Raw genomic sequence first — 144,179 nt, forward strand, 5'->3', positions numbered from 1 at the left:
TCTGTCTGCAGACCATTACAAGCCTAGCCAGAAAGACCTATTTAGTAGTTTCCTCTAATCTCAAGGAGGGCAACACAAGATAGATCATAGAAGAATCTGAGGCTGCACATCCAATTATCTAGGTTTACCTTGAAGGTGGCAAGGATGCTGCTGTTCCTGGCATATAGTGGAATTTTGTTCCAGAGGAGAGGGATACATTGGGATATGACTCTATCAAGCCAGTATATCTTATTTATCTTTTAAATGAGTATTTGAGTTACAATTTGTTCTGTGAAGGAATATGAGGTCAAATTGCATTGGAACTTTCATGGCTCAAAAGGCTAGATAAGGATCTCCATGTATAATAGACTAAATATCGAGAGAGATCTCTCAGTCTGTCATGATAACTAAGATTTTAGAAGTCACTTATCTTTTTAGTTAGGAATCTTTGAGATCTCTTAAGCTGAGTGATGTGTTTTGATGAGTACATGCCAAAACATGCATTATATTCAATAATGGGTTTGATGAAATGCATGTAAAGAGGAATTAAGACTTATATGGATTGAGTGGAGATACCTTGGGGCATTAGACGAGCCAGCGAGAATGTTTTCATAACTGTGGAGACATGTTGGGTGAACAATGAGGAATTATCAGCAAGTGTCTAGATCCCTTTCCACAGTGTCTGACTGGATTGTTTGTCATCTATATGGTATGTGTACAAATTCACAAAGAACAGACTTCTTAGAAGGCAGTCATTCCAGAAATGACAGCAATAGTTCTGTGTATAAGCAATGGAGACCTGGAAGACATAGCCAGTTTTAAACCAATTTCTGTGACTAATGCAAATATATAAGTGCTGGTTGCATGTTTGGAAGAGTACAGTGAACATTTGATGGGAACAGAACATATTTATGAGATCATTTTAAGACATTAATAGGTATTTAAGGGATTCTTTATTTTTTTTTTTTTATGGACAGATTTGAGAATGGATGTAGGAGAGGGGATGGGTGGTGTTATTTGCTATAAAGAAAGTATCTGACATAGTATGCTGGGGTTTCATTTTTTTAGACAATGAAAGACACTGGCATAGGAGGCCATTTTAATAATGGGCTGCAGACTATGTATTATAACCTGGGCTTCTCATTTGCAGAGTGTAGGTGTATGATGAGAAGGGTGAGGCAGGGGAGGTGACAAGGTAGGACTGTTTCTTTTTGTCCTTGCTTTTCTTAGTGAGGCAGGTCTCCACACTGAAGGTAATGTAAGTGTATTGACTGATATGGGGAAGCAGAACAGTTGCTTCATCTACTTCTTTGCAGAGTAATAATGCTTGTCTGACTTGGAGAGCTCCTGGATGTTTGGACAGATTTCTGAGTTGAAGTACTGTGAGACCAAAGCAATAGTGGACTTCACAGAGTGAGTGAAGCAGAAAGGGGTAACAGTGACACCTAGAACAACAAGAATCAAGGAAGTAAATGTAATGGATGGGACTGAAATATCAGTGAGACTGTTAGACAGATAAAGTGTAGGATAGAAGTACTACGGAGGGAGATTTGTCCCATTGAGTACTTGATAATGCACTTCTTGACTGAGCCAAGGGACAAAATGAAAGGATGCAAAATGATGTGTGATTAGTTTCTGTGGGAACAGAGGGCAAAGGCTGGTAGTGGAAGTCTACACTCTGGATAGAATAAAGGGAAATGGGGATGGTAGACATGCTGTTACAAATGTGGCTCAGAAGATAAGGGATTTGGAAGACTCCAGAGGCTCTGATATGAAAAAGGGAGTAAGATAAGTGTTTAGTTGAGAGTGCATAAGGGAATGATCGTGTATGGAAGTGTTATAAGATTGACAGAAAGAGTTGAAAAGGTTAGGAGATCTGGAATGTTTGAAGAAGATAACTGAAGGGATGGGAGGGAAAGAGGATAGGGATGGATACATAGTTCTTTATGAGAAGTTGTGGGTAAGAAAAAACTAAGAATAGAGTTTAAGCAAAGTTCAAGTTATCTCAACAATTCTTGTTGCATCATGGAATTGATGCAGTGGAGTGATTTTATTATGGGAATGTTAAGGGCAAGGTGCAGCTGTGAAGGGAGCAAAGAGAATCACATTGATACTGCAAGGGGAAGAAGCCACTGTTATGAAGCTTCTGGCAGGGAGCTGACGTCAGTAAGGTACATAGAGCCCATTTCCTCCAATATATTATTACAGTGACCTCTCCTTGAAGATTATTGTTTATTTACCATTGTTAACTGTGTGGACAAACTGGTCCAAAAAACCTTTTTAGACATGACCAAAGCCACAGGCCAATCATAAACACTAACAACATGAAAATAAAATTCAAATGCAAAATGTAAAAATTTAAAAATGCAAAATGTAAACAAATACAATTGCACAGCAAGCTACATTGTCACAGGCAGTGCATTTAATACAAATAGGTAGCAAAACTGAAATAGTCATGAGTAAATGTAGGTATCATATACTACATCCTTTAATCAATGTCAGTCATAATAGAGAATTAAGCAATTAGGGAATGACAACAGCAATGAAGAAAAGGACATATGCAAAGTTATTAGTGTTAAAGGCTGTTCAAAAATGCCCAAATCATCAGCAGTGAAACACATAGAGGTGGAAAAAGCAATCAAGGCTAATGCAAATACAGTATTACAGTTAACTGAAAGCCTGAATGACTATTAATATAATGTAACATGCCAACAAATATCAAGGAAGGATGCACTGTATTTCAGATCTTGGTGTTGTTTGAGAATCTGATTTTCTTTATATACAGTTTCTGAATTTAGCATGAACATGCCTTTCAAAACATTATCAGAACTTAAAGGTGGAGGGCAAGATCTGCTGTTTAGCTTAGGTCTACAAAACAGCCAGTATATGAGGGAATATAAAGTTTCTAATAGATAGTCTTTGGATTATTTTCTAAATAGTGAGTAACCTGTGGGTCTTCTAATTAATTTTCTCTGAAGGGAAACTTTACTAAGCAGGTGTGATTTTGGAAAATACTGTTTCACTGTTGAATTTGAGTGAAGGTCTGGCTGACAGTTTACCTCCTTGATTTTGCAGTTGGTATGTAAAGTTGCGACCTGTTTGTTGGCTAAGGTTGAGAGTAGTTTTGCACTAAGTACTTTAAAAGTTAATGAGTTAAGTAGAAATTTTCATCTTGCAGAACTGGTTAGCCAGTTTGCTTTTGAACAGTGCAACAGGAGGGAATAAGTGAATTTCAAACTGTAAAATAAAAATAGAATAAAACCGGAAAACTCAGACAAAATCCAATACAAGTTTATTCGCAAGTACAAGACTTTCACCACACTGTCTTCTTCACGTTCCATAAATTCTACAGTCAACTGGTCCAACTGCTTATTCATACATTCATCTTTAGTATTTAATTTTGCAACCCTATGTCCTGACCCTGTGGATTTTCCCATTCTTATCAAGGACCCTCTACCTATGCCACTGCAGAAAACTTGGAAGAAGAGCCTGAAAGAGAAATTACAGGCAAGAACATCACCGAGACATCCACTCACCAGGAGCCAGGTGCACATATAAATTCTATTAAGCAGACAAATTTAGTATTTAATTTATCTTTACACTTTCTGTATTATCTACAGGCTTGTCATTTGTACCTTCTAAGTGCGTAGATGTATCTAAGACACTTTTAGAGTTCAGATGTTTTATGAGGGAATTAAATTTAAAATTATATTTCCATGACAGCAGCTCTCAACAAGTTATTGGTCAACCTAAGCAGAGTAGTGTCTTTATACCATACAATAATACCATTCTTCAAGTATTTGAAAAAGCTGTAGAAAGGGACATATATAAGTTGTATAATAGTTCAAGTTTTAATAAGTATTACAATTTGACTAAGCAGGAGCTAGAAGTTATGGATTCTTTGGTAAAGAACAAAGATATTGTTATAAAAAATGCAGATAAAGGAGGGGAGTGGTTGTTATGAGCTCTGTATTTTATTGTCGAAAAATGGAATTGTTAATGCATGGTTCTGAATATCAAAACATAAGCAGGAATGAAGCTAGTATACTGTCATTGAATGTAAAGAGTAGGATATGTGAGATGCATGAAAATGGATTGTTTGATGATGCATTGTTTGATTATTTGCTGGTTAAAAATGGGATCATACCGTTTATTTATGGCATACCTAAGCTGCATAAATCACCCTTGGACCTCCCCCATGAGACCCATTGTCTCTGCTAGGGGGTGGGTAACTGAACCTTTGTCAAAGTATTTAGAGAAGCAGCTCAGGCCATTGCTGGATAAAATTCCCACTATTTTGAAAGATAGCAACATGTTTCTTAAACAATTATATCAGTTGAAACAAGGTCATATAAGTGAGAGCATGTATTTTTTAACTCTGGACGTGGACTCTCTATTTACAGTCATTCCACATGAAACAGGCATTCATTGTGTGAGATCATTTTTGACTAGATATTCAGAATATAATACTGATAAAATTAATATTTTATGTATGTTATTGGCCCTGATACTTGAAAACAATGTTTTTATATTTGACACCAAGTGCTTTCATCAGGTTAGGGGCATTGAGATGGGTACGTCCGTTGCAAATGCATATGTGGACATTGTAATGAATATGTGGGAAGCCAGATATGTATTGTCACAAGACAATCCTTATTTTAGTCACATTTGTTTTTATACTTGATTTGTTGATGACCTTTTTGTCATCTGGGAAGGTCAAGAGACATTATTAAGCAGTTTTGTAGATTATATTCATAGTACAACTTCATATTTAAGATTTAAGCATGGGCTTTCATGAGAAAGTATTTCTTTTTTAGATGTGTTTTTAAAGTGTGATGAAACTATTGTCATACAAACTGAGATGTACAGGTAGGAGGTTAAGAGAAATAGGTATTTGCATCGTAGCAGTATGCACCTGCCACACATTTTTTCTAATATTGTTACAAATCAGATGCATAGGGTTGCATAATTAAATACTAAAGATGACTGTATGAATAAGCAATTGGACCAGTTGACTGTAGAATTATGGAACGTGGACATAACAAGAAGGAAACACAGGTTGCATTAAATAAAACCAGTCAACAATGTCTAGTTGATATGCGTCCGATTTTTGGCACTGATGTCGATTTAAATATGAAGGAAGTGTCAGATAAGAATTACCCCATTAGATGTATGCTCACTTATAATAATAATACAACAAATGTTAAGAATATCATTTCTCATCAATGGTCCATTTTACAAGACATACCTGAGTTGAGGTATGTTGTAGGAGAGAAGCCATGTTTTGGTTATAAATGTAGTGGCAAACTTAAACAGACATTGTGCTGTAAAGAACAACTAAATCATTATTTTGAGTTCATAAATACTAAACATGGTACCCACAGGTGAATAACTGTCTGTCTTGTAGACATATTGACGAGTCAAAGATAATAAAGCATCCTGTCACAGGTATGATTTTTACACTCCATACCTATGGCAACTATAACACAAAGAATATTATATATTATGCTAAATGTGATGGGTATTATGTGGGGATGACAAATAGGAGTTTGAAGGATTGGATATCCTATCACATGAGTGATATACGATGCAATGTTATGACGAATGCCCTATATAAACATATATCTGAAACAAATGATGAACATGTTTTTAAAGTTTGTTATTTTAAATGTTGTCTTTTACCATTAAGAGGTGGGGATATTAAACTGATGACTGAAAATGACAAGATGAAGTGGATCCTCAAATTCAGAGCACATCTGCCACCTAGGTTAAATGGTGCTTTTACTTTGAAGCCACTGTTAAAGGCTTTAAATGAAAAAGTTTGATCATGTGATTTATAGTTTATATTTAAGTGGTTGAATTTTAATTGTCTGTATTCAAGGGAGCCCGCAGGATTTTTTGCAGGGGGGTGCAAACTCAAAGCCCCACCCATGCAGCCCCACCCCCAACGCCCACACAGCACCCCACCCCACCCACGCAACCATTCCAGTGTCCCATTACTTGGCTATTTCTCTCCATTTGTCATAGACACTGTTCGAATCTCTCAGTGTGCATACTGTTTTATGCTTTACTTCTACAGTGATTACAGATATTTGGATTTCATTTACAACTTTTATTTCAAATTTTATAGCACAGACTAATAGACATTTACTAAACCTAAACAAAGCAATAGTCTTACAATGAAAACAGACAGCATTAAAACTTCTCTACCTTTGAGACCCACATTCACTGAAACAGCATTGAAACCCACATTCAAAGAAAATGCATCTGGCCAGTGGCAGGGTAAGTTTACCTTTGGGCTGTTTTCAAATCATAGGCTCCTTGCACACATTTTTAGAACCATACAAAAATTATTTGATTCACCTGCCTGACTGTATTAATTATACTATTTAATAATTGAATTATATCCCTTGTATAATACAGCACCACTTGTTAGAGTGTTTTAAAGTTATAGTTCTGAACATTTTTCCTTTAAGCAATGAAACAAATCATATGAACCAATAATGACAACCTGCACAATTCAGAACATTTCAACCAGAAAGGGCCATTCAAACTTCTGTCATACAATACACCAATATCAATCAATATGCAGAATCTTTGCAGAAGTAAAAGTCATCTGAATAATTCCACATTAAAGAGATCTGAAACCAATGAAGAGGTTGTTGCTAGAAAACAACATTATATTTCAGTGTTTCATTTACAAATTCAGTGCCTGTTGCCCTTGAAGAATAATCTGCCTATGTTACATTAAAAAAAATGGTAAGCTGGTATATTGCAATAGGGAATGGGTGGCAAGCTGAAAAACAGGTTCATAGTTATTAGGTGTCTCATCCAAGGGATGACATACTAAGGGCTGCAGTACCATACCCTCTTAGAATACAAATGTACATGCTGTAGGAATAGAACCTACAGCCCTTTGCATCAAGATGCAAGTATGCTACCTGCTGTGCTAACACTGCTTTAAAATTCTATACCACAATAATGATATCATTTGCTAAACAAAAAGTTGCACATTTTAAGCAGACCTAGCATGAGCAGCAATAACCTTCGCTTCCCTTGAAGCTCACAATTCCTTGAAAAAGCACTTGAAAATAAATTCCACCTGCTAGATCTAACTAGGGTAGGGCATTTCTCTCTCTCTCTGACTCTGTCTGTCTCTCTCTCGCTCTCTCTCACACACACCTCAATTTCTTAGTGCAAAAAATCTGGACAAAGCCTAAAATAAACAGGGACAGATTATAAATATTGCTTTCATGAACTTATAAAATTGTTAGAATAACAGGATTTGTATTGGTATGCATTTTTCCAAAGGATATGATATCTAAAACTATTTAGCAACTTCAATCCTTTTTAGGAGGAATATGGGGCAAAAATCTGGACGTTCTGCAAAAACCTGGACAGCTGAGAGATATGCTACCTCCCTTAGAGACTTTGTCAAACTGTCCTCCTTTCCACATATTTTTACTCATTCCAGCCTTGACAATGTACATAAATAGATTTTGTCAAAGTTACAACAAATTTAAACTCTGTGTGACCTTGGTGTTTGTTTTTGACAGAAAGGTATAAAGGAACTCATGGTTGAATCTCTCTGTACTGAAGTACTCCCTACCATGATGCTGCTTTACTAAATAGTGTGTTTGCATTCAGAAACCTTTACAGTTTTTATACTGAATTTTATAGCTACATGAACTAGAAATAACCAATTTCCTTTTCAGAGCCTAAGCTAAAAAGTCCACTCCTTACAAGCACTCCTTCCCCTGGAAAACATCTATATATGCATCATCACAGAGACCTAGTTCAAGACTGATGACAACACTCCGTTAATGCAGAATTTCAATACCTGTCACAAGTTCAGGCCTACCACCTTAGATAAAAGGGTGATGGTGTCTACATATTCTTAAAGAACAATTCACCTCCAGACTTGCTAGGTGAGATAATGAAGTGGAACTCCTCTACATCCAACTTAGCATTAACAAAACTCCTTACTGTGTCATACCTAACTATAGGTCCCCTCTATGTACCCCATCAGTCCATATCTCCTACCTAATTAATATGGTGTCCCTATGCATTAAACCAATGCCATTATTCTAGGAGACTTCAATCAACTACTCCTCCATTAACTGGGAAACTTGTATATCCTTGAGTATGTATTCCCAGACAGTTCTTGATTTCATCAATACAGGATATCTGGATCAGTTAGTCTGTACCAAAACAAGAGTGATAAAATCCTGGACTTGGTCCTTAACAATGTGGGACAACTTCGGTGTCCACCAACTACCACTTCTTCCCTGGTTAAACTGGACCACAAATCAGTCACATTCATTAGAAGACTGAAGCCAAAAGCATCTTCTAATACCTCTGCTTTTAGGGACTATGCTAAGGTTAATCTACTAAAACTAAGCGATGACCTGAATTATGTGGAATCCTTTACTGTCAAATCCTATGCACATGTAAATAGCTGCATAGACGCATCTATCCCCCTCTGAAGTAAATAGAAAGCCACATTTAAAAATAATTCAATTTAGTCAAACCCAAATATAAACAGGCTCTGTAATGAAAGAAAACATATTGCCTGCAAAAATAAATTTAACTCTCAAGATGCTAAAGACACTCTTGCTAAATTTAATAGGGAGCTCGTTACCCTGATCAAATCAATGAAAGCCAGATATGAGGTAAAAAATAACCAACTAAGTGAAGGGTAACTAGAAAGCCTTCTTTAACTATATTAGAAACCTCAGAAACAATTTGCAACACTGCACAGAAATAATAGTAAATGATTTTAAATTCCTGGACATAGGCAATTTACTATCAGACAAATGTAGTTCAAACTTCAAACATGTATGTGCGTATATATAGCAGAGTGGCCAGAATTCAATATTTTGTGCTCAGACGTCATAAATTTGCCCATACACCACCCAGCTAGCTACCACTTAAAATATACTCAAAAATCTGCCCTTAAAACTTCAAAAAGGGACACGTTCAACTATTGCCACTTATAACCATGAAAATGTTATTTTATTGGTGCATTTCTATCAGGTAGGTATATTTTGTACTCTACACAGTTTAGTCAGGTCTAACCATTCTAAACCTTAGAACTATAAAGTTTCTAAGACCATCAGAAAAAATGTAAGGAATTTCACTATAATATGCCCATCTACACCCATGCCTCGTTATATTTTTATTAGTAAGCAAATAATCCAAAGGTAAAGTACATGTAACAACACCACTAGATCATTCAATATGTTAATGATCAAAATGGAACTATAAACGTGTCCAATGAAAAGCAATCAATAGTCATCATAACCGCAGTGTACATAGCTGCAGGCATACCAAGATTAAAAACTATATATTTTTTCAGACTAAGATACCAAACCATTATAATCAGAATGCAATTGGGTTTCATCTCCCCATATTAGTGCTGGGCTGGCTTCCTAACTTACAAGTATCTATGAAACAAAAACATGGACAGCAGACACTTCAAAAGTAAAAAAGGAAAGAAAACAGCATGTTAGGCTAAATATACGTAATGTTATAGTAAATATTCTTTGACATCCTCTCAGCCATGCATGAGTGCCCAAGTAAACACAGATAACACTGACAATCTCTCAGACAACAGCCACATAGTTAAACTTTAAATCGGAAGATGCAAACCAACACAGTAGTACGTTAACCCCCCTACACAAACACTCATGCATCGCAGCCATATGTACATAGCAACATAGCACAGAGGAACAGGTACTGCTGCATGTTATTACTCCTCATGCATCACAGCCATATGTACATAGCAATATAGCACAGAGGAACAGGTACTGCTGCATGTTAATACTCCGCTAACAGCCATCAGTCCTAGTAATGTCAGTTCAGTAAGCTTCTCAAGATGTAGTGCGTATCATCGGCTGTTCCAAAACTCCATACCACACTACTACACCAAGACTGTTACTTTATTTACGCCGCTTTAAATATAACAATGCACTTCACCACATTCCCACTGCACGTTTACTCCACTGTTGGTGAATTACAGATAATTCAGTTGAGGGGCATTTTTTTTTTAATTTGCTCAGTTGCTCCTAGTGGTAATGTGCTTGCAGGTGGAGAAAAGAGGAAGAAGATTACTCATAAAGCGACGGCACAATCCTTCTACTTTCCGTTCCCTGTTTAAAAGTAACCTGCACATCTGTTTGCATTTCTGAACGTACTAATATAAAAATACCAGTAAAATCACACATAAGGTGAGCATAGGTTACATAAGGCAGTGATGATCTTTGGGAATAGGCAGTACAACATGTATTATTTTTGTTAACACTTCCTCACCTTGTAGGTTAAACACTGACGGGGTCCCCATCTAAATGTATCACACAAAGGACATACTGATAACCTTAAGATAGGTAAAGATACTTCTTTAGTAAATTTTCCCTAGTGCATGAGAAAATATCTACAAGTTCACATGGAGCCAGGTCAGAGATATAGCCTAGAGAGTGAGAGATGTGCTGTCTGTCTGGAAAAAAAGACAGCTAGCAGCAGTAGCTGACAGTGAAGAGACAGAGTTGATGTAAAAGCAGTAGAAGCATTCACAATTAGCATCAGATACAGATCTGTGTGTCCTTCAAATGGTACAGCAAACCATGCCTAACCTCATTTTAGAGATAAAACATGAGGTGGGAGAGATGCAGAACTTTGACTGGATGAAAATTGTCAGGTTTATTCATAGATCCCCACTGCATATGATATTTATTTATTTCCTAATATTGTACACAAGTCCATCGGTAAGTACTGGGTTAGCTACCCTTGAGGGCCATTTTAAGCCTAAACAGTTTCCCTTTTTGTGCTCAAATTAACCTATCCCAGTAAGAGAATGGCCTTACCCATCCCACGTTCGATAATTATGTATGACCCTAATGAAAATGATTGGGATCATACCAGTGATAATTTGAAAGGAAGCATGCATGGGATAAAGCATTTAGGAGCTATCTGTCCATCAGTTGAAACTGTAATACTTAAGTACATTCTGAGTACATTATCCTTTAGATCCTCGTGTCACACCCATATTGGTGGGGTTGGGGGGGAAACACACTCAGTTTATCCTCCTAAGAATTAAAAATGCAAACATATTATTTATGAGGGACAGCACAATTCCTTATGCACTTTTGTTTACATATTATTTGAAAATGACTGTTACTGTGGTTACAGCTAGAGTGAAAAAGCTATACTTCTGAAGTTAGACATTATATGTGTCTGTGCCGTGCTCGAGCAACTGAACGTCCCCTGCCTGTTTTGGATAAATTGTCTGTTAAGCATGTACATACAAAGAGATGACAAAATGAGAGTTGTGGTAATATGGATGTAAGCATACATCTCAACCTCTTAGCCCAAGAAATATGGACAAAGTAAAAAATAATGGGTGACAAAGGCCCCAAAAATATGGACAGATTTTAAACGTTGCTCTTATCAACTTAGAAAGTTTTTTTTTTTTTTTTTAAATAACAGGTTAAGAATTAGTATGCATTTTTCAAAAGATATGAAGTTGGAAATACAAATATCTGTCATTATATAATGAGTTCAATCTCAAGTTTTTTGCCAGAAAACCACAATTTTGTATGAGAAACAGATCAAAAATATGCGGCAAAATTTTGGAAAGCTGCGAGGTAAGAACAGTACTAGTCAAAGTAAATGCTAAGAAAGGCACTCTTGTTTTCTGAGCTCAAGATAAATGTTTCTGGGGTTCACAGACTCGCGTGTAAATTGACAGTGGCTGATCAGGAAGTTATAACATACAGTTGCTGTCACTTCAGAAGCCGTATTTCTTGTTAAGACAGATGAGGATGTTGTATACCGAGCACAGCTCACATTAGAAATATAGTGATTTTCAGTCAGTCAGATACATCTGACCAGTGTGACCACATATTCTATTTAAAAAAAATTCAGTGAAGGGAAAGAGTCAATTTTAACAGAATGCACTAACGTGTCAAGAACCTATATATAAGCAACAAAGATTAATTAAATAGGTAATATCCTAATGTGATATAAAGAGGTGAAGAGTCCATCCACATACACACACCTCTCAGCCTGCATAGCACTACAAGTAAAACGGACCTCTCAGCCTGCATAGCACTACAAGTAAAATGGATCTCTCAGCCTGCATAGCATTACAAGTAAAATGGACCTCTCAGCCTGCATAGCACTACAAGTAAAACGGACCTCTCAGCTTGCATAGCACTACAAGTAAAACGGACCTCTCAGCCTGCATAGCACTACAAGTAAAACAGACCTCTCAGCCTGCATAGCATTACAAGTAAAACGGATCTCTCAACCTGCATAGCACTACAAGTAAAACGGATCTCTCAGCCTGCATAGCATGCACTACAAGTAAAACAGACCTCTCAGCCTGCATAGCATTACAAGTAAAACAGATCTCTCAGCCTGCATAGCAAAAGTACATAAATACAGACCTCTCAGCCTGTAACAAATGGAGCTTCCTTCCAGCACGTAAACGGAGCCTTGGGGGAAAAATCTCTCCTTACTGTGAGGAATCCATTTCCGCGCACTTTGTGTTTGAATTTAACATCAGTGTGCAATGCGCGGAATATAAAGACTTAAAACATCAGTCACACAGATGCCAAAGCATCTGTGTGACTAGATTTGAAGGGCTTTCTTAAAGAAGAACGCCCTAAAAAAAAAAACGTTTTTTTTTTTTTTTTAATTAAAAGAAGATTCCAGGGGGGGTGCAAGTGCACCCCCTTGCACCTGGCTGCGGGTACTCTTGTCTGTATTACTCGTATGAAGAAGCCAGTGTGGTGAAAGTCTTGTACTTGCGAATAAACTTGTATTGGATTTTGTCTGAGTTTTCCGGTTTTATTCTAATTTTATTTTACTGCGTACTTTGTGTGTAAAACCAGATTTATTACCTTTCACTGTATTTTCTTTTTGGATTGAATTTCAAACTGTTGTGTGCAGAAAAGAGACAGTGTTACAGAGTAGGTGTTCCTGAACCCTTACATTAGTATATCTTTTTGTAGTATGTCTCACCCACCAAGCCCGTAAGGCATAACACTCAAAAAACAAGTTTTCTTGTAAATGCAGACTCAATAGTGAGAGACACAGATGCCCCACTCACCAGGTTGGGCAAGGAGAAAGTCAATGTCAGCTGCCTGTCCAGTGCCAGGATTTGCCAAATCATGCATGCACTCAGGTCTCTCAGCAACAAGTACCGTTATGACTCTGTCATAGTTCATGTTGGTGTGAATAACATGAGATGTGCCTCACTGGACTATATGAAGAGACACATGGTCAAGCTCTCTGAGTATGTGTCCCAGGCAGCTATGTCCCTAGCCTTGAGCAGCATACTACTCTCACCTAGAATGATGCCACATTATAAACAAAAAATGATTGAGTTTAGTAACTGGCTTATTTTTTGGTGTCATTCCTAGGGGAATTCACTTCCTGTCTGCTTGGGAAACCATGGTTGACAAACCTCGCTGCTTTGCCAGAGACAGTTTGTACCTGGCACCCTTTGGCTTTTGGGTGCTGGCAAAGGCTCTTGCCTCCCCAATAGTGCCTTTTTAGGCATGGTCTCAAAAACAGCATTACCAATGTGAAATTAACCAATCAGAACAAAATAAGGGTCATGCTACTAAATGCTAGGAACTTAAACCAAAAACTGCTCTCCCTGGAAACACTTCTATTACTAGAAGATGTAGATGTCTGTGCACTCACAGAAACCTGGCTTAAAGTCTCAGAGAGTACTCCAGTTCTGCAAGGTTACAATGCCTTCCACACCTTTAGACCGCAAAATGAATGTGTGAAAAATAAGGAGGCAGTGTTTCAATCTATAACAGAAATAAATTCACCTCCCATCTAGTTAGACTGGACAACTCCATGGAGTTACTCTACATCCAGGTTATGGTGGGTAAGACTCCCATTCAAGTCCTAGCCAGTTATATCCCCCTCCATGGTCCATGACACCCATGAAGCCTTCTTAACCAAATTGAACACAATCCAAATTTTAGCAAACACACTGGCTATGAGGGATTTCAATTATCATACCATCAAGTGGGAAACCTATTCTAGCCCAAACTCACTAGCAGAAAAGTTCCTTAATTTTGTGAATTGAAATGCCCTGGAGCAAATTGTCCATACCCTGACAAGAGGAACAAACATTCTAGATTTGGTCCTCACCAATATGCCAAACAGGTGCTCTGCTGCAACTGTTGGAGCCTCATTAGTTAAAAGTGACCACAATTCAGTCAGCTTTGAACTGGCATGAACACCAGAACTCACAAAGAGTGAAATCAGACTAAAAAACTTCATTAAGGGAAATTATACCCTCTAGGTGACGGTATAAATGCATTCCAAGCCCCACCCTACACTGAAAGTGGTAACTATGCCAAAGCTTACAATAAAGCCCTGTACAATCACTTGCACAAGTGTATAAACTTGGTTGCACCAGATAGAATTAAAGCCAGAGCCCCAAGTAAAATCAAGCTGCCATGGTGGACTTCCAGTATAAAGAAACTCTACAATAAATGCAAAAAGTTGCTGTCCAAGAAAACAAAGACAAGGACCCAACAATGGGAAAGCATCCTCCTCAGCCGTAACAGGCAAATAAGACAACTAGTCAAATCCTCCAAGAGTTCCTTTGAAAGAAACCTAGCAATTACTGCCAGGAATAGCCATAAGGCCTTTTACAACTACATACATAACCTAAAGGGTAGAACCCAAGCATGTGCAGAACTGGTGGCCAACAGTATCACACACACTGTCCCCAAAGAGATAGCGAACCTGCTAGCAGATAGGTTTGGTGAAAATTTCACTCCCTTATCCCCTCCTAACTTACAACAAATCCTTCCCCAACCCCCCCCCTCCCACCTTACATATCTGAAGAGCAGGTCCTCAAAGCCTTGTCCAAGGCAAGCAACACAGCCTCTATGGGACCAGATGACATCCCAGGCTGTCTTCTAAACAGGCTGAAACATGAACTAGCTAGCATCACCACTAAGTACCATTTTCAATCATAGTGTAACCACAGGCTTTGTTCCTGTGGGATGGAGAGCAGCAACAGTTATTCCTCTCCACAAAGGTGGCCTAGCAACAGACCCAGAAAATTACAGATCTATAAATCTGACCAGCCTCATCTGTAAGGCAATGTAACATATCATTATGTACCTAATAAATAAAGACATAGGTGACCTCCAAACCCTGGATCCTACCCAATTAGGCTTTGTGAAGGGCAGATCCTGCCTGTTAAATCTAGTGGATTTCTTTGAAAGTGTGACCAAGGCCATCGATGAGGGCAAATCTGTGCACACAGCATTCCTTGACTTGGCAAATGCTTTCGATACAGTCTCCACATTCGGGCATTACTGATAAACTTAGCAAACTGAATGTAAACCCCTTCATTGTAAGATGGGTTGTCAGCTATCTCACAAACTGGATGCACACTACCAAAGTGGGTGACTCCCCATCTACCAGCAGTCCTGTTACCAGCAGGATGCTACAGGGGTCAATGATGGGCCCCCTACTGTTTGGTACATACTTCTCAGAAGTAAAGGTCAAAACTAAAGGGCTGTGGCAGACCAATTTTGCAGATGATGCAAACTAGGTGCCATCACTGAATCCCCAAATGATGTCAGTATACTCCAGGAGGGTCTCACATAGACCAATGACTGATGTATTAGTCATGGTCTCAAACTGAATGCAAAGAAATGCATCATCATTCTCTTTGGCACAAACAATGTCCCTTTACACTATTAAATTAACAACAATACCCTAAGTACCCATGAAGTGGTAAGGGACCTGGGATCACAGGTTGACTGTAATCTTAACTTTGACCACCATGTGTCTACCATTGTAAGGAAAGCTTTCCAGATAGCTCACTTAATTAGTAAAGGCACTGCCTCAAGAGCAAAAGAGGTTATAACCCCCCTATACTCGGCACTTATCCTGCCCTTAATTGAGTATAATGTCCCATTTGGTATGTACCATACTAAGCACCTGCAGCAATTAGGGAGACCTCAGAGGTTTCTAACAAAGAAGATCAAGGGCTTACAGCATGTGTCTTACATGAACCAACTAAACTCCCTGTCACTATAGTCCATATCATATAGACTTCTTAGGGGAGACTTATACCTGGTCTACAGAGCAACCCAAAACCCAAACCTAATGAACTTACTGCATATCCATAAATCAAATGGGTCTAGGGATACCCATTCTAGGGACTTAATTATGGCCTGCCATTTAAATAGGACTTGCTGGAGGGACAGAGTTATCTTCTAGCGACTGCCACATCTTTTGAACCGCCTACCAGTTCATGTGATACAGAGCACCTCTATGATACTGTTCAAGAGGAACCTGGATGAGTGGATGGGGTACCATAAATTCTTACCGGGGATACCACCCACAACTCTCCTGGACATGGGCACTCATCACTAAATGCAGTCTTGGGTATTGACTAGTAGTTCTATGGCATTACATTGGGTTGAAATGTCTAGGCTTAAAATAACCTCTGGGTCGATAGCCTAGTAATCTTTTATGATCCTAAATAAAAGAAAACAAAATCATATCTATTTTTTTAACATATTGCTTACTTTTCACCGCATAATACCATTATAAAATAATACTCATACTTATATCCTTCACCTTTTCCATATCAGTCAAAGTAACTACTTTAAAAAATACTCTCAATAACATTTTAACTCTGATACAACCCTAAAAGATGTTCAGAGGTTTCTAGCTCTTTACAGAATAAATACAGTCTTTGAGGTATAACTTTATATAGCATATTTCCCTTCAGCAGTAATTTATTTGTAACTAACCTGCAGAAAATATCTTGGCATTCTATTAAATTCTTAAACCTGTTATTCCAAGCTTTAATTAAATCAACAACACTTTTATTCAATCCCTCCCAAGGATTCACAATATAATACTTTTTCAAAATATTCCTGTATCATAATTTCCTTTTAGAATTAACATTAGTAACATCTCAGTTCCATAATCTTATTTTTGTTTTAATTTCATAAATTTCTCTAGTCTCATTTCTTCTCTTCATTTTTTTTCTTTATACCTGCATTAGTCCCCATATTTAACCTCAAGAACTTCATCTATAATAACTTTTTTTTTACTATCTTTTTCTTTCAAAACACTACAGGAATTTATAGATGCTGCAAAAAACACAAGATATATTAAACCCAAGATACTTTTTATTTTTATCCAAATACAAACCCCCTTCTTTTTACTGAGTTCAATCTAGAACCCCCACAACAGAAAAAAACAGCTTCTATAATTTCCTTTTCTTTTTCACTTGAAATCATATATATACTCTAGCTAAATATCTAATTTCCCCATAACTGAATCAATCAACTAAACATTCTTTTTATAAGATAACTAAACATTTTCCATAAATTCCCAATCATTTTGATTTTATCAGTTTTATCACTGTAAATGCTCAACTTTCTTTCTACCAAATGTAATTCTTAATAAGATTACTTCATTTTTAGAAAATGAAATACCTTCTAAACTACCTATGTCTCCTATCCCTCTGCTTTTTTCTTTACTTAACTCTGATTTCACATTTGTAAGGCATGCATAAAAATGCCTTAACATCCTCTTAATCCACATTTTATTCTTTGCTATAATAATATCATCCTCATGTGCCAAAAACTTTGGAAGCAAAATACCATATTTCATATAATATACCCTTTCACTCACATCCGGCATCCTACTGCATTCATAACTAATTTAAAAAAAAGTATCCCACTCATAGCACAACCTTGCCACAATACTCTCCTTACAACTACTATAGAAGTAAACCAAGCATTAATTATACCCTCAATTTTAGCCTTACTGTACTCAGACTGTGACATTCTTAAAATACTAAATTTCAATCCACATTCCCTTAAAATATTCCGTAAACTCTTATGATCAACACAAGCCTTTCTCACACACCCACTACCATTCTTATCTCACTGTCAACATCTATATATCATCTAAAATGTACCTTAATACCAATAAATCATAACTACATTTCCCTTTAACCATTACATTATCCCCAACTAGAATCTCCTGCAACATATTATTAAATCTTTACTGCAACACTTTCATAAAAAACTTATAATCCATATTATTCATTATAATAGGCCCCAATTATTTATTTTGTAGTTTCTCTTTTCTCATTCCATAAAAACTTGATAATACCCTCAATCGCCACACCTCCCATTTAATGAAATCTGTACCTATCCATTCATTAAAATATTTACTAATGATTGTTTGCCATTCTTTAAGCATTTTATATACATCATAACCAATACCATCAATACTTGATACCAAATTGACTCTCACCTTCCTTAAAACGAAATTAGTCTCTAACAAACTAATCTTTTTATGTTTTTCTATGCTTTATCAGAAAATGTTTGGACACCCCATCTGATACTCTCACAATAATCAGTCTTTTCACACACCCTTCTAGCATATTTTTCAACAATATGTGTTATATTTTTTGTTTATTCTTAATATTACCTTCTTTATCTATCATCTCTTTCAGCATACCTTCCTCACTTCTAATGACCTTAGCCAAAACATGGGAAACTTCCTCCTTTCTTTTTTTCAAAAATACCTTTGTTAATATAATAATTTTTCAATTATCTGCTTATTAACCTCAAACATATCTATCTCAAATTTAGTAAAATATTCATAATTATTCTATACATTATTCAACATCTTAGAATGTAACTTGTAAAATACTCTTTCTCCATTTTTATTTTTCTTAATTCCAACTCTAAAAAACATTTTTTTATATTTCTCCTTAAATACAATATACCACTCTGACCATTAAAACTCCCTCACAGAACTATGATCTTTCCATACTTAATTTCCCTTTCCAATAAATGCTGATCCATGTACATACAAACCAATCTCATAATCCCTTTACCTTTCATTATTACCTTTCCATTATGCCCACATTATATCCAATAGCCCTGTGATCTGAACATTCATTTACTATAAATCCACATCCATTTCAGTAACAGTCTCAGACAATAAAAAAATCTGTTTCAGTTTCCTGATTACCTTTTTCGTAAGTTCACAAATTACTGGACCACATTTTTAACTTCACACATTTCATAATATCTCTCATTTTTCCAATACATATCTCTGCCTTCCTGTTACTTTTCCTTAAACTGCAGTTTATATCCTCCATCAGAATTCACCTCAAATTCATCTATAAATAAGGTTTTAAGCTGTCAAGCCTCACCTCTTTTTCTTTTACATTAACCTAGGCATATACACCTATCATTCTATATACATCTAGACTCCATCGTATGCCCACCACTGTTATTTTACCAGTTTATACAATATGAAAGTCCTTAATTTTCATTTCTTCATTAAACAAAAATACCATGCCTGGGACACCTACATTTCCCCAATTTCCAACAAATCTTTCTGTTCCCTAACACCTCAGCTTGTAATTTAGCCCTTTCAGAAATAAATCTACTGTTTCTTATACCATTGTAAAAGGCAATTATTCTAAACTTATTTAGCCAGCAATTAACATTGAGGAAACAATTCTCAAATTATTCCTTCCTTTTCTTTTTATGTCTATGTGAGATATTTTTAAACTTTATTCTTTGCTTTTGCCTTTGCACCTATGTGATTTTTTTTCTAAAATCCTAAAGAGTTTTTCTTCTACTTCAGTCCTGTCACTCTCTTAAACCCCTCAACTGTCCAGATTTTCACAGAATGTCTAGATTTTTGCCTCATATTATTGGTCTGTCCCTTATAAAATCTGTGATTTTCTGGCAAATCACTGGTGATTAATGTCACTAAGTAATAATATGCATTTGATTTCAGACTTCAGAAAATGTATGCTAACACAAAACCTGTTATTCTAGCAACTTTCTAAGTTTAGAAAACCAATATTTAAAATCTATCCTTATTTTTGGGCCTTTACCTCACCCCCCCCCATTAGTTTTGACTTTGTCCAGATTTCTTGCACTTAAAGGTTAAGAGGTATGCACTCTCTACATCAGCATCCTCCCTGTTTCTTCTTCAGCTTGAATTTCATTTAAATTACCAAGATTATTTCTCATACTACTCCTCTTTTCATCAGAAACACTGGATTCATTTATTTCTTCCTCATCTTTATCCTCATTTTAATGCACACTGCCAGTATTTCTGTTTTTACCTAATTCTATTGTTTTTATTACTTCTTCCTCATTTCAACCTCATTTTGCTGTATGCTCATACCCTTATTACTTTTTTCAAACACCTTTATTGAATTATTACTTGTGATATAGGCAACTTTACATTCATCTAAAAGTAATCAAACTTTGTTAACATAAATATTATACTTCACATATATTGCTATATATCATATAATCTACATAATATTACGTAAATTATTCAATTTCTGTCTTTTTTTAATCAAGAAACATCTTTATTAAACCATCACTTACTACATAGGCAATCATACATTTATATAAAAAAACAAACCACATCGACACAATACTAGTTGCAAACATTTTACATCACTAACCATACTGACTCACTCCCAGTTGCAAATATTATACATCACTTCTAATCTACCCAATCTTTCTCACTCAAATGTTACATAGCTTATTTAAGCCTTGCCACCTTCTAAACTTCATTCCACTCTTGTATGTATTGTTCCCACAAGTCTCATTTTTTCCTATGTAGTTTGCTCCTACCCTTTTCTAAAGATCTCAATTCCAGTTGTTTTATCTCTGTTACTATATTCACTACTTCCAGTATAGTTGGTTTAGATTTTGATTTCCATTTTCTAGAAACTGATTTTTTGGCAATACCCTTATTATTTTTATTACAATCAAACCAAAAATGTCCCTCACTATTACATCACAATCAAACCAAAAATGCCACCCACTATTACAAATCCTACATACTTTCTTGCAATTTTTTTCATCATATGTCCCTTCTCTCCACATTGGTTACACCTGATTTTGTCACATTTACTAATAAGATGTGTGAATACTCCGCAAAAGTAACATGCTTTAAGTTTACCAATATATTTTACAGGTCCCCTATTAGCAACTACAAAAATAATGCTAGGTAAGTGTTTTACAACATCCTTTTCATTTTTTTTTAAATATCCAGTTCCCACCCACATTCCATAAGCCGCATTCTTTTCATCTTTTTCTTTGGCATTATTTGAAACAGAATGACACAGTTTTGAAAATCATTCTAGCAAATCCATTATTTCATCCTCATCATTTCTAAATTGAACTATAACTTTTTAAGTCCATTTCCTTGTCTGCAAAATTTAAAATAATTTTAAGGAAGGTTATTTTTCCTCATCACAAAGAAACAAAAAATGATCTAATAAATTACCAGTCTCAAATGCCACAAGTGTATTAAAGATCTAATGTTCTTTGCAGTGAAGCCCAAAGGTAATATCAAATTGTTCTACACATAATACCCATCAATTGTCTCTTCTTTTTTATTTCTGATTCTGACAGTATCTCTCTCACTCTCTTTTTTGTTTTACTAAAAGTCACAGTTCCTGTTTTTTGTTTTTTGTTCCACTAGCCATTTTAGCTATGATCCTTTTGTTAATTCTTTCTCTTGAAATGTTTTACTCACTTTATCACTGTAAACATGCCCCACAGCATTGCAAAATACTTTTTCTGCCAAATCTGATCACAATATCCCAGACTCATTACCTGGCTCTTGCTTGTTGATTAAAGTGACAAGTTATGAGTCCATAAGCCTTCCTTTCTATAATTAAACCACTTCCATTTCTTTAGATGGATCCAGTTTAGAGTCAGCTAATTGTGAACTATTTGTTTATTCCACAAGTTTTAAAATCCTTTTATCTGCCCTTTCTGAAAAATTCAACTCGATTTTGGTATCAGAAACAGCTTCTGCTTCTCACTGGTTACTTTCTATGTCACACACTCACTCCTTGTTCTCTGCCATCTTCCTTCTTCTCCCAGCCTCCTCCTCACCACGAATGAAGACAGGAAATGCAAAAATGAAAGCACACACACACGCAACTTGAAGTCACACTATGGCAACCTCTTCTCAAACACGTAGAGGAGGTTCCCCCATATAAAAGGGCTAATAGCCTAGTCAGACTAACTGAGTCAATAGCCTAGTGAAGCTAACCCAGTCAATAGCCTAGTGAAGCTAACCCAGTCAATAGCCTAGTGAGACTAACCCAGTCAATAAAAGTGTAAATAAAACAAATAAATAAAAGTTTTACCCAATACAAAGCAATAAACAGTGCCATCATGCTGGCTTTAGGATTTCCCTGTGTTAGTGTACTCACCTATCCTATGGCCACAATTTCTTCAGCTGACTTTCTGTTTTTTATACTACTTAGACTTTTAGTCTGCAGTCCGTTTTCTTTTAGGATATAAGCAGACATTTGTTATTTAGTCCCTTCCATCAACAGTAGGAATGTTATCTCTTTTACCACCCTAGAGCAAAGGGAAGCACTTGCTTTAACTCATGAAATTTGAGACTCATCCTTTCAGCATATTGTTTAAATTTCTTCAAAACAATTAAGAAAGTATTATTTACAATCCTAAGTAGGACCATGCAGTTATCTGCAAATAAGTAGCACCACATTTACAAATAGCTAAACAAATATGTCAGATGGGGACCCTTGCTGCACTGCTGCTACCCACCTTTCCTTGAAGTACCTCTTCTTCAATATCCTATAGATAAACCTCCATCTGACAGAGATGAAGATTTTCTTAATATGCATTAATAATGCCCCTTCTACCTTCACTATTACATTCAATCCATTTAACTTAACACCATCATCTAGATAATTTTAAGAGTATGCCTGTTACTAAATCTATTTTGCCCTTGTCACAGAGACTTTCTCCAAATAGTTAGCTAAAATCTATATGCAAAGGTTTGTATCTCCATTAATTAAAATATATAGTCTTCTTGGGTTTCTTAGAACTTTTTTCCTTCTGGAAAATACTATTAAGGTCCCATTGCATGTTGAGTTTGATAGATTTTTTTCCCTCCCAAAGAGTTAACAGATATCTCCTTTTTTAATCATAGTAGTTTGCTAGCAACCCATCTTTGTTTCATGATTTCCCCCTTTGTTAAATGGGTCTACTTTATGTGCTCGAAGTCCGAGAATATTGAATATGATATTCTCGACACGAGTACACTGAAAGTGCAAAACATCAAAAATGTAAATGGAAATCTCCGTAGGTGGAGATTTCCATGTACTTCAATGGAGTGTGATCTCGGAGTTTGTATATTTAAGTAGTGGGTGGTGTGGGGGATGCAAGAGTGCTTGCCCCCCTGCCTACACTAGATTAAATTTTTTTTTGTGTATTTTTTTTTTAGACTTCGATTGTTTAATAGTTCGATGCATATAGTTCGATCCATATGCATTCAAGCTATTAAACTTTCAAGGTCCTAAAGTAGACCCTTGTTAAACAAGCTCTTGCAGCCTCCACTCAGGTGTAGTGATTTTTTCCATCCAAAGGTCCTTTCATCAAATACTTCCCACTGTATCTATACTGAAAAGTCAACATTTGTAAAGCTAAGTGCCTACAGGAGAAAACAAAAGACTGAAAATCCAAGAGAAGAGTGAATTTTGAACATTGCACTTCTCCTTTAAACTGTTTTTTTTTTAGGGGGCGGGGCACCCACAAACTTATATATGCCATCTCCAAGATCACCATACCTCAGAGATAAAGGAATATTCTGAGAAATGGCCATTTTGGACTTTACATATGTTAGTAAGCTTTTTTGGCCTTTCAGTTTCAGCAGTATAGGACTCGCTCTAGAGGGTCCCAACATTTCAAATGGTTACTCTTCCCAGTTCCTACCAAACCCATTCCTTCCCATTGTTTTCCTGTTTCCAACCTCTTTTGTAGCTTTAACCAGGAAAAGTGAAAGAACAACACCAAACGATACACCTGCAGAAGGATGTGAGGTACACTCCAAAGTTGTAAAAAATACTTCCTTTAATGTGACCAAATGCTATAAGTACCATAAAATGATAGAAACAATAAAAACAAAGCACTTTTCGTCCCACCAGGTGGTGAGACTTCTTCAGGTAAAATCATTCATCCATATTTAAGCATTTAAATACATTCCCTTTCTGATCATAATTCTACCGCCAGTGAAAGGGGGCTGTCCCTCTCTCATTACCTTGTAAATGGAAACCTTCTTCTTGGGTTAACCCTCTATTCAACCCACATCCATTATTTTTCAGAAAGTAAAGAAATACAATTAGTAAAAAAATGAGTATATAGATCTAAATCTTTCATAGCTTTATAGATTCTTATTAGGCTAATGACTTGAGGGGGCTTTCTAAGCCTAGCCTAGCCAAGGTTTCCCAAAGGAATAATGATGTCCTGTAGCCAAATAGGACATTGAGGGACAGGCATTTATAAGCTACCTCTGTCCATAATGGGCATGGGAGCCTGGCCCAGCTTTATATGGTTTTCAGAGAATTACACAAAAAAACTCTCTTGTATATTCCTTTCTGAAGACTGTTTAACAGCCCTGTATCCTCCCACTAAGGACATCAGTCATCTGCACCACCACTCAGTATCAGGGATGAAATGAAAATAATCAATAAGACTTGGGGAAAAAAGTAAATTACAAAGGGAGGAAGGCTTTGAAACCTGCACCCTTGATAGAGAAAATATCACCAGTAACACACTGTGCTAACTGTTACTGTTTTTACAGTCAGGGTTTTTTTATTATATAATGAGAATCTCAGGCATAATTCAATGCCTGGAGCAGTTCTTGAGTTATGAGGGAGTGGTATAGGGAACATAAAGCATACCTCTCAACTTTCAAAACTCATCTCTCCTAAAATAAAGAACTCAGACTTTTACCAAGGGACTTTTGTTTGTGATCATTTTGTACTAACTGTACAAAATGTACAATTGCAGCTGTTTCAACCAGAGGAACATAATAAGAAGGACAGTGGTCATAGAGTGACATCATGGAGTGATTATAGGTGCTCAAATGGTTTAAGGACTGTAGTTTTAGTTTGTCCTTGCTATCTTACCTTTCTGTAAGAGACCAAGCAAGTATAAGCCAAGGGTTTACTACTGAACTGGCGAAGTGCCTGTGTTCGACCGGGATGTGGTTGAAAGACACTTTTCCAATGGGCAGAATGCCGAACCAGAAAACATTGATTACACTATAGCGAATGGGTAGTGTAGGTCGATTATCTGCTTTCGGCATTGTGAATGGAGATTGCAGTTCAGTGATGAACAGGGAATTAACCTATTTCCTTACTCTAGTGTGATCTCGCAGTTGGTATATATAATTTGCAGGGGGCGTGGGGGGGTGCAGGATGGCTTGCCCCCCGCCCGCAAAATAGTAAAATATACATTCTGTTGACTGTGAAATGTCATGATACATTATGCTGCATAGCATGGGTGACTGATGTCACCTCCTGCTATGTTGAATACATCGAACTACGGGTGTTGATTATTCAGTTTCGACTTGGCTGCCTTTTCAATGGTATGGATTCAGAATTTCAGGATGACATTGTGAACGGTCAACCGATGCAGTTTCAGTAATTCAGTAGTAAACCAAGCCAAGTCCAATGGCTACATCAAGTGGAACATTCTGAAAAATCAACATTGTAGCACAAAATATCTAGACACAGCCAAAATTAATGGTGGGCCAATGACACCCAATCACGTATGGATTTTAATTATGTCTCTTAAAATCTTAGAAAATCACTAGAATAACAGCTCTTGTGCTAGAATGAATTTACTGAAGGTCATGAGGAGTGAAACTGTAATGTCTAGAATTAATGACTGACTATAATCATCTGTGATTTACCCTGGCAGGAAAAGTGAGACATTGGGGATGTTCTGACAACAAAGGGATAGGTATGGGGTATATTTTATATGCGTGTGTGTGTGTGTGTGTGTGTGTGTGTGTGTGTGTGCGCGTGTGTGTGTGAGTTTGTGTGTGCATGTGTTCTTGTGTGAGTGCATGTGTAGGTGTGTGTGTGTGTGTGTGTGTGTGTGTGTGTGTGTGTGTGTGTGTGTGTGTGTGTGTGTGTGTGTGTGCGCGCGTGCGCGTGCACCTGGGAGAATAAATGGAGGGAAGGGCTGTTCCAACATGATGTTTGGGATGCCAGTGTTAGCTACTGCAGGAGAGTGGATTCCGAATAGTTAACTGCAGTTCAGAGACATAAAAATTAGCCAGTAATGATGTCTTTCTTCACTGGAGCTAACGTGTCTCTGAACTGCAAAATATTGCATCTCAGACACAGGATGTTTTTACTGCAGCCTTTAATGTAAGCTCTGGAGATCTTTCTGAATTTCGCAGATGATCCATTTTTGTTCCATCTTGGTTTAACTTATTTTATGTATACCCAAAAATAAAAAGTTTGTCCTTTTGTGTTTCAAAGTATGTTTAAATAGTGTATTAATATTTTCCCAACTTATGCTATTGAGATTTGTTTTCCCAATATAGAAATCCCCAAAGGAGTATGATACCAGATATACCACCCATTCACTCTTACAAATTATTAGATGACAGTTGTTATATACTCTGGGTGAATTAATGGTAAAAATATTCTGAAGAATGTTTTTACAGAAAATGCAGTTGCCACTAAATGTGCATCTAGTGGGAGTGTTGCCTAATGCTGTTTGTGCACTACTTCAGTAATGTGCCTCTTGAATGACCTCAAGTGCTCTCCCAAAGTCCTAACTTTTCTGAACGTGAAAATACATCTGGCATATAAGTCATTATTTAAATGTATGTCCCCTTTCAGTATATTCCAGTGATTATCCACTAAATGTTGTAACTTAGTTGGTCTAAAAGGTAGTGAGAAGGGCTCTAGTATATGTAAAACTGGTCACATGTTCTTTATAAATCAAAAGCTATTTCCTACTGCTGTTATCTGAAAAAGATTTTGGTCACATGTAAAATTTATGAAGTATATTCCCCTGTGTCTAAATCTCTGTATCATTTTCCATAGAAGAATCACCTTAGCTGCTCTGTCTGGAATATTTTTTTCATAACCTTAATTATGTATTTGTTATCATGATCGGGGTGGCAAATAGTAGCCTGTAGGAAAGAATTCCTGTTGAATGGTTTGCAAAATAAGCTATTAATCTTGAATAGTTTGCAAAATAAATTATTAAGTGTGGTATCAGTTGCTTTGGTGTTAGTCACATCTCAAAAATAAAGGGAAAAGTTAAATGAGAGAGAAGGGAAAATTACACGCCCAATTTATTTTCATTCAGGGACTGCACAGAATATTTTAGTCTTGTAAATGTGACTTTCATACCCTGCTGTGACCATTTACAATGGCACCACATATCTGTTGCATACAAAACATGTTATAGTGTGTCAAATAGTATATAAAATGTAATGCAGCTACTGGACCTGTCTCTTAAATGTTTTGTTATTATGATTATTAGGATGATTCCCAGAATAAAAAGGTTTATACCAGGCTTAAAAAAGCACTTATGAAGTGCTGCTATTAGTAAAATGTATTGTGCTGTCCCTAATATTATCATTAGCAAGATTTTACCTGACAAAAAATGCATTTTTTGTGGTTAGTAATTTTGGGTCCCTTTCCTCTACATCCAGCTTGTATGATTTAGTTTTGAGGACTGCCAATATGATCTTAACTTCAGTGTCCTTAATAATGTTAGCATTAATATCTACTGCCTATTAAGCTCAATATTCCTTTCAAATCATGTGGTGATCTTATTTTTATACTGACTTTTTTCTGTATGTATGTATATATATATATATATATATATATATATATATATATATATATATATATATATATATATATATATAAATATATGTGTGTGTGTGATGGATTTTCACACAATACTGTTTAGCATTATAATTTGTTATTGATTATTTCATCCACTAGGTGTCCTCAGTTACTACATTTTAGATGTCGATAAGGTTTCATACTTGCACGTTTATCAGTCTTTATTTCTTGCTGTGCTTGCTGCTAGTTTTATCACAGTACCTTAGGCAGCCTACGCTTGTTGGATGTAACATATTACAATAACAGACTTTAGTTTTAATCAGCATGGGAGTGTGGTGCTAAATGCTGTGGTGTTTTTGGGATCTTGTGGTTGATCTCGGTGAGGCGTAGTCTAACCCCTCAGGAAATGAGGTAGTGCTCTCATGGCAGCTGTCTTCTACCCAAGTTCAGGACATCCAGGCAGTATTGCAGGAGCTTGGGGACATGTTCACTATTAAATCAGGGTGCACCAAAGTGACGCACCATGTAGACAAGGGGACCTGAAAGGCAGTCGTGCAGGCTCCCTACTGAGTGCCTGCATGGGTCTATTAATAGAGAGATGCCTTCTGGACACAAAGGCTTGTTGTAGCAAGCAGATTTATTCATGAAGAGAGTAGTCACAACTTGAGAAACACTGGATAAGCAAATCTAAACTACTGAGATTTGTGACTACTTTTGGACACAAAAAATACAGGAATCAGGAAAACCTTTAGCTGTCAGGCCATGTGGATGTTTTTGAATATTCTCCTATATTTGTCTAATTCTTTCTCTTTTTCTTTAACATGGCCAGTTATTACAAATCTCCCATCTATGATGAATATAAACTATTTTTCATATGCAATTATGAACCCCCCATCTACGATGAATTCAAACTGTCCCTTGCAAACCAACAACAATGTGAAGTGCATCTCTCATATTAAAGGTATTTTCCTACCCTGTAAACTTTATCTCCTCCAAGCTGTGTTCTTTTGTTCTTGGCAGAGCTATGTCCTGACTCTGCATCACATGACTAGCACTGCCTGACAATGGGTCTAAATGGTAGAAAGTAGCTAAGTGTTCCTCTCTTTATTTATACAGAGGTATAGGCAGCATAATTTCTGAAATAATTATGTCAGAGAAACCCATCTTAATAAATTATTGTATAAGAAATACCTTTTACATTATCAAGCAAATCTTTTGGGGAGAACTAGAGGAGATTTTAAATATGTGGTAATCCAAAGTCTAACACCCGTGGTCCTCACTAATAGTGTTGGTGGCAAAGAAAGATGGCAGCACCACGTTTTATATTCACCATATAAATCTAATCAGTTACAGAGTCAGATGCCTGCATTATGCTTAGGACAGATGAAGCCTTACAGCAGCTGGGTGAGATTAAGTATTTAGGTATTATTGACCTAACTAAACTTTATTGCCAAGTATCTTTGACACTCTCTCCAAGGAGAGTCAGTCTTTTTTACTTTTGGTTGTATGAGTTCACTAAAATGCCTCTTCTGATGAAAAATGTCCCAGTAACTTTTCAGAAGTTGGTGCATTGCATTCCCTTAGAAGTTAGAGGCTATACCTTGGCTTTTACAGATCAGGTTCTAGTCTACAGTCAGGTTTGTCTAGAAAGTGTTTGTCATTATAGGGAAGATCTTAAAAGACTAAAAGGAACAGGGTTAAGTACTAAGTCTAAAAAATATCAGGTATAAATGCAGAAGTGTCCTAGTTTAGACATCAAGTGAGTGGTAATGAAATTCAGCTAGGGCTTTTTAAGATGGAGGCTATTTAACCATGGTCTATCTTTGTTACAAAAAAGCAGGTATTTACATTCCTAGGTACACCAGAGTATTACAGGACGTTTATACTCCATTATAGCACTCTGCTTACAGGCTTTAGCTCCCCCAAAACCAATATGATAATCTGGGCATCAGCTTGTGAGCAGGCATTCCAAAAGCTCTATGGGGACCTTGAGTGGACCACTGTACTAACTATTCCTGCTTAAAATTATTAATTTATTTTTCAGGTAGATGTTCTGGGTTCTGTAATTAGCCACATCTGTTCGAAAGGAAAACTCGTGCACTGGTATACCTCAGTTGTAGACTTCAGACACAGGAAGAATCATATGCAGCTCTGACAGGGCTGCCCAAAAGCCTTACTATGTATACATGGCAGAAAAACACATGTTAACTATAAATTACTGTCATCTGCACGGAAGCAAATGCTTTATGTACATTAATTTTACAGTGTGTTTGGCTCATTTTTTAAATAAAGCATTTTTTATGTATTTAAAAATGCATGTTCTGTCTGGTTATTTATTAGTAGATGGGAAATTACACAGAACTGGTAATACATAACTTGGTGTTTGACCTTTTGGAGAAAAGTTGCGTAGCCATAGCTATCTTTAATTAATGTGAAGAGTGGCTATTGTGTTATAGTGCAGTACAGGTGTCATTTAAGATTGTGTAGTATTTGTGTCCTGAGTGTGTCAGATTGTTCTGGTTGGCACTTGTGAGTTAACATTAAAATTAGGAAGAAGTTATAGCACTGAAAGTTTATTGCTTGCTTGTCCTTGAAGAAATGATGTGTGTGTGTGTGTGTGTGTGTGTGTGTGTGTGTGTGTGTGTGTGTGTGTGTGTGTGTGTGTGTGTGTTTGTGTGCGTGAATGTGAATGCAATAGTTCTGGCTGAGATACACTTACTGTTATAGGACAGCACTGTAATGCACAAAGCTTGAAGTGAGTTGAGTAAATACCTGGATGATTATAACACTAATATGCAGCTGTATGGGCATGGCTAGTGATTGTCATAGCCTGAAGAAACAATGAGCACATTTGTCATACTGTCTTAAGGCCATTTTCCCTCATAGATATTATTTATCTATTGCTTGAACCTCAGTATGGATTAAAAGATCATGACACCTGACTCTGATATCCTCAACCGCCTTTCAGGCTTCTGCTTCTTCATTTTCTGTGATGGAAACTTGGCTTTTGTGTCTCCTTGTACTCACAACACTTTCTTCATTTCTTGAACTCATCATCTATCTTCCTCATCAAACATTCTGCGTACATCTTATTTCCATTTTTCTTTGGCCTCACTTTCACAATTTATGTATCATTCCTTCTTACAACCTCCTAAGCTGGTTCTTCATCTCCCTCACTCATCCCTCTCTCCTTGTTCTTCTCATCCTCATGTGTTGTATCATTCTACTTTTCCAAACTACCATCACTGTACTCCCCTGCCACCTTATTTTCCCTCACAACATTCCTTCATTTTCTTCTCCCCCATTTTTCTGTGATATTTCCCCTCTTTTCTCATTCCCATGCTGTAAATCTCCAGCAGTCTTGCTTGTCTGTTCTCATATGGGCATCCCAACTGACATGCTTGATGACTTATCAGGGCTTCTGTGTTTGTATACTTTCTGTCTTCTTCTTCTTTCGGCTTTTCCCAGTTAAGGGTCGCCACCACATAACTCTGGTCCGCTAATGATTGGCAGTAGATTTTCACGGTGCCGAGGTGCCAGCCCGACGCCCAGCCTTCAATGAAGGTACACCCATTCATGCATGTCTTTCGAACACCACTTGACCACGGGGAGGACATGCAGACTCCACACAGAAGGTGCTCCAGTCGAGAATCGAACGGGAGAACATCTTGCTGCGAGGCGACAATGCTACCGCTGTACCACCGCAGCTTTATGTTTGTATACTTTCTGTAATACCTGTCAAATCTCTACTACCCAGAAATAGATTTAAATGAATCACCTGACAGCACTAACAGAAACAGTATCAATTCTTCTCTGCCCATGTTAAGCCCTGCAATATCTCTTTGTGCACCCTGCCTCATCCCCTCTCGGCTCACTTTGATATTTTACAATATACTCCTTTTTTCCAAGTAATCTAATGCAGGTTCTTGTTTTAGAGTGTAATATCCCATTACAATCTTTTGGTTTACTCTTTTCCAGCATCTGGGATAAGTCTCAAAACTCTGTTGATCATCATTATTTGGTCCATGTATGGAAACAAATACCATGAACTCCACACAGGTCTACATCTCTATAGAACCTGCTTCTCTTTGTCACTTTTATCAAATCTTTTTACTTTCTCTACTACTCCCCACTTGTTAAAATAGGTATCCCTGTTTTCCCCTCCCTTCACACAATCCTCAAGATGATAACCTCCAAGCTTCCAAACTTCATTCCTTATTAACTTAGTGTCCTACAGTTTAACAAAACCCATTCCTTCTCTTTTGAACCTTCTTCCCACTTTTCCCCATTTCACTGACTTTCACATACTCCTGACATTCTATGCTTTCATCAATTTGTCCTGTTCCTTCTTTCTGTTCCTCTAACTTTTCTTCCCTTGTGTATTCCAGCCTGCTCCCTTTCCTCAGAACTAGGCCATTGATCCATTGTTCCTAAAATAACAATGTTTCCCATCACCTGGTTGCATGCTGTGTGGTGTGGTTTCTTGGTAATGGCCTTTAATAACTCTGCCATGCATTTTCACTCTTCCTCATCTACTTTCACTGAATTGTGTTCATCATTTTCCAAACTGACATTCTTATAATGGCTCCCAAGACATACCTAACCTCTAGCCACTCTTAACAATCCTACACTTTACAAGTGCCTCTCACTTACACCCCTACACTATTTATTTCCCTCTTCTTTCCAATCCCACCTGCACTCCATCCACTCCTCCCTCTATTGTTCCTCTGTCTCTTCTCTCTTCTCAGAACACTGTGGTTCATAACATAGCATGCTAGACCTTCTATTCAATCTTTCTGCATCTTCATTCACTTTCCTAATTTCTAGCACCTACCGAACAAACTAAAGACTATCTCCATTTCTTAACATCTCTACTTTTTGACTTTCAACCCTGTTTTTGCTGATATACCTCATCTTGGTCTTACTTTTAGGCCTAGCCTAGTCCCTACACCTCCCTGCCACTCACATGCTCCAACTCTACTACACTAACCATTGAACTTGCTTGTCTGTCCCCCTTTTCCCACTCAATTTCTATTATCACCCCTTCCATATCTACTGTCCATCCTTCTCTTCCATTCTTAATGAGCTTAAGTTTATTCACACCCTATGCCACAAACCTCCACTGATTGCACTAACTACTCTATACCTTTGTTCCATTTTCCTTTTAAACTGACAAGATATTGAACATTTGCAAGTTTAACACCTGCTTCATACATCTCACTTTCAGTCCTTTAACCTGCAGATGCAAAGGAGTTAGCATATCACACCCTACACCTAAAATGTTTCACAGAATAGATTTATGTTACTATATTGTGTCCACCACTGATGATATGTCATCATCTCTTTAAAATAAGTAAACTGCTTGTATTCCCACATCCGTCAAACACTGAGGAGTCAGATTATATGGCTAACTAACATAAGATGCAAAGTATGTACACATTCATTTATAAACACATTTCAGGCTCAGAAATAGACATTTTCTGGCCTTACATCCTTACATCCTCATTTTCATCCTTCTTCTCACATTTTTAAAATGGTTATCAATAAGGGAAAGAGTTGTAATGACCTGTCTTCGGTTCATGCTCACCTACATATTGTCTTCTCAGATTCTGTCTTTATTTTGTGATACCACTCTAGGCATTATCATCACCTCCAGTAATTGCAATGCTTCCTCTGGTGAGTTAACTACCCACTGCTGCTCTTTCCACAGTATGGCTAGTTTTCCCAGGTAAGTAAGCTGAGCTGTATTTCCAATTTGTTGAATTCTCCACATCGCTTTACTGGAAGCTTTGCATTTCATGTAAAGGCCCAGTGAAAAGTCTTCCATGATTTTTGTTTGATAGCCAAAGTCCTATATCTACTATATTGTTATTGTAAATTGATACAATGCCACCTTGTCTAAATTAATACAATACTGATATAGTTTTATGATAAGTTCCCTTAAATGCCTTCAGACTAGCTCAGATACCTCTGTGGGCCCTGTCAGCTATAATCATTCTTCTACCAAAAAAAAACATATGTTCATTTAGTTCAGCAACCAAATTCTTCTTCAGACCTTTCTATCTTTCTTGGAATGCTGATAAAACACACATTATCCTTCTGACAGTGTTTCTTAAGGTCAGGTTTCACTCTAAGTCCTTCAGTATCTATTTGATCTGCTTGCATTTCTTATTCTGTCAGACCACTACTTCCAAAGCATTCATGTATGTCTGTTAAGCTTTTCATGTTTCCATGCACAGCCCAGCCATCTCTTTCTTTGACCTTACTGAGCACTCCTTTAACCTTGCAATACTCTTAATGAGACCACTCAGAATTTGCAATATGCAGTTTAACTTTTTTTCTGAGGGTCCACATCTTATAGCCCTGCTTGATTTAGGAGGTGAGTACTATTACATCTTTAAAAAAGGTGTCAAGAACTTTGAAGTGTGCCTACTTAAAGGTCTATATGACTAGGCATCTTATGATTCTTGCCATCACTTGCCTGGTAGGTTTCCTGTATTCCTATGTTTCACTAAACATGCCCTTGTATTTCTTAACATTTTAGACTACATTTGAACTTACTTCAAGGATGACTCTATTTACACTTCTTGGGTTATCTAAAACTGAGGAGTTTCCACTAAGACTGTCCATCTTTTGTTGGGCTTATTGGCCCATGCTGCTCATTTTCAGAATATTATTACGTCACATGCATTATTTTTAGTTGCAGATTAATTTCTGTCATTTTACATTTTTTTCATATATGATTGCTTTTATTACATCTATTCACTTAATTAGTAACTGGACATTTCTTTTTATCATGTGTATAGCTACACCTAGTATATGTATTTCATGCCTTTCATGATTTACATGACTCTCAAAACTCATTTTTCTCTTTTATTTCTTTCGATCTTTCTCTTTCATTTCCAGCTGGTTTTTCAGTTGTAGCTCTTCTATGTGCTCTTTCACCCACAGCACAGATTTTAAATTATTTCGTACATGACATTTGCTGTACTTAACATTAAATCTGCTACTTACAGTGATCTGCTTTTTTGGTTATTATTGTTGATATCATACACTCTTTCAGGCTAATGAATTCTGTAACTACTAGTTTCTGCCCCATTTTATAGAACAAATATTGAAAATCTTTCAATGTTTTTTGAACTATAGTCAGTACAATTTGCATTTCATTATGGCAGTGCACTTCACACACACACACACACACACACACACACACACACACACACACACACACACACACACACACACACACACACACACACACATGCACGCACACAACTGTATTACAAAAAGTTGCACATGCCTTCTACTAATACTAAAATCATCAGCAGTAATTTGACAATTGCACACTAAGTTGAAAATGTAGTAAAATCCCTATCATTCCCCTATGTGTGGGCCTGGATCCCAGTACTTCCTGTTACTCCTATATGCCAATGAAAAGGTCACACAGAAGTGGGAAAAAAAGAGAACTTCCTAAACTACACTGTCATATGATCTTCATCTTGTAGTAAGTTCACTCCCACACATTCGGCAAAGTGGGAAACATCAAAAACATTCTCCCAATTCACACTTTGACAAAAGAAACATTTGACCAATGAAACTGCATTTATCCAATTTCATCATCTTTCCTAATATGCCACCTGAGATGAAATTGCATTATGCTTAATGGAAGAGCTTGAAATGAGGAGAACATCACCGTGGGGCCCAGTCCATCAAAAAGTAGCGGGCATTTTTACCCAAAGCATTTTCTGATCCCCATAAAAGACACAACCTGAAGACTGTAGACTTTTATAGTCCAAATCAGTTCATTGTAGCAAAGAAATTCATGAAGGTACATTTAAAGAGTGTACTGCTGTTCATGGAACAGAAAACATTTTGGCTTATGCTAGATAATGGAGAATGCTGACCCTCTTACCCCAATAAATTACACTCATGGAACATACTAGAAGGGTCTGTGTTATATATTCGAACTGTCAAAATATCGAACACCATATGTTCAAGACCATATGGTTGATATTTGAAAGTTCGAATATATAATAAAAAAAAAACAAACAAAAAAAAACCTTAGTGCGAGCAGAGGGGCAAGCCCCCCTGCACCCCCCACACCCTCCCTACTTAAATATACCAACTCCGAGACCACACCAGTGCAGAAAAGGGAAATTCTCCCATTTTTCACTGTACGTTGCCATTAAAGTCAACCTTCGGACACTTGAAATGTCGATCATATGGTCTCGACCATATGACGATCGACATTTGAAGCGGTCATTTATTTGACATAGACCCTACTAGAGATGCCAAGTAGCAGATTTCCACTTCCAGTTTGTAACACTCTCATTTGAATTTGCTGCATCCATATAAATGTCTACAAAATGTTCAATATTTGCACATTTGATAGAAAACACATAACCAGCCATATTCTCTCTTCTGCAAAACTGGTTGATTATGGCCCAGACTTGAAAACTCTTGCAGCATCAGATAGCAATGCCTGCAATAAACATAGAACTGTTTAGGTGTCTGAGTATATCCATGAACTACAATAAATTACATTTGATTCCATTCTAGGCAATGGACTTTTTAGGATCATTGCTGGACTCATTAGAGATTAGATTCCATCCCCAAGACAATGTAAAAGAGATTCCATCATTCATTGATGGGATAAGTCAATTAATAAGTTACAAAAGCAGAGCAGTACATCAAGGCTCTGGGACAAGAGTCCTAAATTCTGATAGTCCTTCATGAGGAAAACTCGGTCAGTACTGAGGACGGTAAGGAGACAACATACAGAATTTCTGGAAATCACATTACCCCTGCTGAACTCCAGGAAGGACCTTTTTTTTTGGAGAATTCACACAGCTTGCCAATATATGTGTCTGTGTTTCCTCAAACTACTCAATAGTGTTTAACAACTAAAAACATGTAAGTACAAGGTATTTTGACTTCACAGGAAAGATATAGTAACATCAATGTAAAAGACATAAGAGCAGTTGAAAGAGTTATGGAGGAATTTTAAGACAATTCAAAGCTAGGTGCTGTTCGAATCAAAATGTAGGATACTCAGTGATGTGCTACTTCAACAAGCAGAAAGATGCAAGGCCATGTCCGCTTTGCAGGGAGGTTATGTTAATATGATAATGGGCAGTCTGTCACGCATACCTCTTAGCCTGCGGACATTGAAAAAAGGCATAAAGGCTTTTGAAAAATAGGTATATCAAGACAAAAATCTGGACAACTAATAAGCATACAATCTGACTACTGAATAGATTCATGGGTTCATAGGTAAGTACTAGGCTAGTTGCCCTTGTGGGTCATTTTAAACATAGGCAACTTCCCTTTTTGTGTTCAAAATAACCTATCCCATTTGGTTATAGACTAGTCTTACCCGCCCCATGATCAATAATTATTTATCACCCATAATGAGATTAACTGGGATTATGCCATAGATAATTTGAGGGGACCCATGAATGGGATAAAGTATTTAGGAGCTGCTTCTGTCCATTAGTAGTGCAGGAGATAGTCCTGGGGTAAATTTTCTGTTTCCCATCCATAGATACAAGTTGCACCCGAAAATGGACAGGGAACTTTGTTTTATGTGGATGGAGTCTGTTCCAGAGCAGCAATATCTTTTGCGAGATATACCTGCCCATCTAAACACTTCTGTTGATGTTGAAGAAGAGGTTTAGTTCCCTAAACTGATTATTTCTGATGCTATTTGACCTGCTGATGTGCAGTAAATCCATCAGTAATGGTTCAGAGGATACCTTGTATGCCAGACACAGGTAATTTCTTAGCAGTCTGTAGGATACTGAGTATAGTGACAGGGCTCTGAGATGGTCCATGTAGAAGATGTTGTTTAGGTCTTGTATCCTTTTAGTAAGGTATCTCTGTGGGCATTCCAGTTGTTGTATGTGTCTGGACAGACATATTCCAAAGGGGGTATTATATTCAATGACTGGCCTAATGAGGACTAAGTGAAGGGGAACAATAACATCTCTAGATTTAGACAGAATCCCCTTGTTTATAAGCTGTACAAAATACCACAAAACTTTTCTTACTTCAAAAAGGATTATAGGTTACTACTCAGAAACACAAAATTAAAAATCTGTGAATGACAAAAATGTAAGCATTTTATGAATGACACCATATAAAATCTGAAGATTTCAATAAAAGTCTGCTTCACAAAGTCATCTATTTTGCTTCTAAAAAAGGGAGATGTAAAATTTGGGTCCTCTTTCTTTAAATTATTGGTGCCACCGGTACCTTGGTCATGTAGCCCGGTTTCTTGTGTACTAAACAGCTTTAAAATCACTCATGATGGGTGGTGAGATAGAGAAAATCATGTGAAAGGATAAACCAAGCTGAAAATAGGTACATACCTCCAAAAATAAGTATATCATCCAAAGGGATAAATCAAGCCTAAAAATGGTACTGACCTCCAAAATAAGGACATTTGAAAGGTCTGGATGCCATCTCAGTTTATTATTGTTCACAGTCCATCTTCCAGAAGAAGAAAATATATAGGCACATGCTGTGGACTGACAAATGTCCTGGGCCCTGCCTCGTGAATGGTAGCTGTGAGCCCTTGCCCATCCTCAAACTACAATCCCTTCAGCATGTTAGAAGTAGACCTATTTGCTTCTCATCTTATTGGACAATGTCTATGTTTTTACTCCATCACTTGAGCACTAACAGATTACATATATGTTTTTTCTCCACAAACTCAGGGAGTGCTTCATGGAAACCAAGGCAGGGCTACTGAATTCAGAGTATAAAATGGTTAGTGTTGATAGAAGATGGCAGAATCTTTTAAGTAGAGGGTTAGATGAGTCTCTATGGATTGAGAGAGAATCCTCTCAACTGGAAGGTATTTCTACAAACTGTGCTGGAGGAATTATCTTGTTTGTGAAGCTGGTCTCCTGTGTGGGGAAAGTGAATTATCTATGTGTGGAATTCTGCTAAAACCAAAGGGGCTAGAGTGTTATGCGTTTTCTGTATACACTGAACTGTTTTTGGAAAAGCAGCATGAGAGTGTGTCAAAAAGCTGTAACCTGACCTGTGAAACTTTTTCATGCATTAGTTGGACTTTTTGCTTCCTGGGAGAATTCTTCAAAAATAAAAAGAAACATGTTTTATTTTGCTGCTGTAAATAATCCTTTATAATCTATAAAGCTGTTATTCAGACTGGTTTTCTACTGCCTACTGAACAAAGTTGCTATAGCCTGTGGTACATTTTGTTCAGGGTATGACTTAATAGTTTTTGTTCTAGATGTTTTTTCTGTTTTGCTGTTTACATTGCAAGATGTGCAACCTGCCCAGCTTTTTATGTTGGAAAGACAGAAAGAATACTGCAAAAATGAATATATGAGCACTCTTACGATATTTAAAAATGTAAATCAAACAATGCTCTATATAAGCATTCTGCAAAGTGTGATACATTTAAAAAGTTTATATTTGGTATCCTGGAAGTGATTCCATGGGACCCTAGAGGAAGTACATGGGAGAATACAGGGAACTTTATTGGAAATAAAGTTAAATGCTATGGAACCTCCTAACTAATGATTCAATATTTATTAGTATCTATAACCCCCGTTTAAAAACTAAGGGCAGCTGACCTTTGACTTAATGAAGTTTGTTGTAATTTTTACTACTTCACCTGGATAAGGTACTGATTGTTAATTCAAGTTACAAATCTTTTAATAAATAGTTGCCAATAATAATTTTTATTTACAAAAGTTTTATCATACATTATTTGAATTATTTATTGTCTACCATTTAGTCCTGATTTTTTGTATGGTAACAGATATATATTCTTTGTCTGAGAAATCTAGAATATTATTATTATTATTATATGATTATTTCAGTTTTCTGTTTTCAAGTTTTTATTTTGCAATGGGGAATTGTAGATTTAGAAGTTTTAGGTGATATACTTTCTAATATGTTCATATTTTCAGTTTTTTATTATACTGTTTTTCTAACTTGTTTGCTTTAACAGTTTTAGAAATGTAGCCTGATTATACTTTGATTGGCTAGATTATATCATGCGACTTGGACCATTGGTATAAAAGTGTTCTGAAAAGCATGATTTTATTGTTCTGATGATGTCCCAAAGGTAATTTTGAGATGAAAGTACATGATAAAGGAGTGCTTTAAATCTGCATGTGCTACACACCTTTTTGTGATTATTTTCCACTGAAAATAAAGTGTATGCCACATTACGTTTGGATTTCTGGAGTTTACTTTGGGCAGTGTTTGAGTGGAGGTATTTGCGACAATCCAGTAGGGGCTTCTGTTTTGTGTTCTTGGTTTATCAGATCCCCATGACTTGTTTTCATGGTTTAGATTCAGGATTTCCTTCTGTCATACATCCTAGCATGATTAACCATTTCACTGCCTCTGCCCTTTGGGTTCACCCAGAACCCCCTTATATGCCTGCTTTCAGAATAAATTCTCCCAAGATGTTTTGAAGCATGACTGAATTTCTCTCCTTTTTATAATTTCTGTGAACTTCTCTGACATTACCTTCATTCTTCCCCTTATATCTCCTACCATATTAATCATTAATCCTCCTCTTGATTATTTAGCGTATATAAATTCAATGATGCAATATACTTCTCTTGCTTCATTTCTTCCCAAAATGCTCTCTAACCCCATATCTTTTAGTCCAAACTCTTCCCATCCTCCTCTATGTTCAAAAAAGAATTCATGAAAGAGTCTGAATGGAGAGATGATAAGTAAGGAAGTAAAGATAGCTGGGTGCACAAGACCCAGGATAAAAAAGTGCCCAATCCTGGTAGGCACACTGGTGCCAGGACTGGAAAAGATGACAGTGTAGAATCCTCAAAATACAGAAACATTCCTACAATGGGGCCAGGCCAGGCCCAGGGGGAGGATGGCCCCCCTGTTGTAGAAGGAAGTAGTAGTCCACAAAAATCACAAAAACTGATAGTCCAAAGAAGATGAGTCATAAAGACGATAAAGTGGACTATTGAGAATAAAAAAGACATTATGTATTTTTACTATTATACAAAAAGTCCAGAATTTCCAGACACAAGATATACAAAAATGATTAAGAGAGAAATTAGAGGAAAGAAAAATACTTCCGCAAGAAAAACTGTCAGAAGCTTCAAACAAAAATTTGTATTCATTAATACAACAGATCTGTTTGGAAAAAGAAGCATCTGAGGAAGTGTGAAAATATAAACAACAAAACCTAGTGATTTTTGAAGAGTATCAAAAAGAAATATGGACATGGGGAAAGAAAGAGAGAGCTGATATGGTGCAATATGTATGCAAAAGAGAAAGCCAAATGAGTGAATATAAAGAAGGCAGCCCCAAAGATATTCAAAGAGAAATACAGGCAAAGGGATCCAGATATGGAAAATTTCACAATAAAAAAAAAATAATATCACAAAGAAAGAATGTAGAAAAGAAGATTAGTAAAGTAGAAGTTAAAGTTGAAGTTATGCAGTGCCTGCAAAGTGAAGGATTTGGTGTAGGAGCTCTAACACAGGTTACATTACAACATGATGGAGTGAGTCCCCAAAGTAAGGAGAAGCAGGAAGATCAGGAGACATCTGAAGAAGAAATATGGACATGGGAAAGAAAAAAAAGATTAATATGGTTTAATATTAATGCAAAGGAGAAAGCAAAACTAACCAATACAAAAAGAGCAGCACCAAAGATATCTGAAGAGAAATAAAGGCAAAGGAATCTGGACATAGAAAACTTTACAATACAAAAAATAAGAAGACAAACAGGAAAAGTAGAAAAGGAGATTAGTAATGAAGAAGTTAAAGATATAGAAACTGAGGTTATGCAGTACCTGCGAAATGAAGGCTTCAGTGTAGAAAATCTAATTCAGAAAGCACCACAACAGGATAGAACAACGGATATCCAAATTAAGGGGAACCAGTGGAACGGGGAGCAATTGATCAGGCACCATATGAAGATATTTTGGAGCCTTCCACAGGAATCCAGTATAAATGTTCACTTGAAGCTGGACAGCAAGGGAAGGAACAGGAAACTGATGCAGTCAATGTTGAGTAGTGATAGGTCAGTGAGTTCCCATATGACAGAGCAACAGATGGCACAGAATGAAACTGAAGAGAATGTGCCACAGGAAGATGCAATATAACTTTCTATAGAATGCCCACAGGAAATGGAAAACAAAAAGTGTGCCCTCAGTTTAGAAGAAAATGAGTTAAGAGAAGAGTTGCTTGATTTAATAGACATAGATAGGCATATTAAGATTAATGAAAGAAATAGACTGCAGAAGGTCAATAAAACCCAAAAAGTCTGAAGTCTGATAAAACAAATGAGCACAGTAATTAGGACTGTCCATAGAGATTCATGCGATATAGCAGAAGTAAACAGGATATATTACTGTGCAGCTAAATTAATAACTGATAAAGTTCTACCACAAGAACACAGGGTAGTGGGGGAAAGGAAGGGGAGAAATCGAATACCATCATGGAAGTATTGAATATTGAAAACTATATAGCAATTAAGACACGAAGTGTCACTGTTAGAAGAATATGGAAGAGGGAACAGATCAACAAAAGTACTAAGAAAGATAGATGTGATAAAAGCAACGTGCAGTATTAGAACAGATCAGGATCTATCACACACTATCACAAATAAACTAAAAATCTCAGCACAGCCAGAAAAACTTAGAAGATATGCAGATAAATATAAAGGAAAAGTACAAAATAAGCAATTTATTGATGACCCTAAAATGTTTTGTAGAGAATTAGGAAACAAGGTAAAAGAATTGAAAGACAGTCAAAAAACGAAGAAATAGATACATTTTGGAGAAGCATCTATGAAGATCCCGTGGAACATAACAAAGATGCTAAATGGATAGAAGAAGTAAAATAATAAGTTTAAAGGTACAAGATACGAAATAGGATGAAGTAACAGCCAGAGAGGCTGAAACAAAGTTAAGAAAAGCCTCTAATTAGAAAACACCAGGCCCAGATGCAGTACCTAACTTTTAGTTAAAAGTATTAACATCTTTGCACAAAGATTTAGCCATGAGTAGGAAATATTTATATGTGCACCCAGCACAGACACCAATCTGGCTAACAACAGGAAAAACAGTGCTCCCACTTAAGAGTGAACCTGCAAGCTACCCTAAAAATTATAGACCAATAACTTGCCTTCTGAAGACGTATAAACTATACATAAATCCACGCTATAAAACAATTTGCTCTTCCTGTCCTAACTTACAGTTTTGGAGTGATTGACTGGCCCCAAAATGTGTTGTATAAATTAGACAGGAAAACAAGAAGGATGCTTCATGCTCACCAAATGATTTATAAAAATCAGTGCATAGCAAGATTATATATTCCCTGTTCTGAAGGAGGGATGGGGCTCCTTGAAATTGATTACATGTATAGATCTGCGATCGTGGGACTCCACACATATCTGCTGACCTCACAAGACCCAAACATAGTGAAAGTTTTGAAACATGATGAGAATAAATCTAAGATGACTTCTCTGCTTAATCTAGCAGAAGCATATCAGCACCAAGCAGGAATGGAATTCAAACCAGAAGTAGATAAAAATCAGGCAGCGACTGAATGTGCCAAAAAACAGAAGAAAGAACATAAGGTGAAGGACCAGAAGGGAAGGCAAGAAATGTAGAAAATGCATAAATATAGTTGCAAGTATTGAAAACTTCTGGAAGAACCTCATGTTGATCAGGAATGAACACAGGAATGGTTAAGGAGAGGTGAATTCAAACCAAGAGATGAAAGGTTAATATTGGCGGTCCAAGATAGTGAGCTATGTACACACTGGTTTACAAAGTCCATTGAACATGTGGGAGAAACAGACAAATATAGGTTTTGTAAAACCAAATTGGAAACAGTCACACACCTTGTTGCTAGTTGTAACATACTAATGGCAGAAGAACTGTATACTGAAAGGCATAATAATGTGGCAAGACTGTTGCACTGGGATTGTGCAACATTATGGTACTGAAGTGACTGAAAAACACTGGAAACATGACCCTCAAAGCATCATAGAAAATGATGAAGTTTACATCACATGGGATCACCCATTTACTAAAAGTTCAAAAGATAGATGCTAGAACACCAAATATAGTGGTCCATGAAAAGAAGACAAAAGTAGCATTGATCATTGAAATTGCCTCACCCAATGACTACAGTGTTTTGTGTACAGAAAGACACAAAGTCATAAAATATCACTGTCTGCAGGCAGAAACAAGAGCAATGTGGAAGAAAGATACCCAGACAGTTCCAATAGTAGTAGGAGCAACGAGTCTTATAAAAAAGAATCTACAATCGTATTTAGATATGTTACCAATACATGTAACCCCATACAAATTGCAGAAGGAGTCATTACTGGGCACATTGCAGGTGCAGCAAAGGGCACTTTTGGCTGACATCAAAGATTGAAACAATACTAATTTCATGAACTTTAACTGTACTTTGACTTAGGAATGGTGTCCATTCACATCAAGGTATTAGAAACCCAAAAGATTTGCAGAAATTAAAAAAAAAATATGCAGGACAAATGGTACCTTGCTAAGAAAACGTTGATTGTAATTCAGAGCCCTATTGCCTGTAACATTTAAATTAGCAAGAAAATGCTTACTTCCATCCACCACTGTATGACTCGTGAGTTTAAAGGTATAGAAATGAGCCTCTCCCATGATCCACATCATTTTGTGAATGCTGTAATAAGAATAGCATAGGGGACAACTGCATGCCCTAAAATCTTGGTATGCTATATGTACACCTGTCACTTGAACTCTGGCATGGGAAGAGGTCAACTCAGAAAGACAGCATGCAGATGAAAGGTGAGTGATGTTTTCATGCCATAAGGACAATAATCCCCCACTCTTGCCCTGTCTTTTATGCCTGCAAACAAATGTTATAGGAGAGGAGTAGGCCTATGTAATATTTATGTTGTCTGATGCCTCTACATTATTCTGGCATTATTAACATGACTTAGTAATCAAGTGTTTTTAAGAATCATTGTTTTATGTGTCCTTTGTCATAGGCTTTATACAAATGGGTGATCTAGTGAAGCTATGGGTGATTTTGATGGGATCAGATATGGAGTGTATTATACATATTGAAGTGTTGGGGATGATAATGAATTATGGGGTTTATAAATAAAATGTGCATTATATGTACTGAAATGATAACTGGATGAAATATCACTCTCTCTCTCTCACACACACACACACACACACACACACACACACACACACACACACACAAACCCAGGAGTGTTGAGATTAGCCTGCAGGTGTGGGAGTGTGATAAATACAGACAAGACAGTGTTAGTGACTGGCATTGCCATATATTTTTTGAATATACAATGAATTCAAACAGTAGTCTACAAGTAATATCACATACTAGACTGGATAGAGGGAAGGAGCCATGCAAAGTATTGAAGAAGACTGAACTGCATGGAGAGGTAAGGGAACCATACAAAAATGTCTGCGAGGGACCAAACACCAAAGGAGGTGGGAAGAGCTACCAAATATGATGTGTGTCCATTGAGAACTCAGCAGCTAGGGGGCTGGAAGGATGCAAATATGTTTGTGTCAGGGACCAAAAAAAAAATTATGCTATTGGGGCATCTTAAAAATATTTCTCTGCCAGGGACAGAACAGTGTACAGCGTGGACTGTGGGATTACATAATAAAATTCGAACCAGAAACAGGAATGAAATATGCTGGGGGATAAATATGGATGGATAGGGGGTGTTGGTGGGAGCACAAACCAGGCCAAAGACTGTCTTTCAGGGACTGAGGTGATAATATATATGATATGAGCATCAGGGCATGGCTTTCAAGACAATGTTAGGATAACATACACACAACAGTGTAAGAAACTTCTCTGTGTGGAAGATTTTCAGTCCATATATTTCTAGTTAATCACTGTATATTAATCAGATCAGACAATAGTAGTAGAAGTAGCAAACATAAACTCATCTTAAGTCAAAACAAAACAAAAAGTAATAATAGAAAATATATAATTGTACAGCATTACTAAGTATTCTAAAGTAATCCAAGCAAGGCAGGCAGTCTGTTTCCAGTCGAAAATCCTTTATTAAGTACACAGACAAGCGATCCAAGTAAAACAAAAATAGAGTAATAATTTCCTCACAAGCTTTCTAAATATATATATACTTTTTAACAGGCATGGGAGTGGTTTATCTTCCACACAGAGAAGTTTCTTACACTGTTTTGTTTTTGGACCCACTACACTTTAGTGGGTTGTTTTGAGACTTCGGGGATACCACGGAGATTACTTGTTTTTTGTTCATAGCATACACACACACACACACACACACACACACACACACACACACACACACATATATATATATATCTATAGATTCACTTTATAATCTCGAAATACTGAAATCTCGAATTTCAGTATCTCGAAACTATAAAGCTGAAAATTCAAAATACCGAAACCCCAAAAGCGCGAAATTCAAAATAGCGAATTTTAAATACACCCTCCACCACACAAACACACATACACCTTCCTCCCACCACTACAACAAACAAAAAAAACATACACAAATGCAACAACACAAATACATGAACCTACCCTACATATAAGCAGGGGGCAAGCCCCCCTGCACCTCCTATGTGAGGGGCTGTGCGAAATTCAAAATAGCAAATTTTAAATACACCCTCCATCACACAAACACACATACACCTTCCTCCCAACACTACAACAAACAAACAAAACACGCACAAACACAATACAAATACATGAACCTACCCTACATATAAGCAGGGGGCAAGCCCCCCCTGCAACCCCTATGCCCCCCACACCTTCACTACTTATATATACTAACTCTGAGGTCACACTAAAAATACAAAGACACAAAACCCACCACTACACACTCTATGTTCCCCTTGCACAAACACACATCACATATGTACAAACACCACCATTCTCAACACTTACGCACTCACACTCTTACCTGCATACCATAACCTACACCTACAACTTCTCAACACACTAACATACACTAAAATCCCTACTCAAAACCCTTAAAATATAAACACTTACCTGAATCTCCAGCTATCCATTGACACAGTGCACCACCACAACCGCTGATTCGACATTTCTGCATTCGGTTATGTGGACTTTCACGCAACTGGTCTTTCGATATTTTAGTGTCGAGATACTGAAATTCGAGATTTCAGTATTTCGAGATAGTGAAGTGTACCTATATATATATATATATATATATATATATATATATATATATATATATATACACACACACACACACACACACACACACACACACACACACACACACACACAATTCATGTGTGTTGTGGTCTATGGTATAAGGGGATCTTTAACCCATTCTTTGTGTGTTTGGGACTCCATTAAAAGCTGGCATGGTGTCTTATATATGTTCTGTTTAATGGAGACTGAACAACAGACTGTGAGATGTTGTTTGATACGTCTTTTTGTATAAAGAGCCTGCAAGGGCTGGGGATGTGGTGTTAACATAGTTGCTTTGTGGCTATCACAGGCTGCACAGTCTGAGGAACAAAATACACTTTGTTGGGAACATTGTAATCAAATTTCTGTTTCAGGACTTGGAGAGTTATGGGGAGGGGTGCATGGTCAACTGTGCCCTTGTTAGGGTGTGTTGAAACCTCAGTATGGATTGGGAAAGTACTGAAAATTTGTATCATGTGTGCTGTGGATGGAAGGTCTACTGAGGAAGGGGTACACATGCTCCTTTTGCATATCTTTGCCTACCACCCTCCTTCCCTCCCTAGCACTGGCCAAGATGCTCTGTAGAAACCTCCACCATGCTACTGGGGCAACATGTGCATAATGTGTAATGGCCCTTGACAGAGCTGTAATATTTAGTCAGAACCTACTATACATATGTGATAATTTATTAATCTCAGGGTCTGTCAACAAAGTTTTAAAAAGCCATGGTATATTGTTGTTTCCCTTATTTTTACCCTTAGCCTCCAGTTCCACTGTATTGTTTTATTTTTCTTACTTTGATCTATTCAGCTTATCACAGGACATAAAATCTTGTTTCACAATGCTGTGAGCTATTTTGCCTATAACACTATAAGCTATTTTAGGATGTGAGATATCCCAGATTCAAATCCTTGACAAGGGCAGTGTTTAGGTGTTGGTGGTTGATATAATGGATAAGGTGTCTACTTCTTTTTCACGTGGTACAGGGTTTGATTCTCACCTTTGGAAGGGAAATTGGCTTAAAATGGCCCTCAAGAACAGCTAGCCTACTACTTAGCTATGAAACTATAACCTACAATTAGTCTTAGTATGTTATGCATTCTTTCCAATCTTTATTGTTTTGCTAGTGTTATTCTGTTTGTGAATACCCATATAAATCCATACATTTTATACAAATCTAGAATTTTTGTAAATTAGGTGATCATATCAGAGGTACTGTTTAACATTACATAAATAAATATACATTTGCAAGAACTGCTGCCATTCTACCAATAAACCCTAGCTTGTACCATTTTAAAGAAGTAGGCTGTCTTAATCTTGACTGCTACAGTTCAGTAAATTATCAACGTATTCAAGAATACATCCCTGAAAACTGACAGAGAGAGAGAGAGAGAGAGAGAGAGAGAGAGAGAGAGAGAGAGAGAGAGAGAGAGAGAGAATGAATCATGAAACATTAATTTTCCTTGCAGGTTATTTGGATTCCTAACATGTACAGAATGTTTTACTCTGCAGTCTGCAGCTTTACCAGTGCTCTGCATTTCTGTGTTTAAAATAGCATGTTATATAATACTGCAGTACAGTATGTATGAGGTAACAGATTTAAATGTGTCTGCAGGAGAGCAATGCACTTAGTGTTTCAAAACCTGTGTCATTAACGAATGATTGGAGGATAATTTGTCTTTGGTTAACCACTTTTGTTATTGGAGGGCATTCAGGGCAGAGGAACCCAATTAAGCAGAAGTGTTTCTGCCAAAATTAGATTTTTAATATAATGCTGTTCACTGGTATTACTTGTAAATATATTGCTGTTTGATAGCATGGAAGTCTTTCTGAAAACCAGGCACAGATTTCCCATATGCAGCAGTTCTGTGTTTCTGTCTTAGAATCTCTAGCTACATAAGGTTACCCTAAGCAAATTGCTTAACCTCACTTTGCTGTTAGGGCATCTCAGTGAAAAGGCAGTACTCTTGTCATGTGTTCACCTACTGAACAAAGAAGATTAGCTAAAAATGAACCACCCTGTTATCAAGTGCATCCAGTTGGATTGTAATAAAGACCCAGAAATTAGCAGAGATACAATTTACGTACTAAAATGTGTAATGATTAATGGTTGGCAGCGTGAGCTCTGTCTTAATGCTGACAGCATATGCCTATATAAAGCCACAATTGCTTTCAACAGCCTATGGCATTTTTCCCTGAGCTGTTGCAGAAGTACACATCACTGTGGACTTTTGCAATAACTTGAGCTTTCTCTCCCAGATGAAAAGGCAGAATTTTAAATCATCCATATTGATTTTAGATGCACATGCAGCACTTTCCCATCCTCCATCCAACTTGTGCAGCTTAATAACTATGTGTGAATAATCCATACAGCTAAGTCACAATCTAATAACCTCAAGTTCCCAGGGGCACACAAGTCAATAGGCCAAAATGTCTTTGCCATAGCAACTCCAACATTCTGGACTATTTCGTCAGATAGTGTCAAGGAATTTTCTTTGATGCAGGTGTTTAAACATTCAGCACACAGCTCTCTGAGTGTGTGCTGCTGTATCTTTTACTAGGAAAGGGAGGAATATATTTGTACAACCTTTAACCTTCTTTCCTTCCTTCCTGAAATACTTCTACCTCTTCTGCAAGCATTTTCATTGTTGTTAAATGTTAAACTTTCATATCATAACAGTCATAGGCTGTTGTATATATTTATGAATAGTTCTAATACCGGTGCTAACCTTGTCCTGTAATTAATGTGTATTACCTTGTAGGACTGCACTGTCTGCGCATTATCTGGCTATAACCACCATTTTGATAGGGTCTGCACATTGCTCAGAACAACGTAGACCTGATTTTTTGACTCAGGCAGATTTACAGAGTAAGCAGCACCGACACATTGTTTATTAAAGCTGACAGCATATTATAAGCCGTTATAAAAGACAGCAAAGAATATTATTATTCCAATGCACTTTATTTGAGCTTGGAATTGCCTTAAAGGAAATATAAAATGTTGCACATTCGATAATGATAAGACGTTTAACAATTATACTTCTGCTACACAGTTACCTGAAGCATTTTCTGACTGATTCCCCTGACAGAGGGGTAGGGTGAGAAGAAATTTTTTTTTTAAAGGCAGTTTAAAGAGAATGTAATCAGTGAAGAAAGGGTCTGCCTATTATAAGCTATGAGCCTTAGGGACAGTATTTGTGTTTTTTTTTTTTGCTAGAATTCTATATGGCACAAAGCATAAACAATACAAATTATATACATATTTAGCAATTGATTGGATGCAGTCTAGATTTATAATATAGTTCAAGATTACCTCCCCATGTTCTTTCATTAATATAAGATTTCAGGAAAGACCCATCCGTGCCATAATATGGTTTTCACCCATGTAAGAGTAACCTTAATGACAAGTGAACCAGGTGGCCAACTAGGATACCATTTTTGTAAAATACATATTTTTTGGATTCTGTTCATATGCATTTTATCTATCTATTGATCTCTGTCTGTCTATATATATATATATATATATATATATATATATATATATATATATATATATATATATATATATATATATATATATATATATATAATTATATAGATATAAACATATAATGTAGACATACACACACACACACACACACACACACACACACACACACACACACACACACACACACACACACACACACACACACACACACACACACACACACACACACACACACACACACACACGCACACACATGCACACACATACACGTATATTGTTTATTTATTTATTTGATAACCAGGATGATGGACTGGTACAAGACCCTTTTCAGCTACTACCTGGGTCATGAGGCATATACAAAACAATCAAGACTGAGTAATGCAACAAGACATATTTAACATAGTAGCAAATACACAATAAAGAAGCAAAACAATCGGAAAAAAACAGTGATAGGATCATATATAGCACAGACAGTTTTAAACATGAGCACACTGAGTGTAATGAAGTTCAATTTGTACAAAATACAATCCAGCATGAGTAAAACGACAATTTTTTATGCAATGTTATACAGTGTGAGTTAGGTGCAAAGTACAATGGTTAAAAACAAAAACAAGCTGAAGTTATCTAGTAACTTTTTAAATCAACTGCAGTGTAGGAAGAAATGACAGAATGAATGAAAGAAAGAAATTATATTGTTACCACTATAGTATCCCTCATGCTGCTTTTCATTGTAAAATGTGCTGCTTTAGAGGCTGAAATCTTAATCAAGATTAAAAAATATTGCCAATTAATTTTAAATCAGCTTTTTTGCCTTTCAGCCTTGTTATAATACCATAAACCACATGCCCAAAGTTTCCAAATGCAGATAAGGACAAGTTTAAATACATCAATAGGATCATAATGTTTTTACATTTGTCACAGTCAAAAATCAGTGGTGTACAAAGAATGAGGGTAAATTGATAAAAGGAAATCTTGTGAATGCAGAAGGCTGATCGGTTCTTACTGTAAAATCATCAGCAATATGACATCTTGGGTTGCTGTATTTGCCCGAGAACAAGATTAAGTAGTTTACATGCCCATAATTCTTTTATATTTCATCATACTCAGACATCAAAAGTATATATAGAAAGGGAATATAATGAGGGTACGTGTCTGACAGCAACAAGATGAAATATAGTACTGTAACCATAAGTTTATCTGCATTTCTTTACAGATATGAGAAGTGTACAAAGAAAGAGGCCACATTTTTGGTTTAACAAAGTCTGAGAATAACAAGATGGATCACATTAGCGCAGCCATAATTCCTTCCCTATTTCATTACAGTAACCGGGTTTTATATAAGAAGTTCTGTGTTTGAGAGCAATAAGATGAAATGCAATACTTGTGGTCATAATTTGCTAAATATTTCTTCACAGTCAAACATATGTGTTTATTGAGCAGGGCTATTTGGGGATAGTGTGTTATGATATCTGACAGCAACAAGATGAATTATTTTACTAGGCCCCTAATTTATTTCACATTTCTCTACAAATATCAAAGATGTACACCCCATAGTGCTGTATGGAGTCAGACAACATGAAGATAAAATACAGGTATGCGGGCCTAGATGCTTTTTCATTTATGCGCAATCAAATGCAAACAATGCACACATAATGGAAATGTATTTTCATGGGGATACTATGTTTGAGATCATTAATATGAAATGGAGTAGTGTTACTGTAATTTCATTCATATTCTTCAGAATGAAACATCAGAGATGTAAACAGAATATGGCTTAATTTGGAGCAAAGTAGGGTATATTGCATTTGAGAGCAGCAGGATGAAATACAATGCTGTGGTGATAATTTCTTTCACATTTCTTCAGAATCAGATACATGAGGTAAACACACAGAAAAGGGCTATATTTGGGGAAGTTTTCTATCCAAAACAGCAAGATAAAGTATTTTATTTTGGTCATAATTTCATTCACATTTCATTACCTTAAAACAGCAGAGGTGTACACAAAAAGGTCTATAATGGGGTTGTGTCTGGAAGTAACAGCTTGAAAAACATTGCAGTGTCCATAATTTCTTTCATTTTTATTACAATCACCCATTAGATTACTTTAATGAAAATGGCTACATTAGTGATATGCAGACTGCATGTGAGAGCATTTTTGATTTCTCTAAAATGATAACTAATATATCTTGGTGGGTCAGCTGTATGTGTCTGAGAGTAGTAGGTTGAAAAACTTTATTTTAACTGACATTTTTTTCCAGTTTAACACAAGAAGACATCAAAGGTATACATAGCATAGAAGGTTGCTGTTAGGAGGTGAGGGCAGAATATTTGTGAAAGCAACCACTCATTAATAAGGCTTGGTAGGGACAGTCTGTATTTGCATGAAACAAGATAAAAATATTACTGTGGCCATTTTTATTTAGTCACAGTTAGACATATACATGCACAGTTGGAATATGGCTATATTTCATTGAAAGGTGGGGAGATAGTATATGAAAGCTACAGATCACCAACCTGGCTTGACAGAGGCAGTGTGTGTGTGTGTGTGTGTGTGTGTGTGTGTGTGTGTGTGTGTGTGTGAGTGCATGTATTTGTACATTTATTTGTGCAAGAGTGAATAAAGCTAGGTGAAATATATTATTGTAGCCATTATTCCTTTTACTTGATCAGTTAAACATCAGACGTTTACCCACTCAAAATAATTATTTGTTTGGGGAATCGAGACAGACTGTGGATGAAAGTGACTGAACTTTGCTGTAATTTGTTCAGAGTTTAGTTAGTGATCTGGCTTGTGTCAAAATATGTGTGTGTTGGCAAAGTAGGGGAATCTGCATGTGAATGTTATAGTGGCTTTTGCTTGTGGAAAATGTATGCAACCTATTCATATTCAAAGCAGGTTAATTGCATCAGAAGGAGTAAAATTAACTAAAAGAGTGCCTATAATGATTTATTAACATACTCTAGAAACTTCCCATGTTTTTAACTTTCAAGTTTTTACTTTATTATTATAATTTTACAGCATTCCTACTGCCTTTATATCATTGGTGGCCTACCTGCAAACTGAGTGAGGGTCATGTGGCCCTTTGAACCCCTTTGTATGGACCTTTTGTCTGACCTATCCAGATATAACATGTATAAATAAACAAGTGTTGTATAGTGGATTGTCCTTGCCATTTAGTGGTTTCATCACCTATTAACTAGGTCTGATAAAGATTTGGTTAACATTAATGAATGGTAGTATTGTTTTTTTTGTGATAAGGAATATGCAAAACACACTATGTTCAGTTATTTTTCAGTGCAATTTGCTCCTCCCCCATATAGCCATTTTGGTGAAATGGTCTATTAAGCTCTGTAAGTTTTAATTTCTGTCTGATAACAACTCTCTGCTCCTATATATTATTCACACAAGCAGCACAGCCGACTCATCTTTGAGACATTCCCAGTAAAAATCTATACTTTTATTTTTACATGGGAAAAAAAAATTGCAATATTTCTCAATGGTGTTTCAAGTGCAAAAATGTATTGTTCACCTTGTTAGCTCCTGTCAAAGCTATAGCCACAGCCAGATGTTGCTAAAAGCAACAGCAAATTCCTTTTTTATGTTCTCTGATGAGATATGTCTCTGCTTATTCTACCATTCCTCTTCTTACAAAAGTCATATAAGGTTTGTTTCAAGTTAACTTATTTCCTTTTAAATACTTTTATCTAGAAACAATTTTCCATATTATTTGGAATTTTCATGCCTTTTTGGGGAGCAGGGGAGGTTTATGCTGAAGGAAAGGTATTTACCACAGTTAGTGGCCTACAGACTAGAATGGGTGTGACCCATGTGGCCCATTGACATGAAAGGACTGCCCATCATTGCTTTGGATTAATTCACCTGAAGTATACTCATTTTCCTTTCTGTAACACAGACAAATATGTAATACATAAAAACATACATATATTTTGTTTTATAACCGCCAAACAAAAACTACTGTTTATTTGCCATAAAATCATCCTGACATTCTGGGGGAAGTGCCAGCAACTGCTTCTGCTGATGAGGAGGGTATTTATATGAGCTACCCTTATGTCCCTGCCCCCCATCCATAAGTTCATTGACAACATGTGAGGGCTATTTACCTCTATCAACCACACCTCCCCTGAGGGAGCATCTTCAATGAATACCTTGCCCCTGGATGGGCACACCCATTCCTCTCTACCAGCATCTCAGACACTTGAGCTAAAAATTGAACTTGTGTGCCTAGGCTATAGTTAGGGCTTTATTCCTTTACACTGTGGCATTGGCTAACATTTTAATATGCTGAGAAAGTTTCATTCATCTTTACTTTATATTCTTGCTTGTATTTCTGGAGAACACATCACTCAAAAGCTATTAATGATTTTCTGTCTTTCCATTGCTTCGGAAAATCAGATGGCCAATCTCAAATTTTCCTTTGTTTGAACGATGGACCCTATAGTTTGTTCCCCTTTTCTTTGTGTTATCTTGCAGACACCCTAACAGGTGCTATGGAATGTGTTCTTCACTTTGGAAATAAGAACAAACATTCCATTCTTAAGATGAACTGTATGGACTAGCATTGCTATAATAACTGTTTCTCTTGGCTTCCTGGATCTTTACCATGTGGTCCCGTACTATCAGTATGGTTTCCCCCCACCACATATGTGCCATGTATTTAATGATACTAGTTTAGGGTATTCTGTTGTCCACAAATTTCTTTATATGTTTCCAATAGCTCTATGAGGTTTGTAAAATATAGTAATTAAGACTATGCAAATCCCACAGAAGAGTAGGGTATATTTCCAAAAAAACAAATATCAGATAGGTCCATCAAGATAATTTGAGTTTCCCATTTTTTCTCTTACCCTGAACAACCTACTCGTATCTGTCTTTTTAAAGCACTCAGCAAATTAATCCGTCTGGGGCTGATGAAAAGATGCTACAGTCAGCTTCAACTGCAGTAGCTGCTATAACTCCTTTATGACCACAGGCATAAATCAAGATTTATTTCCATATGACTGCTATTAAGACCATACGTTTTAGTAGTTTTCCAATACCTTTTGCAGAAACTTTTCATGAATATGGCTTATATCTATCTATCTATATCTATATATATATGGGGTAGTCCAGAACTTCTAGTTGTATTTATGTCCTAAAGTTGTCTTTATTTATCTGTTAACTGGGGTAGAACCGTGATCCATTGGAACTTTTCAGGTTCAACTAGAGGTTACTGAAAAAATCCAGGCACAATAAGCAGCAAAGTCATAGTTACAGAACACAGAGGTAGGGTGTTATTCTAATATTTACAATATTTTGTTTCATAATATTTATGACATTATAAGAAGGTAGTTATTCCAATACTAATAATGTCTTGTACCATAATATTTACAATGTCTGGTTCCAGAAAATGTACAGTGTAATAGACAGCAATCTGGTTAGGGAGAGGTTGTTCATGTGAGAGAAAATTGGCTGAAAGCTATATTTTTAGCAGTTTGGGTCACTCTGTTAATACTTCTATTGGCTTGTGGATGGTAAGTTTTTGATGCAGTATGTAAAAAGCTGAAGTCCTCTGCAAATTGCTGAAACTATGAGGATATAAACTATGTACCATTATCCAAGATTAGTTAGATTGGTATGCCATATCCGGAAAAACATTTCCCAGGATTCAATAAAAGCTGTATAGGCTCTGTGTAGAGCATTCACAGAATGTATCCATGTACATGGCCATGGTTTCTCTTCGGTAGCATACCATACATATTAATTATGGCTCACTGCTGAAGGAGATCACAATAACATGGATACTGAACCTGTGTAAGCAGCAGTGTACAGGCTGTCCCGTACTTGTCATCTGTCCAGAAAATTCCTGGACAGATGGTAAGCACAGAACAATAATCTGTCTAATGTACTCTGCTATGCTTGAAATATTTATTTATTTATTTTTGTTGTTTTACTGTGCCTGATTGTGCTGCGCAGTGTGGTGCTTAGCGATGCCAAGCTGCCTTTATGCATACATACCAGACACCTGCCATAGTTCTAAAAATAGAAAATGGATGTAATCAATTGTGTTTTTTTTTTTTTATATTTCTGCCTGTTTTTGCAGCATGGTGTGATGCTTAGCGATGCTGAGCTGGCTTATACATACATACCACACACCTGCCATAGTTCTAAAAATAGAAACTGGATGTAATCAATTGTATGTTTTTTTTTTTTAATATATTTCTGCTTGTTTGCATGGCATGGCATGGTGCTTACAAATATCAACAGGCACCTTAGTAGTATATGTTAAGATAGACCAGTTGTTGGTACTATCCAAGGGGCTGCATAGGTTGAGTCACGGCCTAGAGTGTAGTAGGTCCTGAGCTTGAGTCCTGAGCAGTCATACCTTTTACATTTAGTAATGTGAAAATGTGGCAGGTGACTGAAACTTAAATACACTGCTTGAACATGGTCAGTGCTTCTCCTGTTTGTGCATTGCTATGCTCCGCCTAAACATGATCATGCGAGTTTGCACGATGCTAAGCAACGTGGTGCTTTTTTGAAGGTTACAGTATGATGTGTAATGGTGGGAATGCAGCCTATATTAAGCCCAATAGGTGGGTATTTCACACAATTCACTGGAGTTCTCACTTGGCTGCTGATATGCCTGGTGATGTTGGTGAGGAACTGCCCTTTAGGGTGCAAAAGTGGGGTGTGCAGGAGTCCAGAGTGTTTGTTGGACTTCTGGTCAGGCACTATGAACCCTGGCTGCTGAAGGGCGAGTACCAGGACTCAGAGTGTAAGTCTGAGGCCTGGGATAATTTGGCTAGAGAACATAACAATGCTACTAGTATCCCCGCACTGGTGAGCAGTGTTGTCACCACTATGACAGCCTGAAGCAGAGAAACAGGGGAACCTTGAACACCTGGGTCCAAGAAGCTCAGGCTGGCCAGACCCCACAGATATGTAAACATATTTGGCATCACTGTGGAAATGTTCAAGCTGAATCTCTGCAAAAAGTACAGTTTTGTACCTACCATAAATGTAGATGTTCGAGGATCCACATTGCTGCAGTCCTAACTATTGGGTAGTCCGCTGTCCAGTCGGCCCGAATACCAAAGTATATGGCTGACGTCGGTCAGGGCGCATTAGACTGACGTCAGTACGTCAGGGTACTAATGCGCATGACCGACGTCATATCCTCAGTCTTTTCTTGCCCCAGATGTCAGAAGACCCTAAAAAGACAAGGCCTAATATACCTACACCAAAAAATATGTATAATATATACAAAATCATCAGCATATAACCTCACCTACACAACCACCCCTAAACACAGAGGGGAAGGAGGGAGGGTAAATTGGACTGCAGCAATGTGGATCCTCGAACATCTACATTTATGGTAGGTACAAAACTGTACTATGTTCTTCGTTCCACATTGCTGCAGTCCTAACTATTGGGTAGAATCCCAAAGCAGAGGTAAGGGAGGCTGGCAAATCATAAAGAAGCAGGAGCTGACAACATGCCTTGCAAAATAGCTGTGGCAAAACCAGCCCTAGACTTAGAGTAAAGAGGAAGGTGATAATGCTTAGAGAAAGTATGCACTGAACTCCAAGTAGCTGCCTCCAAAATATCCTTAGTTGCCACCCCCCTTAGAAATGCTGTTGAAGTGGCAGTAGCCCTAGTGGAATGAGGCCTAATCCCAGCTGGAATCTCCTTGCCATGATGGGAATAACAAAATGCAATGCAAAACCCAATCCACCTAGAAATAGTTTGTTTTGACACAGGCTTGCCCTGCGAACTCAAAGCAAAAGAAACAAACAACTGCTGAGACTGCCTAAAAGCCTTAGTCCTGCTCAAATAATAACGCAATTGCCTGTGCACATCTAAAGTGTGCAAAATCTTTTCCCCTTTATTTTGGGGATCTGCATAAAAAGTAGGCAAATGAATAGTTTGGTTTAAAGCCACACTAGAAACCACCTTAGGCATAAAAGAAGGATTAGTACGTAATGATACCCTATCCTTATGAAAAATCAAAAAAGGCTCAACCACCATAAGGGCCTGTAACTCAGAAACCCTTCTTGCAGAAGTAATGGCCAACAAAAAAGCAGTCTTCCATGACAAGTATTTCAGTTCAGCAGTAGCTGCAGGCTCAAAAGGTTGTAGAGTAAGTTTCTCCAACACAAAATTGAGATCCCAAGCAGGAGTAGGAGCTCTACGTGGGGGTCTTATATTCCTTGCCCCTCTAAGAAATTGCTTGAACAAAGGATGTGAAAACAATGGTGGGTCACAATCATAGTGAGCTGAAATTGCTGCAGCATGAATCTTAATGGAAGAGAAAGACAAACCTTTGTCCAATAACTCAGTAAGATATTGAAGAGCCACACTCAAATTAGGCTCTGAAATCTCCAAATTCTTTGCTGCAGTCCAAAATAAAAATCTCTTCCATTTTTCTGCGTACACTTTCCTTGTACTAGGTCTTCTGGCTTCCATAATCACATTTAAAACTTGTTGAGGAAGTTGAGACCTGCTGTCTTTCAAAACAGAATATGTCAGGCTGTTAGATGAAGAGAGTGAAGTTTGACATTGAGCAGACCACCTTCCTTCTGAGACAACAGATGTGGAATCAAGGGTAAAGGCCATGGAGGCTTCTTTACCAGACTCCTCAGTAATGGGTACCAGTGCTGCCGAGGCCAATCTGGAGCTATTAAAATCATCCTTGGCTTGTCTTGTCTGACCTTTAGAAGCACCTTTGGAAGAAGAGGCAGAGGTGGAAACGCATACACATGAAGATTTTTCCAACTGAAAGAAAGAGCATCCACTTTCCAAGCTGTGTGATGAAACCTCTTTGTGCAAAACTTTGGCAGCTGGTGGTTCAGTGGAGAAGCGAACAGATCTATGTCTGGAGTTCCCCAGGACACTGTCAACTTTTGAAATACATGAAGATCCAGTTTCCACTCGTGGGGATCCATGATTTGTCTGCTTAACACATCTGCTAAGGAGTTCTGTGCTCCCAGCAGAAACCTTGCCTGAAGAGTTAGTTGCAAGCTGAGCGCAGTCTCCCATAAAATCATTGCTTGCCTGCACAATGGGTAAGAATGTGTTCCCCCTTGCTTGTTGATGTACCACATGACAGTTGTGTTGTCTGTTAGAATCAACACCTGCCCTGGAGGAAGTAACTCCTTGAAAGTCATTAATGCAAACTGGACTGCTAACATCTCCTTCATGTTGATATGTAGATGCTGTAGTCTGGCAGGCCACTTGTCTTGTATCCACTTTCCATGTAGATGAGCTCCCCAAGCAATGTCCGAGGCATCTGTCGTTAAAATCTGACTCGCCTCTGGCCGGGTCACAGAGAGTCCCTTGTTTAGGTGACATTCCTGAGCCCACCACAAAAATTCTTTTGAAGGCAAGGTATTATTTGAATGACAGTGTCCAAATCCTGGCAGTGCTGTGTCCATACATTTTGAGATACCATTGTAGCTTCCTCATATGCAGTTTGGCATTGGGAAGCACCAGAATACAAGATGCCATGAACCCTAATGCTTGAAGGACTGTCCTTGCAGTCAGCACGGACTGATGAGATAGTTGATGGAAGTAAAGTGATAGACTCTTTTGTTTGTCCGGGGTTAAAAGGCCATCTGGGCTGCTGTATTCAGTCTCACACCCAGAAAGCACATGTCTTGAGAGGGTACTAGACTGGACTTTATTTCGTTCACAGAATACCCTAGGCATCTTAGCACTGCTATAACATATTCCAGATGCTGTAGAAGGTCTTCCTTTTCTTGAGCCAGAATCAGGCAGTCGTCCAAGTAAGGATAGATTTGAATTCCTTGTAGCCTGAAGTAAGCTATCACTGGAGCCAGAACCTTTGTGAATACTCTGGGCGCAGTAGATAAGCCAAAGGGCAATGCAGAGAACTGATAATGAGAATTTCCAGCTCGAAAACACAGATACTTCCTGCAACTTAGTCTTATAGGCACATGAAGGTAAGCTTCCTTGAGATCTAAAGTTACCATCCAGTGATCTTTGCCCAGCAGAGGTAAAAGCTGTTGTAACGCCAACATCTTGAACTTGGGAATGTCCAGATAAGTGTTGAGGATAGATAAATCCAAAATTGGTCTCCACGTGTTCCCCTTCTTTGGTACTAGGAACAGGCGAGAATAAAATCCTAGGCCCCTTTGTGATACAGGGACTGGCTGAATGGCCCCTATTTGGAGTAACTGAGAAATTTGCTTGTGAGCCTCTTTCCTTTGTGGAGGAGGAACGTCTGGCATGCCTTTGAAAGGGGCAATGTATGGAAATAAAACCTGTAACCGTGGTGAATGATATCCAACACCCATCTGTCTTGAGTAATTAAATCCCAATTTTCTTTGAAAAGAGACAGTCTTCCTCCCAAAGGAGCTGCCAGACGAGAATCTACTGGCAGCTGAAAAGGCAGGTCATTGGGTCTGTTTACGAAAGGACTGACCCCTGCCCTCACCAGAAGTCTGAGCAGGTGAACTCCCTGTTCTAGGCCTAAAAGAACCTTGAGCTCTGCCCCTACCACGTCTAGACCTACCCCTAGACTGGGAATCATAAGCAGGATATGTCCATCCCTTAGTAGGCCAATTTCTACTAAACTTCGGTGGCTGCACCTGCAAAAATCTTTAACAGTTTGCATAGACTTAGCTTTGTCCTCCATTTTCTTTAAAACTGCTTCCACAGGCGAACCAAACAACACATCAGACTGTAAAGGAGCATCCAAAATCCTTGTCTTAACATGCTCAGCTAAATTCTGATCCCTCAACCAGGCATGCCTGCGAAGAACAGAACTAGTGGCAGCCACCCTCGAGGAGGCCTGTACAGCATCAAAACCACATTGCAAAGAATGCTTACCCACTTGTTCAGACACATGAACTAAATCCAGCAACTCTTTACACTCAATACCTTCCGCCAAAGCATCCACCTTAGATTTCAATTGTGAAAGGAGATAATTTTGATATTTTAGCATGTGAAACTGACAATTCAACGCCCTCATGGCTAAAGTGGAAGAAGTATACACTTTCTTTCCCCATCTATCCAAAGCCCTTGCCTCTTTATCAGTGGGAACAGGGTTTTTAACAACAGAGGCCTTAACACCTTTAGGTCCCTGAGAAACAGTCTCCGGGTCTGCCCTAGGACTCTTAAAAAGATACTTATGAGCTTCAGGCACCCTATAGTACCTATCAGGTTTAACAGGAGCAGGAGGCAAGGAATCAGGGTTCAGGGAAGCCTCTGCAAAAACATCCTCTACCACATTCAACACAGGAGGTATAGCTAAGGGCCTATGCTGAGGTAAAAACAAGAATTCCCTAAGCCTTTTCCTAGAATCAGAGTAATCTTGGCCTTCCCATTTAAAGTGCTCCCTCATGGAATGCAGAGTCTCTGAAAATGAGAAATCCTCAGGAGGAGAAGCTGTAGGAGTGGAATCATCCACATCAGAATCAGAATAAGGAGGATACTCCTGCAAGTCTTCCGCAGAAGACTCAGAAGCCTCTGAACACTGTTCAAAACTCTCAAACTCAGGTTCCACCCTAGGCCTCTTATCAGGAGGGGGCATAGAACCTCTAATCAGAGTAATTAAATCTTCTGCCATTTTAAGCATATGTTTCTTAGGCACAGAACCTGAAGTGCTAGGAGAAGCCCCCACTGAAGCTAAACTTGGCCTACCTCTCAAAGAAGTTTTGGAAACAGAAGGAGAGGCTCTAACTACCTTGGGAAGAGAGGGAAGAACAGTTACCTGAGAAGCCCCCTCAGCCTGGCCTACCTCCTGAGAAGGCACATCCTGCAATAGTAAAGTCTCTGCCTGAGACTCCAAAGAAACTCCTGGCAAAACCTCTGGTTCCACTGAGTTTTCTAAAGAACCGACGCCCAAGACTGCCGGTTCATCAACTCTAGGCTTCGCTGTTTTGTCCTTGCGCTTTTTGACGAAGCGGCGCCGGAGCATCCGACGGCATTTTATAATTGCAACGCTTCCCAAACACTAACCTGGCACAGTCTAACCTTCTCTTAATAGTGCGTTTGTTAAATCTAGCACAAGAGCGGCATCCAACAACGTCGTGCTCAGGCCCTAAACAAGGTATACACAAGGTATGGTAATCCCTATGAGGTATCTGTTTCCCACAAGAAATACAGTTATTCACTTTTTCTGACATCCGGTTAAATACTGAGGCAAGAAAAAACCAAAATGTTCCCCAATGGGGTACTTAGCCAACTTTGATTCGGTCTGAAACTCCGGCTTCAGAAAATTTCAGAACGCCAACCTGCACTCGCAAAACTGCTTCTGCATCGGACCATGCGGCAAAAAAGACTGAGGATATGACGTCGGTCATGCGCATTAGTACCCTGACGTACTGACGTCAGTCTAATGCGCCCTGACCGACGTCAGCCATATACTTTGGTATTCGGGCCGACTGGACAGCGGACTACCCAATAGTTAGGACTGCAGCAATGTGGAACGAAGAACATCTGGTATGCATAATGGTTTGCTTCTCGTACAACAACTGCAGAAGAGGGAACTCATAATGTCCAGTCCCATGCAGGGTGGCTGGCCAGGATGAGGCATGAGTGTGGTAAGTAGGGAAATTTCAAAGTAATAACCTAAGGCATAACGTAGTGTCAAAAATAAATTATTTATAGAGTTTGCAGTTGTAATGGTCAAGTATGACATACCTGGGAAATGTAATATGTGTGGGAATGAGTCACTGCCACAAATTAAATCAACAAAATATGTAATACTGTGTAGTATAGCATCCAAACAACAGTTGATGATGGGATCTACACAGATTAACAGTGGGTCACTATTCTGCTCTGCTCATTGTGTGAAATTTGCTGTAGGTTGCACTTATGTAATGACGAGGGTATATGGGTTATTTCTTAGAGGTTTGACACAGGTATCCATGCTGTACATGCCAGACGAGGAGCAACAGTAATCACTACATTTTAAAGGGTGATGGTGCTGTGAAATGTACTGTTTTTAGACAAATTAAGTGTGCACTACTCTGTTATTCACTGCATGTGTGTTCTAACCTGCCTCCAGTCAATTGTATAAGGGACATGAATAAAGAATGCAGACAAGCTGTCTGATAAATGTAGTCCAATACCCACAGTAAGGTACAAACCTGTGTTCTGGCCATCTTGTGACAAATAATGCCATCTGTTCCACCCACTCAAGGAACAAGGTATATAGGCAAGGTTGCTGAAGTTCCGGCCAGATATGCATGTGTATAAATGTCAGATTTTAAGGTGCATTAGCAATAATGTTTAAAGCAGGACTGTACTTTGATAAGGACTCTTTCAAATAACTGTGCAGTATGCCTTTAGTCACTAAATGTGTGTTCTAATCTGATAGTAGTCAACTGAAAATGAACTGAATAAAGAATGCAGAAAAACTGTCTGATAAATGTAGTCTAATACCCACGGTAAGGTTCAAGCCTGTGTTCTGGCCATTTTGTGACAAATAATGGTGTGTATTCCACCCACTCAAGGAACAAGGTATATAGGTAAGGTTGCTGAAGTTCTGGCCAGATATGCATGTGTATAAATACCAGATTTTAAGGTGCATTAGCAATAAAGTTTAAAGCAGGACTGTTCTTTGATAAGGACTCTTTCAAATAACTGTGCAGTATGCCTTTAGTCACTAAATGTGTGTTCTAATCTGACAGTAGACAATTGTGAAATTCAATGCACATTTTCCCTGGAGTCACAGCCTATGGGTTCTAATCCCATGGTAGACAACTAAGTATTAAACGGCTGTCTACTTTATACATACCTCTCAAATGTCATGAGTTTTGGAATGTAATGAGTAACTCCCCATATAGTCTGGTCCCTGGTTAAGGAGATAAATTACATTTCTTGGAAAGTGATTCAGTGGCAAATGCATTCTCAGAACACCTTGCTATTAATGTATGAGCACACTATGTTCAACTGTACTCAGTAGATGTGCCTCCGTCCCACCATGTGTTACAGCTTGGCCCATACTGTCCCATTCTAACAGGTTGAGAGCTATGTTAGTGGAGCATCATCTATACACTACTTGCATTCACTGTATTCCCAAATGACATTGTACATATGTAGAGGTATGTAGTAGTAATCTGTGTAGTAATATTACTTGCAAGGTTACTAATGGTATTTTTCTCTCTCTCACCCCAACCCTTCTCTTCTTTAATTTATTAATATTATTTATTATATATTGCGGTGGTGGTGCTGCGGTAGCGTTGTCGCCTCACAGTTAGACGTTGCCCGTTCGATTCTCAGTTAGAGCATCTTCTGTGTGGCGACATGTGTGAACGGGCGTTCCTTCGTTGAAGGTTGTGCGTTAGGCTTGGCAAGCTAGCACGTAAAACTCTACTGCCAATCATTAGCGGACCACAGTTCTGCTGTGGCGACCCCTAACCGGGAAAAGCCGAAAGACACAAACAAACAATTTATTATTATAATTTCATATTAATATACATTTTTGTAACAACCTGCTATGTTAGCCTTATGTATAATTTCATATTGGTTTGCCATTAAAATAATTGTACATAGTTACTTATAGTTGTTATCCTAATTATAATCCTGCATATTTCATTTGATTATTCATCATTATGTGCTATAATGTTAATGTTACTGACATTTGTTTATTCTAACCTTATGTTTATATTTTTTTCTACAGCACAACAAGGTAGGCTGATTCCTGGAGATCCCCTTACCTTGGCTCCCTTGGCCGTAGCATCAGGGCAAGCAGGTCTGGGCCACAGCCTGGTGGTGCCTCTTCTCCTTCCACTGCACTACCTGTGGCATTGGGTAGTTTTGCCACACAGGCTGGGGCTGGGCCCCCCTCTGGGAGTGGAGGTGGAGGGGTGATTTTATCACCCATGAGGAACTGCCGGGTATAGTGCATGGGTTGCTGTACCAAACTCTTGGTGCACGCCTATGCCAGATGGAGATCATGCTGTCCATCCTGGTGGGGTGGCCCTGCCCCAGAAGCCGGCATTCACCACTGCCACCACAGGGCAGTGAAGGAGCGGTGCTGACAGTCCCATGGGTGAGGACTTGAAAGTCACACTGCTGCAGTGTGTGATGCTCATGGGACTGGGATTCCCCAACACCCTCCCCAATTAAGGTGTTTTCCCCCCTCTTGTGTCCCACACTGACCTGTCTGCTGTCTTTTCTGTCTTGTCTTTCTGCAAATGCTTCCTCACCCTCAAAACTTACCTCCCACACAATACCTATGTTCCATCCCCAATATTCCACTCTCACCTTAAAAAAATGGGCACCTGTCCCCCAAAAAATATATTGTCCCATACATATCTCTCCATTTTGCACATGTGTCCACTGGACACACTCAATTTGGTCCAATTGATTGACAGCACACTTATGTTGTCCTCACCCCTCCCTCTGGGGGTGACAGTCCAAAGTATTCTACAAATTCTGTTAAAGTGCACAGTTGTTGCTCTACAAGAAATGGATAGCTATTGTTCTTTCCTACACCCTTCCTGCACATACCTACCCTGCGTTTCACTATGTTTTTCCCCCTGCTTGCAGCCCATTTCACCACTGTCCTAGCTCCCCATTTTTCTTTTCTTTAAAGATTGTTTGCGCGATGCAGTGTGTCGTTCAGCATTTCTAAGATTAGCTAAGCAGTGCTAAATTGATTTATATCTGTTAAATAATAGTAATCATGTGCAGAATGTATACCTGTGCCCTGTCTCGAACCCAAGACCATCCATGCAGACCAGTGCATCAACCCACCAAGCCATACAGCTGTTATTTAACACAGGTGGTTTAAACAAAACATAACAATTGACAAGTAAACATCATTAAGCATGTTCAAGCAGTGCCGTGCATCATGCCACATTGCTAAAATTTACTTAAAGAGCAATGAAAAAAATGGGAGTCTAACTTGGAGTCTGGTACAGGAATACACTGCTAGAAAGTGAGGCACAGAATAATGGATGTAAATGAGGTCTCTAACAGCAGGTAAATGTGCACTTCTATCAGCAACATATAAAAATACACCTGCTAAAACATTAATGGCAAAATAGATGTTTATCTGTAACCAAACCCATGCACATGATAATGGATGTAAATCAGGTATGTCACAGCCTGTAAGTGTGCACTCATACTAATGTCTTTCAGCTTTTCCTGGTTAGGGGTCGCCACAGCAGAACTCCAGTCCGCTAATGATTGGCAGTAGATTTTTATGGTGCCAAGGCGCCAGCCCGATGCCCAACCTTCAAAGAAGGCACACTCATTCACGCATGCACCTACCTGCATGTCTTTAAATGTCACTCGACCATGGGGAGGACATGCAGACTCCACACAGAAGGCACTCCAGCCGAGAATCAAACAGGAGAACCTTTTGCTGTGAGGTGACAACTCTAACCGCTGCACCACCATTGAAAAATACATTGGCTGTAACAGTGACTTAGTAGCTCAGTCTGTTAAATGCTTTGTAAACAATCCTTTTTGGCACATAAGGTCCTGGGTTCAAATCCAGTGGGGTGTACTATTTAAAATACATTATTATCAATTTTGCAATGACTGACTGTGTCATCAACTATGTATCCACCCAATGCATTTCAAATGGAATGTCTGATGTTCAGTGATGGACACAAAGACCTGCAGATAGGAAGACAGTTGACAAAGCCCTATAGCAACACTACAAAGTGCATAGAGTGTGAGGTCATGCATTAATATGCAATCAAAGGGATTTTTAACTTAGATAATGCAAAGGAGGCCCTCTAATATCAGACTGCAGCACACAATCATTTGCTAATGATATTACAGATTAGCACACCTAACATACACATACTGAGGTCCTGATAGCAACAAGGACTGCCTGCACACCCATTCCAAGTGACTACCATAACGTAACATATGGCTTGGCACTTGCCCAAATGGTTGACATAATGGCATATGTAACCCCTATGTTGTTGAAGGACACAACAAACATGTTGCCTATTACTCTGTTAATGATACCTTTGGCTAACATACTTACCTTAAACATGTACCTCAGTATCCTGTGGGATGGGTTCCCCCAATCTGACTCTGGCTGTACACCAGAGCTGCCAGTGGTCACACCTTTACTCATAAGTTTTGTTGTCCGCCACATTCTGCAGCCTCTCTCACTATGCTTCTTGTCTGCAGCAGCAGCAGCATGAGCTGCAGCCTGTAGCACACACATAACCATATGCACGGAATATCTACTGCAAACATTCTCTCTGTGCTGATGTAGTATTTCTACCCAGGATTTCCAACCCATCGTATGTGAAAGGGGATGGATTTTACACTGAGGCCTTAAATCACCTGCAATAGTTGCAGTGATTGCCTGATTACACTGCAAATCACCTGGGTATACTTCAATTAGCATTACTCAACCACAGATTGGTTCTGAGGCAATCTCCTGATAATGAGGACCAAATTGAAAAGGAAAACTGCTAGCTAGGGAAGCCTTTGTGTATGAGATTTACTTTTTATGAACTCGTTGGCACAAGGCATATATATCAATTTTTTTTCAAAACAGGTGTATTGTGCTCCATTAGGTATGTAATCTTTTTGTCTCTAACATGATGCATATAGTGGAATATAGTTATGGGGAATGGGATTACATCAGTAAGCCTGTCATAGAACAGTACTGGTAACATGCCATTGATCCCCAAATGTGTTACACCAACAGAGGAACTAGAGTACAGCAGGGGTAGAATGCTTTTGTGTTACATAGGACTTCTGAGTCTGTACAGAGCACTGCCAAACACTGTCAGAGAAACTAATGTGTATACCATGTACAGTTAAGGATGGAGTATATAGGCAGTTATTCTGAAGTTAGACACTAATCAAGCAGTGCCTACTGAAAACAAAGACTTACCTTGTGCCGACTGCTGAAAAGTGGAGAGTCGCCGGAATTGCTGCTGCCCGGCTACTACTACTACTGGTCTCACCACGGCCACACTGTGCTGGGATACAAAGCTCCCATTCTATTTCTCTCACATGAAGCAAAATGTTAGCACCAAGTTCAAGATATGAAGCAGGCCACAGTATGTTTGTTGATCTTCACACTTGTCCCAGATGATGCAAGCTGTGTAGGCATCTTGTAGCCTTTTCCAGGTAGATGCCTTGATTAACAAACAGACCAGTAATTTGACATTTGCATGTCTTATGCCATGGGTTCTGAGGCCCATAGGGCTTCACTAGGGTACTGAACTGATGGTGATAAGGAGCACAGCTGCTACCTGACAATATAATAGCGAATGTCAAGTGACATAGATGCCCAAGTTTGCTGTAGCAAGCTCCACAGTGCCAGTGATCCATGTTAGATATGAGTTTCAAAGCAAATCATTCAGCCTGCCCTTAAGGAGTGTCATGGTGGTGATCTGGGTGACATGGCTGTGAGGCTTACTGCAGAGGAGTAACCACCTCTGGGCAATGTTGCTGTTCCTCCCACATGTCTTAGTAATGTCATACTGTACATTTATGTTTCTGGAACACAACACTGTGTTCCCACATCATGTCACACATCATCCAATTGCTGTGTGGTTGTTTGACAGGCATTTCAGTTATGTACAGGTTTCCAGTGCATGCAAGGACATCCACATCTTCTTTGCAAACATATGATGCATCCGACAATGAGCAGGTTACCAACATGCACACCTCACCTCCCACTCCACCCAAAACCACAACACACATACCTACATATGCAGAGCTCCTTTCAAGTAACATGCATGCACACCAGACACCTCATAAACATAAACACAAGCATGCTACATATAATATTACCTCTGCAGAACAGTACACATAATAGTTCACGCATCACTGTCTCATCCCTCAAAGCCTTAAGGCAAAAAACTATATCAAACTTATTAGACATAGGTGGTTACATCATGACACACACTGATGTCCCTCCCAACTGGCTGCATAAGTGAAAGGTCATGGTCAGCTGTTTGTGAGGTGCCCTGATACGACATATCACACATGCCTGTTAACAGCAGGTACTGTTATGACTATGTCATAGTTATTGTTGTTGTGTATGACGTGAGACATACCTCTCCAGACTGTATGAAGAGAGATATGACTGAGCTCTCATACTATTTGTCTCAGGCAGGGATGCCCTTGGCCTTCAGCTTCTTATTACCTTCACCTTCACCTGGGATGATGCATAAATACAAAATGAAAATACTTGGCTTAGTGTCTGGTGTCATTTAAAGGGGACCCACTATCTGTCAGCTGGGTCTGACATCCTCAACACACCTTGATACTTTGGCATAGATGGTCGTCATCAGTCACCTGTGAGTTTTTGGCTACTGGCCAAGGCTCTCAGCACCCCATACTGCCCTTTTTAGGTGGCGTCCCAGGTACAAAATAACACTGTAAAAAGCCTGTCTACAAACAACCTCAAGGTTATGCTGCTACATGTTAGGACTGTCAACACAAAACTCCATGCATTGGAAGCTGACCTCATCTTGGAGGACGCAGACATTTGTGCAGTCACAGACACCTGGGTCAAGGTTGTGGAGAACAACACAGCCATACTGGTGTACAACTCCTTGCACACATGCAGACCTCAAACTGATGTCATGCAAAGTAATGGTGGTGGTGTATAAATATTGATTAAGGATACATACACATCCAGATTGTTACACAATATGATGCCCTGCAGACAATTTGGGTGGTTTGGATTATTTATAGGTACCTATTCAAGTAATTACCAGCTACTGGAGCCCCTCCATGAAACAGGACACTCACTCTGATTATTTGCATCTACTTCAGTGAATCACAATACATCTTGACATCATGGTGTTGGGTGACTGTAACTACTGACTGGGTATATTATTCATGCCCAGAGCCACTTGCATGAAGATATTCCAACCTCATTAACCACAATGCCCTAGACCAGGACACCCCCATAAGGGGAGCCTACATACTGGATGGCGTGCTTACTAATATGGGGGACCACTGTAGCACTCCCACTGTGTGCTCCTCCATAGTGAGCTCTGACAACTAATTGGTCTCATTTAGTGTAAGTATCAGACCTGACACACACACCCCCCTTGCAGAAAATAAAGCCATAAACATCAACAAAGCATATTATAACCTCCTACAGGATGGTATCAATAGCTTCACTACACCTCCCCCCTCAGAAAGAACTGCCATTTATGCTGAGCTCTACACCAATGCCTTATACAAACAGCTGTATAACTGCATTGCATCACCTGTACCTGATAAGTGCATATCAAACTCCTCATGGAGGAGCAACCCTGCCTGGTGGACAACTGCCATTAACAGGCTTTACAATATGAGGGAGACATAGCACCCTAAGAGTAGGAAGGAGGGAGCCCACTGAACTAGCAACACTACCTTAGCAGCATGAACAAGCAGATAAGGGGTGATGCAAAGTCCTCCAAAACACAGTATACATCCAAATTAGCTTCTTCCACCAAGGACAACCACAAGGCATTCTACAGTTACATCTGTAACCTAAAAGGAAAGGGCCTGATTAGTGTCAAACTCATCTGTTATGATACCACATATACTGGTGCTGTAGACATATCTGACCCTTTGGCTGACAGGTTCTGTGAAACCTCACTCCCCTGTCCCCAACACACATACTGCATGTCATCCATACCACCTGTCTCCTACCTTGTATGTCTGTAGAGCATATCATAACTGGTCTCTCTAAGGATAGAAACACAGCATCTATGAGACCTGATAATGTCCTAGGCTGTGTCCTACATGGGCTCCAACATAGACTTGTAACAGCCTTGAGAACTCCTCACATTCATAATGTAACACCTGGCATCATCCCAAGTGACTGGAAAGCAGCCACCATTATCCCATTGCACAGAGGTGGTGCATCCACTGACCCCAGAAACTATATGCCTATCATCCTCATTGGTTCATAGGTTCATGGGCTCATAGGTGTTTACTAGGCTAATGACCATAAGGCCTTTTTAAGCCTAGCCATGCATACCGAATCTGTGACAAGTTTTGATACCCTTAATAATTGTAAGCAAGGGCCTGGGAGACAAACTATTTACAGATTACCTATGTCCATTAGAGACATAGGCGCCAAACCAGGGATGAATTTCCGGTTTTCCATCCAATTGTCCGAGTTGCACTTGAATTGGGTTAGGGAGGAACTCCACTTCACATGGATGGAAAGCCTGTTCCACAGACGGGGTAGTCTCTAGGATACATACCTATCTCTCCAGCAGGTCCTATTTATATCACTGGCAAGGTTTAAGTCATTAGAATGGGTAATTCTGGTGCTGTTTGTTTTGTGGATATGCAGGAGGTCCATCAGAGTGGGGTTTGACAATTCCCTGTATGCAAGGCATAGATCTCCCCTCAAAAGCCTGTAGGAGACAGAATACATGGATAGGGCTTTGAGGCAGTCTGCATAGGACATTTTACTTATGCCCTGTATTCCTTTAGTGAGGATTCTCTGTGGCTGTTCCAATTGTTGGCTATGCCTGGTTAGGTACATGGGGGCATTGTACTCAATGATAGGTCTGATAAATGCCAAATACAGTGGAACAATGACTTCCTTGGACTTAGATGCCATATCTTTGTTTATAAGTTGCGCAGCATAGAATGATTTCCTCACCACTGTAGACACATGATGGTCAAAGGCTAGATTACTATCTATGTATATCCCTATGCCCCTGACTACTGGGTCAACTCTAAGGGGTGTGTTGTCAATATGATAGTTACCAGGCACGGATGACTTCCCAAAGGATACTATTATGCATTTCTTGGCATTTAGTTTTAGTCCGTGGCTCTGACACCTATTGTTTGTCTGTGTCAGCCCCTCCTGGAGAACATTTGTGTCAGTGTAAGATTCAATGACAGCTCCTAATTTGCAATCATCTGCAAATTTAGTCAGCTAGTGACCACTGACATTGGCCTTGACTTCTAAGCAGTAAATGCCAAAAAGGAGCAGTCCAAGGACTGATCCCTGAGGAACTCTACTTGTGCCAAGGCCATGAGGCCGACCATCATGGACATTACCAACAAAAATGTAGGTAATGTTCAATTTGTTTACCCTACTCAGTTTGGATTTGTCAAAGTGAGATCATGCCTTTTAATCCTGATGGACTTCTTTGAGACAGTCACCAAGGACCTGGCTGATGGAAAAGCTGTGCACACAAATTAGCTGCATTTAGAAAAGGCATTTAACACTATCCTCACTCAGGCATCATCCACAGCCTCACCCAACTAGGCTTCAACCCTTATATCATTAGATGGCTTGTTAACTGGCTCACTGATAGCAGTCATGTAAAATAGGGGAATCCACCTCCAATAGCAGAGCTGTAACATGTGGTGTCCTACAGGGTTCGCTCCTGTGTACTCTACTGTTTGTTATCCATTTCTCCAAAGTACAGGCACAACAGAAATTCAACAGCTGACAATGTTTCATGATGCCTGCTAGCTGGGAGTGGTCACAGAATCTCCACATCATGGCAACATCCTACATGAAGGTGTTAGATGAACAGATGATTATGCCACACACATGGTTATAAAGTTAATGCAAATATATGTATTCTCACACCTTTCAGTAACAGCGGTGTTCCTGCTAAGTACCATAGCAATAGTGACACCTTACATACATATTCAGGGGTGAGAGACCTGGTGACACGTGTTGACAGCTACCTTAACTTGGATCACCATGTATACACAGTGGAGAGTAGGGCTTTCTGTCCTGTTCATGTAATACGTGAGGACATTTTTTCTGGTAAAAGAATTTATAACCTCCATGTAGTCTTCCCTCATCCGGTGAATATTTGAGTGTAATGGCCCATTTGTTATGCACCTCTCTAAACAGCTATGGCAACTGGGATAACCACAAATGGTTCTCACAAAGGGAAATTCAAGTCTTCATCATCTGTCCCATGGGGATTGCCTGAAATCACTATCAATGTACTGCATGTCATACAGACTACTCAGAGGTGAACTCTGTCTTGCATACCAGGCAATCTCTGATCCTGCTTTATTGGAAATGCTGCACATGCATAGCTTAATTGGACAATCAATTTACTCACAGTTAAGAACTTAACCTGGTATGTAACATTACTAACACCTGCTGGAGGGAGATAAGTGTCTACCAGAGGTTACCACAACTTTGGAACAGGCTTCCACTTCATGTCAAACAGAGCACCCCATTGACCCTTTAGAGATCCAATCTGTACAATTGTTCCACCTAAGTACCTCATGGACAGGGGAAATAGCTGTTGATCATGTTAATAAGGGTAAAACTTTGTCTAGGATTATATGGGCCCTAGGGCCATTAGCCTAGTACATTATTATGATACTATGATACCATAGGCTGATGCAAAACACTGACCAACATCCATACACACTAACATGGATACAGTTAGAACATTAACACTACCTATGTATGTGTACAGCACACCTATACCATGTTAGCTGGAGTGAGATTAGAATCCCTACCTATCTAGTGTTACAAACTACAGGTCACAGTAGTTATTGCATGTGCCATGGCTTAAGTTTGACAGTGACATGGCATTGGGTACTCTTATAGTATATGACATTAGCAGGCCTTGTGGAGGACAAGAGGTCGAAGGCCAGCATCACCTACTAGGCCAAAAACACTGCAAAACCCTCCTGGTATTTAATTCATTGTGAGATTCATACTTAGTTTGTAGGGAGATGCACATGCACACACCAAGTGTGATGGAGTGAAATTAGAACCCCTCCTATCTAGTTCTACGCACTACAAATTACACTACTTATTGCATGCACCACAGCTTAAGTCTGACAGTGACATCGCATCAAGTACTCTTATGGTGTATGACACCAGCAGGTCTTGTGGAGGACAAGGGTTTGGAGGCCTGCATCAAATGCAAGGGCCAAAGAGTGCAGAATTATTGCAGTTATGCCTTCACATTTGTTTTGTGGGGAGATGCACATACACACACATGCACCCCAAGTGGGCTGGAGGGAGATTAGAACCCCTACCTATTTAATTGTATACACTACAGATCACAGTATTTATCATATGCACCATGGCATAAGTCTGACAGTGACATGGTGTCAGGTACTCTTATGGTGGATGACATAAGCAGACCTTGTGAAGGACAAGGGTTTGGAGGCCTGCATAAGTGCAAAGGCCAAAAAGTGCAGAACCATTGCAGTTTTGGCTTCACATTTGTTTTGTGGGGAGATGAACATACACACACACCAAGTGGGCTGGAGTGAGATTAGAACTCTTGCCTATCTAGTTGTACACACTACAGGACGTTGCACTTATCACACATGCCACAGCTTACATCTGACAGTGCAAATGACTGCAAGTGAAGTTAATCTACTGAACATAAACAAGCCCTGTGTTTAACAAGTTTGGAAACCTGCATAGTCACACAGCTTCCTACTGTCAACTGCAACTAGTAGCCTAACAGTCAGAGAACTGTTTGGTAGCCTGGCTGTGTGTCAACTGTACATGTTGGACATATGTGTCTTTTTGCATTTGTATGGGCAGCATGTGGCAGAAGTACATTTACCCTGTGAATGAGTGGGCACAAAACATAATACATTACAGCAATTGCTCTGTTGTGTATTTGGTGAAATTAAGGAGACTCGGAGGGCTGTGGTGAATGTGGGTGTTGTTGCTTGTATAGATACATACATATGACTTCACAATATATGTATGTGTTCATATACCATGCCAGAGATTTCAAGGGTCCACATTGTCTGTTAGGGAGACGTGGTATGACTCACCGCCATCCAGCTGTTTGCAAGTACACAGGTGTGACTCATGGCTATGTGTGTTTCACAGAACATTGTGTTCTTCTGTCAAATGTGGTATCATTTACACATGATGAGTGAAGACTGCCATGACTGTGAACTTCAGATATCTCAATAGTCCTAAGATTGCAACACATGCTACTCTATGCAGTTGTAAATTTCTGTAAGTGCATTATGTAATGTTGAGCCTTTCCTTGTGGTTCTGCATACAACCGTATAAGTGTCATAGTGCAGCTTTACTATCCCTGATCTGATGTAGTACAATACAGGCATACACACTATATATATATATATATATATATATATATATATATAGGTATATATATATATATATATATGTGTGTGTGTGTGTGTGTGTGTGTATCTGTTTATAAATATACAAATATTTAAGAAATATATATTTCTGAAAATAAACTTGCGCAAGGGGCAACAGAGTTGCCCTCTGCTTACCTAACTGTGTGAGCATGATCAGTGGCATTTTTGCTTGTTTGCACATTGCTTAGCAGCTCACAACTTGGAGGCATGCTGCTTACACCTGGGAGTTACTGTTGCATAAACTGACTCCATCCCACACCTAGTTGTACTGTAGGCTGGGATTCTGAGCTGATTAAGTTGGATCTACCTATATATCCAGTTCCTCTAATGGATCTACTCATGGCTGTATTCACTGTGTGCTGTGGGTAATATTCACCTCAATATTTCTGTCTTCCACATGTCATAGGCTTACTTTCTCATGTATTTAATGGCATCTGATGCTCCTGTGGCCAAGTTATTGTGCAGACAAGCCCAGTCTGTGACACATTTAAACAGTATACCCAATTTCAAGCCATCTACATACAGACTGTAGAACAACTATGATGACAAAGATAGGTGTACAGAGTTATGTAAACAAATCTGGTCCTCTCCATGGGACACCCTAACTGTAACCATAGATATCAATTGACCAATTGCTGTATGTTACTTGCCATATCTTATATGTAAGCCATGCACATGTCCATCTTGTCAAAAGTACATCAATACCTGGTTGCTCTGATTTATTGCTCAGTGTGTTGCATATAGCTCTGTCAGTTCCATATGACTCACACCACATCACAATTTTTCATTTACAACCATTAATATATTGTTATACTACATCATATTCCATAAGCTAATAGATGTATGTTCTATATACACATGCTAGTATATGGTTTTAAGTCCCAGCCTTTACAAGTCTGATAATACCTTATCCAGTAGTATGGAAGGAGTATTTAAATAGGTCCTAGAAAGTTGGCACAGATGCAGTTGTGTATTTAATATGTGAAATACAGTCATACTAATATAGCACATGCAGAGACAGTCTATAAAGGGATATCTGTACTGCTACTTCACATGCAATATAATGGAATATTTCAGGATTTGAGCCCTGGACACCAGATATGGGAGTGGTGATAACTGCCAGGGTTGCCAGAACACACACTCATGATAATCCGCTGGGCATTGCGCACAACTTGGCAGTTGATAGAGTGATAACCCTTTGCGGGGGTCTATATTATATTCTTGAAAGCCGACAATATCGAAGCTGATATTTTCGACACGAGAATAGTGAAAGCGCACAACATCGAACTTGTAAATGGAAATCTCTGTAAGGGGAGATTTCCATTTACTGCAATGTAGTGCGGTCTTGGAGTTGATATATTTAAGTAGCGGGGGGTATGGGGGTGCAGGGGGGCTTGCCCCCCTGCTTAAACCTGTTAGGGTACTTTTTTTCTTTTTTGTTGTTTTTATAAGTTTGATGTTTGAAGACATCGACCATATGGTGTCGACCATATGGTGTTCGATGTTTTCAACCGTTGATCTTATAATATAGACCCCCCTTTGCGGTTTATGTAGATTCTACCCTGATCACCAGAGGTGCCTTGATGTGTACACGAGTGCAATCTATTGCACCCAGTACTTCAGGGTAGTGTGCTACCCAGTAGAAGTGCTGCATATTGCTGGCCCTCACCTTAAGGTCAAGGGGGAAAGATATGTGCTCACTGGCATGTGGGAGCATAGCATCCAGAAAGTGGTGGAGTATCCTGGATGCAGATGCCTGTGACATCTTCATTATGTCCCCAGTTGGTCTTTGAAAAGTATCTGTAGCTAGTATCCTAAGTGCTACACATGCCTTTGTTTCCACTGGGATGGGTTCCCCTCTGTTGGCTCTGGCTGTGAGTTGAAGATGGCAGAGCTCAGTGAGCTCTTGTAATCTGTCCCTGTCCCTGTCCATACTGTAGTGCTCTATAATCTCAAGCTCATGTAGCTCCTGATAGGTTACTCTGGGCCTGAACACTCTTCTCCTCCTCAGCCTAGGCTTATGGTCATCAGCACCAGCAGCATTGCCTTCAGCCTCTAGCACATACAGATGTAGAATAGCTGCAGCAGTCCCTAGCATTATCTCAATTTAAAATTCCCAAGTGTGTTCTCCAATGGTTCAGAGTATTGAGGGAACACCAGACTGTAGGGTGTAGGTCCATCATGTGGGATTGGCTAATTTGAATGCATGTCAGCTGCTTAGAATATCATTAAGTTGATTTAAAGGCCCTACTGATTTGCGTGGCATGCCTTTGAGCGCCATGTAGCTTAGCATACAAATGTAACCAAGTGAAGATATCCAGTTATAGTTGATAGCTTCATACATCACCACTGTGCCTTGGGGGGGGGGGGGTCGGTCCACGTGAGTATGCTAGGCTAAGCTAAGCTATGTGGCATGCTGCTTGAACATGTGCACTGAGCACAAAACCTCCTAAAAGTAACATGATACACCCCCCTGATGTCATCTACATCCACTAAGAATATCAACACCATGTAGGAGCCCACACGAAAGGGATCTGTGGACACGGTTGCTCCTTTTGGCTTTTCAGCAACTTCAACTCATTTGCATACATATTCTTGCTGACAGCCTGGATACTATATGGAACATCCCCATGTGAGCTGGGCAAACAGCACAAATGCACCATTATACATACCTGATGCAAGGCCCTACAGTGCATGTTCCCGTATGGGTTTAAAATACTCTGTTGCGGTGGACCACTTTGCGAAGGAGTCACGTCATGTAGTCTCCTGGAAAGACAGTCCACTTTCTGGGTTAGAAGCTCGATGAGTGCCGATAGATTACTCTCACTGTCTTGTTGACTCGATGAAGGAGTCGAGCTAAGCGTGCTTTCAGGGTTCATGATGCAAAACGACATAGACAAACTGGTGAAAAGCTACTCAAACTGCTGTCTCATAAACCACTTGAACTCCGAATAGCTCGCTTACAATCTCCCAAACATGGTAAATGACCATCCAAAAGTAATGAAAATAGTTGATTTATTAAGCGTTCAATTCAAAATCCACTTTTCGTCGAGTACTCCTTACTCAACTTCATCAGATAGCAAATATAAAATTGAGAATACAAATACGCATGACTACATCTAGGCACTCTATTTAAACTTCTTACAAAGTCACATGCTAATGCTTCCAACACTGTTATTGGTTAGATGTTTAAACCACCATTTGTTCAGAGTTTAAAGATACATTGTAATTCTTATGTTTATGTCGAACATGTTATCTTACAAACTCAACTTCTTGTCCTTATATGAAAGCGCGCTAACTAGTAATACGAATATTAACTAAAAATGTGTAAATAAAAAAAATATTTGTTAAAAAATATATTTAAAAAGTATGTAAAAAATTGATGTTAAAAAATTGATAAAGAAGAGCCTCCTTCTACATGCTGCAGTATAATAACCCTTTATCCATCATAACATGCATCAAGCAATTACTAAACTTTGTTGTATCCGACACCTGTCTGGCTAATGGCAACGTACTCAAAGCTGCCCTCACCAAGTTAATGTATTCAAATGTTTGCGTCGTTTTATTACGTCTAATTTTACTTTGTTGTATTTAATTCTGTTTTGCCTAAGCTAAGAAACAAAAATGATGTAAGTACTTATAAGAACTTTGTATGATGTGATTCATACAAAAGTACATTACTACATTTACCTACCTATTCATTTAGTTTTGTTGGAAGTGTTAGCATGTGACTTTGTAAGAAGTTTAAATAGAGTGCCTAGATGTAGTAATGCATATTTGTATTCCCAATTTTATATTTGTTATCTGATGAAGTTGAGTAAGGAGTACTCGACGAAAAGTGGATTTTGAATTGAACGCTTAATAAATCAACTATTTTCATTACTTTTGGATGGTCATTTACCATGTTTGGGAGATTGTAAGCGAGCTATTCGGAGTTCAAGCGGTTTTTGAGCCAGCAGTTTGAGTAGCTTTTCACCAGTTTGCCCAAGTAATAAAGGTTGTTATCTTTCCACTGTGCCTCTCTAGGAGTATCTGACAAAATCCTCTTGATGTGTCTAATGTGGAGAACACTGACACCAGCAAGTTTATGTGCATTACTTCTACGGTTAGAAGTATAAACCTCTCCCTCATACCTGCATCATTTACCCTTTTTAAATCAACACATATTCTCACATTGACATTCTTTTTGCTAAATGGAACCATTGGTGTGCACCATTCTCTTGGTTCTGTTATACTTTTAGTCATACCAAGTGCTTCTGTATTTTTCAGTCCTGTCTCTTCTTTAGAGAGTGCTAGATATAGTATTTTTCTGGATGCGGTCAAAGTGTATAGGACAGTGTCAGGCTTTGAGTTTATCTTTACTGGTAACAGTTAAACAGACTTACTTCACCCAACACAACCGCAATAGTTTTATTTATATTGGCAGTAAGCCTCTACATGAATGCCATACTTTTACTGACCAGCTTCATAGGTTCTTACTAAGCTTATGGCCAAAGAAGACCACTCAAAACTCAGCCACATCTCCCAATACTGGTGGGAGACTAAGAATGTCAATAGTATTATTTGTGTTTGCATAGACCCAAAATTCATACTTGTACCCCATCTACTCAGACAGTGCTAGTGATCTTCCTGAACACTGCAATTTGCATGCAGGACTATGTATTCCCTTTTTTGCTTCATTGAACTGCAGATGCTTAGAGTTGCTTCTGTAGTTGCCATGTTATATTACAGTAACATCGGCCCCTTTACCTGTTGTAAAGCTTTCTGGGGATCCGTGTATTGAGAGTTTGACTTGCCAGTTTGATTGATTTTTTTGCATAGTGGTCATTGAATGCAGGAACATGCTTACTGAGCACCTTCATTCTTTTCATTTTCAGTGGCTACTTTTGTTACTAGCTTAGTTTTATAAACGACAGTAAAGATATCCCATCTTGTTACATATCTTACACTTTCTGTCATTTGCAGCATACTACTCTGAACCAATATGTGAAAGGTTACATCTTACATGCATTTGCCAGGCGTGCAGTTTGTCTTTCTGTCTCTCTCTGTGCTTCACAGGCACATTCTTACTGCGGTCAGCATCATGCATGAATTTCTCATTTTGTTTGTGTTTCCTCTCATACACATCATATACTCATATTAGCACCACGTCTGTTTATTAGCTGAGCCTGTCTAGCAAACTGAATTGCTTTTTTTCAAATTTAAATTTACTCCTAGCCATGTAATTTAAGATACTTCTGCATCAGCTAGCCTAATCACTATTCTACCTACAGTTTATTCATTTTTTTGTCTGATCAATCTCTTAATTCTTAAACAGTTCTTATAAGTATTGGACAAAAGCTTCAACAAACTGGCCCTTAGCTTGAATTCACCTGTTGAAACATGCCCGTACAAGAGTAACATTTCTTTTTAGCATAATGATGCAAATTTGTCTGTAATCTGAGTTTAGATATCATATATCTCGGAGTTTATAATCTGATTATTTAGTTACATGCAGCTAATCAAATGGAGTCTTCGAAGCTTTTGTTTGTTGTATTGGCTTATGCCCCCTCCCCCAATATGCGAGAGATCCTTGTAACCTCCTCTTTATTACAAACTAACTTTGATGTCCTCAGTCCTCATAGAAAGTTCTAACATTCAAGATTCTTAAAGCTCCATTTGATCAACTTGTCATAATCACACACAGACTTAAATCAGTCTGATCTTGTTCAGGGAACCAAGCACCTCTAACTTGATGTAATTATATTACAGATAAAAAAGGACTAATTTGGTCCAGTCCAGTTATCTGCTCAGTAAAAAGAGGTGTGTATGCGTGTGCGCGCGTGTGTGCATGTGTGCATGTGTGTGCGTGTGTGCGTGTGTGCGTGTGTGTGTGTGTGTGTGTGTGTGTGTGTGTGTGTGTGTGTGTGTGTGTGTGTGTGTATTCAAGCAACCCATACATCTCTGAGGTAATTACTGTATTGAATTTAAATGTCAATCTACCCAGATGATGAAAAACTATCTAGACAGCAATTTTTTTGTATTTTTTTTCATAATCCGTTGCAGTAATCTTGCCACAAGTGCACAAACAGAACTGCTCTGAAATCATTACCAGCTGCTCAAGATTCCTGAAGAAAATGCAAGTTGCATCCTTATTCTCAAAGTCATACTGCCATGATATGGCATTTACTTTGTAATCAACCTTAGTATGTATACAGTCGGATAACACAGTAATGCATTGGTTAAAATAACTTCTGCATGGAGCTTGTATCTTACTGGCTCCTTGCTAAGGTGCCTCTCTGTAGAGTGTGCATATGTCATCCATGCATCTTCTATAGGCTATAGCCATGGACTTCACTTTTTGGTTTCCTGTCACATCTCAAAGACATGCAAAAAGCTGAAATGGTGGCCCATAAAACAGGCAATAGACTTATGGGCGGTATACATGCGAGTATGTCTGTGCATCCTGTGATGAATTGGTGAGCTTTGCTGTCTTATGCTTGTTGCAGAGAGGTCTGCTTCCCTATGACCCTTAGCAGGCTAAGTCAGGTATTGGAAATGAATGAATGTATAAAGTTGTGATGTACAGAACAGTAATGAATATTTGATATATCCAAATCTTGATAGACCATATAAGGTCAAATAGGCAACACAGAGATAGTGTGACTTTTCATGAGAGCAATGAAAATGTGATCATTCAAAAATTATTTAAAATTCAGATTTATTAATGTGCTTGTAACCATTCACCATACATCTTACAAATTAAAAAAGATAAATAGTAACATAAAGATAAACAATATATATTGTGCTTCTCACAATAAAAGCTTATATTTAAGCTAGTGCTGCCTGTGTCTCCCGTTTTGTGCTGGATTCGTGTTTGGTGTTTATATATATATATATATATATATATATATATATATATATATATATATATAAAACAGTAAAAAGCAACAATATGCTGATAAGAAAAAACAAGTAAGTAAATAACATTGAATTAATCAATATTGTAAACTAGTTACTTAGTTACAGTTGTCAAGAACACATCTTCCATTAAAAAAAAAAAAAAAAAAAAAAAAACTTGCAATCCTTGAAAAAAAATGTACAGGGGGCAAGTTCCAACACTTCCTGAAGTATATAAACTAACCATTGCCATACGGCAGTGTTGAATGAGAAACTCCCCAATACAGAGGTTTCACACAAACACTGATCTAGCAGTGCCTACATTATAATGTAATGACATATGAACCAAGGTAGATTTGACCAAATGTGACCTGTAAATTAAAACCCAGTTAAATGTCCACTGATCAGTCATAAGGAAGCATTTCTTATGACAGCATCTTCTCATGGTCTCACAAGTAAATCCATGGTTAGATTGTGGTTATACAGCTTTACCTATGTGTCAATACCTGTGCAAAATATTATCTGTTTGTACTATAGGAAACTAGATGATTTTCCTAATCACAAGTGTCCCGTTTAGCCGTGGCATTGTTCATCATTAATTGAACAGACAACACAGGATGGGAAAAAATGCTGTTGCAAGTTGGCTAATAAAAATGTGTAATGGTTAAAGACTCATTCACACTTTCAAAATGTATGGTTTATTTTATATTTGATTACTGGGGTGGTACAGGGATCACAACTGACCATTTGTAGGTACTGACCAAGTAAAATAGTTTGCAAAAAAAAAGAAAAGAGAGAGCCAGTAAACTGTACATATGAAAAACATAACTGAAGTTAGCAATATATAGCAAAAAACTAAACAGCAGGAATTGATGGCTGCAGCATCAGTTATGAAAGAAATGACAATTTTACAACTCACATGATTATATTTTAGGTTTACATCATGGTGGAAGTGCTGTTGGACAATAAGTGTCAGGGCAGCAAATAGTGGGGGAGTTAGAAGATATTATGCAGTCTGTTTTGGACATTATTTTGCATCCTTTATATTGCTTTCAAAGCAGTTAGAGTTTGTTTTAGCATGCATGTTGAAATGAGAGCCAATGTCCTTCATTATATGGGCTCATAGCTCTCAACTGTACAGGTTTTCACATAATGTCCAGATTTCTGCCTCATATTTTCGATATGTTTTTCATAAAAAATGTTTTTTTGACAAATCACTAGGATGATTTAAGGATTTAAATCACTAAATAATGGCATGCATTTGAGTTTCAGACTTCATATCCTTCAGAAAATGCATGCTAACACAAATCTTGTTATTCTAGCAGCTTTCTAAGTTTATAAGAGCAGTATTTAAAATGTGTCCTTATTTATGGGCCTTTGTCCCCCATTATGTCAAGCCTTGTCCAGATTTCCTGTGCTAAGAGGCTGAGAGGTATGTATGGGCTTCAAGTAAACAAGCCTCTTAATGTAGAGTGAATACACTCATCTCCATTGGTAGAGACCTGAATTTGACTGGATCTGATAAGGAGCAGTGGGTGCGTGAATAATTTGAGTTGCTTATAGCCTATTCTCTTCTTTCAGGGAGTTCTGTTCGCACTGCCTGGCAGATAAGAAATGGAAATAAGGTTGCAGCAAGAGGAAGATAAAAGTCTGAGTGAGGGGGCCTGCTGTTGGCCATCATCATTGAAGTATGCTTGTGACAGCATCTACATGATCCATCATCACCATCATTGGCTTAAACTGTATACTCCTCGAGGGAGTAACAGTGGTTACAGTGATGAGAAAAATGTCTTCTGACTCTTGCTACATTGACAGCCCTTAGTCCTGTCCTCCCAACTTCTATTTTTATGTAAGGAATACATAGGTTCATAGACTCATTGTTAAGTACTAGGTTAGCTATCCTTCTTTTTACTATTTTAAGCCTAGTCATTTTCTATTGGTGGGAATCAAACCCTATACTTCTTATGGGTGAGGTGATCACCTTGACCATTATGCCAAACCCCCAACCTTCAATGCTATGATGTAAAGTGGTTTGTTATGATGAGAAAGAAGTCATTTGCAAGTGGGACAACAAAAGCTCCAATTGTATTATCACTAAGTTTCTGCTTGTATACATTCATTAGTATTTCTACTTTCCTAAAGTATTGTTTAGCCAGTTTTACAGTTGGAAGCCAAAAGAATAATTCAGATCAATGTTCAGGCTAGGATTTGTTAGATAGAGCAGGCTTTTAGTCAGTGTGTTAAAACATTAAATATGCTTCTCCATTCAATTGTAGTAAAACAATGACTTTTAAATGGTTATGTGAGTAGATGAATTCATGATAATTAACTAGTGATAACAATGTGCATTTTTTAATGAAGGGTTTAATGACTGTTTCTCTGAAAAAAGCACTTAAAGAAGTGAAACTGCACAGAAAATTTTAATTATTTATTGATATTTCTTAAGTAATGTGCTACTGTGACCTGTAAGAGTGAATGAGCAAATGAAAGAATCAATAGTTTGACATGTATTTCTGTGCATTTCATTCCATTGCACATCTCTAATGAAGAGATTGTCATTGATATACAGGTTTGTACAGTCTGATTTGGACCTAAACAAACCAACTCAGATTGGGATGAAAGCTTATTGTCTGCTGGCTGTACTAAACAGATTATCTGCATGACTCATTTTAAATATGATGAAAAAAAAAGATGGAGACAGTTTACATAGTGGACCACATTTACATGTTTCTTGCCTTTTTTTCTTTGGCTAGGGTTCCTTGAAAGGAAAAACATTGAGAATATAGTTTGTTAAAAAACACAGAATTCAAAAATGTGTATCTGCTGTTTATAGACAGCAATGTTCTCAGGGTTGCAGAAGAGCTATTTTAGTGAACACCTGACTGGCAGCCTTTGCACAGTGCATATATAAAGCAACAATTCGGTCATGAATACTAGCACTAACAAAATTCTCTGGAGGATATATTTTGTATCAAAGCTGTCATTTGACACTGTACTATAGTGCATATGCAGAGGTCTACTAACCTGACAGGTATCAGTGCCCTGCATGTGCAGTATAGTTACCAAAGCTGTTAGTCCATCAGTGGTAATATTCCATGTACAGGCCACTCATGCAGCACACTGTCTCCAGCCTTCACACATAAATCAAAGTGCATCTCTCTCTCTATCTGTGTCTATGTATGTATATATATATATATATATATATATATATATATATATAAAATATGTATATATAACATGTATATATAATATGGGGTCTACTACTAATGCCCGAAACGACGATTCCCCAACGGAAAACTCACCGACGCCAGATGACCGACAGGTAAGTGTACCGACAGGGTGATTTGCCGACAGCGGAAAGACCGACAAGGGAATGTGCGATCGCGACGCGGTAAGTGTGCGATGGTGACGGAGTTAGGAGCGGTCAGGTAAGTGCTCGAGATTGTGGGATGTCGGGTTAGGCTGTGGGAAAGGTGAGTGTGTGTTCGTGTCGGAGGTATGGTTCGGGTAAGGTAAGTGTGTGCTAGTGAGGGACTGTAGTTTAGGGACGGGTTAAGTAAGTTAGGGTTAGGGTGCAGGTAGGTGATGTGTGCGTTAGTGTCGGAGCTTGGGCTAGGGGTGGGTTAAGTGAGTTAGGGTTAGGGTGCAGGTAGGTGAAGTGTGCGTTAGTGTCGGAGCTTGGGCTAGGGGTGGGTTAAGTGAGTTAGGGTTAGGGTGCAGGTAGGTGATGTGTGCATTAGTGTCGGAGCTTGGGCTAGGGGTGGGTTAAGTGAGTTAGGGTTAGGGTGCAGGTAGGTGAAGTGTGCGATAGTGTCGGACCTTAGGGTTAGGGTTTGGGTCAGGGCTAGTGTGTATGCTATGTAGTGTCGCGTGTTGTTTATGTTCCGTGTGTCAGTGTAATGGTGTTCGGTGTAATGGTGTTCGGTGTTTTGCGTTGTCGGGTTTGTGTGATGTCGGTCATCTGGCGTCGGGGAGTTTTCCGTCGGGGAATCGTCGTGTCGGTAATTAGTAGTAGACCCATAATATGTATATATATGTGTGTGTGTGTGTGTGTGTGTGTGTGTGTGTGTGTGTGTGTGTGTGTGTGTGTGTGTGTGTGTGTATATATATATATATATATATATATATATATATATATATATTATATATATATATATATTTATATATATGCAACTGTATTCTGTCATGCAGGATAGGTAATGTGGTACATACAGTTCAGATATTTTCTGAGTTGTCTGGTTACTGCTGCCTGTTCCGTAAAGACAACTTGGTTCCCATTATATGTAGCTCTCTCCTTGTATCAGTGCACACACTGCTAGTCTGTTGCTGTTATACCCCATTCCCCTGTGTGTGTCATTTATACCTATAGCAGTGAATGCACATGTTGACATGAATGGCATATTGAGCTTCTGCTCTCTAAACCATGCGTTTCTCCTTGCATGGCACTGACTGTGCCATGACGGGAGAGCAGTTCTGTTATGTATGCACATCTGTCAGTAATAAGGCTGAGATGCTTGCCGTCTTATGTCTGGTATGCAGTATGGATGATGTGAATCTTGCTGTCCATTCTGTTTGTTAAAGATAGCTGAGTTACCTTTGTAGAAATCAGCAGACAGTCAAAGGAAAATTCTGTTCTCATTATTCATTTAAGAATTTCCTCTGAGGGTTAAATTGACAATAATTAGCAATAATTTTAGGGCTTGAACTGCTATATTTTGTTGGTGAACACCAGCTGTGTTCACTGAAAAATAAGTCAGATGAGGTGGAATACTTATGAAAATTCAGTCAGGGAAAGTGGAACAAAGTTTCAGACAATCCTTATTTAGTTCTACTTTCTGAATGATGTGAAGATGATATGCTTCTGTTTCTTTGTGACACAGTGGCCATTTTGGAAGGGTAATGTGTGCTGACCCTTCCCCAGATGGGCTATCCATTTTGCCAGTCTCCTGTCCCTAATTACAGAGTCAGAAAACATAACAGAGCCATACATTTTAATATTGTATGTGGATAGTAGAAGGTGGTAAGGTACAGATGTTTATTTCAAGTGTTATGAGTGTTCAATAAAATATAAGGAATCATGTCACTTTGCAGAGCATTCAGAAAAACATGTCTTTTAAAGATTACTGTATTAAAACATACTTATTTCAGACTAGGTGCTGTTGAGCTATATCTGTTTTGTCGTAATTGTATTCAGTGCCTGAAGGAAGTTTACATTATTAATTTTAAAACTGATATTTAATTCTGAAAGTGACTGTTTGGTACATCTGTAACCTGCACAGACAGTTTGCCACAGGATACTTGAAAAAAAAATTGTATTGGTGAGACATGTTGGAGCCTTTGTTCCATAAATCATAATTAGTGAGGGATCAAACCAGTAAGGTGAATTTATTAATCTTGGTTGAAGAGAGATAGAAAAGCCTGAGTTACCAGTAGCAAAAATGGAGACAGGTATAAAATACAAGACTGATGTACTCCAGTAGGATGACCAAAACATATTCATGCTAGTGGTAGATCATTAAAGGAATATATCATGATGATAAAAGGGTAGAAGATAAGGTGAATGACAATATGTCTGCTAAACTTCATGCACTGTGTCTACCAGGCATAACTGAGTTCTTGTTTGCTTTTATTCTTGCATGGATATCAGAGTTGCTGGATGAAACATAAAGTTAAACAACAAGGACTTGTACAAAGTTTCATATGTGACTAATCAGCCATTAAAGCTCTGGCTCTAGAGACATTATGATGTGAATCTTCATGAAGGAGGTAGACAGTAGGCTTCAAGCAACAAAGAGAACATTTTCCACATGTCAGGATGCTGCTATTAAATTTACACTTTGCTAATCATTCTTTGTGAACATTTTTGATGCTACCAGAGATGTACAGCAGGCACTGCAAGTATTGGGGTATTTAGAAAAAAAAACAAAATGCCACACTGCAATGGTAAATAGCATGATGAATTTAGTAGGATGTGGCCCAATGTGAATTAACATGTATGAGTGCTGGTATAGTGAAGTCATGCTGGGACAGAGATGCACAATGAAACTTCATAGACAAAATAATGGCAGTAACCATGCTGCTTGAATGACCACATTATGAGTGCTTTTGTAACCCTAGAGGAAACATCAGGCAAGTGTCACGCCTGACACTATGCATGTTTACATGCACATTGAAACTCCCTGGAACTGTGACATGGGCAGTGTTGGCAACCCATACAAGGGCATCCCAGCAAATTGCCAAGTAATTTTATCATATAAATGTGAACAAGCAAGCAGAGAAACACATACAAAGACAACAGGAAGGGAAAATAAGTGTGGTGGGGAAGAAGTGTATATATTTTTCGTAGGTACATGTGCCAGTTTTTAAGAAGAAGGGATTCTGGGTACTTGGGAGCATACATTGTTGTAGTGCTGAATATGACAGGATTTAAGCATGAATATGGCTATGTATTATCTTGGCTATTGAGACAAGAATTGCAGATGACCAAATATAATGTTATTAGGGTATGATAATAGGATGACGAATAATACAATGGGAAGATCAATAACATATATTGTGATACTGGTGGCTAAAAAAACTATACCAGAAAATATAAGTCTGTACAGTCTCTAAGAAGTAAGGAAATGTAGCTTGACAAAAACAAAATCTTGGAAGAAATATGCTGCCAGGTGGCTATCATGGAAGACATGCAGGGATTTAGTATGAGAATGTGATGTTAAATGGATTGCTTTTTAACAACCTAGATGGATAGTAGCTAGACATGAATTTAAAAGTTATATCTACTGTCTTTACTTGTACGTAGCATTATAAAGAGATGACAATCAGGGCTGCTTAAGATACTTTGACTTAGTTTAGTTTACTTAATTTTAGCTGCATTAACTTGCAAAATAGAATAATTCAAATTTTGAATATGAATGCTTCATATTAATTTTTTTTTTGTAAAGTGTTATCTGTTGTTAAAATATTGTTAGAGCGTCTCTATAATACTAATGTAATGATGAGATATGAGACAATTAGGAAGATGGATGAATAGATGAGAGAGATATTTCATAATTTGGAGAGGAAGGTACTAAAATATTGCATCAAAAACGTTTGATATCCAGTGACAAAAATGATGGGGAACAGTAAAGAAAGTAAATGTTATTATTGTGGAAGTAAAGGTTATAAATAGCCACTGTTTTCAGTTAATGTTATTTGCTGGACAGTTAAAGATTGTACTGTTGTAAAATGTGTCCCTAGACCCTAAATCTTTGTCCCAGGCTTTATGTCTGCTCTGAGAATGATGAAGGTTAGAAGTGTGCAAAGTTTGTCAACAGTGCAGTCAATATCACTTACCAAAACTAGCTGTTATTTTTATATTTATGCCTGTTTGTTTGCTCGGTAGGTAGATTGGTCACCAGACCTTTTCTAGACATGACCCAAGCTACCCAAACTATGAAAAACTTCATAGCAGCAGTACGTATTGGCTCAATAACATTATATGAAATTATTCAGTAAACAGTAGCATTTGTTGAGTGCTATTTGTAGAAGGGAATGTACTTGACAGATAGACATTTGACATTTGCAAAAAAATCACATATATGTTTCATTTTATAAGAGAGTTACAATAGAAGAAATATTTAGTTAGATTGATATATGCAACTGATTAGTTCATATCTTTTTCTGTAACTATGTAGAGCAAAAGTAATTATAATAAAATATTTTGTGAAATTGTCATAAAAAAACAAGTAATCTCTGTGGTGTCCCCAAAGTCTCAAAACAACCCACTAAACAAGTGTAGTGGGTCCAAAAACAAAACAGTGTAAGAAACTCCTCTGTGTGGAAGATTTTCAGTCCATGTATCTCTAGTTAATCACTGTATATTAATCAGATCAGACAAAAGTAGTAGACATAGCGAACTTAAACTCATCTTAAGTAAAATAAATAAATAAATAAAAAATATATAATTGTACAGAATTACTAAGTATTCAAAAGTAATCCAAGCAAGGCAGGCAGTCTGTTTCCAGTTGAAAATCCTTAATTAAGTACATAGACAAGCAATCCAAGTAAAACAAACTAGAGTAATAGTTTCCTCACAGGCTTTCTAAATACATATATACTTTTTATCAGGCAAGGGAGTGGTTTATTGTGCTGTAAAACAAAGTGTTATTGGTGCACATGTTAAATTCACATCCCTTCCCCCATCAGTGTGACATTCAAGCTGGTCCTGCCCTACTTAATAGCTGTCATAATAATATGACCCTTATGTACTTTAAATAAAATTTATAATGATGTGGTACCTCTTATTTAACCAGATTATTAAGTCAGATTATTAAGTCTGGGATTTTATCCAAGACAATATATTACATGGCTGGAAATATATCATCCTTAGTCCATTTGGCAATCAAAAAATATATATAAATATATACATATACACTTTGCCTGTAAAAAATCAATTGTAAAAATCATATTCTATTTTCATAACTTATTTTTAACAAATATCGCTTTTGTTCTTCTAGATTTCTTCAGATCTGTGTACAAGAACCCTAAAAACTATCTATAAAATATGTAATTGTATAATTAGTTAGTATTATTACACATCATTTTGAATAAAGTGGAAAAAAGAGAACCAGAAAAACAAAAAAGAAAAAGAAAAAATGTATGATGATGGAAACAAAATATACACCTAAATTACAACTGATTTAAAATGGTATAAAACCAACTGGTAGAATGAAATAAAATAAAATAAAATTAGTCATGTAAACAATGTGGCAATTTCCTAAGTTCAAGTGCACTTTTAATTGAACAGTAGTAGTTTAGTCCAGGCTTCCTAAAAGAGTTCAACTTTAATTGCCACATGAGTTCATGTTTCTCCAGAATATTCAGGATGTCTCCTTCAAGATCACCCATGTCTATGGGATCCAGGATCTGGAACCTAAAACCTGTGTGTCTTTTATGAAGAGAAAGGTGTTTGGCTAGTGCATTAGTTTTACTTCCAGAGCAGATTTCTGACAGATGACATGAAATCCTATGCTTGAGTTTATTTACACTCTTGACCACATAGAATGCATCACATTCATTGCACTATGCACTGTGCCCTGTAAATTACTTTTGGAGTGTTACAGTCACCCCCTGCACTGGTCTTAATGACTTTTTTTAAATATGGGCAATAAAAACTATCACCTTGCTGTATAAATATACAAAATGTGCAATTGGTTTCACATCTTTTAGTGTTTCTCTCATATGGTCTAGGTTTACATTCAACAAAACTTCTAATGTTCCTGGCCTTCCTATAAACAAAGGATGGGGCTTCACCTAAGATGTTAATCAGAAAAGGGTTTCCTGTGACAATGTCCCAGTTTTCTTCAATAACATTTTTGATACTGTGATAATACAAAGTGTATGTCAGGATGCAGCTATTTTTGCATTTGATATTCTCTGTAGAATTTCTTAACATTCTCCTACTGGGGAGGTTGAGTGAAGGTGCTTCAGTCCTTTTCAGTTCTATAATGGTTCCAGGATGTTTTTTAACATCTGACTTTCATAGCCTCTCACTTGAAAATCTTTCTCTAAGTTGTTCAGAAATGGTTTCATCTCTTTGGTAATTCTAGCTAATATATAGCCTTGGGACTTCACTCCATTATACTTGGTTTTTGTAGGATGTAGACTTTTACTGTGGAGTAATAAGTTAACCCTCGTTGGTTTTCTGAATAGATCAGTGGTGATTCTGTTATTGTTGGTGTTCTGCATATCTAAGAAAGTGGTTGAGGTATAGCTATGGGAAGAGGTAAACTTCAGGAAGAGGGTTGTTTGATTGAGGTAAGTGATAAAATCTCCAAGCTGCAAGGTGCCACCTTCCCACACAATCATTTTTTTTGGTACTTTGGTTACTGAGAACAAGGTTTTTGTTCCGTCAAAGGATCCCTGAATTGGTGTGGAATTCCAGCATTTTAAAACATGGATAATGACAGGTTAAAAGATTTACTAACTGTATCTATCTGGTATGATACAGAAGCAGATCAGATACAAACAAATACAGAAAATGGACAAGAATGGGCCCAGAAAATATGAATTCAGAGACTTTTTCTAAAGTAGAAAAGCAACTGAAATGCATGCAGGGTCTCTACTGGGTACACATTTATTTACAACAATGCATAGATAAGAAGAGACTACCCAGGGGAATTAGACTGAACAAAAGACCAATGTGGAAAAGTATGGATGATTTACTTTCTAAGGAATGGGAATATATTTTAGAGGATGCCATCTACAAACTTAGTCATCTGCTAGTAAGGAACAACCTTAGTGTGCAGGAAGCTACAAAGGCTGGCATCACATCTTTAAAAACAACATTGGAAAATGAGAACCACAATGACCTAGATGCTAAATTTGAGCTGCTTAAAGAAAGAGTGAAAGGATATGAGCAGTCCATTACAGAAAGAAAGATTAATAAAATGAAATGAGATCAACTGGACAAAGATGATCCTGGGAGACTTACTAGGAGGTAAAATAATAATAACAATAACAACAGGAGAACCAACAACAGACAAGGTTTTAGTTATAACAGGATATAAGGGAAATGATAACCATGTCAGCAGACCTCAACGGGATTTTCCCAGGGGAGATCCTCACACAAAACCAGACAGGGGCACAATACTGGACCAACAGGAGACTGCCCCCCAACATCTCATTCCCCACCATCCCAATCCCCTCTGGCTATCAACACTCCGCAGAAGCCTTTGACATCACAGAAGGATCAGGACAGGAACATAAGCCACAGAGGCAATCAGAACTGACAGAGAGTTCTACAGGATGAATTACAGGACTACCAGGACAACCAAGACCACAGACAATCCAGCTTCCAGGAGCAGCAGCACCTTCACAGAGACCAGTTTCTTCAGGAAGACCAAGATCAACAGCACAGACACCAATCACCACACCAATAACAAAGCCAGCACCAGTACCAGAAAAAGAATGACAACCACCATCAGAGCCCCAGAGCTTGTCCCTCTTACCAGGTTCCCCCCTGCAACAGCCACAGTGAGGAATACTACTACAACCAACCGAGATTCCAGAAAGCATAGGAGGAATTCCAGAGGTCTCATACTCTATCCACGAACCCCCAGGGAGACAGGAGAACCAAATAGTGGACAGGGGTGAGGAAAATACAATACCTGGGCAATCCAGACTGGAACCCCGACTACAACCCAGGTCCCAGGCTCAGATGGAGGAACCAGCCACAATAACAGGTACAATAAAAACAATAACAGGTGCCACAATAACAGGTGCTCCACTTATCTGGAACCACTCTGTTAAAGCACTGATTGAAGATGAAAAAAGTGAGTTGTCCAAAGAACTTACTTTTGTACCAAGCTGCAGGAGTGAGGTTGCTCAGGTACTGATAGACCTTAAAATGTTTGTGAGGAAGCTCAACTTAAGGGTACAATTTCATGGCAAAAGTAATGACATCGAAAATAAGCCTATTGATGAAACTATAAAAAGGCCTAGCAATTATTGTCCACCACTACATCAAACATTAGCTGCTTTCAAAGTGAAATGTGAGATGGATATCAGGAAACTCCTTAAAAACCTCCTAAGAAAAAACTTTATAACTTAACACAGGGAGAAAGAAAAGCATTGCTTGAGCTAGGCAATGATAAATCCAGGCATGTAATGAAGGCAGACAAGGGAGGAGGTATACTTGTGACTTATACCACTAGCTACAACCAAAAGATGGAGAACATGCTGGAGGATAACAGATTTTATGAGTTATTTACCATGGATGACATAAAAAGAACATATGATTTATGGAACACTAATCTCACCACATTATGGGAAGAAAAACTCATTACTGAAAATTTTTATAATTATTTATAGAGACCATGTCCATGTTTACCTTACTTTTTGGGATACCAAAGCCACACAAGAACAGAGAAGACCCACCTTATAGACCGGTGGTAACAAGTGGAGGTTCCCTTACTGAAGCCACAGCCATTTAGCTTGATTACTTGCTGAAACCATTAGCAGAAAAGAATAAGTCATACATAAGAGATTCAATGGATTCTTTGAGGAAAATAAAAAACATTACAGTGGAAGCTGACAGTATTTTATTAACTACTGATGTGGAATCCTTGTACACAGTGCTCCCTCACAATTACTGTATAACAGCAGCAATGGAGTCTTTTAAGAAACATACTCAAGGTACACAAATACAACTGCAAAAATTAAGCAAGCTCATTAATCTTGTACTGGACTTCAATTTCTTTACTTTCAGTGGCAAACACCGCAAACAAAAAAACTGGTATAGCAATGGGGGCTGCCATGGCTCCCAGCATATCTAACATAGCCCTGGGAAAGTGGGAGGAGGACTTTGTTTTAAACAACACAGACTACATACAGCATATCACATGCTATTTACATTTTATTGATGACATCTTTATTGTGTGGGAAGGTGACACCTTGCAGCTTGGAGATTTTATCACTTACCTCAATCAAGCAACCCCCTTCCTGAAGTTTACCTCTTCCCATAGCTATATTTCAACCAAGTTCTTAGATATGCAGATTTTCAAGGACACCAACAATAACAGAATCATCACTGATCTAGTCAGAAAACCAACAAGGGTTAACTTATTACTCCACAGTAAAAGTCTACATCCTACAAAAACCAAGTATAATGGAGTGAAGTCCCAAGACTATAGATTAGCTAGAATTACCAAAGAGATGGAACCATTTTTGAGAAACCTGAACAACTTAGAGAATGATTTTCTAGTGAGAGGCTATGAAAGTCAGATGTTAAAAAACATCCTGGAACCCATTATAGAACTGAAAAGGAGTGAAGCACCTTCACTCAACCTCCCCAGTAGGAGAATGTTAAGAAATTCCACAGAGAATAACAAATGCAAAAATAGCTGCATCCTGACATACACTTTGTATTATCACAGTATCAAAAATGTTATTGAAGAAAACTGGGACATTGTCACAGGAAACCCTTTTCTGATTAACATCTTAGGTGAAGCCCCATCCTTTGTTTATAGGAAGGCCAGGAACTTTAGAAGTTTTGTTGAATTTAAACCTAGACCATATGAGAGAAACACTAAAAGATGTGAAACTAATTGTACATTTTGTATATTTATACAGCAAGGTGATAGTTTTTATTGCCCTTATTTAAAGAAAATCATTAAGACCAGTGCAGCGGGTGACTGTAACACTACAAAAGTAATTTACAGGGCACAGTGCAATGAATGTGATGCATTCTATGTGGGCAAGACTGTAAATAAACTTAAGCATAGGATTTCATGTCATCTGTCAGAAATCCGCTCTGGATGTAAAACTAATGCTCAAGCCAAACACCTTTCTCTTCATAAAAGAAACACAGGTTTTAAGTTCCAGATCCTGGATTGCATAGACATGGATGATCTTGAAGGAGACATCCTGAATATTCTGGAGAAACATGAACTCATGTGGCAATTAAAGTTGAACTCTTTTAAGAAGCCTGGAATAAACTACTACTGTTCAATTAAAAGTGCATTGGAACTTAGAAAATTGGCACATTGTTTACATGACTAATTTTATTTTATTCTACCAGCTGGTTTTAAATACCATTTTAAATCAGTTGTAATTTAGGTGTATATTTTGCTTCCATCATCATACATTTTTCTTTTTCTTTTTTGTTTTTCTGGTTCTCTTTTTTCCACTTTATTCAAAATGATGTGTAATAACAATACTAATTATACAATTATATATATTTTTATATATAGTTTTTAGGGTTCTTGTACACAGACCTGAAGAAGTCTAGAAGGACGAAAATTATCTTTGTTAACAATAGGTTATGAAAATAGAATATAATTTTTACAATTGAGTTTTTACAGGCAAAGTATATATGTATATATTTATATATATTTTTTGATTGCCAAATGGACTAAGGTTGATATATTTCCAGCCATGTAGTATATTGTCTTGGATAAAATCACAGACTTAATAATCTACTTAATAATCTGGTTAAATAAGAGGTACCACATCATTATACATTTTATTTAAAGCACATAAGGGTTATATTATTATGACAGCTATTAAGTAGGGCAGGGCCAGCTCAAATGTCATACTGATGGGGGAAGGGATGTGAATTTAACATGTGTACCAATAACAATTTCCTTGGCATTCAGTAAGCTCTGCGCGGTGTGCAGGAATAGTTCAGGAGCTGCTGGAGGCAATATGGCTACCGAGGGATCCAGGAACAAGCACCCAGGATGTGTATGAGTGCTCCTGCACTATTCCTGCATGGACACAGCTCCTATATGCAAATGACCCCATCTGCAGGTGAAAACCATGCAAATGAGGTGACTTTATGATCCAGAAAGCTGGCAGACGGCCGTGCAGGATGAGTGTAATCTGCAGAAATGTTCTCAGTTAGTAACCGAGTACATTTCTGCAAACTACAAAATGGAGCCATGACAGCTCCAAATAAAGGGTGTATACAATGTGTAAAGTATGCCAATGGCCAAATATATGGCCATTGGCATGGAAAACAGTTGCAAAAATAAAAAAAAAAAAACTTTTTCTTTGGCCGATTTTGGCCCTTTAAGCGTAGGGCAGCACCACACAATCGGGATTGGCCTGTAAAAAAAAAAAAAAAAAAAAAAAAAAACTTGAAAAAGCATTCTAGCCAAAATCACAGTTTTGCCATTATACTAAATGGCAGGGAGAAGACAACATGGCCAGTGAATAGTGGTTGCTAAGGGGGAAGGCTCAGTGTCAGACTTGTAACACGGCATTAGTAGGCAATCCTATGCAAATGAGGGGAATGATACTGAATCCCAGATTCCCCCTCATGGCTAGCCTGCACCCAACCGTGTAGGTGCAGAAAGACCATGGTGCAAGCCTAAGAGCTAGCTGACATCATAGAGGGGTGTGTTAGGCATACTGTAAGCTTATTGGAGCTCTGTGGCTCTGGTTTGCCCTTAGCTTAGCAGAGCTAAGCAAGGGGGTTTGTCTGAATCTGCCAAGCACACTTTACATTGCCTAAGCAGGTGTGCGTACTGTGCACTGCGTTTTAAACAAAAAAAATGTAAACCAGGAAATAGCAGCTCTGTGCACATCTGAGCACTGCCTTTGTGCAGCGCGCCTCGGCGCTTAGACGGGAAGGGAAAACAGCAGTAGGAAGGTAATCAAGGAGAACTAGCATATTTGGCAGGTGAAATTTTCCAGAATCAGCCAATTACACAGGCAGCAGCCCAGCCCAGCACACTACTATAAACTATGCAAACACTTTTCCCTCTGTTTTTTCCCACAATCTCTACACTACTGGTGTACACAAGCGAGGAAATTTTACCTAACAAAGGCAACAAAATGATAGGGGCTGGATTAGCTCTCATAAATCAACATGTGGAAGAGGCTGAGAGTGGTGAGGATGAGAATGCTGACAACCAACCCACAGTGAGGAGAAGGAGAAAGTGTACAGACCCAGGGTAACCTACTAGGGGCTACATGAGCTGGTGATAGTGGAGTACTATAGGGTGGATAGGGACCTCCTACAGCAAATTGTTGAGCTGTGCTGGCCATGCCTCACACACAGAACCAACAGAGGGGAACCCATCCCAGTGGATACCAAGGTATGTGTAGGCCTAAGAATACTAGCCACAGGTACCTTCCAAAGGTCAACTGGGGATATCATGGCGATCTTACAGGCATCAGCATCCTGGGTACTCCACCAGTTCCTGGATGTCATGTCAGCACATGCCGGTGAGCATGTATATTTGCACATCAGCCATGAGACGTTGACCAGCAATATGCGTCTCTTCCACCAAATAGCAGAATATTCTGAGGTATTGGGTACTGTAGACTGCATGCACATACACATCAAAGCACCACCCAGTGAGTAGGGTAGGGTCTACATCATCTGCAAGGACTTCTCCTCCGTCAACTGCCAGGTTGTGTGCGCTGTCCAGGGCATTATAATGAATGTGTGTGCTGGCTGCCATGGAAGCTATCACGACTCCCACATCTGGCACATGATGCAGGTGTACCACAGATTTGCCATTGGGGACATCCCTTATGGCCACCTAGTAGGGAATGCTGGTTACGCACTAGAGCCGTGGCTGATGACACCCATCAGAAATGCACACACACCCGAACAAGAACTCCATAATGAGGCACATTCACAGACCAGAATCATAATAGAGCAAGTGTTTGGGATGCTCAAGTCACAGTTCTGGTGCCTGGACATATCCGGTGGAGCCTTGCAGTACCCACTAGCTACATGTACCCAAATTGTCATCATATGTGCCATGCTACACAATATGATCCAGTGGAAACAGCTGCAGCAAGAACAGCAAAAGGCAGGGCCACACAGCCCCCTACCACTGCCAAGGCCCGAACAGGCACAGAGTGATTTGGAGGAGGAACAACCTGAGCCTGCCCCAGTAGGCATAAGGAGGCAATCCCAGTATGCCCAGGCCTTGGCAAAGAGGCAACACATAGCACATACACTGACACGGTAGGAACCGAGGGAATGCACCTCTCTCTGACTCGTACATACAGTAAAAGGGATGCCAAACATGACACTACCTGTGGTTAACCATGTATAGGGAGTGTACTATGTGCATGCGATGTAGTCAGCCCTCCAGTACCATCCTTAACACTGGCACAGCTACAAGGTAAGTCACTCTCCCTATCAGTTGCTGAATGGAGTAGTATGTTTTGTTACTTGTATCTATGGTATGGATGTGAGCATGCAAGGGAATCGGGTGGCTGAATGGGATGCCAGCAGATAGTAGACACCTATAGTGGCAGCATGAAATCTGCAACAAATGCTGGTGTCACCACAGTAGCCAGTACTAGACAAGGTGACAAAATCCACTGCAGGAAATGTGGTGTGCCAAATGTGTGCCCATAGGACACACACATGCCAGTCAGGGAGGCTCACATACCCAACAACAGTCTCAGCCAACAGGACAGACATAGACAAACACAAAGAAAGGCTGTGCTAAGGCCTGTGATTGATGGCTATGGAGAACAGCCCCCCTCCAGACCTACACAGACAGACTACAACAGGTCAGGCAGTGGGATGTTAGTTCTGAAGGGTAAGAAGTCTGAAACTGAAATGTAGGTTAATAAAACCTAAGAACGGTAGTACACCGATATGCCTCTAGTCTGCATGATAGATCAGAATACAGAATGAAATGGAGTACCTGGAATATCATTACAGTCATAGCAAATGTATACAGTTGTCAGGTGTGCCCCCCCCCCACAATCCTATGTAGAAATGTAGTAACTTGTATGTGTAGGTATAATAACAGTGAAGCACAGATTACCTGAGCTGGCCAATGTAGCAGGATAGATTGTAGCATGTGTACAATATGCAGGGCTGCGTGTGTTAGGTTGGTATGTGTTGTATGTGGTGTGAGAGTGGTCAGCATGTAGGCATGGTGAGGTTTGTCCTGGTGGCCACTGGCCAGTACTGCCAATGACAGGGCCAAGTTCTCACAACTGCACTGCCAAACACAATGCATCCCAGCAAAACACATTCCAACAGTAAGCCATAGTAATTGTTTGGATGCAATATCTGTCACCATCTAAAAGATGGACATGGCATGAATGTGGGCCCAGACATACATACAGTACACAGGTGGAAGTACCCCAGACAGACAGTGTATAATATGTTACTGTCAAATGGACACACCTTTGGAATTGTACATACAGGTTAGCAGCACGTTAGTTGGGTTTGTAGTATGGAATACTGATGTCGTATGGCCAAACACTGGCAGACCACAAAGGTCACAGGTATGAAGTACTGAGAAACTGCTGATGTTCCTGTACAAGCCAGCATAAGTGGAATGCCCCATGTATATCTGTGAGTCAGATGCAAGTAGCATCCATAGCACACATGCACCCAGCTCACCCCACCATCACCCACATGTACCTCACTGGTCTTATCCCTGCTGTTGGAAATGAGTACAATATGACCTCCACCTCTGTATGGAAATAGCCACAGAATGCAGCATGCTGAAGAGGTGTCCCATGCAGGTGTGTCCCTAGCTGTAAGCAGCACTTTGCCAGCATCCACACCACTGGATCAATAATGACAGAAAGTATTGACATTAACACCTTGCACACCTTCCCTGTCACCTCAAGGGAATATAGTGGCTTGCAGTCTGGGACTGTAGGAGTGACACAATGCAATGGCCTGCTACAGATGGCCTGCATCACTACCAAATGCCCTACACTCCTCTGCCAAAGGCCTTTGTCTCACCCGTACTGCCAATGTATGTTATGTCATGAACTCCCAAATAACAACATAACACAGTCCACAGAACCCAAATGCAAGGCCATGTCGAAAAATCCCAGTAACATGTCCACCATGTACTACTGCATGAACTGTGGACCAACACCAAATTACTGCTGGGATGAAGTGATAACTACAGGGAACTTATCAGATAATGTTTGCATAATGTTTGGAAGAGGATAGAATAATAGAGGGGGGGGGGTAGGAGCATGGACAGCATGGAGTGTGTGAAGTCTGAAACTCAGATGTGTGCACATACTATCGCTGCCTGCAAACACAGGAATGCGTGACTACAAACCTGCTTGTAAACCACAATGTGAAGGGGTAATGTCCAGAAATATGACCCCTGCCTCTGGGTAACCTGTGTGAATCTGTACACCTGTGAAGAATGGCCGCAGCAGGATATGGCCATACTGTCACGTTAGTGGATGTACAAGCATGGGATCCTCAGCCACCACTGTACCAAGGTGCTGAACCATTTACACAGCCCTGTCAGGAAGTGTCAGCAGCTTCCCCTCCAGAATGGCATGATTGTGCAAGAATATGTAGGCTGCAGACCACAATACTGGACACAGCTATATTCACCCTGTGTTCCCCAGGAAATTACTGCAAGCAAATATGTATACCTGGCAGTAGTTGATGACATAAAACTTCACAGTGTAAAACAGTACATATGTCAGAATATCTCTGCTAATACCAAAACCATGTAACAGAAACAGCACAGATGCAATTACCTACAGTAACCCACTATCCTTTACCCATTTTGACCCCGTATTGTCAACCGATCTACAGATAGCCTGCAGAAACAGGTTGCTAGCTGTAGGTGTAGAACACAAACGCCTGCACTAGAGTAAAACCTACCTGGAATGGATTCACACATTCAATAGAGAAGGTCATACTGGGCATGCTCCCACACTTAGAGAAATGAAGCCCATGTCTGACAACAAAATACTGAAAGGTCATACTGGGCATTCTCCCAAAATGAAGCCCATGTCTGGCAACAACAGTGGACTATACATATCTGACAGTCACCTATGTTTGTGCACACACTCCACATTGCACACCAGTCATGCTTTGCATACAAATGAAGTGAAACAAGCAAAAACCAACAAAAAATCCAAAACCACGGGAACCTTGCTCCAGCAAAAATTACGAAAATGCAGTTAAGATGTCCTGAACGCAATTTATTAATAATCCACAAGCGTTTTCGCCACTAACTCTGCAGTGGCTTCATCAGAGAAAAGCAATTACAGGAAATGCAGTACGCATACACTTTTTAAAAGAAAGAAACAGGAAGTGATGTGAAAATACAACAGCTTAAAGTTAAAGTGCGAGGTTACATATCCAATACCCCACATTTGTACATAATTAAATCACTTGTTCAATAAAAGTCCGAAGGACAATAAAATCTGATTCATGACTAAAAACTACTAAAAAGATTTTTAATAAGAAAGTAACATTGGGTACAATATCTTAATAAAACAAAATATGTTATGATAATATATATACCCTACCATCTAGGTCTTATATTTATATGGATGTATATACTCCTATTCAGTATACTAAATCACCTTAAGCACAAAATGCTAAACTTGGTACACGAAGTATACCAAGGTGACGAACACCTGTAATTAATATTGGTAGTGGTATTAAGTTACCAGAAAAAGCAATGTAAAATTGTTATATCAAAAACACTAAAATTCTCACTCGCTGAGTGTGATAAACTCTAAATCAAAGGTAAATGTATACCTCATATATTAACAAAAGACTAAAAAGACTATCTCAAATAGCTCCTCAATCTCAAGACAGCGGAAATGTTGCAGTTTTCATTGAGGCCCGGTTGCCTGAAGGCATCCGTCCTCAGTTGCCACTCCAGCTCACGGTTCTCAAGGATCAATGAATAGGAGCCCCCCCGGATCTTAGTTTGTACCTGGTCGATGGCCATAAAAGAAAAACTATGGCCTGGATAAAGGTCAACGTGCTTAGCTAGTGCGTTCACATCCTTCTTATTTTTAATGGCATACATATGTTCATAAATACGGTCACGGACCCTACGGTCCGTTTTGCCAATATAGAAGGCAGAACAACAATCGCACAAAGCTACGTAAATAATAGATCTACTTTCACAATTTAAAGGGAAATGGATAAAGTATTTCCTGGCCCTAATAGTGAAAGTTTCACCTGTTTTGACCTTATGGCACCAGTTGCAAAATCCGCAGGGGTACATGCCAATACGTTTGTTGAAAAACTGGCTAGTAAAATCTCTTTGTAGAAGTTCTTTGAGGTTACTACCTCTTTTAAAAACAAAGTTAGGAAAATGACCTAGTTTCTCAGTAAGACTAGGGTTACTGGATATGAAGTGCCAGTTTTTTCGTATTATAGACACGATGGCCTTGGAATTCATACTGTAGGTAGTGACAAAACTTTATGGAAAGTCACGTGCCACGTCAGATCTTGGATAGACGGGGGTGGGACCGGAATCGTGTTCAAAGGCAGAGATCGTCTCAAAGATTGGTAGACCATCAATCAAAGGTTGAACTTGGGATAGGATGGGTTTATAAAATCCATTCATCCTTTTAGAATCCACCTCTAAGATCAATTCATTCACCAGATGTTTCGGGTAACCCTGGTTTAAAAACATGTCCTTCAAAAGGTTACACTCAGTCCGGAAGTCTAACAGTGTACTGCACATTCTCCCTGCTCTAACTAACTGGCCCTTTACAATGGACCGTTTTTGTTTAAAAGGGTGGTAACTAGAATAATGAAGGAAAGAATTGCAGTACGTTGGTTTTCTATACACCCTCGAAATAAAGACATTATCACTAACGTCTTTTGACAGCTTCACGTCCAAATACTCAATTTCAAGAGGAGAAAAATTGGACGTGAATTTTAAGAAACTTGTTGTAGCATTCAATGAGTCAACAAACCAGGTGGCCTCGGATCTGTTCCCTTTAAAGAAAAGGAACATGTCGTCGAGGAATCTCGTGTAATATTTGACAAAGCGCATCAGATCGGGTGAAGCATAAAGAAAATGCTTCTCCCAATAGCCCATGAAAAAGTTTGCAACGGTAGCTCCACAAGGGGAGCCCATTGCAACCTCATGTTTTTGTAGAAAGTACTGCCTGTCAAAAATAAAAAAGTTAGATGACAATACTATGTCCAAAAGTTCGGTAATGAGATCAACCTCGATCTTAGGGGCCCCAAAGTCATTAAGCAAAAGGCCTATCCATTCCAAGGCCTCTTGGTGAGGAATAGAGGTATATAAATCTACCACGTCAATGGTAAGGAAGTTACTCTCATTGTCGTATGGTAGGTTGTTGATACTCTCCAAAAATGACCAAGAGTCTTTACAGACACTCGGAATTAACTTAATATATTTAGACAAAATATTGTCAATGAGTTTGGCACTAGGGTACGTCATCGATGACCTTCCATCTATGAGAGCTCTCATTGGTGGATTATTAATGTCCTTATGGACCTTCGGTATGCCAAACATCACAGGGATTTTTGGCAAGGTGATATCTATATAGTTGTAGGTGTCAATGTCGATCTTACCTTCCAAAAATAAATCTCGGAAATAGCCCCTAATCCTGTTATGAGCACCATGTATCTCATTAATAGATGCTTCAGAATAAGCGGAAGACGTCAAAACGGGTAACATCTTTTCCTTATAAGACTGGTTATCCAATATTACCAGACCTCCACCTTTATCAGGTTTAATAAGCCTGACCGGTGAACGGCAAAGTTGGTCCAAAAGGAAAAGTTGCTCTTTAGTGGTATTGAAACCAGTGTTTTCAACTTTCTTTTGCACATCAATAAATAGTTGCCTAAGATCAACCTCACACACACTCTCAAAAAGATGAAGAGAAGCGTGGAGAGGTGGATTAAAAACACTGGATAGTTTCAAAGAATGCCCAAGTGAAGGCAACTCATTATTGAAAAAAAGTTTTAAATTGAGTTTCCGAACAAAGCACTTCAGGTCAATAATTTCCTTTGAAATACTACCATATCTACTGGGTACAAAAGTGTTCCCATAGGCTAAAAGTTCAACTAATTCCTCATCAAGAGGAAATTCCGAGAAATTGTAAATTTTGAAGTCACCCTTTTTGTTTAAGATTACTACTGGGTACACCGGTTCTACTGGAGATTGAATGGCACCAAATTCATTCTCAGGGTCACCATCAATTACCTCATTGGGACACAAATTTATTTGTTCCGGTTCCTCCTCCTGTTGGTGTATTGGCGATTGTTGCGCTGGCCTAAAAAATTATTGCCATTACCATTTTTCTGATTTATGTTATTCTGTCCTGCATTATTACCCTTAAGGCCCTTAATTCTATTACTACGTCTGGGCCCCAACTCCACATCGTCCAGAAGTTCATCTTCTGAATTAATGTCGTCCCTAGGGATATTCTCCACAGGGTCAAATTGACCCGGATTGTCCCTAGTGGTAGACTGCCTAGTGTTAGTGTGTTGGAGTCTAGGATATACACTTTCGTTCTGGTAGGCTAATCTGTCCCTAACCAGTTTTTTTGTTTTTATTTACTTTCAACTTGACTAAAAGTGCATCAATGCTGGTTAAGATACGGTTATAATCATATCTATACCTAGAAAAGTTTAAGTCAAGTTTAATCTCCTTGTCTAAAGAATCAATTTCACTTACCAGTAGCGTAATATGGTTAGTGTAATGTTTAAAAATAAGTTCAAGAAGCTGTATTCCCTGTTGTTGGAAAAGGCCTCTCAAGTCAGTGTAAAAAAGAGAATCATTAAGCAAACCTGATGGAGAAAAATTACTCCGTAGTCCCTTGGGAATCAGGTTTTCATTGATACATTGTTTAAAGTTCCTCTTGATGAGGAATTAGTTGAACTTTTAGCCTATGGGAACACTTTTGTACCCAGTAGATATGGTAGTATTTCAAAGGAAATTATTGACCTGAAGTGCTTTGTTCGGAAACTCAATTTAAAACTTTTTTCAGTAATGAGTTGCCTTCACTTGGGCATTCTTTGAAACTACCCAGTGTTTTTAATCCACCTCAATACCACTAAAGAGCAACTTTTCCTTTTGGACCAACTTTGCCGTTCACTGGTCAGGCTTATTAAACCTGATAAAGGTGGAGGTCTGGTAATATTGGATAACCAGTCTTATAAGGAAAAGATGTTATCCGTTTTGACGTCTTCCGCTTATTCTGAAGCGTCTATTAATGAGATACATGGTGTTCATAACAGGATTAGGGGCTATTTCCGAGATTTATTTTTGGAAGGTAAGATCGACATTGACACCTACAACTATATAGATATCACCTTGCCAAAAATCCCTGTGATGTTTGGCATACCGAAGGTCCATAAGGACATTAATAATCCACCAATGAGAGCTCTCATAGATGGAAGGTCATCAATTACGTACCCTAGTGCCAAACTCATTGACAATATTTTGTCTAAATATATTAAGTTAATTCCGAGTGTCTGTAAAGACTCTTGGTCGTTTTTGGAGAGTATCAACAACCTACCATACGACAATGAGAGTAACTTCCTTACCATTGATGTGGTAGATTTATATACCTCTATTCCTCACCAAGAGGCCTTGGAATGGATAGGCCTTTTGCTTAATGACTTTGGGCCCCTAAGATCGAGGTTGATCTCATTACTGAACTTTTGGACATAGTATTGTCATCTAACTTTTTTATTTTTGACAGGCAGTACTTTCTACAAAAACATGGGGTTGCAATGGGCTCCCCTTGTGGAGCTACCGTTGCAAACTTTTTCATGGGCTATTGGGAGAAGCATTTTCTTTATGCTTCACCCCATCTGATGTGCTTTGTCAAATATTACACGAGATTCCTCGATGACATGTTCCTTTTCTTTAAAGGGAACAGATCCGAGGCCACCTGGTTTGTTGACTCATTGAATGCTACAACAAGTTTCTTAAAATTCACGTCCAATTTTTCTCCTCTTGAAATTGAGTATTTGGACGTGAAGCTGTCAAAAGACGTTAGTGATAATGTCTTTATTTCGAGGGTGTATAGAAAACCAACGTACTGCAATTCTTTCCTTCATTATTCTAGTTACCACCCTTTTAAACAAAAACGGTCCATTGTAAAGGGCCAGTTAGTTAGAGCAGGGAGAATGTGCAGTACACTGTTAGACTTCCGGACTGAGTGTAACCTTTTGAAGGACATGTTTTTAAACCGGGGTTACCCGAAACATCTGGTGAATGAATTGATCTTAGAGGTGGATTCTAAAAGGATGAATGGATTTTATAAACCCATCCTATCCCAAGTTCAACCTTTGATTGATGGTCTACCAATCTTTGAGACGATCTCTGCCTTTGAACACGATTCCGGTCCCACCCCTGTCTATCCAAGATCTGATGTGGCACGTGACTTTCCATTAAGTTTTGTCACTACCTACAGTATGAATTCCAAGGCCATCGTGTCTATAATATGAAAAAACTGGCACTTCATATCCAATAACCCTAGTCTTACTGAGAAACTAGGTAATTTTCCTAACTTTGTTTTTAAAAGAGGTAGTAACCTCAAAGAACTTCTACAAAGAGATTTTACTAGCCAGTTTTTCAACAAATGTATTGGCATGTACCCCTGCGGATTTTGCAACTGGTGCCATAAGGTCAAAACAGGTGAAACTTTCACTATTAGGGCCAGGAAATACTTTATCCATTTCCCTTTAAATTGTGAAAGTAGATCTATTATTTACGTAGCTTTGTGCGATTGTTGTTCTGCCTTCTATATTGGCAAAACGGACCGTAGGGTCCGTGACCGTATTTATGAACATATGTATGCCATTAAAAATAAGAAGGATGTGAATGCACTAGCTAAGCACGTTGACCTTTATCCAGGCCATAGTTTTTCTTTTATGGCCATCGACCAGGTACAAACTAAGATCCGGGGGGGCCCCTATTCATTGATCCTTGAGAACCGTGAGCTGGAGTGGCAACTGAGGATGGATGCCTTCAGGCAACCGGGCCGCAATGAAAACTGCAACATTTCCGCTGTCTTGAGATTGAGGAGCTATTTGAGATAGTCTTTTTAGTCTTTTGTTAATATATGAGGTATACATTTACCTTTGATTTAGAGTTTATCACACTCAACGAGTGAGAATTTTAGTGTTTTTGATATAACATTTTTACATTGCTTTTTCTGGTAACTTAATACCACTACCAATATTAGTTACAGGTGTTCGTCACCTTGGTATACTTCGTGTACCAAGTTTAGCATTTTGTGCTTAAGGTGATTTAGTATACTGAATAGGAGTCTATACATCCATATAAATATAAGACCTAGATGGTAGGGTATATATATTATCATAACATATTTTGTTTTATTAAGATATTGCACCCAATGTTACTTTCTTATTAAAAATCTTTTTAGTAGTTTTTAGTCATGAATTAGATTTTATTGTCCTTCGGACTTTTATTGAACAAGTGATTTAATTATGTACAAATGTGGGGAATTGGATGTGTAACCTCGCACTTTAACTTTAAGCTGTTGTATTTTCACATCACTTCCTGTTTCTTTCTTTTAAAAAGTGTATGCCTACTGCATTTCCTGTAATTGCTTTTCTCTGATGAAGCCACTGCAGAGTTAGTGGCGAAAACGCTTGTGGATTATTAATAAATTGCATTCAGGACATCTTAACTGCATTTTCGCAATTTTTGCTGGAGCAAGGTTCCTGTGGTTTTGGATTTTTTGATGCTTTGCATACACATTGGATAAGAATACACACATATATCCAAGGACAATACACTATAATAGGCCAAAATTACACATACATAGATGTGTGGAAGAGGGTGACAGACAGTGACAAAGAGCCTGCCATCATGAGGCCTGTCCCACCCAGCACTCATCCAATTGGCTAAAACCACATGATGTGCAAATGTCAGTCACTGTAGACATTTGCCTCTGGTATTCCTCAGCACTATAGTGTCTGTGGTGCTTGTGATAACTGTGTAACATGACTGTACAAGTCAGTATTCATCTAGCAGTTGTATACACATACCTGTGAAATATAAACGTGTGTGTGTCTGAGTGTTGTGTGTCTGCTTCCAGATGAATGGTTTATGGTCGATGCACACACAGCACTCCCCATTGCCCTACTATGGCAAGCCTGCTGATGTCATTCACCTTGAAATACACCTTTGGGGAAGGAGTAGCCCTATAAGCTCCATGGTGTGTGCTATAACTACGTAATGCTGTAGTGTGATGTATTAGTTAGGTAGGGGTTCTATACCCAGACATGGCAACTGTAGAACTTTGTGTGTATGTGTGTGTAAGGATCAATGCTTTTGAGGCCATTCACACTCACTACAATATCCATTGCCCTACTTTGACAGGGCTGCTGATGTCATTCACTTTGAAATACACCTTTGGGGAAGGAGTAGCCCAGTAAGCTCTGTGGTGTGTGCTATAACTGCGTAATGCTGTAGTGTGATGTACTAGTTAAGTAATTCTATTCCCAGACATGGCAGCTGTAAAGCTTTGTGTATGTGTGTGTGTGTGTGTGTGTGTGTAGGAATCAATGCTTTTGTAGCCATTCATGGTCACTAGGCACTCCTAAAAATGGAGAACATCGATATCCTTGCAGTAACAGAGATCTGATCCAAGGCTCCAAAGAGCACATCTGCAATACCAGGTACAGCTCTCATCACACCTGCTGGCCACCAAACCAGGACCAAAACACTAAAGGTGGAGGAGTGTCCATATTCACCAAGGATATTAACACCACCAGGCTACTTGCCCAACAGAATGCATCTGAAATACCCCCGGTGCAACTAACAGTAGAGAAGACTGCAATCCAAATTGCATAGCTTGCTACAGATCCCCCACCATGCCCCAGGATTCACACTACACCTTTCCAAACATACTGGGAAATATTATGATACAACCAAACACCCTAATATTGGGTGACTTACACTACTCTGCTATTAACTGGGAAAACTGCTTGTGTACCAACACGTGTGCCAAAAGGTTCTTGGAAGTCATAATTCCCAATGCCCTGGATCAAGTAACCCATAGTCCCACCAGGGGCTCTAATATCCTAATATTGGGTGACTTACACTACTCTGCCATTAACTGGGAAAACTAATTGTGTACCAACACGTGTGCCAAAAGGTTCTTGGAAGTCATAATTCCCAATGCCCTGGATCAAGTAACCCATAGTCCCACCAGGGGCTCTAATATCCTAGACCTGGTCATTACCAACATGGGAAGTCAATGCTCCACACCTATGGTCACCCCATCAGTGGTCAAGTATGCCCATAAGCTAATCACCCTTAACATCCACATCCCTCCTCCACACCCCAGTAAGGAAACCTCCATAACACACATCTCCAAAGCCGTCATGCTACATATGTCAGATGTGACTAACGTCATTACACCCATGCAGATGGGAATTGAAAGGACGACTGCTGAATCCTACACTAAGGCACTGTATGAGCATATCCACTCATCCATGAATTCTGCCATCCAAAATAGAACCAAGATGCTCCCCACCAAGAAAAGGAAGCCAATGTGGTGGCCCCCTGCCATAAACATACTGTACAACAAAAGGAGGAAACTATTGCAGAAACGAGGGAATTTACAGGATGCAAAATACCCCCCTTACCAGCCTCAGTAAGAAGCTAAGATCCCTCATAATCCTCCAAAGCTAGTTACGAACATAATATAGCCAAAGATGCCAAAGACAACTGCAAGCCATTCTATAACTATGTCAGGAATCTAAATGGCAATGCTCAGATCTGCTCTGAGCTACAACAGAATGGCATTAAATATACTGCTCTCAAGGATATTGCTAATATCCTGGCAGTTCAATTCAGTGGCAACTGCACTCCCATCCCACCCCTAAAGAGCCCATCTCAGCACTGAAAAATTGCCAGATTCCAGTAATAATGGCCACACAGGTAAAAACCACACTCTCCAGAGCTAATACAACAGCATTCATGGGACCAGACAACATCCCGGGCTGCATACTACACAAACTGCAAAATGAACTGGCACCGCACCTACGTGCCATGTCTAATCATAGCCCCCCCTCAGGCTTTGTGCCCACTGCATGGTACACAGCTACAGTAATCCCAGTCCACAAGGGGTGATCCACCTTGGATCCTGGGAACTACAGCCCCAGCAGTATGACGTGCCTGGTCTGCAAGGCCATGGAATGTATTATTGTGGAACTTATAAAGAAAGACATTGGCAACCTGCAAAGACTGGACCCCACCCAGGTTGGGTTTGTGAAGGGCTGAGCATGTCTCCTGAACCTGATTGACATCTTTGAATCAGTGTCCACAGCTGTGGATGAGGGTAAGGCAGTTCACACAGCATATCCAAACCTCTTCAAGGCCTTCAACACCATCCCCCAGTCTGGAATCATAGATAAACATATCAAGCTGGCCATTAATCCCTACATCACCCGGTGGGCTGCCAACTGCTGTACTGACAGAGCCCACACTGTAAGAGTAGGTGACCCCAAATCCATCCCCAGACAAGTGACAGCTGGAGTACCTCAGGGTTCAGTCCTGGGACTGCTCTTGTTTGGCATCTACTGCTCTGAAGTACAGGCCAACACTAAGGGACTCTGGCTAACAAAGGTCGCAGATGACTGCACACTGGGAGCCAATATTGAATCCCCATATGATGTGGATATTCTACAGAAGGGCCTTACAGAAAGAGATGCTTGGTGCCTGAGCCATGTCCTCAAACTCAATGCCGAGAAATGTATAGTTATCCCCTTTGTTAAGGGACATGTACCCGTGAAGTACCACATAGGTGGCAGTACACTAAACACCTAAAGTGTGATAAGAGACTTAGGGACACAGGTGGACAATGGTCTCATCTTTGATAACCACATTGCCACAACAGTCAGGAAACCCAGCTATGTGGCACACCTCATCAATAAGGGCTTTACATCCAGGAAAAAGGAGGCCATTGTCCCACTGTAGTCATCTCTCAGTAGACCCAGTACAGACTATTATGCCCCATTTGGTATGTACCTCACAAGACATCTTCAACAACTAAAAAGGATGCAGACATACCTCACTCAAAGAATCATAGGCCTAAACCAGATTCCCTATGCTGACTGTCTGAAATTCATCCAGCTATACTCTGTCACATATCATGTACTCAGAGGTGATCTCTGCTTAACATACAATGCCATGTCAAACCCAGAGCTGTTGGACATGTTACACTTAAAGAAATCCAAATCCCTCACAGCTACATGCTCCAGGGATCCAAACCTTGTCATCACAATGAACAATACATGCTGGAGGGATGTGTTCCTGATCCAGAGACTCCCCAGACTCTGGAAGAGACTGCCCATACATGTCAAGCAGAGTGCATCTTTGGCCATCTTCAAAAGGAACCTTGACGATTGGATTGGATGGGAGATAGGAAACTGACCCCGGAGATCATGCCAGTTGCCCTGCTAGACAGGGGTCCAGGGAAGTAAATATTGTGGGAAGACATAGCCAGGGAATTTTCATGACTAGGCATGTATAGGCCCTAGGGCCGATAGCCTAGTACCAACCTATGACCTACACTTTTCATTGCCAAACCTTGGCAAGCCTGCTGATGTCATTCACTTTGAAGTACAACTTTTAGGAAGGAGTAGCCCAGAAAGTTCTGTGGCATGTGCTATAACTGCATAATGCTGTAGTGTGATGTACTAGTTAGGTAGGAGTTCTATTCCCAGATATGGCAACTGAAAATCTTTGTGTTTGTTTGTCTGTGTAGGGATCAGTGCTTTTGAGGCCATTCACAGTCACTACAACTTCCACTGCCCTACTTTGGCAAGCCTGCTAATGTCATTCACTTTAAAATACACCTTTGGGGAAGGTGTAGCCCAGTAAGCTCCGTGGCGCATGCTATAACTATGTAATGCTGTAGTGTGATGTACTAGTTAGGTAGGAGTTGTAATTCCAGACATGGCAACTGTAAAACTTTGTGTGTGTGTTTGTCTGTGTAGGGATCAGTGCATTTGAGGCCATTTGCAGTAACTACAACTTCCATTACCCTACTTTGGCAAGCCTTCTGATGTCATTCACTTTGAAATACACCTTTGGGGAAGGTGTAGCCCAGTAAGCTCCATGGTGCATGCTATAACTGTGTAATGCTGTAGTGTGATGTACTAGTTAGGTAGGAGTTCTAATCCCAGACATGGCAACTGTAAAACTTTGTGTGTGTGTGTGTTTGTTTGTCTGTGTATGGATCAATGTTTTTGAGGCCATTCACAGTCACTACAACTTCCATTGCCCTACTTTGGCAAGCCTGCTGATGTCATTCACTTTGAAATACACCTTTGGGGAAGGAGTAGCCCAGTAAGCTCCATGGTGCGTGCTATAGCTGTGTAATGCTGTAGTGTGATGTATTAGTTAGGTAGGAGCTCTAATCCCAGACATGGCAACTGTGAGACTTGGTGTGTGTGTTTGTCATTAGTATCCTGTGTGGAGGTAGCTGTGAGTGTGTAACAACAGGACTCATTGCGGAGCAGGTTTTGCAAATTTCTTATATGGTAGGCTTATTATATGTCACAATGTCCACCTTACAAGGATAACAGATGTCAAACAGCAGAGAGGCTGGGTAGACAATTCATGCCCCTACATGTGACATCATGGCTTGGGGAGCAATATAGGCAACCCTTGTATTACACAGAGAACACTTTCCACCCATGTCTCCTACACAAACACACTTGGCTAGGGAACAACCACTATGTTGGTAGTTCCCTGCATATTGCCCACAGATAGTAACCATGGTGTGATTGTAGTGGACTACAGAGGACATAGCACCCTGTCCCATCCCTACAATAGGCAAATCATTGCATACTGTGCTCCTTCACTATGTTCCCAGTTGGATGCCTGCAACAACTGAAGAGTCAGCAAATGTAACCCACAAAGGACATACCATGCCTTATACACATGTCCTGTATGGACATATGCCACTGACACCAGTGAATACCTGCATCATGCTGTCAATGTGGGTGCAGGGTCAACCTGGTTTCCATTGTCAGTTCTCATCACATGAGGTCAGGAATGGCACATCTGATGATAACACTCTGTCTATACAACATGCCCCAGACACCCCAGGTACACTTCCACATGTCACAGAACATGCATGTGGGATGTGTGCACATCCCAGACACCACCCATGTTATGTAATATAGAACACATACATGGCAAGCATTGCACAGCACTGGCAACCCACAATAGTAACCCAGATGAGTGTATGGTGAATACAATACCCACATGTGTTGGCCAATCCAGACACTACACCACTGAGCCACACTGCAGACCATTGTCATGTGGCCTGATGCCAAGGTATACACTTTACCTAACCTTGTACATCTTTCTGGCACAGTCAACCACTACACACCTGTGAAGCAATGCACCCATGCATGTCAGTATTGGCAACGTGTGTGTGTGTGTGTGTGTGTGTGTGTGTGTGTGTGTGTGTGTGTGTGTGAAGTATAATGATGTGGACACCATTCACACTCACTACATCTCCCATTGGATTACTGAAGCATGCCTTCTGATGTCAGACAACTTGACATATCATTTGCCCATATATCAGCCTTTATGGTGCATGTGATACATGTGTATTACTGTAATGTGGCAGACTAGTTAGTTAAGAAGTCTTATCCTGACCCTGACAACTGTGATAATGTGTGTGAGTCCCTGAGAGAGTGTGGCTGTGTCATCCTCAACACCTGTTCTTGTGGACAGGTGCATGTACTACACCTACCTTATCCCTCCTTTATTACTGCTGCTGATGTCACTCACTGTCAAATATACTTTTGGACAGCTCCCTAACATGTAAGCTATGTGGCGCATGCAATAGTTGTATAGACATGTAATAGTAATACATAGTCAGGCAGGGGTTTGAAACCCATACTGGTAAGTGTGTGACACAAACCTGCTTAGCTTTTACTCTCATACCCCCTCCCTGTCTTACTTTGTCTCTGTCTGTCTCTCTCACTCCCTCTCTGGTGGATGTGGAGAAGTACACCTGCTTTGCTTAGGCAGCAGCTTGTGTTTTGTAAGTGCTGCTCATGATCAGCTGATGGCCTGTGCACGAATTTCAGTCCCCCACTAGCTGATTGCATGTGGAACAGCTGTGGTAACATTCCCATAGCCATTTGCATGGAAACACACTCCTATAACTAGGAACATCATGTGGATGTTGGCTCTTTTCATTCAATGTAAGCAGGACTTCATGTCAGTGTTTGGCAAACAGCATCACAGATGGTAGTGGGATATACCACTAACAACATACACTGTGGAGACAGGCCAACAAACAGGAGGGGGATGGTCCAGACATGACTACAGAATGTAAGTTTTACTCTTCTGCATTTAGAGTAATGTTGATTTAACAGGGTTTGTGTGGATATTGCTGGTCTACATGATTTAATACCTGTCATGACAGTGTTATGTGTTTGAGGAAACTCCCATCTTTAGGATTATCTGCAGACTGGCCAGTGTTTCGAGTCCTATGTGTCTTGCAATACTCACAGATTATCTATCTTAGAACAGCAAAAGCATAGTCTGAGGATTGCAGTCAGTACATGGTGAGAGCCATGAGAGTTATTGACTTCATATCCCTCATAGGACATATGTCACAACAAACACTGTTACAACAGTAAAGGTATGAGGTTATCACAGCAACATGTCAATATTGGCCCTGTGTTTGTGCCTCCAGCCACAGTTCTGTCAACCTTTGTACATATGTCATGCAGTAAGAGGTGCATATGGTCTGTTCAGCATTACTTATTGACATTGTACCTGATAACAAGCCAGTGAGATATCAGACTGCTAGACATGTTATGTAAAGTAGGGGTTATATTTGAGGACATTACCTGGGCATTCTGTGGTAGTATGTACAGTAGTGAGGTCTGTGTACTTATGGTGATTGTCGACAGTGTGTGTCTTGGGAATATATACCTTGGACTGTGTCCAGACTGTGGTAGATGTCATTGTTCTTAGTCCTGTTTTATCTGATGTTACATGCTGCTCCAGTGTATGGTACCCTATTGGCTTACATGCTTGTAGGGCCAAACACACACATGTCCCATACCACAGACTGGCATCGGACCACACTGTGTAGTGGCCCAGTATATGTAGGGTTAGTGTGTGAGTAGCACATATGAGGATGGTGTTGATCAGACAGTCCATATTCTGTAATATTAAGCTAGCTTATGATATGTGGCTGTGGCTATGTTCACATTGGTTGTGGGTATGCACTTTCGCACAGGTGTCTGTTACTCTGTGTTGTAACATGCCTATAGAGCCTGCTGTATTTGCAGGTACATGTATATTCCCCCATGTTGTGGCAGTCTGCCTGTACTTTGCACAGAGCTTTGCTACATGCCTAGCAGCTTAGTGTACTTACACAGTGTGATGTTATGTCCAGATATTTGTCAGATATACTGCTGCCAGGCCACCATAACTGTCATGTATTTCTGACAAAGCAGTGGGGTGCTGTACAGATGTATGTCACTAACTAGTGAGTAGTATGTAACCATGTGACCTCTGCAACACCAGTTATTATGTGACAGGACAGACAGTTGTGTGTGAATGCATAAACTGTGTGAGAATATGTATTTCAGTATTTACATGATATACCCATTTACATGGCTGTTAACCTCCACATTGTCAGGCTTGGTCCACATGTCTTGCACTTAGGGGTTCTATGTATACCTCTGGACTGACCATAGTGTGTCAGACTGTCCACATTTATTGGTCATATCTCTGCTGTATTCCACAGGACCATTACTGTGATATCAGTGGTACTGTACTATGATGACCTTAGGAAGACTGTCAGTAACTGATGGTGTACATGTCAGTAGCAGATGTGACCTCCCACACACAACATTTCTGTTAAGACAACCCCTGTTGCAGTAGTAACAGTCTACATATATACCTGCAATATATACATGACATCCCCTTGCACTGAGAGGTTGAGACTATTGGTGCTGTGGTATGACTCCACTCCATGTTCTGGACATATGTTAAACATATATGTATATGTGTGTATATATATATATATATATATATATATATATATATATATATATACACACACACATATATCCATATATCTATATAGATATATACATATCTACATACATGTATGGATATGGATATTATATATATATATATATATATATATATATATATATATATATATATATATATATATATATATATATATATATATATATATATATATACATATACATATATATATATATATATATATATATATATATATATATATATATATATATATATATATATATCTACATTTATATATATATATATATATATATATATATATATATATATATATATATATATATATATATATGTCTACATATATATACACACACACACACACATATATATGTATATATATATATATATATATATATATATATATATATATGATGTACATATATATATATATATATATATATATATATATATATATATATATATATATATATATACACAGATCTATATATGGCCATATATATGATGCAATATACAGATGTATATAAATACATATATATATATATCTACATATGGATATATATATATATATATATATATATATATATATATATATATATATATATATATATATATATATATATATATATATATATCCATATCCTTGCCATGTGTAAACATTACTGTTGTGTACACCTTCTCAAATGTATCACACTGTATTTATCTGATATGTGTATATTTAGATATAACAACATATGTGATGCAACAGTAATATCACTAACAAATACTACACAATTGTAGAAGTCACAGCAATTGTTCAATACTATTCAATGTATGTACTGACAGATATATTGGAAAAACAACAACTGTCTTCACAGCTGTCATGGTGTAGTGGTTAACTGCTGTGACTATAGTGTACAGGGTCCTGGGTTCAAGGGCTCTTTATTTTGTTGCTGGGCAGAAAAAGGGCTGTTGGATACAGAGTGGTTAAGGCAGCTTTGAGCAGCTTTAAGCTCATTTGTGTGGGAAGCTAAGCGGTGCTAATGTATGGTTAAATGTACGGGCACTTACAACATGTAGGCTTCACTTACCAGTGCGCAAATGTGCTTAGCTGTAATATTGCAGCAATGCTGACACCTGCTAAGCATGACTCATCCCTGGTAACCAGTGCTCACATTCCAGTCTAATATTATAGCAGGGTAATGACATCCGCGATAAGTGTATGTAATGCCATGCACATAACATGTGTATTTTGTGCTGTCATTAGAGTAACAAGGAGTATGAGTCTACTTTCTGGGACACTTGAGTATATATGGCTTATACAACACTCTTACCCATGTGAATGCATTACATACATGGGAAGTATTCTAGGTTATATGCAGTCACACTGGCATGTAGTGTATCATTACATTACTACTGTTGACAGTGCTTTCTCAAGTAAGAGTAGATTTCCCTTTGTAGTACTGGAAACTAACACCCCTGCATGCAAAGATGGACTCTGAGTCCTCACTGTCGTGTTCCTGGAGTGTGAGCTGTGTATCAAATATTTCCTACTGGATAATGATCTGACATGTGCAAAATAACTGTAAACTACTGTGTGTATAGCACATGTCAGTGAGGGTTGCCATCATGTAATAATGGCATACCTATCAATGCCAGACATCTGTCTGTCAACACATTCATACTAATGCATAGCTAGTTGGCCAGCAGATGTCTGTCAGTCCTCTGTACAGATATCAGGTATCCATCTTGGATACTTACAGGCAATATATGCTTGACTGACACTGACATGTCTGCCCAGCTGTGTTTTAAATGCCACAGATAGGACTCCACACCCCATATGCACCACATGCCATGGATACCTCAATTACACTACCACAGTCAACAGAACATGCTTGGGTACAGGTCTCCAAGACAGACACTGACCATGTTATGTAATACATGTTGCATACATGTCAAATGGAGCACCTCACCAGCCCTCTGCAAGAGGCACCCAGATGATTGGCTGATGAATGTCACTCTCACCCTGAGGATCACCCCAGTGGTGTCTGTTGATAGATGGCCTGCTGGCACATGGCAGGTGGCATGATACCACTGTACACACATCCCCTACACTTCCCATCTCTCCATGAGCAATAGCCTGGTACACACCTATGAACACCTGCACAGATGCATCCCAGTACTGACAAATGTATATGTGTGCATTACTGAGAATATCAGTGTCTGTGTGTTTGTAGACCTGTAGTTGGGAATACCCTGAGGTCCTTCACACCCACTGCACACCCCATTGCCATAGTTAGATGTGGCTGCTGCTGTACCAGACATTACATGTACCTTGTTATGCTCTTCTCCCTAAGATCTACCCGGGCCTTGCAGTACCAGTACAACACTGTTGTACAAATGAGTTGATAGGCATGGGATACCCACTGAGTTCTGGCAAGTGTGTGTATGTGTGCATGTGTGTATATTTGTAGGGTACAGCATTCTGGGTCCACATACGCCTGTTACAATATGCATTGCCACACAGTATTAGGGATAGTGATGTTGCTGACCGTAAGATAGGCATGACAATGCATCACCCTACTATGCCTGTGGCATGTGCATTAGATGCATATCCCTATAGTAGCACTGTTGGGATGGACAAGGGGTTGTATTGCAGTCCTGGTCAATGTGTGATGGTGGGTATATCAGAGTGTTATCAGGGGTTCCAGTGCATACAATATCCATAGTGGGTTGTGGGTGCTGGGTGTACTGTCATTACACCATGGTACCCCCAGTACATGTCCCATGTACCACTGTATTGTGACCACTGTCACCATCAACAATACAGGAAACTGATAACACTATCCAGCCCAGTTATGCTTGTGCTGTGTGCAACCTACCTGTAACACAATGGACACACTGACAAGGTAAGAGCACTGATAGGCCCAGGTCTCTCAGATGTGTGTCTGTTATGTGTTTGTCAATGTGTATGTGATGGTATGTCACACTAAATATTGTCTGCAGACAACCATTACATCCCCCATTACTATACTGTACATGCCTGGGGATGTTCTGCATGTAACGCGTACGCTGGAACACACGTCATCCTAAAAGCTGTGTGGTGTGTGCAATTAAAGCCACACACATCAGTAGCACTACATACCTAGGTGGGGGACTAGTCCCACTGTTGCCAAGTATGAGTGTGTGTGTATGTGGAGGGATATACTTCAGTTTGCAGAATATACATGTCCTATGAGGTCATCAGTCCAAGAACTGCCTGGCATATGCTAAAATTTCACAGGTATCCTCCTGTGGACATACATTCCATCACAACTAGTGTTAGATGTGTAAATGGCCTCTTCCCCACTGTATAGGTGTGCAGCGATACTGGGGTTGGTATATATAGCTGGGTGTGGCTGTCGTGGACACAGCCAACATCATTCCAGTTACTGTTGAGTGTATCCCCCCAAGTAGATGGCCGTAATACTGTACAGTTCATGTTAACAGGTTAGGTAGTTGTCTATCACACTGTCTGTGGTTCTACAGCACCTCTCACCCTCCAAAGGGTAGGGGTGTGCCACCCACACCAGCACACATATGTTTACCGAGTTGAGGATTGCCCTACATTGGGGAAGGGGACATATACCCTGCCGGTACCATCGTCAATGACATTAAACTAGCAGACTGCTTATTCCACAATGTGTTGTTGTGTATAGTCTGTCTTGGTGGAATTGCATAGGCTACAATGGGTTCCTTGCACAGCTACATACATCCATGTGTACAGTATTCTCTGTGTAGTGCATCAACACCAAAGCCTCTGTGTGTGTTATACACAAACATGTGGTGTGTACCACCCAGTACAACTACCATTGTCCACTGTAGAAGGGCTGCTAACAGCAGCTGACATGCACTCACCTGTATACACCACCCCCAAATCTATTGGCCATGTGGAACAGGCAGTAACTGTTATACAGACCTGTGACATGTGTTCACCTGTACCTAGGATATGGCACAGCCAAGGTGTCACCACAGTGTCATACCCTTTGTGAGATATGACAGCAGACCATCCTCCTGCTGACACATGGACACCTCCAACACAAGCGGATAGCATTATGGAGACCACAATCACTCAGTGTTATTAACAGCTATAATGCATCATGGCTGGACAGCTACACTTCCTGACATGTAAGCATTAAACTTTACTGCTGACAAAATGTTACACAGCAGTACATTGGTACACTGAAGTACAGTCACTGTGTGCATCAGAATCATAGTAGCCTGCCCCTGTATCGATGTTATGGATGACAGGGATGTGGCACAGGTATCATCATATGCATAGGGTGTATGGTTGGTTTGCCAGAGACCTAGGCTGAGCCATATATTTGACACCATGTGTGAGAGTGAGGGGTTTTAATTATTGATATGGCCGTGGTGTGTGTAGGTATGGGGTTGCCCTAGCTGTGTTTGTATTGTGTGTGAGTATGCATGCACACAATTCTGCCATATACAGGTGTTTTTTGACAGCTGCAGACCATTCCAGGCAGGGTGTGCAGTTCACCGCCTCCGGCCATGGACATGAGAGCTGTGCCTGCCAGTGGTTCCATGGGCATGTCCAGGTACAAGCCATGATATGGTACTCTCCCCTGATGATGACATATATCTGCTGGAACCAGGACCCTCCTGGGACTAGCCAGGGCCAAGTGCACATGGCCTGCTGTGTGTGGTGTGGACAGCACCCCCCTGTAGTGCTACAGCTGGTACTGCCACTACGGGAGCTGCGTGGTGTCCTTGCACGTCCACGTCAACTTGCAGCTGTTGGTATTGCTGGCCTATGTCTACATGGCCGTCGCACCACTCTCACCACATGCTCTAGCATGGACAATCCACGGTCGATGAGTCCCACCAGCTCACCCCACCATCTATCCATGACCTCTGTAAAATAACAGAGGGCACCTGCAAGATCACGGATGTTGTCAGTTATAGCTGAAAGAGTAGCCCTCTGAAGCCCCAGACCCTGTCTGGTGTACCATTCCATACATGACTGCACCTCCATGACAGCCTGAAACATGAGTCTGGTGGTACCAGATGTGGCAGTTCTGCCAGGAGCATGATGACCAGCAGCCCTCCAACGAGCACCCCTGTACATCTGCCTATGTGGTACCGTAATGGTCATCTGGTTATGGCTGCTGTGTCCAGACACAGCAACCATAGATACCACACTGTTCTGTGCACTGCTACCAACCGTCAAGTGTTACTCTGCTATGGCCACTGGTGATGGGGTATCTATAGGCACTGTGACTGTGTGCGGGGATGGGGTGGATAACAGGGAGATGTCAAACAGCACAGTTTCGGCCGCTGACAACCCCGCCTGTGCCTCAACACACCTATCATAATTTAAAGTGTCTGTGTGGACACCAACATCAGACTGCCTGCAGCAGGGACCCTGATCCACCTCGCCACCTGTGAGGGGAAAACAAAAAATGCGCTTTAAGACCTGTACATCATTGCTCAACAGTACACACACACGCAAACACACACACACACACACACACACACACACACACACACACACACACACACACGCACACACACACATGCGAGCGTGAGCACACATACATACACACACACCCTGACATTCCACCATAATACTTACCTGTCCCTGAGTTTACAGACTGTCCCAAGTTTATTCTCTTAAGTTCCCCATCCTGCATCAGACTTGGAAACTTACACTCATTAATACCAATCATTAATGTATCATTCTTCTAATTGCCTAGAAAAGTGATCACAAAACATGACCTGTTACTCCATTACCTCTTTGACTTGATTGGAGTCGGTTTTACAAAGACTCACTGCTGTCATCCAGTGTTCACCCTGGGTTTGTCCAGACATTGTGAGCATGGCCCCCATATGTTAGGGGCTACTACAGTCACTCAATAATGTCACTCACTTTAGTGTCATTCGTAACTATTGATCAGTAGATGCAAGATCTATTGCTCTATTAACTTATTATGTGACTATAGTAATATTTGGAAACACTCACTGGTGTTGTCTAGTAATTCCCCAATGCATCTGTAGTGCTGCATACTTGCGTATTCATTCACCTTTAGGTTCATAGGTTCATAGGTAGGTACTAGGCTATTGGCCCTAGAGCCTATATAAGCCTAGCCAAAAAGGTACCCTAGCTTTCGCCACCCAGGAAAATTATTTTCCTGTGCCACTGTTGAGCAGAGCCACAGAAGTGATCCCTGGGGTGAAATTCCTATTTCCCATCCAATCATCAACATTTTTCTTGAAGAGTGCTAATAAGGAGCTTTGTTTGATATAGATAGGTAGTTTGTTCCAGAGAATGGACAGTCTCTGGGACAGGAATCTATCTCTCCAGCATGTTCTGTTTATTGTGGGGACAAGGTTTAGGTCCCTAGAGTGTGTAGCTCAGAGGGAATAGGATTTCTTTAAGTGGAGCATGTCCAGCAGCTCTGGGATTGACATAGCTTTGTATGTTAGGCAGAGATCGCCTCTGAGTAGGCAATATATGACGGAGTAAAGTTGGAGATTTTTGAGACAGTCTGCATAGGGCATCTGTTTGAGGCCAGTAATCCTCTTTGTGAGGTATTTCTGCAACCTTTCCAGTTGTTGTAGATGTCTTGTGAGGTACATACCAAAAGGGACGTTGTACTCTATAATGGGTCCAATGAGTGACGAGTAGAGGGGAACAATGACCTTGTTTTTCCTGGATGTGAAATCTTTTGTGATGAGGTGTGCCACGTAGAAGGATTTCCTGACTACTGTGGTGATGTGATTATCAAAGGAGAGACTACTGTCTGCCTGTGTCCCAAGGTCTCTTATCACACGTTCGGTATTAAGTTTACTACCACCTATGTGGTAGTTCATGGGTACAAAGTTTTTACCAAAGGGGATGACAATGCACTTTTTGGCATTGAGCTTGAGGCCATGGCCTTGACACCAGGCATCTGTTTCAGTGAGGCCCTTTTGTAAGATGTCCACATCATTAGGAGTTTCAGTTATGGCTCCTAGTTTGCAGTCATCTGTGAACTTCATTAGCCAAAGACCTTCTATGTTAGCCTGTACTTCAGTGAAGTAGATACCAAACAGGAGAGGACCCAGGACTGAATCTTGTGGAACTCCACTTGTCACTGGTCTGAAGTCGGATTTGGAGTCTGCTACTTTCACAGTGTGGGTTCTGTCAGTGAGCCAGTTGGCAACTCATCTTGTGACATAGGCATTTATATCTAGTTTAGTGAGTTTATCTATAATTCCAGAGTGGGGGATGGTGTCGAAAGCCTTGGCGAGATCTAGATAGGCTGTGTGAACCACCTTACCCTTGTCTATGGCTTTGGTGACTGCTTCAAAGAAGTCTATTAGGTTTAGGAGACATGATCTGCCTTTTACAAACCCTAACTGGGTGGAGTCCAGAGTTTGGAGATTACCAATGTCTTTGTTTATTAGTTCCATGATGATACGTTCCATGGCCTTGCAGACCAGGCTCGTCAGGCTAATGGGGCGGTAGTTCCCGGGGTCTGTGGTGGATCCCCCCTTTGTGGAGTGGAATAACTGTCGCTGTGCACCATTCAGTGGGCACAAAGCCTGAGGTGAGGCTATGATTGAACATGGTACTTAGGTGGGGTGCCAGTTCATTCTGTAGTCCATGTAGAATGCAGCCTGGGATGTTGTCAGGTCCCATCAGTGCTGTGTTCTTGGCTTTGGAGTGTGTGGATTTTACCTGTGCAACTGTGATTACAGGAACTTTGCATTCTTCCAGTATAGAGATGGGACCTTTAGGGGGTGAGAGGGGGTAAAGTTAGCACTGAATCTATCTACCAGGATGTTGGCAATATCAGTTGGTTCTGTATATTTAGTGCCATTGTGCTGTAACTCAGAGCAGATCAGAGTGTTGCCATTGAGATTCTTGACATAGCTATAGAATGCTTTGTGGTTGTCCTTAGAATCAGTGGCAATTGTGTTTTCGTAACTAGCTTTGGAGGATTTTATGAGGGATCTCAGCTTCTTACTGAGGTTGACCAGAGAGTTCCTCCAATCATGGGATTTTACTCTTTTTTGCAACAGTTTCTTTTTTTCTGTTGTAGAGTTTGTTTATGGCAGGGGACCACCCGATTGGCTTTATTTTTTTGGAGGAGAGCATCTTGGTTCAGTTAGGGATAGCATGATCCATGCACTCGTGTAAGTGCTAATAAAGTGCAATTGTGTAGCATTCAGCAGTCGTACCTCTATTGTCCATCTGCATGGGTGATGTGAAGTTTGCCACTTTTGTCTTAAGAAGCATGAAGTTGGCTTTGGAGAAATTTTTTATGGTAGTTTGCCTAATGGGGGGTGGGGGTGGGACGTGGATGTCTAGGGTGATTAGTTTGTGGTTGGATCTGACCAATAAGGAATTGACCTCTGGTGTGGAACACCAGTCACCCATGTTGGTAATGACCAGGTCTAGGATATTGCTGCCACTGGTGGGGGTGTGGATAAGTTGATCTAAGGCATTGGAATTTATGAGTTCCCAAAACCATTGTGCAAAAGTGTTGGTACACGAGTAGTTTTCCCAGTTAATGGTGGGGTAGTTGAAATCACCCATTATTAGGGTGTTGGGTTGTACCCTAATATTTTCCAGTGTATCAAGAAATGAGGAGTGGGAATCCTGAGGCATGGTGGTGGATCTGTAGCAAGCTAGAATTTGGATTGCGGTCTTGCCCAGAGTTAGTTGCACTTGGATAATCTTGGATGCATTATGCTGAGCAACTAGCCAGGAGGTGTGGATATCCTTAATGAATATGGACACGCCTCCACCTTTAGTGTTTCGGTCCAGGTTATGTGGCCAAAAGGTGTGGTATGAATTATAGCCTGGTAATGCAGGGGTGCTCTCTGGAGCCTTGAACCAGGTCTCTGACACTGCACAGATGTTGATGTTCTCCATTTTAAGGAGTGCCTCGAGTGAGTGCATTTTGAGGTTTCGACTTCTAGCATTAAGTAGCATTACCCTCAGATTTTGCTTGCTTATACCTGTTATGGTGGTGAATTTGTCGTTTGAACCTTGCCTAAAAAAGGCAGTATAGGGTTGGCAAGAGCCTTAACCAGTATCCAGAATCCCAAGGGCGACAGGTGCAGGCCATCTCTGGCAAAACATTGTGGTCTGTTGATCATGTCATCCCAGGCAGACAGATACTGGATCCCCTTAGAATGACACCAGAAGCTTAGCCAATTGTTGAACACAGTCATTTTGTTCTTGTACTGCGGTATAATTCTGGGCAATGGTCAGATGCTACTCAGGGCTAAGGTCATACTTGTCTGGGCTACAAGTTCGGAGAGCTCTTCCATGTCTCTTTTCATGTAGTCCAGGGAGGTATGTCTCAGGTCATTCACACCAACATGGACAATGACAGTCATATTTGTACTTGTTGTGGAGTGACCTGAGTGCATGGGTTATGTGATGGATCCTGGCATCTGACAGGCAGCTGACAGTAACCTTCTCCTTGTTTAGCCTGGTGAGTGGGACATCAGTGTGCCTGACTATAGAGTCACCTATTACTAGTGTGTTGGGTACATTGTTTTGCCTTATGGGCTGTGGTTGATTGGCACACTGAGTCTGTGGGCTATATGTCATTTGGGTTGTATTGGGGGATAGAGGTTGCCTGCATTTCCACTTTGGAGGTCTCTGTTGCTTGAGCAAATTATTATTGAGAGCCTCTGCGAATGTTTTTGTGTTTTTATGTGGGGATTTTGGTGGTGTAGGTTTTGAGGGACTATGTGATGAGTGTGGTGTGTTGCAAGTGTTTACCTTCTCCTCTTGACTGTCTAGTCCAGTCTTGGCTGAAGAGAGCTTTGCTTCCAGTTTGGCTATATAAGTACATCTCTCACAGGTTGTAGTGTTGAGTGTTAGGAGGAGAGGGTTGTCTGTGTACATGAGGCAATTGATGCATTACCCCAAGATGCCCAGATTCATCAGGTAGACAGCAGAAAACAATGGGAGCTGACCCTTAGACATGCCTGGATAGGTGCTTATTTAAGTACTAAAAACTGTTTTCCTCTAGATAAGTGAGGAAAGTTGAGTGCTGTAGTAATTAGTAGCTTATTTAGTGCTTGTGACAAGTTCTGAACAAGTGCTGAGCTCAAAGAAACAGATTTGAGTGCTAAAATTAAAAAAACTGACTAGTTCTAAGGGAAAATTTGAAGAGCAGATTTTATGGCACCAGGAATAGTTTAACCCTAACTAAGCAGCGATGCATAAAGTGTATTTTTTTTAACAGTAGCAAATGAGCAAATTGATTTAAACAAATTAACCAATTGACCAATAAGAGCTAAAAACTGAGCCCCATTCCAGCAGCCTTTGATCAGACAAGTTCTAACTGCACACTCCTGCCACTAGGGTGCAGGGGAACATTCTCCAAAAAAGATGGCCTGGATCAGTGCTCACATTATACAAACAAAGCTAGATTCAGCAGGCCTGAATCTATTCTATGCTACAGCAAACAAGGCACACCAATTTCAGAAATAAATGGTTCAAATAAGCAGGCACAAGCCTTTAACCAGAAATTACCAGCTCAGAAGGGCAGAATCTAGCTTCTCCTCCCACAAGAGTGCTGTCCACAAACCTTCTTAATGTAAAATAACTGGCCTGAAGCCCAAGTGCTTAAACCAGAACTAATACACTTTTAGAATAACAGACACTGAGCCTTCAATCAGCAGTTCCCAAACTAGAAGGATGTAAGCTACCTGTCCTGCCACAACAGTGCAGACCACAAACCTTCTTAATGTAAAATAACTGGTCTGAAGCCCAGGTACTTAAACCAAAAGGCTTAGAATAACAGTTACAGTTTAATCAGGCTACTACCAAGCAGTTATAAATGCAGCAGAATAAGGACAATTTCTGCTGATTGCAATTATAATAGCATACCTGGTGTCTAGTTTCCCTCCCAATGCATGTTCCATGCAGCAGACCTTATTATACTATCAGCTGTCCTGAGATTACATGTCAGACAGGTATTCCTGGTGTCTCATGTGTCTGTCCATGTCCATGTACTGCACAATTTCAAAAGGAAGTCGAGACGTATGAACAACCCCACAATCACACATGTGCATACATGGGCACACACATACATACACACACACACACACATCCTACATACATCAACACCCTCCACTCCACCAGATTGCACTTACAGACAAAATAACCCCCACCCCATCCCCCCCACACACACACTTACAGGTGAGGTTGCACGAAAATATTACACACACATATCCCATTACCCATCTGCCAACATGCATGACTTATGGTACTCAACAGCTTGCAGTGTCAATTGCATTGTCAATCCATGCTAGCAACATTATACATGTGTGTGATGCATGCGCTGTGTTAGTAGGTGATGCCCCTTCCCCTGGAACACACTGCACCCATGTACACAGTATTTCTTTGCACCTGTTTGACACCCTGACGTACTGTGCACCATACCTCACAGGCGTACACAGCATTGCTGAATGTGTATTACTGTGTTGGTTATGTCTGCTGTGTTGCTCACAGCCCCTATGTGTTTGTCTGACACATACCTGGGATGATATGTGGACAGATTTCATTTGTGAATGCCTGATGTCTGATTTACAGATCTCATCATCAGCGGTGCATGTATGGCCAATAAGATGACACCCCCTCCCCACCTTCAGCCTTTTTGCAGAAGCTTGACAACTATGGCCTACACATGTGTGTCATTTTGCAGTGTCCCAAACACTGAACAGCATGTGTACCAGCCTAGTCCCAGCTAATGAATGGCAAACATACAGGTGTACACTGGCACTGGCAAGGTACAAATGGGGATGGTGGGCCTGAGGTGGGGTGAGATGTTGGTTATGCAGCACATGTATCTTACTTGATACTGTCTGTAGGTTTCCAACATGGTCTTGGTACACCAGTACTCATTGCAATGCATGTCTTTTGGGGACCTTTGCTGTTATGCATATGCTACCTGTAGAGAGACCTGGCTGATGTTTCCTGTGGTACAACTGCCCCATCTAATTGCCCTAACCCATGGGCCACACATATGCAGAGTCCAGACAATTGCTGACATGGGTACTGCACAGCTAGTACTTGATAGACATTCCTGCAACTCCCTCAGTGTTGTGGCATGTTACTAGGCAGCCAGCACGACCAGTTTGCTACATGTGGCATCATCTGTCTTGGATGGCCATCTGTTTGTTTTCTACATTAATCCTGTCCCATACATCCTCGCCCTCATACATGACTGTCTGTACTGTTTGCCATGGTATATGCAATGGTGAGGTATGGCTATATGTCCAACTCCTGGGTGCTACCTGTTGGGTATGTTGTCCATGCCATGGCATGTAAGATGTGTGCAAGCCACAGCTGCCTCTGTTGCAGGTAAATGGGCACATTTGATGGCCAAACATCTTGGACAGCAGACCATTTCTTGGTGTGACGTTTGGGACGTGTACTTGCTGGAAGGTGCATTCTCATGAAGAATGCATGCTGTCATTAACTCAACAGCTGCTTCCACTATATTTTTTCTGGAGTGTGTGCTCACATATGCTTTCAGTGTTTGTGAAGGTATGTATTCCCCATATTTGCTGTCCTAACATACAATTCCATATTACACACTCATTGCTCATGTTAGGACCACATTACAGGTTGTAAGGGTTGTGGACTGCAGTATTGTGATATGCCATAGTGTAGATCTGTAAAAGTTGCCATTGTAATACTTGTATATACACTGTTGTAGCACTGTATAAGGGTGATGTTTCACACATGTCCCTACTGTAGGCCATTTGTCATGCCATTATATTCATCTCTGTGCACACATTTTGCAATTACAGGATGTTAGTTATATTGCAGGAGTCTGACATACCTTTCAGATACACCATCATGGTGACGACTGTGATGCAGTACAGTTACCAGCAAGAATACATGAACATGTACATAATGCATTATGGGTAGGTGTGTTAAATGAGTACATGGAATATACCATGGCCATAACATGACCGGTGTATTAACAAACCTGAACAAACACCATACTAACCAGTTACAGGCTGCTGCCTTGGAGGTATACCAGAGGGACCTACATAAGTGTGTGAGAGATGTGATGTCAGTAGCCACAGCTGTGGCATTGGTACAGGGTGGGTGCAGCATTACAGTACATCAACAGTACAAGCCCACAATACTACAGATTATGCACATCTGTTTATTACTACAAAGCAGAAACAGACCATATATATTTCATCTCATATATGCATGATCTAACTGTACAGATGCGGATGGATGCGCAACAGTGGTCTACTGATGTGCCCTGTGGCCTTACCTGCACGCTCCTCTGCCATTGTGTATATAATTGCCACCAAATTTCTTTGTAGCCCAAGGTGGCCTTGTGATTACCTCCTCTAGGGTCTATTGCAATGTTTTCCAAAATTCCAAATCTAAAACTGTGCGTTACCCCATATTTCCCTGTATGTCTATAAAGGGCATTGTTTGCGTCCTTCCTCCTGATACTATATAGGTGATCATTAATATGTTTTTTGAAACTTCTTTCAGTTTTCCCTATATAGTATCCTGAACACATCATACAATTTGCCATATATATAACAAATTTTGAATTACAGTTCCCTTATTTAAACCTAATCCTAGTTTTATTAATATTATTTAAAATAATCCCTTCATCTTCATTTATCGTGTGGCATTGATTGCAGCATCCACATTTCTTGGTATGCTTCATACAACAGTCTGCATTACTTTTAATTGTCCCTCGTTCCAAGTACATCTTAATGTTACAACCCATTTTATATACAAATGATGGCTTGGGGCCTACAATTGGTGGCAATTATATACAGATGCCTCTACTCTACCGGGACTTAATGACTATATATCTATTAAACCTTTGTTAGCAAGGAAGTAGTTAATGTATCATCAGTGTTTGAAATTCATTATTATGTATTTACATAATAATGTCAATGTTAAAAACAGTACAGTTATATAATAACAGTGGTTCATGTGTAGTTTTTACACTGGTTTTGCATATGTTTTTATTTTAAAGTTTTTGTAGTTGTGAAGTATTTTATTTAATTCAAATAATTGTGAAGTTTATGATTTGCATAAGGATCTGGATTCAACATAGTGAACAGTTAGTAGTTTTTGGGTTTAATCAAAGCATACATTTCCTCATACATTTTTTTAAACATTTTAAATGTACAATTTAATAACATTTTAGGTATTTATGTATTAGGAATATAATGGAATTTTGAAAGTTTTTGGTTGAATGTAACATTGGTGTATATATCACTTTAAATTGATTCAAAACATCTATTATCAGGTTTTGGCACCAAAAGTGGTATTTAAACTGTGTAAAAACTGTACTATGATGTTCTGATGAAGCTCACATTTATGTGGGTGAAAGCGCTCAACAACAATTATTAAACAGAGATGTTTTAGCCAACGTAATTGCTGGTCATATTTGTTGAAGGTTCATTTTTGGTGTATTTTCATCACATTTGGGATTTGTGGACTTAGTGTTCTTGCAATTTGCCATTTACTTGTATTTAGTCTACGGAACGCTTTCCCGGTTCTGCAGTTCTATACCAGGCTTTGTCCATATGACATGCAGTAAGAGGTTGTTATGTAGTGGCCTGTGATAATGTCATGCTGCCATTCCTGCCATCATTCCAGTGCTGTTGTGGCCCCCACACATATTGTGGGGTTGAGTCCATATATGTGTGGGCTGCAGCTGGACAAAGCATGTGTGCCCTTCTGCAGTCCAGAAGTCAGTGTATGTAACAGTGTTATATGCCCCTGTAAGTCAGTCTATGGTGGAGGGGTATGCACCATATATAACCTAGGCTGTTACAACATGTGAGGGATATCAGTAGTAAGACACCTTAAGGTATATGGCTGTACATTTTCATACATTTCACCTTGGAAACATTGGTGGCCTAGTGATTACTGTCATACAGACTGTTCTGTTTGTCAGTGTGATAGTGATGTTTCAGTTAAACATTGTTATGTAACAGATGCATCCTCATTGTGGCAACTTAATTCTTTTCCCCCTCGGGTTGAGTACAGAGTGTATATTGAGGCTGTTGAACTATACATATGCATTGCTTACTGTTGATTGATTGTTATCCTCTGGCCCAGACTTTCTTTAATGTTGTACTACTTGAAGGCCTTGGCCTGGGCAGCAACACGTGTTATGCTTTCGGATTACTGTATAAAATGATCTGCTTGAGAGTTGTATTACTCATTTAGTATGTATTTCAAAGACCTAACAGCTATATGACATGGTATATATAACTGTAATAGTACACAAATAAACATTTCTTATGTATGCAAACCTGTGTGTGGTGTCATATCCTTTGACTTCTCTGTGGGTATATGTTTCATGCAGAAAATTGCCTTTTGTATGAGTGAATCATACACTGTCCATTTTAAAAGGTGGCAACTGTAGGAATACTGGCTGCTCAGTATGCTGTGTATCTTCTAAATATGCATCTTCCTGTACATATCTATTTGTGTGTATGTGTATTTACATATATATATATATATATATATATATATATATATATATATATATATATATATATATATATATATATATGTATCTGCATATATGTGTGTGTGTATATGTATCTTTGGAATGTTTATTGCTTCCACATTGTACATTCCCTATGGTAGCCAGACTATACTACATGATATGTTATTGATATCATCCTGACATCATACAAGTGGGATGGATTACAGTTAACGTCTTGTGGCTATGTTGTGTAGGGTCCTGGGACTTGTAAGTGTTGGTATTGTGTAGCAGGGCAGATCTGTTTGGCTGTAGGGGAGGGGGTGATATCAATACTTACAACAGGTACTTAGCTTGGTACCCCTCACCCCATTACAGTCCCTTTGGTCATATATGTATTTTTATATATAAATATATATATATATATATATATATATATATATATATATATATATATATATATATATATATATATATATATATATATATATCTGTTTACATATATATTGCTCTCTCTCTGTATATATATATATATATATATATACACATATATATATGTAGACATATATATCTATAGATGTATGTATATATATATATATATATATATATATATATATATATGTATATGTAAAAACTATATATACACACACACATACATCTACATGTATAAATACATTTCCTGTACTGTTGAATGACTTTGCTGGATGATATGTTTGTGAAAACATCAGGGACATGTATATCTGACATGGCTTAGTGGTAAATCACTTTGGCTATGGTGTGCAGGGTCTTGGGTTCGAGCCTTGTAAAGGCTGTTTATTTTGTTGCTGGGCAGAACAAGGGCCATTGGATACAGAGTGATTAAGGCACTTTTAAGCAGTTGTAAGCGGGTTTGCACAAAGGTAAGCACTGCTAACTTCCGGTTATAGTTTCTTATATTCAGTTAGCTTCTAAATTGCTTAACCTGTGTAGACATTGCTTACCCCCATACAAACAGGCTTAAACCCACTTACTGCTGCTTAAAAGTGCTTACTCACGCTTACCCTGTGCTAATTTCTTTAAAAGAAAAGAAAAAAGGTTGATAGGAAAGTGATGAAAAAGGGACACAAAGAGAGAAAGACAGTAGGGAAAATAGCTAGGGATGTGCAGGACGGGTGTAGGAAAGGTTCATAACTGCCCATTTCTTCTACAGCAACAGCTCTGCATATACACTAATTTGGAGGTAGACTTGGAAACTCATATCCCTGAGAGAGGGGTGAGGACAGGAATAATATGTTGTGAAGCCAATTAGACCAGATTACATGTGTCCAGTGGATATGTGTGTTAAATTGACAGCTATGTATGGGGCTAGATTTTTTTTTGGGGAACAGATTGCCTTTTTTTTAAGGTGAGAGTGGGATGTTGGGGAGGGATAGTAGGCATATTTGGGGAGGTAGTTTGAGTAGGATCACAGACAAGACAGACAAGACAGCATACGGGGCAGTATATGACACGTGGGTGGTAAACACCTTGGATGGGGAATGATGTTTGGAAGTCAGAAGCCCAGGAGCCCCCTAGTGGAAACAGTGGGACTGAGGTCCCCACCCATGGGCAGTCACCACTGCACCTTCACGGCCCCAAAGGTGGCTGTGCTGGGGGCTAAGAGGGGCAGGCTGAACCTCTAGATGCACCACACGTCCCTCAAGCAGCAGATCTCCAAACTCCCTCCAGAGCTCGCTACACACCAGACCCCATACCTGATGACTGGAACAGTATCCTGTCCACTCCCACTCCCAGGGGGTGAGCCCCATCCCCTGAGGCAGTTCCCCCCGAAAGTGGTGCAGGACCAGCGGATGAGGAGGTCCCAGGGTGGGCCCCAGATGTGCTGGTGCCCAATGCAATGGCCAGATGAGGTGGGAGACGTGGGTCCACTGGGCCCAGCCTTCCCAAATGTGCTATAGTGTTTCAATTTTAAAACATATGTCGATTAGTAATAGTCAACACATTCCAGGATTAGGTATAACAACATGCATAGATATTCCCTTTAACCCAAAACACCAGATATGGAACAGTTGCATAGCAAACAGAACACGTGAATACATGGAACCACAGTGGCCATTACAACAGCATGCAGGTACATTGATGGCAGCATGCCACCAATGTGGGAGTATTTCAACATGGCTCATGCATAGAAACAAATTTCAATATTTATCAAATAGGACGTATGCCCCAACAGTAGATTTAATTGTACACATACCAATTGAGTTTTGTATTTAGTTTATTGTTGCAGATATGGTGAGGGGGAGAGAAAGATGTCAATTAACAACTTGTATATCCCTGTAGTTCTCCTTACTTTCTTAGTCAGTGCTGTGATATGTACCTTACATGTATTATTGCACTACCCTATGGCCTTAGTTTGGACAGTGGTATGGATGTAGACAACTATATACATGAACTGTGTTTTAGCTGCAGTATACACCTCTTACCTGGTATACCTGTGGAGGTATTGTTTGTTAACACTACCTGACTATTTCTATGCATATTCCCAGATTCCAGGTTGATGTTATGCACATACCTCTCCATCTCTTATTGCACACACTTTGGGCATGTCTTGACAACATGCAGGTGAAACTGGGACATATTTTGACCATTGCCCTCATAAACCTTTGGTGAATTGTACAATGACAGGTTTGTTTTCATAGACATTTTCCAAATATTTACAGGCCTGACAGTCTGTTATATGACATTAAATGCTGTCTAAATGTCAGAGATTAGCAGGCTGATATGCCTGGGGGACAGGGTAACAGCCAGCAGATATGGGACAATTATCTGGATATTTCAGACAGATCTGTACAGTCGAGGGTTATGATTCTGCATACAGCTTACTACCGCTCCCAGGATTTGAACCATGGCTGTGTGTGCTAAAAATAAAACAGTGTACATCACAATTGAGTGTGCTATATAGATATTGCTGTGTATCTTTTCTCTGAATTCTGTCTATAAGTCTCCTGTGGTTCTGCAGTCTGACATTGTAATTGCAACACTCTTATACAGGGTTTCCTAGACAGTTTTATTATGTAGCACTGTGTGGATGACAGTGATGAGTAATACCTTATTAGTCAGAGATACTGCAACACTAACACTGCCATACAATACCAGACTAAACAGTACCAGTCCAGGATTTCAATTGTTTATTTCTAGGCACAGTTTTTGTATCTGACAGACCTGTGGGGGGAATGTTTGTTAACACTACCTGAATGTTGCCACACATATTACCAGATTCCACATTATTATTATGCACATACGTCTCACTCTGTTACTGCACACGCTCTGGTCATAGCTTCACAACATGGGGTGGAGTTGGGACATACTTTGCTTATTACTCTCATAACACTTTGGTGAGTTGCTAGAGTGACAGGTTTGTTCTTATAGATATATTTCTGACAGTTATGATGTCTGACAATCAGTTGCATGTCATTATTTGCTGCCTAAACTTCTGGGATCATCCCACTGATTTGCCAGGGGGACAGGATGACAGGCAGGGGACTTAACACCAATTGTCTGGACTTTCTGACAATATCTGTACAGTTGTGGGGTATGATTCTGCATACAGCTTGCTACCACTCCCAAGATTCGAACCATGGCTGTGTGTGCTAAAAATACAACACTTCACGTCTCAGTTGAGTGTACTATTTGAATTATGTTGTCTATCTTTTCACTGTTTTCTGTCTACGTCTCCCTCAGTTGTACAATATGACCTTGTGATTACAACAGTCGTATACAGACATGCCTGCACATTTTATTTATGTAGCACAGTGTGGGTAACAGTGCTTAATACAACAGTACTATTAAGAGATTGCAACACTACATTACCATATGATACCAGAGTAAAGACAAGCAGTCCAGGAGTTAGTCCTTTATTGACAGGCTGTTAACCTTTTATTTACATACAACCTATATGAGACTTCTTCTTCTTTCTGCTTTTCCCAATTAGGGGTCGCCACAGCAGATCATCTGTCCGCTCATGACTGGCAGTGGAGTTTTACAGAGTCGAGTTGCCAGCCTGACGCCCAACCTTCCACAGAAGGCACACACTCAAACCTAGGGCCAATTTAGATTGTCCAATCCACCTACTGCATATCTTTGAGATGTGGGAGGAAACTGGATCACCCGGAGGAAATCCATGCGACCACAGGGAGGACATGCAGACTCTGCACAGAAGGCATCCCAGCTGAGAATCGAACCAGAGAACCTCTTGCTGTGTGGCAGCAACGCTAACCGCTGCACCACCGTGGCTGCCCACAACCTATATGAGACTCTTCCTGCCATATTGTCTAGTTTATTCAGTACATGCCATACACAATACAGGTTTTATACTGGCAATTAACTTTCTACTACTTTTAGATTTATTTCTTATGACAGTACATGCAAGATTATTACTAACATGCCTCACAACGCAGCCTCTGCAGCCTACACACATGGGCTTCCTGATTCACAGCCGCTCTGCTGCAGCTGTCAGAGACATAAGAAGAATATTTAGCCATACCTATCCATAATATATATGAGCTGGCAATTATTAAACAGGTAGTAGACTGATACTTACACATGGATGGGACATCACCTGTCTGCCTAGCCTCTTGGATCCACTGATCCAAGAGCTACCTCTTTCTCCGTTTTGGGTCAACATAGTGATGCCTGACGTGCTCACCAGTTCGAGGGATGCCAGGGGTACTGGTGAGGTCACGGGCGAGATGGTCCCCAGGCTTCTGCTTTATATTGAGAACCCTGGTACTGGCCCTGCAGCAGTCTCTGGTCATGGTCTTTAACAAGGAGTCCTGCCATGATTTTGGATCCCAGCGCTGCACCCAGAAGCGTGATCCTTCACTCACGCTGGCCATAGTGCCTACAGGAGGAAGCTGCAACCAGTTATGAGATGCATTTCTGCCTGTGGGGTTTAAATAGGGCTGCTTTCCTGCCCTTTGCTGTGATTGGATGATTTTGAAAATGCTAAGCTATGGGCAAACCTGCTCATCTAAGGTTGGCATTGCTTAAAGGGATATACCAATGGGCAAACTGATTTATTTGGCCTACACATTGCTTACACCTAGTAAGCAGGGGTGTGCAATGCTTAGCATTGCTTAATTTTAAATTTGCACACTATTTGCTGTTTGGAATTGATTTATCATTCATTACAAATTATATATGTTTGGTATCCATGATTCATGCGTATGTACACTGTATGGAGTCCTTGTGTTTATTGGGAGATTTCAACACTTTATTACAATGACACCTCACATCTGGACTTAATGCAATACTGCCTACAGGAGGAAGCTGCAATCAGTTATGAGATGCATTTCTGCCTGTGGGGTTTAAATAGGGCTGCTTTCCAGCCCTTTGCTGTGATTGGACGATTTTGAAAATGCTAAGCTATGGGCAAACCTGCTCATCTATGGTTGGCATTGCCTAAAGGGATATACCAATGGGCAAACTGATTTATTTGGCCTACACATTGCTTACACCTAGTAAGCAGGGGTGTGCAATGCTTAGCATTGCTTAATTTTAAATTTGCACACTATTTGCTGTTTGGAATTGATTTATCATTCATTACAAATTATATATGTGTTTGGTATCCATGATTCATGCGTATGTATACTGTATGGGGTCCTTGTGTTTATTGGGGGATTTCAACACTTTATTACAATGACACCTCACATCTGGACTTAATGCAATACTCCAGTTCATATATTTATGTTATGTAGTAGGTTATACAACATAAACATGTATATAGATTCCTTTCACATGTACATTTTGTTTTTCCTATAGTGAGGATCTGTTTGGAGATACCTCAATTTTACGTACTGCTGTGATGGCTTACTGGTTAATTACTGTGACTATAGTGTACAGGGTCCTGGGTTCAAGACCTGCAAGGGCTGTTTATTTTGTGCTGGGCAGAACAGCAGCTGTTGGATACAGAGTGATTAAGGCACGTGTAAGCAATTGTAAGTGGGTTTACGTGGGTTTGTGTGATGGTAAGCATTGCTAACTTCCGGTTAAATATACTTACAGGGAGTTAGCTTCAATATTGCTTAACCTGTGTGCACATTGCTTACCCCCACGCAAATGGGATTCAGGTTACTGGCTAAGGCTCTTGCCACCCCTATAGTGCCTTTTTTAGGCAAAGTTCAAAGGACAAAACCACCACCGTAACAGATACAAGCATGCACAATCTGAAGGTAATGCTACTCAATACTAGAAGTCTAAATCTCAAAATGCACTCTCTCGAGGCACTCCTAAAAATGGAGAACATCGATATCTGTGCAGTAACTGAGACGTGGTTCAAGGCTCCAGAGAGCACCCCCTGAGAGCACCCCTGCAATACCAGGATACAACTCTTACCACACTTTTTGGACACCAAACCAGGACCGAAACACTAAAGGTGGAGGAGTGTCAATATTCACCAAGGATATTCACACCACCAGGCTAGTTGCCCAACACAATGCATCTGAAATTCTCTAGGTGCAACTAACACTAGGTAAGACTGCAATCCAAATTGTAGCTTGCTACAGATCCCCCACCATACCCTAACATTCTCACTACACCTTTCTAAACATACTGGAAAATATTAAGATAGAACCAAACACCCTAATACTGGGTGATTTTAACTACCCTGCCATTAACTGGGAAAACTACTCATGTACCAACACCTTTGCCCAATGATTCTTGGAATTCATAAATTCCAACACCCTGGATCAACTAATCCATAGTCCCACCAGGGGCTCCAATATCCTAGACCTGGTAATTACCAACATGGGAAATCGATGCTCCACACCTATGGTCACCTCCTCATTTAAAGTACCTCACCAAGAGGATCAAAGGGCTCAAACAGATGCCATATGCTGCCCGGTTAAAGAAACTCCAGCTCTACTCAGTGGCATACCACCTGCTCAGAGGCGATCTGTGCCTGATGTAAAAAGCCATATCCAACCCGGAATTAATGGACATGCTGCACCTCAGAAAATCCAAATCCCATCAAGCTACGCGCTCGAGAGACTTGAACCTCAGCACTGAAATAAATAGGACATGCTGGAGGGACAAATTCATAACCCAGAGGCTCCCTTCACTCTGGAATAAAATCCCAGTCCAGGTTAGGTAGAGTCCCTCATTGACTCTCTTCAAGAGGAATATTGATGAGTGGATGGGAGATCGTAGGTTTACCCCGGGTATCACTTCTGTGTCACTGTTAGACAGAGGCACAGTATACTAACCTCGAAAATGGGCATAGCAAAATTAATTTAAAATGGGTGGCGAAAGCCAAACACACTCTGGCTAGGCTTATAAATGCCCTAGGGCAGATAGCCTAGTATGAACCTATGAACCTATGAACCATAAGCTAATCACCCTTAACATCCACATCCCACCCCCACCCCCCAGTAAGGAAACCTCCATAAAAAACTTCTCCAAAGCCAACTTCATGTTACTCAAGTCAGAAGTGACAAACTTCATGACACCCATGCAGACAGGAACTGAAAGTTCAACTGTTGAATCCTACACTAAGGCACTGTACGAGCACATCCACTCATGCATGAATCGTGCCATCCCAAATAGAACCAAGATGCTCTCATCCAAAAAAAGGAAGCCAATCTGGTAGTCCCCAGCCATAAACAAACTTTTCAACAAAAGGAAGAAACTGTTGCAGAAAAGAGGAATTTCCCAGGATGCAAAAAACTCCCTTACCAGCCTCAGTAAGAAACTGAGATCCCTCATAAAATCCTCCGAAGCTAGTTACGAAAATAAAATTGCCAAAGATTCCAAAGACAACCACAAGGCATTCTATAACTATGTCAAGAATCTAAATGGCAATGCTCAGATCTGGTCTGAGCTAAAACAGAATGGCATTAAATATACTGATCCCAAGGATATTGCCAATATCCTGGCATATCAATTCAGTGCCAACTTCACCCCCCTCTCACCCCCTAAATGGCCCATCACAATACCGGAAGATTGCCAAATTCCGGTAATAATGGCCATACAGGTAAAAAACACACTCTCCAAAGCTAAGAATACAGCATCCATGGGACCAGATGACATCCCAGGCTGTGTACTACATGAACTACAATATGAACTGGCACCTCACCTAAGTATCATGTTTAATCATAGCCTCACCTCAGGTTTCGTGCCCACTGAGTGGCGCAGAGCTACAGTTATCCCACTCCACAAGGGGGGATCCACCTTGTATCCCGGAAACTACCATCCCATCAGTCTGACTTGCCTTATTTGCAAGGCCATGGAGCATATTATCATGGAACCTATAAACAAAGACATTGGCAACCTTCAAACACTGGACCCCACCCAGTTTGGGTTCGTGAAGAGCCGATCTTGTCTCCTGAACCTGATTGACTTCTTCGAATCAGTCTCCAGAGCCATGGACAAGGGTAAGATGGTCCACACAGCCTATCTAGACCTTGCCAAGGCCTTTGACACCATCTCCCACTCTGGAATCATAGATAAACTTACAAAGCTGGTTATTAATCCCTATGTCACCCAATGGGTTGCTAACTGGCTTGCTGATAGAACCCACACTGTAAATGTAGCCAACTCCAAATCCAGCTCCAGACAAGTGACAAGTGGAGTACCTCAGAGTTCAGTCCTGGGACCACTCTTGTTTGGCGTCTACTTCTTTGAAGTACAGGCCAACACTAAGGGACTCTGGCTAACAAAGTTCACAGATGACTGCAAACTGGGAGTCATTATTGAATCCCCAAATGATGTGGATACTCTACAAAAGGGGCCTTACAGAAACAGATGCTTGGTACCAGAGCCATGGGCTCAAGCTCAATGCTAAAAAATGTATGGATATCCCTTTTGGGAAAAAACATGAATTACCATATAAGTGGCAGTACACTAAACGTCGAAAGTGTGATAAGAGACTTAGGGACACAGGTGGACAGTGGTCTCACCATTGATAACCACATCACCACAACAGTCAGGAAATCCTTCTATGTGGCACAGCTCATCACTAAGGGCTTTTCATCCAGAAAAAAGGAGGTCATTGTCCCACTGTACTCATCCCTCATTAGACCCATGTACCTCTCAAGACATCTGCAAAAACTGGAAAGGCCACAGAAATACCTCACTAAAAGAATCACAGGCCTAAAGCAGGTGCCCTAAGCTGACCGCCTTAAGAAACTCCAGCTATACTCTGTCGTATATCGTCTATTCAGAGGCGATCTCTGCTTAACATACAAGGCCATGTCAAACCCAGAGCTGTTAGACATGCTACATTTAAAGAAATCCCAATCCCTCAGAGCCACACGCTCCAGGGATCTAAACCTTGTCATCACAATAAACAAAACATGCTGGAGGGATAGGTTCCTGACTCAGAGACTCCCCAGACTCTTTAATAGATTGCTCATACATGTCAAGTAGAGCACCTCTTTGTCCCTCTTCAAAAGGAACCTTGATGCCTGGATGGGAGAAAAGAAATTCACCCTAGGGATCACGTCAGTCACCCTGCTAGACAGGGGTCCAGGGAAGTAAATAGTGTGGGAAGAAATAGCCAGGGAATTGTTATGGCTAGGCTTGTATAGGCCCTAGGGCTGATAGCCTAGTACCAACCCATGAACCTATGAATGGGCTTAAATCTGCTTACTACTGCTTACAATTGCTTACTCCCACTTACCCCCACACTAATTTAGACAGAAATGTAACATGGCTCATTACACATTATACCTTTAATTCATATCCCTGATGCATGTGTACATATACTGCATGGGGCAGTTCTGTTTATCTGTGGATTTTACAACATTATTACAATGACACCTCACATCTGCATTTAATGCAGTACTCCACTTCACAAATATGTTATGTAGTAGGTTATATGGCAAAAAAATGCTCATAAAGTGATTTCACATGGAAAATGGAATTTACTGCAGTGAGAATCAAACTGGGAATGACTGCTTGCAAGGCGAACACTCTAACTACTACACTATTGCAGTACTGTTTCATTTACATGTATCTTGTTATTTATCTTCTTGTGCCATTTTAGCTACAGTAGGCAGAGCTAAGCAATGGGTAAACCCGTGCACCTATGGTTACATTTTATCTGTTTAATAAAAAAAGTTCTACTGCTATTTTCTCTTGGAGGGAAAGGTTTCACTTATTGCTGTGGATTCCTGCATGCATCTGCACATTTGGCAGACATCCTAGCAGCCCCCCTTACATCTCAAACTCTTAATGCACATTATCTGGACAAAGATTGACAACATGAGATCCAACTATTATTGGTCTTATAAACTTGGGACAGTTGCTAGAGTAACAGGATTGGTTTTAATATACATTTTCTGACAGATTTTGGTATCTGACACTCATATATATGGTATTATTTCATGGCTTCATTCCTGACATCATCCCGTGATTTCAGGGTACAACTGGGGTACAGGCCTACTGTATGGGCAGCAAATGTGGACATTATGCAATGATTTCTACAGTTGGGAGGTATGCAACCTCCTATAAGCGTTCTCGCTCATTGTTATTGCCAAATGGCACTTCCTGAGTGCAGGGGCGTGTGTATTGTGAGAGCTCTGATCTCAGCCACACCCCATGCAATCGTCCACGCTCCATGTCCGTTTAGGAGCAGATGCAGCATGCCTTCAATACTATGCGTGGCACGTTGCAGTGCTGCTCCTAAATGGTCGCTTCTGTGCAGGAATAAGCTATTCCTGCACGGAACCTTACCAAATCCTGGGGTTTGTTTTACAGTACAATAAACCACTCCCTTGCCTGATAAAAAGTATATATATATATATATATATATATATATATTTAGAAAGCTGGTGAGGAAACTATTACTCTATTTTTGTTTTACTTGGATCGCTTGTCTGTGTACTTAATAAAGGATTTTCGACTGGAAACAGACTGCCTGCCTTGCTTGGATTACTTTCGAATACTTAGTAATTTTGTACAATTATATATTTTTTATTTTTTTTTTTTTTTTACTTAAGACGAGTTTAAGTTCGCTACTTCTACTACTTTTGTCTGATGTGATTAATATACCGTGATTAACTAGAGCTATATGGACTTAAAATCTTCCACACAGAGAAGTTTCTTACACTGTTTTGTGAAATTGTCATACCTGACATTTTACAGTTTTGAAAGGCCATAACTGTACACCATATTATTAGTAGTACATGTTTGACTGGAAATACATATATACATATTTACATTTTTTTCTTTCTTGAATCTATCTGTTTATGAATTTGTTTCTACTTTGCCTTGTCTTCAAGAGAATTGAGATGTTATGATTTCTGATAGCCATTGCTGCTGAAGCATTTACACTTGGCTTCAGTAAAGAGGTATTCTTCAGCTTTCGCATGAAATTCCTACAGAGCTTTTCGATTCCATACTTCTGTTGGCAGCAAGCTCCTACACGCTGGCACAATACTTTTTGACAGAGCTATTTTTATTCCAAAAGAGAAAATATAACATAATTTCCAATGCAATCTAATTTTTGTTTACACTTACAAAGGATACCATAACTTGTCAGAGATTTGGGATACGTGGCTAGGGTTAAAAGGGCGCTAGGGGTCATTAGTCTAGTAAACACACATGCATCTATGTTCATCAATACAAAAAGTAGCAGAGAAATAGTACAGCATTTACAGCAAAATGAAGATTGTATGCAGCTTCAGATAAAAGAACCTTCACATTGCCAAACAAATCATAGAATCTTTAGCAGATGCTATATTTAAATATTGTTAAGGAAAGTCACAGCTGCAGTTAGGTGCTGTTTCTGACTAAACTACCTTTCAACATTTTGGTAAATTTATGCCAAAGGCAAAGTAGGGAATATTGTAATAGAAGAGACAGCTTGGAAGAGAAAAATAAGGTGTTTGAAATCTGAGTAAAGAGATCTAAATTACTCTTAGAGGTTAATATTTTATAATTATTCAAGAAATTATTTCCTAACATTATGTATAATTAGATTTATTTTTGAATATTGGGATAAAAAAAATACCATATTATTTAAGTGTAGTCAATTAGAAGTGATAAAAAAGTGGCAAGAATAAAAGAATGGAATAGATCCATAT

This window comes from Protopterus annectens, chromosome 3.part0 (assembly GCF_019279795.1).
Source record: "Protopterus annectens isolate FY-2018-M chromosome 3.part0, PAN1.0, whole genome shotgun sequence".
NCBI classification, from domain to species: Eukaryota; Metazoa; Chordata; order Ceratodontiformes; family Protopteridae; genus Protopterus; species Protopterus annectens.